At 39.0% G+C, this 144,179-nt stretch overlaps 3 protein-coding genes, 1 non-coding gene and 1 pseudogene across 9 annotated transcripts; 2 read left to right on the top strand and 3 right to left on the bottom strand.

Annotated features, from left to right (window-relative positions):
* Positions 1–63,992: 63,992 nt before the first annotated feature.
* On the bottom strand, positions 63,993–105,704 carry Uchl5 (ubiquitin C-terminal hydrolase L5). 6 transcript variants are annotated; one of them, XR_005974042.1, is made up of 13 exons: positions 105,494–105,704; positions 98,594–98,657; positions 97,092–97,197; positions 80,295–80,420; positions 80,153–80,214; positions 79,915–80,045; positions 78,137–78,200; positions 72,334–72,436; positions 71,007–71,120; positions 68,958–69,056; positions 68,210–68,359; positions 65,710–65,736; positions 63,993–64,610 (listed from the first exon to the last, which is right to left on the bottom strand). XR_005974042.1 is itself a non-coding variant. In XM_041648570.1 (11 exons), exons 1-11 carry the CDS (start codon positions 105,567–105,569, stop codon positions 64,566–64,568), a joined length of 990 nt encoding a protein of 329 aa, XP_041504504.1. In that variant the 5' UTR covers positions 105,570–105,702; the 3' UTR covers positions 63,993–64,565. The 6 variants fall into 6 exon arrangements, 4 of the variants coding, with proteins under 4 accessions (XP_041504504.1, XP_041504505.1, XP_041504507.1 ...); XR_005974041.1 differs by lacking the exon at positions 65,710–65,736; XM_041648570.1 differs by lacking the exons at positions 65,710–65,736; positions 68,210–68,359 and having other exon boundaries at positions 105,494–105,702.
* On the bottom strand, positions 103,927–104,058 carry LOC121446638. The gene has a single exon (XR_005974078.1). It is a non-coding gene; the product is annotated as a small nucleolar RNA U109 (small nucleolar RNA).
* A 231-nt stretch (positions 105,705–105,935) lies between the features above and the next one.
* Ro60 (Ro60, Y RNA binding protein) lies at positions 105,936–130,616 on the top strand. The gene is made up of 9 exons (XM_041648125.1): positions 105,936–106,051; positions 113,510–114,110; positions 116,355–116,575; positions 117,593–117,739; positions 117,962–118,099; positions 119,471–119,587; positions 120,754–120,867; positions 121,117–121,263; positions 123,560–130,616. Exons 2-9 carry the CDS (start codon positions 113,531–113,533, stop codon positions 123,710–123,712), a joined length of 1,617 nt encoding a protein of 538 aa, XP_041504059.1. The 5' UTR covers positions 105,936–106,051; positions 113,510–113,530; the 3' UTR covers positions 123,713–130,616.
* Positions 130,617–134,121: 3,505 nt separating this feature from the next.
* Glrx2 (glutaredoxin 2) lies at positions 134,122–142,816 on the bottom strand. Its single transcript, XM_041648721.1, has 4 exons — positions 142,544–142,816; positions 139,034–139,097; positions 136,335–136,511; positions 134,122–134,381 (listed from the first exon to the last, which is right to left on the bottom strand). The coding sequence occupies exons 1-4, from the start codon at positions 142,639–142,641 to the stop codon at positions 134,247–134,249; spliced, it is 474 nt and encodes a 157-aa protein (XP_041504655.1). The 5' UTR covers positions 142,642–142,816; the 3' UTR covers positions 134,122–134,246.
* Positions 135,391–135,843, top strand: LOC121446244 (annotated as a pseudogene).
* Positions 142,817–144,179: the final 1,363 nt, after the last annotated feature.

Below are 144,179 nucleotides of genomic sequence, written 5' to 3'. Positions count from 1 at the left end.
CCACAGGAAACAGAAGGGAAAACTGGGTTAAATAGAAGGCCAGAGGGTTTGGGTAAAAATAAAAATGATTACAACATAAGCATGACTGACTAACCAATTTATGGAGAGGTTAGTACAAAAAGTAATGAAAAAAGTACCCTCAAAGGTATAAATTTCTTTCCTTCCCCCATAATCTCACAATCTCATAGTTTATCATCAGTTAATGTTATGATCGTTCTAGTAGGGGAGAGTCAGGAGGTCAGCAATGACCCTCATAGGTTCTAGGGCTGGGTGGCAAGTCCAGCAGGCTGCTGCCCTTCGATCTGGCAGCTCCCAAATTCCTCCATCCCACATGTCACCCTTCCCAGAGCATTGCAATCAAAACATCAAGACACATTCCTATATCCCGGTACAGTCGGCAAGGCATTGCTGGTGCTGTTAGCATGGAGCAGGGACCACAGCAGAGCAAGCAATTCATCCACCCCTCTCTGCTCCTGCTCCTGCACTCTTACCAGATTTCTGGTCCAAGATCATTTATGTCCTTACATTGCTTATGATATAAGCTGTGGACTAAATAAGGTGATCCCTATAAACTGCATTTCCTGTTCTTCTCAAAAACCTAGACCGACTCCTCATGCCTGGACATAAGGAGCAGCAGCCTATTAACCAGACTGTGACTCAGTAATGTTCCTGAGGTGCAGATTGCATGGCCCTAATAGTTTTACCAGCAGCACTGCCTGTTAAGATCCAGTATCATCCCACTTATATGGGAATATACTGTTTATCCATTAAAGCAATTTGGGCTGGGGCCCAGACATTCTGAGACAGGCCAGTGAAGGCCCTTAAAAGGGCAAGAATAGAAAAGCCCAGAAGACAGATAAAGATCAAAATGCTAGCAAATGAAACACTTTTAAAAATGATTAAGAACACATAAAGCAAGGCGCTATTACTTTGTAGAGAACATGTATGATGCCACTTTTAATATAAAAAATTCTGAGTTCACCACAGGGTTATTATAAAAAGACTTCTGTCTTTTTGTTAATCTAAAAGATATTCTTACTAAGTTCAAGAATTTAAACCACAAACTTTCAATAAAACTCAGAAAAAAAAAACAAAACATCTGAACACGTGTGTTTGGACATGTGTTTATAAAGCAAAGCTAAACACAAAAATAGATAAATCAAGGCTCTTTAAGAGTCTGAAGGATCCTTATAAAGGATACAGTTCAAGTCCTTTACTCTCTAAATATGGCTATTTAGTGACAATAAGTAACCTGCCCCGACAGTCACCTTGAAGACAGTGCATGGCCACCAACCCAAAGGATATTAATCGACATAGACAATTATTGAACACACAACTGTTGAATGTATACATATGTATCTCTAGAGCTGTGACTCTTTATAGATTACATATCCGCAGCATCCACACGTATCTTTATATTTGGTTCATATTGGCTCTATATGGCAAAGAAAGCCCTTTCGGTTTATTTCCAAGAACACTTATACTGAACGTAATGATTGTTAACACAGATGTAGATGAACTAGCTCATTAAATACATAATTAATTACCTCCGCATTTCCTACAGCACTGAGCAGAGCATCAGTTGATCAGCTTTAAGAAATTAATAAGTTAACGCCCAGTCATCTTTGGGTCCACATTATGCCAGGTTTGCTGCTTAAGACAACACCCAGGAAGCAGCATCAGGTTTCTCAGTGCCCCGCCCCCCCCAAGGCTCTACTGCACCCTCCACGCGTTCTGATGAGGAAATGGGAATGTAGACACCATTGGTGACAACACATTGCTGGAATGTCTGAGAGCACAGTTTGTCATTTGGTACTTTTTACGTAAAACATTCACTTGCTTATCTTTTTGTACAGAACTATGATCGTTCCCAACTTGACTGTGACCTCTCTGAGAACAGATGAAGTAATTCTCTCTTTGTACAGCTGCTCCCCATCCCGACTTCCAGTAAGTATCTATTACTAACTTAACCATGGTATTAATTAGTAAAAAATGATTATGAGGATTAGAGAACACGATGGTCTTAAACCTTTCCACGGAAAGGGAGTCCAATCCAGGGCTCCCTGATGGCAGGCAGCCTCATGAATATAACACAGCAGAAGCAACGCTGTGCACCTGCTGAGCCTGGGTTAGGGAGGGGACAGAGCTCCAACTGACACTCTGCCCAGACTTCTGGCTTGGAAACTCCCTACCAATATGTGAGAAGTTTGGCTCCTTTGAAGCTGCCCTACTGGAAAGACCACATGCAGAGATCACAGAATCTAAAGAGAGACACCCCAGGAGCCCCATAGTCTAGGTCCTACTGTCTCTGAGCTTCCTGCTTTAAAACCTGTGCTCACTGTAGCTCAGGGGAGAAGAGATGAACTTTCTCCTCGGTGGCCCGCTGAAATCACAGCCCACAGAAGCCACAAACAGAATGCAGGGCTGTGCTGTGTCGCTGCCGTTGTGATATTCCATTGCTTTAAGAAACCAAAACGAGCAGTTAAATGACTTCCCAACATGACAAAATAACCATAGCACTGGAGTAGTGGAAAGACTAAATGTTACTAAAACTAATTCATTTCTTTCGTTAAAACTATCGCTCCCAGAAGGCATTTTATTAAACAGAGTCTGAAGCCTGGGCCTGTTAGTGTTACCATGATCTTTTAAATCATCAGCTATTTACTCTGATCTGGGCTGCATGCTGAGCGCTCCACGCCTACCATAGGAATGCCTTGCAAATGTGTAAGAAGGGTAAGAAGGACGTGAACATCAAAGGTCGGTGATGTCCCCTGGAGGCTGACAGGACTACCAGCTTGCTTTTTAAAAGAGTAAATTGAGTTATGGAGCTACTAAGGTCCTTGAAGTCACAAATCAGAATAAAGAACTGGATGAAGTTATGTTTGACTCTGCATCCAGTACGTGCTTCTCTCCTTGCTCTATAGCCAGCCAGGTGAGTCCTCTGAAGCCCAGTGTGGTCCCCGTACACAGTGGTTATAAATAAACACTTTGCCACCGCATCATAGTCTCAGAAGGACGAAAATCGGGTAGTTCATTAGCAACTGCTCTATAAATAGCACTTCAATTAGGCGGAATTTATAACTATAACTTTCAAAAGCGCTTCAAATTAATGAAAATTTAACCTATTCTTATTTTTGAGTCATTGGTTATAGAACACTTCAGAATAAATTAAGATGCATATGCTGTGTTTAAATGAGTTCGGAGGGAAATGTTTTTGTATCAGGATGCAAATGTTAGCTATGGTGCTTTAATTATTGCTAACGGTGCTTTAATTATTCAAACCCTCTGCAAGAAAAAAGTAACCTGATGCTACAGCCTTCAAGCATGGATCCTTGGAGACTAAGTTCTCCTCCAGGCCGGCTCTTCTCATTTGTGTGTTTTATGTCATTTACAGGTAAAAATGGTAGCGTGTATTTACTTGTTTTGGGGGGAAAAAGTGATACCTTTTATTAGATTCCCAAAAGAATCCAAGACTCAGAAAAGGTCAAGAGCCTCTGTCCTGGACTATAAATAGAAACAGAAGTGATGTGAAATGTCATCTGCCCCAATCATCCAACTCAAAGTTAATTCTGCCCAGAGTAGGCCGCAATCCCTCCAGAAATACCATGGGCCCTGTCCCTTCACCTTCTATCTCCAGGGAAAGCCAGATCTCCTGCAATTTTTTTTTTTTTTTTGCAAACTTTGGGCTGAATTCCTGCACTTTACAAAATTTTTTCCAAATTCCAGTAGTTGATATTTATCACGAGGCTGAACTTTTGTCCCCATTTTCATCTCTAAAATCCCTAAAGACAGTATCATGCTCTCCCCTAGGCCTAATTCCTACAAGCCGCCCATAAAAGAGCCTCACAAGAGTCCAGCGCTCTTGGTGTACTACAAGGTCTAGAGTAGACAGTGTTACCATCCTTATGAATGGCCCACAACACGATCCACACAATCCACAGCTTCATACCCGGCAACTAGTCCACGTGGGCATGAACCCAACGTTCTAACATCCGTGCATACTAACAAGGAAATGCCAATGAATTCATACAATCCCAAGTGAAAACACAAGATAGATAGAAAGGTCACTGACAGGTCAGATTCAGGTCAGAAAAAAGGAAGTCAGGATTCTTAGAAGAGCAAATAAGAAAGAACTTTCCATGACTCGTTTTCACAGTTAATAAACTTTTCAAAGGGGGGATGGAGAGGTGGTTCAGCAGTTATGAGCACTGGCTGCTCTTCTAGAGGACCTGAGTTCAATTCCCAGTGCATGCATGGTAGCTCACAATTGTCTGTAACTCCGGTTCCAGGGGATCTGACACCCTCACAGCAATTCACATAAAATAAAGAACAAAATATTTTAAAAGGAATCCTCCACAATATTTTGACATACACACAGAGGTTTTCGTTTTTAAATATCATTTATCACTATCATAATAGAAGAAAATACTATAATAATATATAATACAACTTAAATTTATCCATTTTTCATGAACTGACAAAATTATTTTAGGGCAACAATAACAACATTATATATGAAATAAATAAGTCTGCCTGTGTGCCACCATGCTTTCTGCCATGCTAATAATTGACTCAACCTCTGAACCTGTAATCAAGCCCCAATATTAAATGCTTTCCTGTTACGGGAGGTCCTCCCACTCCTCCAGCCTATCGCCGCTGAGATACCAGCCCATTGGGGCGTGGTCTCTCTCCCTTTAAAAAAGCAGCCACTTCCCTCTCCTCTCTCTCTTCACTTCCTGCTCCGCTGGTGACTAGACTCCGGCTCCCTTCCTGGTTGCGCAGAGGGCTGACGGTGATCTGTAAGTTTTTTCCCCTTTAAATAAATACCACCCTATTAATCATAATTCCAAACTGGTGTGGCATTGTTTATGACTTACGCCTTCACTTTCCTTTATAAAATTTGCCATGGTCATGGTATCTCTTCATAGCAATAAAAACCCTAACTAAGACAACTATCCCTCTGAAACTATAAGCAAACCCCAACTAAATGCTTTTTTTTTTGTCTTGATATTGTGTGACAATGATGATGTCACACAAATGTCTAATTACCTCAGATAAAGAAATCGTGGCTGATAAATGTCAAAATACCACCCAGGTCCAACTTGGCTAGCCAATGGATTGGACTGGTTTACTTATAGGACTATGGATGATGGAGGTTACTGCTGGGAGCAGAATTGACTCAAAGACAGCAACATCACCAAAACCCACTCCAGCACAGGTGACAGTTCCCAAAAGATGGGAAACTGGAACACACTGCCAGCCTGCAGAGAGCTCAGCAGGTTGGAGAGGGCCCTTTCCAGGTGACTCTAGTCTAAACCCCTTTAGGCAGCTTGGCTGGTTTCTGCTCTGTGGGGGTAGCTGGTCTAGTCTCAGAGTCTTCTTGGAAGCTTGGTTTGTCTGAGAGTGACTCTCAGCAGCTTGACTTGTTTGCTTTGGGAAGGGAAGAGCCGAGTGAATCTAGTCAGTTTTAGGGACTTCCTGAAGGAATTTTGAGTTGTTTATCTTTCTGTTTAAGGAGTTGCCCTGCAGGTTGGAAAGTTTCTGTCACAGGGGAATTTGCTATACAACTGTTTGTCATGCTGACTCTTCATGGCTGTAGAACAGTAACTAAGACAATGACAAAAAACTCAAAAGATGAAAATTTATATAAATGCTGCTCAGCCACCCAGATTGCCTTCACTGGATGCAATCAAGCTCATGTATTTCTTTTATATGTTTTATGCATTTACAAGTAAATATATGCAAAATAAATACATGTATGCATGTTTACACATATATGTATATATTTTTTATATATGTTTGTACATAAACACATAAATGGTATAGGCTTACAAGCATAGTTTTCCGTGCCTTCCTTTGTGTGTTTTACTATTGGATACCATGTTATATTACAAGAAGGCCATGATCTTTGAAGGTATACAGGGCTACAGGATGCTTATGCATAATGAGAACTGACCATATATGTTTTGGCAAAAAAGGAGTTCAGTTATGACTTTAAGAAGATGCTGAAAAGGAATTGTGGCTAAAATGAGTTGCTTACAATGGATGTCATAAAGAAGGAACCAAAAGGTAGGTAGACCTCTCTATGAGGCCAAGTCATCTCCAAGAGTTGAAAAAATGGAATAGAATGATGATGTTATAGGGTAGGGCTACTAGGGGAATTGGTTTAAGAAGGAAAGATTATAGCAAGTATGTTTGAAAAGTAAGTATAAAATTAGGAACAATTAATTACAGTAGGAAGCTGAAAGCTGAATGATAAAAAAAAAAATGATAACTACAGGAGGCATGGACTGCCTGCAATGAGCTTGCAGACAGTTCACCCAGAGTGCCAGCAGGAAAAGCAGAGTCTGTGGGCTCTGTATTCAGAATCTGCACGAGGCCCCCTGCCTCCAGAGGCAGAAGCAACAACAGGAGCAAGAGAGGGCACATGTGAAGTTACTGTCATTTGCTTCTAAATTATCACCCAAAAAAGCAGCACCAGAGGGTAGATGAGTATGAGAGAGAAGTGCTCATTTGGGGAGAAAAGAACAAATAGGCATGTTGCTGGAACCTCTGAAAGAAGAACTAAAGTTAGTGGTTGGGTTAGTGGTGAGGAGATTAAAGGGGGATGAGTCAATGTGTCTGTGTGCTTTTCTTAACAAGATTGACAGTTGGATGGATAGATGAAGATGATGATGATGAAGAAGAATAAGAAGAAGAAAGAAAGAAAGAAAGATAGATAGATAGATAGATAGATAGATAGATAGATAGATGGTTGATAGACAGATAGATAGTAAAGGGCCATATACAACTGGAGTTTCTAAAGTTTGGGTAGATATATACAATAAAGAGGACAAAAACAGAGGAATATATCCCTAGGATTCTCTGTTCTCTGGCACACTTACCTTCCCCTTGAAGGTGGCAGGCAATAATAAGATAACCCCTATGGTGTTGCTATGTACTGTGGTATATAGTTCCTAATTTGAAGGAGATATGCTTGACCCTATCAACCAAGCCTTCAGGAAAGCATTCAGACTTCCTTCTGCTGGAAACAAATCAGTGTAAATCTACAGTTGCAAGCAATAAAATTCTGCTACCAACTCTATGCTTCAAATCAATGAAGTTGTGAAACCTAAGGAGATTGAGCTAATGGCTTGATCCCCTGTCATCTATACAATAATAGCACATAGGTGTTGTTTTAAGCCACTAAGTCTCTGAAGATTTGCTCTTACCACCTAGAAAACAAATACAGAGGGAGAGAGGCAGAGGACTGAATGTTAAACAAAGACTGATCATAAAGAAGATTACAGAAAGATTCCAAGTAAGGAGAAAAGTGGGGCATGAGGGAAGTGAGGTACAATGGATGAATGGATCAATACATTTTTTTTATTAATACTCACTATTTAAAATGTTCTCAATTTCATACTAGAAAAGGCTTCAAGGAAGATAGCGCTTTCTGCTTGGCAGAAGAAGAACTGCCTTACCATGATATTGTGGCAGTTCTTCCTGGCATGAATGGCAGCCATTACAAGGCTGTGGGGATGTCTGCACTTCAGTGTGCTTTGAACTCTCAGAGAGAGAAGTAGGCCTCATGTCACAGCACCATACAGAATATCTTCAGGTCTACTCTCGGAGGGCCCCAGCTCAGCTCCTACAACAATGGAAAAGTCCAACTATTGATTTGATGCTGAAACTTACAACCACTTTGTGTAAGCTCAGCAGAGGAATATATTTTCCAAAGAGCCTGAAGCAGAAAAGAGGAGACTATTTTCAAGAAAAACCACTGGAATTCAAACACCGGTGGAAAGAAGAATTGGGTGATGCTGGGAGTCTCGTGCAGATTCTGAATACAGAAAAGAGATGCTCACTACAGACAGCCATGCAGATATAGCTCTGCCATAGACCAATTCAGGGTAAAACCTGTGTTCCAGATGACTTCAACAAAAGATCAGGCTTCAAAGTGACTTGAAATAACACCAACTCCTCAGAAAAGCTCTCAAGTTGAAATGAATTATCAGCACCATTGTGTACTCATTTTTTCCTTTTTGCCAGGCTATTCCCTTGTGTACTCTTGCAATACCACATCTATGACCAAGACCATTCAGAAATGTGAAACTGTTCAAAACAAAATTATATTTAATTCAAAATAGTAAAACTCTGCCATTATAGCCGTTATGAGAAAGAGTGGAGTGTCAAGAATGACCAAAATTAAAAAAGAAATCAAAGAAACAGAGGCTATTGTAACAAGGACAAGGTTAGAAGTCACTTGTTCAGATCTTTAGTGAATAAATACATAATGAAGTTTCCCATCTTACACTGTCCAGCTGTTTGTGTGCCAGTATAGGAATTTATCGTCAATTCATTACAATGGAATGGTACAGAGCTGACAGGCAACTTCAGTGAACAGTATTTTCCCTGAACACATCAAAGCATCATTGTTCATTAAACCCTGGCTGTTGTCCTTCACAAGCTGTTTTGTGTACTAGAAAATAGTCTACTTAGTGCTTTTTCTGTTCTTTAGTTGGTTTTCACTGTCTACAAAGCCATGGTTATAAGGGAACACCCATGTACAAGAAAAGAAAATTCTCGAAATAAAAAAAAAAAGATACCTAACTGGACTTTTGTAATGCTGGTTTTCATGAAAATATTGCTTCTGAGCAATAAAAATTTGAATTAATGTGTCAATAATGTGAATCATCACTGTCATCCTGGGGTTCTAAGGATCTTTTAGTTGGTCTGTTGTCTATAACCGGACACCATACTATGAAAGAGAGCTGTTTGACAAAGGCGAACCCAGCCTCAATGTCTACATGCTCCTTCCTGACGTTTTCTTCTCCGTCTGGTTCCCTGCCACACAAAGGTCTTGCACCATTCATGAGCAAGCTTTTTCCAGCCTTGGTTACAATATCAGCATCATCTGAAAACTACCTCAGATCCAACCTCAACTCTGATCCCAAATCCAAATTACCATATATATATATATATATATGTGTGTGTGTGTGTGTGTGTGTGTGTGTGTGTGTGTGTATATATACATATACACCACAGAACTCAGTATTTTGAGATATATATATGTGTATATATATTTACACTATGAAATGGTAACCACAGTCAAGCTAGCCAATATATCCAGATTATTGGTGTTCTGGTAAAAACACTTAGTCAACTTTCTTAGGATATAAGGATGTGAAGTGTTACTACTGTTAGAATTATTCCTTAAATACAAATCTAGGTGAGTCATTTCTCTGCCTGTTGCTTTCAAAGCCTCCTGCTGTATCTTGAATAAAATACAAACTCCTCACTGTGGTGTTCTGGAGATCAACTGGAGCGCTAGCTCCCTCACCGGCTCCACTCCAGGCACACTGGTACCTGTTGGCCAGATCCTGTTTTCCACACGATGTGTCCTCCCTCTGTGGAAGGAGCTTCCCACAGGTCTTGTGCCAGTTGCCTTCTCCCAGGAGTCTCTGATCAAACCCTGAAGCTCAGCATCCCCGCCCACTACACATACTCTCATCGTACTCTCTGCTGTCTTCAGCTGCTTTGCTTCGTCACAGAATCATATGCTGTTTAAAAATAAATTACTACATGTCTTATTCCCTCACTGTCAACTCTCTAATGGCAAGGACCTTTTCTAAAGTACCATCACTGCCATGCCAAAAATAGTACCTCACACCACAAATATTCATTGTGTAGTATTAGAGGATTATTTCGGACAGTAGAAACTAAAGCTTCTGATGCGACAGTACCCACAAACCTACTACTTTAGGACATTTGGTAGCAGAGTTAAGTTTTTGCTGGATTCTTCAAGGAAGAAGTCATTGCACTGCCTGTTTCAAGGGGTACCTGCACTTTTGGGCTTGTGACCCATTCCTCCGATCAAAGTGCATCATTTAACACCCTGGGTCCAGCATCCCATCTCCTGATTCTCATTCTTCCCGTGTTTTATAAGGACCTTAGTAATGACATTGAAGCCCCTTGAATGATCCAAGGACCATCCTTCTCAGGATCCTTAATTCAGTCAACTTTACAACACAAAGTGTCTTTTGTCACATTCCGGTATGAGGGGCTTGGGCCGTTACACCTTAATCTGTCATAGGAACTTTCATCAGTTAGCTCATCATCAGTTAACTAATGAATAAGTATCAAGGGTTGGTCTTAATTTTGAGCTTCTTCCCACTCTGTTGTACAGATTCTACTGCTGATACCATTCCGTTAGGCTTAGGTGTAATGTAAGGAAAGCTGGAGAGAAGGCAGGGGGCGGCCTTGGCTCTGTCTTACCAACCTCTCTTCTCTCTCAGGGGTTTTGATAGCCTGTCACAGGCAATCCTGATCAGTTAACATAGAGAGTCGCTCTCTATCTACAAACAATGCCCCCATGAAAACCATCACATTTGCTGGAGGTGAAGACTTATAGGGCTCTGAACTAAAGAAACGGTAGGAGGAGAGCCTCTGTCACTTCCTAAGTACTCGTTTCTCACATTCACTCCCATGTTTATCATCTCAGTCATTTCTGATAAAGAATTGATGTTCATGGGTGGAGATTGAATCTATACCCAAGTCCAAGGGAAGAAAAGAGAGGCCAAGACTGATCCAGGTGCCTCTAATGGCCACACCTTCTCCTGTACTCTCAAATTCCTATCCTAGCAAAGGAGAGATTCCCTGCTGAATCTTCATTCATTATTAATAAGTACGACAGGCAATAAAGGAAGCATGAAGACTAGTGAATTGCTTCTGGAATTTCCTTTGGGCATATCAAAGGTGAGAAAGACGCATAGGCAGGTTCCATGAATTAAAACCCTTGAGTGGGTTAGCTTAGTGCCTTGAATGCTCTAAGTAGTAAATACATTAGAAACAAAGCTGCAGCCTTCGCCAGGCATTACATATTGTTCATTTCTTCTATGAGGTTACATGGGATTAAGTTGGGGGCAGAGCAGTTAAGCCCAGGAGAATACTAATAGCAGGATTCTGAAGCAGACCAGGAAAGGGACACTCATCATCATGGTGGTACACGCCCTCGTGGGAAGGATGGCTTTTGATGAAGTCGTTACCGGGTGGTAACAACTGGTGTTCTCATCTCCCAGGAATGGCTCAGAAGTCCTTTCACTGTGATTTGCTCTGAACTCGGCACTCCACCCCCTAAGGCCACCAATATATGTCATTTACACAGGCAACTAGTATAAATTGAACCTGTATAATGAAATAAGTTGCTGAACTTTGGGAATGTAAGACTATTTTTTAAAAAACTAGTTCTTGCCTTAAAGAAAATAAAAATATAATTATGATAAAAATAGGTATTAAAGTATTCAGTATAGGATATTCGTATATTTTATCAGAGCAGGTTAGTAAACTCTGTCTGGTGGGCAGCAGAGATAGAGTCAGGGAAGACTTTAGGGAAAGGGGGCCTTTAATGTTTATATTCCTTAAAATTTGGAGGGAAAGGTAGGTGACGGGTAGAGAAACTAGGATGTTTCTAGATAGAAGTGATAACATGAACAAAGATGCAGAGATATAAAAAACACCCTTTGCTTTTCCTACTGCCATCTCCCAGATACCCATCTCCACTCCATCACTCCCACGAAACCTTCTCAGGAACCACTGTGCACTTACCTGTCATTTCTCATGTGAGCCAAACCTACTTGAGACAGTAGCAGAAAAACAATCAGAGATTTGATCCATCGTTAAGTTAAAACAACACTGTCTAGTTTTGTATGTTTGCTTTTCGTATGTTCATTAACCAAAGAAATAGAACATGAGGTAAATAATCAAGGGGTAAAATAATTCTCAGACTTTCCTTTCCTCTCTCATTTTGTATTAATTTATTAATCCATCAATTAACCTATAGTAAGAAAAACCCATAGTTAAGGGAATCCCCTAAATGATCACATCAGCAGACAATTAAAAATGTGACCAAATAGGTTGTTTTACTTGCATTGCAAGTTTATCTGGGGATCAGTATCATGGAAACGAAGTATTTCCAAGTCTAAATGTCAACGTGAGTGCAAAAATAGCTCACTGGAGTGTTTCCCTCAAGCAAAATAAATCTTCCTCCAAGGTCAAAATATTAGGGACATTCAGCGTTTAAAACAAGGATAGAAAACTCTGCCATAAATACCAAAATATTGGCAGAACTATGAACGATTTATGACTGGCCACCAAGTATGAGGTTTTAATTTCAGCAAATTCCTCCCAAACAGCTGGGCTCTGCATTTGCAATGAACTATCGTGAATAATGGTCCAAAAGCAAATACCATGAGCAAAGCTCCCAATACTAGAAATATAGTCTTTAAGATACTGACCTTTAATTTTTAAGCTCACAGTACTTGTATTTCACCACTACCCACATTCACCACTTTCCTTTCTTTCCAACTCAACTCTCCAACTTTTACATGTTCCTAGGAAGTATGGTTTCCCCTCCAGTTAGACCTCATTACTGTTTTCCAGAATATGGATAACTTTGACGTCATTTAATCCAAACATCTAATTTTACACATGGCCAACTGTGTGGAGCACCTGCTACAAGGCAGGGTGGCAGGGGCGGAGGGAGGGATAATCATATAAAAATCATGGCAAAGTTATTTCATTCCTGCCTTAAAGGCGTTTTAAACATTTTTAGGAGATTGTTGATAATACATACCTATAGAATAAAGCCAAGAGGGATGAAAGCAACACTCTCTATCCAGAGCAAAAGCACTGATTGCAGGAAATTATGTTGACTAGTAAACTGTTGGAAATCTGTTTCAGGTGGTGGGATTTCAAATAGATGTAGAGCATGTATGCACTTCCACTGCAAACAAGTAAAATGCAGGATTCTTTTCTATGGATGGAATAGTGTTAGTAAAGTTAATGAAGAATGGAAGTGTCCCTGGAAGCTTAATTTTGGAGAATCAACTAAAGGAAAATCACTGGGGCTTCCTGATGAAGGCTAGCAACATGGGAGTTCTGACTTCTTTTTTTTTTAATTTATTAATTTATTTATTAAAGATTTCTGTCTCTTCCCCGCCACCGCCTCCTATTTCCCTCCCCCTTCCCCAATCAAGTCCCCCTCCCTCGTCAGCCCAAAGAGCAATCAGGGTTTCCTGCCCTGTGGGAAGTCCAAGGACCACCCACCTCCATTCAGGTCTAGTAAGGTGAGCATACAAACTGCCTAGGCTCCCACAAAGCGAGTACGTGCAGTAGGATCAAAAGCCCATACCATCTTACACCTGTCAGAATAGCTAAAATAAAAAACACCAATGACAGCCTTTGCTGGAGAGGTTGTGGAGAAAGGGGTACACTCATCCATTGCTGGTGGGAATGCAAACTTGTGCAACCACTTTGGAAAGCAGTGTGGCGGTTTCTCAGGAAATTCGGGATCAACCTACCCCTGGACCCAGCAATACCACTCTTGGGAATATACCCAAGAGATGCCCTATCATACAACAAAAGTATATGCTCAACTATGTTCATAGCAGCATTGTTTGTAATAGCCAGAACCTGGAAACAATCTAGATGCCCTTCAATGGGAGAATGGATGAAGAAAGTATGGAATATATACATATTAGAGTACTACTCAGCAGTAAAAAACAAGGACTTCTTGAATTTTGCATGCAAATGGATGGAAATAGGGAGTTCTGACTTCTAAACATGTTGAAACCCAGGTTCAACAAACAGGGCAACTTACTGTCTTAGGTAAGGGAGCACAGAGGTAGAAACATTCCAGGCACACCATTATAGTGGCAAACTCTTCAGGGAAACTTTGTTTTCTATTTTCCTGTTTTCTGTCATTCTTAACACTGGGTAAAATCTCTGCATGTCACAAAGTAGCCTCAATCTTGTCATCACTCTGGGTGCCACAGCATCCTCTACACGAAGAGGCTTTACATTGCTTAATTCCTGGGTCACCTTTTGTCTTATACTCTAATCTAATTCCAACAAGAGAAAAAGAAACATCTAATTTCATCAAATTTTACTCGAGGCACAGCAGAAGAAGTGGATGTCCAAAGTCAGGGCTGTGCCAACAAGGAGAGCGACAGTGGCTTTTGACTAGGCAATCCAGTGCTAAGTAGTACCCTAGTGATTTCCTACACCTTGTTGTGGGAGAAGTCAAAATAAATACCCATTCTTTCTGCTCAGCACAATGGCTTAGCCACAAAGGCTGAAGCAAACAGTAGTTGCTAATTCCTCTAGGCCAAAACAGGTCTACTAGGATAGACATCAACCTGGAGAGGAGCCATAGCACCTTCATCTCCTGCTTCAGTCATTTAGCAAGCAAACACATAAGGAGAAAGGCTGTGGGGTGGGGAAGTTCAGGGGTGGTCGCTGGAGAAGCTTGGAGGTGGCCTTCTCGGCTTTTACCCTGGTGTTGACAGGTGTGGTTCATAACACCAGTAACCAGTCTCGGGCACTCTTCTGGCCAAGTCTTCCCCAGGGGCATGTCTCTCTTCAGCCACTGAATGTTTCATATCTGTATTTAAACAATTTCCCAAATCGATTTATTATTTTCTCAATTACTTTGTTTCATAACATGATGTCAGAATCTGAAAACCTCAGTGAAGGTAATGTTTGTGTCGAGGTAAGTGCTGTGCCCTGCGTCACTAGAGTGTAATCTGGGTACCCAAAGCAGCTTTCATAATTACATGTTGTTGTAGTGTCCTTTTAGTAAGGAAATGATGATGATGCTTTGTAAAACCACATCTTCTTTTCTGTTTTATCCAGCCACTGTTTTTCACTTTATGATAAGAAGGAATTAAAGACAAAAACAAAATGAGTCACCCCATTGCTACCTCTCCCCTCTCCTTTGCCTTCCTGTTTTGCCCTGGGAAGTCTGGAGGCCGCTGGACTCATTAGTGGCTCAACTCAGCCTCAGGCCAAAGCACTGAAGAGATGTTTCGCCCTCTCTTTCCCAAATACTTATTACAGACACTGTACAGAAAAGCAAAACACAAATCAGATACAGCCATTCAGCCTTTGAAGGCAGCTATTAAGAGTGATGAAATAAAAGCATTTTTATTGGCAGGTGAAGAGATTCTCCATAAAGGAAAATACATGGTATAATAACTGTTTACTTTTCAGTGTATGGAAGTGCGTGCATGTGTGTGTGTGCACTCAGGTATTACTTTCTTTATTATTCATACAGACTGGTAAATATACCGGGGGTAGGATACATTGTATTAAAAAACAAAACTGAGCAGCTAGGCCATATCATCTTCTAAAGGCTGGTGTTGAGATAGCAGAGAGTGGAATAGAAGGAGACTAAAGTGAAAATAAATAAATAAAATTTAAATAAATAAATAATTCATACCAGCGGGTGGGGGAAATTTTCATATTACTTTCTTTTGCTAGCCTTAACCCACGCAAGAAAAGTCTTGCCTCTGGTGTCACTCCTATTAAAAGATGGTAACTTTGAAACTTAGATGACCTTTTTCTGTTGGCATATTTTACCTCTGCAGGAATGTACATATTCAATCGAAGCATATTGTTTTCTTCTAGAAGAGACTATATAAATAAAACATTAGTGTACAACATCATGAGGGGTGCTTCAGAAGAGACTTCTATACATGCTCATGAGAGCACATACAAAGACACTGTCTTTACCTGGACATCCCTCCAAGGAGCCTTTGCCCCTGGGATTTGGCTTTTGAATCGGGTTTAAAGGCAAAACCCTCCAGAAGGGATGGTGTAATGTGAAAGCACAAAGGAGCCCAGTGGTTCAGTGGCCATCAAGTGGGAGACCCACAAGGGCAGAGGGGGAAAGGCTGTAACTGTGGGTCAGGGTGAAATAATAAAAACAGAAGCAGACTTCATCCTAAGCACAGTTTCAATTTCCTTGAACAAAATGTCAATTTTTGCAGTTATAAAACAAAGGACATAGAAAACTATATTTGTAACCTGAAGCTAGACCCTCTGAACTGGCTATTTCAGAAGCACACCAAAGTGACTCTCCAGGCTAGAATTCACCAGAAATACATTTTCCACCAGCCTAAGAGGAATTATGGGAAATAAGTACAACAGAGTAAATTTTGTATCTAATTATATTCAGAACTTTTATTCCGTGTGTCTGTCTGGAATAACAAAACAATAAGAAGATCAGTAATCTTGTGTTGGCATGCCCCGATTTATTTTACTTTCTCAGCCAGGAAATCTTAAGCCCAGGAACCCACTAAAATGTAATTGTCTACTTTTACCAGTTACTGAAAATAGCCAGAAAAAGAAAACTACACAAAGAAAAAACACAGGAAAACAGAAATCAAAGTCAGAGGAAATCCCAGTAGTCCAGAATATATGGACTTGAGAAAGGCAGTGAGTCTAAGAACAACTAAAGCATTATTTCCTGCAAGATTGCGATAAATCTTTTTTATTTTCTTTTTAGTTTAAGAAGGCCTGAATTTATCCTTCCTTTCCACGTCAAACTTCTAGTTTGTGCTTTCATAGTTTGAGGATGGAAATGCCATGTGTGTACACAAATCACCCTCATCTAGGAGATGTGTGACTTGAACATGGCTGGCTACAAGGTGAAATTTTACCAAAGATACATTTATTGTTAGAAGTATCTTTAAAATAATTGTAATGCAGTTAAGAGCACTGGCTGCTGTTCTGGAGGACCCGGGCTCAAATTCCAGCACCCACATGGCAGTTCACAACTGTATGTAACTCCAGTTCTAGGTGACCTGACACCTCACACATACTATGTGAAGGCAAAACACCAATGCACATAAAGTAAAAATAAATTATTTTTAAAAGAAGTATATTTAAAATAATTGTAATTTTTGAAAATTCTAAAAGTTCCTGCTAATATTGAGTTATTGTCCCTGAATCTTGGGGAAAAAAGGACAGAAATTTTAAACCACAAAGGAACTTGCCTTCAATAGGTGGATCTAGAAAACATACTGAGTGAGGTAACCCAGACCCAGAAAGACAATTATCATATGGACTTACTCATAAGTGGCTTTTAGGCTTAAAGCAAAGAAAACCAGTCTATAATTCACAATCCCAGAATTGAATAGAATCCCAGAATTGAATAGGCAACAAAGAGAACCCTAAGAGAAACATACATGAATCTAATCTACATGGGAAGTAGAAAAATACAAGATCTCCTGAGTAAATTGAGAGCATGGGGACCATGGCAGAGGATTGAAGGGAGGAGAGAGAAAGGGAGGGGAGAAAAATATATAACTCAATAAAAACATAAAAAAAGAAAGAAACTTGCCTTCCCTCCCACATTGTATGTTGTAATTCTAAAAAAAAATTTAAAATAAATATTCAATACTCCCACCCCTTTTTTTAAATGCCAAAAATTTTCTTGGGTAACTCATTTGACAGCACTAGCGAAAAAGGAACGGGGCTCAGGTCCTGGCTTGTGAACTATAAAGGCATTGCAGGGTGTTGCTGGAAATCTCATTTTAAAGTTCACTTCTCTTTTGTTTTCTAGTTCTGCGGGACTTGTTCCTGTTTATTTTGAGTGGTTAATTCTGTCCTTGGCTTGTGGACTCCACGAGGGTGGTTCTCTCCACAGCCCTGCAGAGGAGCCTGGTGTCCTAGCTTTGTGGACTACATGAGGGTGGTTACCTAGCCTTCCCTCAATAGCCCTGCAGAAAACCCTGGTGTACCGGGCTTGTGAACTGTGTGACAGTGGTTACCTGAAGGGCACCAGGCCCACACCCTCATTTGTTTGCCTGCTTCTCCTTCCTTCACAGAGTAATAAATGAAATGATCTTTGCCCCATAATCCTCTACCTCAACAGGAACAAGGCATCCTATTAGTGGTTTTAATATTTATCCTGTCAATCAATTGTGTTTTGGCAGGATATCTCAAATTAAACATCATATATTTAGATTTCATGTCAACTTATTACAATATACATGGAAATATCCTTTTTATATTTTACTTTCTGTTTGTGTTATTCAACAATAAAAACTAAATCCATCTGCTTCTAGCAATGATCACACATGTTAGAGACAACAATAAAAACATACTGCAAGGGTGGTGACACACATGGATAATCCCCACTCAGAAGGCAGAAGCAGAAGGATCACTTGAAACTAGCCTGTCTACTTAATGAGTTCTAAGCCAGCCAAAGCTATATAGTAAGACCATGTCTCAAATACAGATAAAACTAGATATCAGAAGCAGGCTGAAGGCAGATCCACACCTTTCTTTTTGTTCCTCTAGTTCCAATCCCCACCTCTGAGTCTCACTCCCAGCTCTGTAGGAGAATTCCTGATGCAGTCCCTTTCCTGCCTGATTCTCATCCCCAATGGCTGACAAAGACCTTTTCCTACAGCTTTCCTTCCCCAACTTCATCCTAGTATCTCAGCCTCCAACACCAGCATGCATTCCCTGTGAACACACCAGCTGAGCAGGCCAAGAAGACCAGCAACACACAAACAACACACTCTCTGAAAATCCAGAGAGGAAACAGAAACCAAGGAACAAAACACCCATCCAACAAAGACAAACCCAAAACCAGTACCTAGACCCAGATGCCTAGACACCACCATAAAAACACCCAGCAATACCACTCTTGGGAATATACCCAAGAGATGCCCTATCATACAACAAAAGTATATGCTCAACTATGTTCATAGCAGCATTGTTTGTAATAGCCAGAACCTGGAAACAACCTAGATGCCCTTCAATGGAAGAATGGATGAAGAAAGTATGGAATATATACATATTAGAGTATTACTCAGCAGTAAAAAACAAGGACTTCTTGAATTTTGCATGCAAATGGATGGAAATAGAAAACACTATCCTGAGTGAGGTAAGCCAGACCCAAAAAGAGGAGCATGGGATGTACTCACTCATATTTGGTTTCTAGCCATAAACAAAGGACATTGAGTCTATAATTAGTGATCCTAGAGAAGCTAAATAAGGAGAACCCAAAGAGAAACATATAGGCATCCTTCTGAATATTAACATTCATCAGGTGAGGAAAGGAGACAGAGACAGAGACCCTCATTGGAGCACTGGACAGAAATCTCAAGGTCCAAATCAGGAGCAGAAGGAGAGAGAGCACGAGCAAGGAACTCAGGACCGCGAGGGGTGCACCGACACACTGAGACAATGGGGATGTTCTATTGGGAACTCACCAAGGCCAGTTGGCCTGGGTCTGAAAAAGCATGGGATAAAACCATGCAATTCACTTTATAAAAATATTTATTAAAATGACTCAGAAAAAATACAAATAATTGAAATTGTCTTGAAAGTTGTTATTTTTTTGTTTATTAAAAGCAATAACTGCCTTTGTGGTACCCAGATCAATTTAATTATTCCGGAAATTTCTCTTTGAAAAGGGAACCCTGACCAGGCAGTTTTACTCCAGCCCTCTTGGGCAGAGAGAGGTGGATCTCTGTGACAGGCCAGCCTGGCCTACAGAGTGAGTTTCCAGATAGACTTCAAAGCTACACAGAGAAACCCTGTCTTGAACCAACAATCCCTTCCCCCCCCCCCCCCCAAAAAAAAGAAAGAAAAGAAAAGGGAGCACGATTATAATTGAAGGTGATTCATCGTCTTAACATTGTTATTCTACTCTGCTTGCCAAATTTAGTCCAAATAGAGGCTCCACACACATGGACCCACAGCAGCCTTGCTCTGGTACAGCTCGTAAAGTAAGGCAAGGGTCCAAACAGAAAGGGCAGAGAACTCTCTGCAGTCTCTGTGTTACGGCAGAGCTGTGACTTTCCGGCCACTGGACTGTCACAAATTAAATCCCCAGTGCAGCCATTCTGCAGAATAAAGATACAGATGACTCTTACAAAAGAGCTTTTCTGAACTGGGGTTGTAGCTTTATCTGCAGAATGCCTTCTTAGCATGCATGAACCCTGGGTCCATCTCTGCCACCACATAGACTGGTTAGAGTAAGAACCTGCAATCCCAGCACCCAGGAGGTGAATGGAGGCCAGCCTGGCACAAACCAGAGCCTGTCTAGGGATAAACAGGTGAGCACGCAAGCAAAACCATTTCTTTGATTAGACGGTTCCAGTTACTGAAGGTCATACTAGGTATTTGATATTGAAGCTGGTGATTTGTTAGCTTTCTTGTTCGTCTGTTGAATCCCTGGTGATTGTTTCAAAGCATGTTGACTAACTCAAGACCAAAATTCAGCCTGAGCTATTGAATGAAAGAAAAAAAAACCATTTTAACTTATTTTTGTCATTAAGTATATGATTTATTGAAAAACCCACACTGTTACTTTTAACAACTTGATTTAAAATCCTTCTAGGGATGGCTGCTTGAGTTTAGATGTTATTAAACCACTACATTAGAATCATCAAAGAGATTTATAGAAGCTAAAACTTTCCAGGATCCAATCTAAGTACTGATTCAGATACTGGTCTGGGATGGGATTCAGGACTCCTTTTTAATGAGCTGCTCAAATAATTCTTATAGAGAAGGACCTTGAGCCACAAGTTGAGAAACACTGCATCTACCTTTGTTCTTTTCCCTATTAAAATCCAAAAGAACACACACACATAAAACAAAAGCAAGCATCTTTTTTCCTTCTTTTTTCTTTTTGGTTTTTCAAGACAGGGTTTCTCTGTGTAACAGTCCTAGCTGTGCTGGAACTCGCTTTGTAGATCAGGCTGGCCTCAAACTCAATGAGATCCACCTGCCTGTGCCTCCCAAGTGCTGGGATTAAAGGCATGCGCCACCACCACCCGTCAGGAAACATCTTTTTTTTTTAATTAATTAATTTATTTATTAAAAATTTCCACTTCCTCCCCTCCTCCCATTTCTCTCTCACTCCTCCCCCCCTCCCTCTCCAGTCCTAAGAGCAGTCAGGGTTTCCTGCCCTGTGGGAAGTCCAAGGTCCTCCCCCCTCCATCCAGGTCTAGGAGGGTGAGCATCCAAACAGACTAGGCTCCCACAAGGCCAGTCTATGCAGTAGAATTAAAACTCAGTGCCATTGTCCTTGGCTTCTCAGTCAGTCCTCATTGTCAGCCACATTCAGAGAGTCCAGTTTGATCATATGCTCCATCAGTCCCAGTCCAGCTGGCCTTGTTGAGCTCCCATTAGATCAGTCCCACCGTCTCAGTGGGTGGATGCACCCCTCGCAGTCCTGACTTCCTTGCTCATGTTCTCCCTCCTTCTGCTCCTCATTTGGACCTTGGGAGCTCAGTCCAGTGCTCCAATGTGGGTCTTTGTCTCTATCTCCATCCATCTCTGGATGAAGGTTCTATGGTGATATGCAAGATATTCATCAGTGTGGATATGGGATAAGGCCAGTTTAGGCACCCTCTCCTCTGTTGCACACGGAATTAGTTGGGGGAAATCCCCTTGGAGGAAACATCTTTTTAACAAGAGATTCTTCTATGGTTTCCATCAAGAAAACAAATTACAGTTAATGTTGCTGAACATGTATGGCCAAGGGAACCCTTATATACTAGGCTGAGGATGTAAATTGATACAGTCTCTATGGAAAGTCATTATGAAGCTTCCTCAAAAAGCTAAAATTAGAAATACCATATGATTCAGCCATAGCACTGCTGAGTGCTTGAACATCTCTAAGTCAGTATACGTCAGAGATACCTGCCAGTAAATGGATTCTGCTGGGAATGGTGGCTCATGCCTGTAATTTCATTTGTTGGGATGTAGAGGCAGGAATATCATGTGTTCAAGGTCGCCCTTGGTTGTACGTCTGTTTAAGCTTAGGCTACATGAAACTGTCTTAAACAAAAAAGCAAAACAAAACAAGGAAGATTAAAAGAAAGGGAACTAACTTTAATGTCTATCAACATTTGAACGGATGAGGAAAATGTGTTGTATGCACACAATGGGATTCTTTCTATTCAGCTATACGAAATGAAGTTCTGACATTTGAGGAAGATAAACAGAAGTAGATATCATGTTGTTAAGTGAAATATACCAGACAGAAAATGATGAAGACTGCACGTTATCTCTCATATGAAATCTGTATTTAAATGTGTGGTGCATGTGCATATGTGTGTGCATGTGTGTGTGTAGGTCATGATAGTTAAGAGGAGAACATGAAAAGGGCAGGGCAGATCTGAAGGAAGGGAGTGGGGACAGAGCTGGTAATGGAACGCATATTTTGAGAAAGCAGATATGTAGGGGATGGAAGAGTATCAGAAAGAGGAAGACAGCTTGGGACCCTTAGTTTTAATAGCTCTCTTGACAGATCTAGTACAGCAGGGTAAAGACCTTCTAAATGTATTGGATCTGTTTTGTCCCTAGCCCCTCTTCACCTAAAAAGTTTATTGCAGCTATAGTATAGCTGTTCCTTCCAGTGACCAGTGTGGAAAGGGGTCACTTTTTCACGATGATGGGGCGAGGTATTTGTATCACCCTTGCATCTATAAGTAACCAGTGAACTCACTGACTTGCCAGGTTGGGCTGTTCAGCCTGTGATTGCTTTATGTATAATAAGTTGATGTTTCTATATATCTTCCTAGAAGAGTCATGTGACAGCAGTCATATTTGTTTTACATACATGTGTAGATTCATATATATATATGTATAGATACAGGTACTTTAATATTTCTTTCTCTAACAATTAAACACAAACAGCTGTATAAATTATTGCCAGATCTCAGAGGACATTTTGAGAAAACCATCTTTCTAGGTTAACTCCAGAATATAAAATATTTAAGTTTATAGAATTATTAAAACCATGAAGTACCCCTGGACCCAGCAATACCACTCTTGGGAATATACCCAAGAGAGGCCTTATCATACAACAAAGTATATGCTCTACTATGTTCATAGCAGCATTGTTTGTAATAGCCAGAACCTGGAAACAACCTAGATATCCTTCAATGGAAGAATGGATGAAGAAAGTATGGAATATATACATATTAGAGTACTACTCAGCAGTAAAAAACAAGGACTTCTCGAATTTTGCATGCAAATGGATGGAAATAGAAAACACTATCCTTAGTGAGGTAAGCCAGACCCAAAAAGAGGAGCATGGGATGTACTCACTCATATTTGGTTTCTAGCCATAAATAAAGGATATTGAGCCTATAATTAGTGATCCTAGAGACGTGAAATAAGAAGGAGAACCCAAAGAAAAACATATAGGCATCCTCCTGAATATTAACCTTCCTCAGGCGATGAAAGAAGACAGAGACAGAGACCCACATTGGAGCACCGGACAGGAATCTCAAGGTCCAAACCAGGAGCAGAAGGAGAGAGAGCATGAGCATAGAACTTAAGACCGCGAGAGGTGCACCCACACACTGAGATAATGGGGATGTCCTATTGGGAACTCACCAAGGCCAGCTGGCCTGGGTCTGAAAAAGCATGGGATAAAACCGAACTTGCTGAACATAGTGGACAATGAGGACTACTGAGAACTCAAGAACAATGGCAATGGGTTTTTGATCCTACTGCACGTACTTGCTTTGTGGGAGCCTAGGCAGTTTGGATGCTCACCTTACTAGACCTGGATGGAGGTGGGTGGTCCTTGGACTTCCGACAGGGCAGGGAACCCTGATTGCTCTTTGGGCTGATGAGGAAGGTGGATTTGATTGGGGGAGGGGGAGGGAAATGGGAGGCGGTGGCGGGGAAGAGACAGAAATCTTTAATAAATAAATAAAAACAAACACAATAATAGCCAGGACAATGTGTCTCCAGTAGAGACCAGTTACCCTTCCACAGTAGGCCCTGAATACTCCAATAAAGCTAAAGCACAAGGAAAGGACCTTAATCAAACTACATGAAGATGCCAGAGGTCCTTAAAGAAGAAATGAATAAATTCCTTAAGGAAATCCAAGAAAACACAGACAAGTAGTGGAAGGAAACAAATAAAACTGTTCAAGACATGAAAATTGAGCTAGAATCAATAAAGAAAATTCAAAATGAGGGAATTCTGGAGATGAAAAATATAGAAATTCTAACAGGAACCACAGAGGCAAGCTTCACCAACAGAATATTGTTGGAGGAGCAGGGCCACTTGTTTGTCCTGGCTGCCCGGCTAGCTTATACCCGAAATAACCACACAGAAACTGTATTAATTAAAACACTGCTTGGCCATTAGCTCTAATTTCTTATTGGACAACTCTTACATATTAGTTTAACCCATCTCCATTAATTTATGTATCACCATGTGGCAGTGGCTTACCGGAGATTCTAACCAGAGTTCATCTCAGGCAGAGGATCCATGGCTTCTCTCTGACTCTGCTTTCTTCCTCCCAGCATTCAGTTCTGTCTTCTCCACCTACCTAAGTTCTGCCCTATTAGGCCCAAAGCAGTTTCTTTATTCATTAACCAATGAAAGCAACACATGAACAGAAGAACCTCCTACACCAGAATATAAGAGATGGAAGGCAGAATCTTGGACATTGAAGATATGCTGGAAGAAACGATGTATCAGTCAATGAAGATTTAAAAATATTCTCATAAAAAACATTCAGGAACTCTGGGACACTCTAAAAAGACTAAATCTAAAAATAGAAGAAGGAAAAGAAACCCAGGTAAAAGGCACAGAAAATATTTTCAACAAATCATAGAAAAAAAATTCTCTAACCTAGACTATGAGATGTGTATCAAGCATACAGAACAACAAGTATACTGAACCAGATAAGAAAGTCCCTGAAGCACATAATAATCAAAGTACTAAATATACCAAAAGATTATTAAAGCTACAAGGAGAAATGAATAAGTAACATATAAAGGCAGACCTATTATACACTTGACTTTTCAGTTGAGACTGTAAAAACCAGAAGGGCCTAGACAGATGTACTACAGGCTCTAAGAGACTACAGATGCCAGCCCCAGACTATTATATGCAGCAAAACTTTCAATCACCATAGATGAAGAAAATAAGATATTCCATGATAACGTAAAATTTAAATAATATCTATCCACAAATCTATAGAAAGTACTAGAAGGAAAATTCCAACCTAAGAAAGTTAGCTGCATCCATATATATATGAGAAAGAGATTCATTCCATAACTTCTGTGACTATAGAGAACCCTGACAAATACATATGTGAATATTAGCCATTTTAAGTAAATGATAACCAAGATATAATCCATAGACCCAGAGAGATTAGGTTTAATGGGAAGGTCTAGGGTAGACACACAGAACTCTCTAGGAGGAAAAAATAGATTTTATAAGTGGACTGGGGCAGGTGTTGACAGTAACTGAAGGATAGCTGGGAAGGGGAGATAGGGTAGAAAGAGAGTATATGGGGAGAGACAGCTGGAACTGAGGGGCATATAAGGGAAGATATGGGAAACTAGTATAGTAGAAACTTCCTGGGATCCTTGAAGGTGATCCTAATGAGATCTTCTATAATGGGGATAAAGAGTTTCAACTGCTCATCCCTTGTTACCAAATGAAACTTCCAGGACTGGGACTGAGTTGCATTCCATTGAGTTATTGGCCAAGGAGGTCACATGAAAATGTCCAAAGAACCCAGGCTGTTGCTAAAACAATGGGTTGCTCTCCACAAACTAACATCGGGACCCCATTCCTGAGGACAACACCCAAACAACTCCTTGAACATGGAGAAATTGAACTGATGCTTGCATGAGCCTTCATCTCTACATTGCAGTCTCTTTGGTTCAGGAAGGTACTCTGAAGGTCATCAAAAGAGAAATGTGGACACTAACCTAGCCGCAGAAACTTTGACCTACAATCTCTCCTGCCTGCAAGAAATACTGGAGCAATGGTGGCACAGAACTGTGGGAGTAGCCAACCAATATCTAATTAAGACCCACCCCACAAGATGGAACCCATACCTGACACTGCTTGGGTGACTAAGAACCAGAGACTGGATAACCCTGAGACCTAGGGTAAAACCAAACCTACTGGTATCTTAAAAAAAAAAAAAAAAAAAAAAAAAAAAAAAAAAAAAAAAACAAGTATTAATAAAATGCCTCTTAATGCTATTCTGCTATGCTCATAGATCAGTGCCTTATTCAGTCATCATCAAAGAGGCTCCCTCTGGCAGTGTCAAGGACCAGCCTCGGCAAAAATACTTCTTACCAGGGTAGGGGCATGGAAGTTGAAGAAATATAAGTAAAGAATATGAAGATGAATAAAAATAATAAGACAGAAAACATAGAAAGTATCAGGAGGGCATTTCAGTGACTGAAATCCTGAAATTCACCCATGTTTATTTCTCCACAACTTTTATACCCAACATAAATGTCCCCATTATGGGGGAGAATGTAATAAAAGACTTCATTAACATGATAACTCACACTGTCAATGGCTTTATAACTCTGAGACATCAAATCATTAGCATTCTGTTGTCTAGGTGACAAAGGTGCTCTAGGTCACTATTCTGAAGACCCCCTTCCCTAGGTGACCTTATAGTTACTAAAGAAGGAGCAGAAATACATTTGCGTATCCTGACCACCTGTCAGGATGGCATTGAGCTCTCTTAATTCCAAAAAAAAAAAAAAAAAAAGAAAAGAAAGCAACCACCTCCTGAGTTAGGAGTGCAACTATGCCTGTCAATCTTCAAGTTCTCTGACCAGTAAACAAGGTGGAAATGGGCCTGCATTTTTTGGCCTCCATATGGTAGCAGATGGGAACAGATGCAGAGACCCAGAGTCAGATGTTATACTATGTGGAAACAGTCTAAAAGTGAGGTCTCCATCAAATCCCTCCCCTAGAGCTCAGGGAATCCCATTGAAGATGAGGCAGAAAAAAGTATAAAAGCCAGAGTATGGAAGACACCAGGAGAACAAAGCAGTCTGAATCAACTAAGCAAGGTGCATATGAGCTCACAAAAACTGAAGCAGCAAGCACAGGGCCTGCATGGATCTGTACCAGGTCCTCTGCATATGAATTATAGCTTTTAACTTAGTATGTTTATAAGACTCCTGAGTGTGAGGATGAGTAGGTCTCTGATTCTTATGCAGTTCTTGGGGCTCTTTCTTCTGTTGGGTTGTCTTGTTCAACTTCTATGTCATGGTTATTTCATTGTGTTTGGTTGTTATCTTTTAGAAGGCTGTTGTTTTCTAATGAGAGACAGAAGGGAGTGAATCCGGAAGGGATGGGGGGGGGGGGGGGGGACTGGAAGGACCAGAGGAAGGGGAAACTGTAAATAGGATATATTGTATGAGAAAAGACTTTTTCAATAAGAAAAATGGAAAAAGTTTAAACAAAAATACAAAGCATATGCAAAATATATTTATAAACTCTATACACTGTCCCAATCTTGTACCTATTTAAGCAAATATCAGAAATAAAAAAATTATAAATAAAAAATATAAAAATCAAAAAAGGTAGTTCTGAAGACAGGTTTCCTTCTTAGGCTCTTGATGTTACTCTGCACAAGTTCCTCTTTCTCTGTTTATCCTCTGACTGATGTTTTTCAAGATTCGCACAGCATTTCTTCCATTCCCATCCTAATCAATATTCATGTCATTTCTTTTCATCACATGCCTGCACTGATAGATGACTCAAAACCCATATCTCCAGCCCAAAGCCTCCTTTTTAGAATGTCAACATCCAATGACTTACGAAGATTTTAATTTATTTATTTTTATTTTATGTGCATTGGGGTTTTGCTATGAGTATTGAGTCCCTTGGAACTGAAATTACAGACAGTTGTGAACTGCCATGTAATTGATGGGAATTGAACCGAGGTTCTCTGGAAGACCAGTCAGTGCCCTTAACCACTGACCCATCTGTTTTACCCTCTTACTGAGGATTTTTAATTAACATGGCCTAAATACTCTGAAATTAAACCTTCCCTCCTTATTTCCTAAATCTTATTCTTTTTAACTGTTGGGAACTGAACCCAAGACCTTGAGTATACTGTACTTATCACAAGGTTACTACATCTCTAGCCCTGATGGCCCTATGTTACTGCCTTAGATAAATGCCACCACCACCCAAACTGTTGTCTGTTGTTTACGCATTCTCTGGTGCCATAACTCTCCATATGTATAAAACTCCCCATAACTCTCCTCTTTTATTCTTTGCAATATGTCTTCACTTAATTAATTTTCATCCAACCCCACTACTTTAGTTACACAACAAACCTAATTTGTCTCTGTGCCTGAAATCATATTTCCTAAAAAGTCCTCCCTATGTCCACCCGTAAGCCATCCCCTTCTTCCACATTCTTGCTCAGCATCACCTCCCACATAGCACTCACTGTGCCTCGTTGCAGATAAGTACTTCAGAAACAAAAAGAAGACACCTAACCATAAACAGCCCAATAAAGTTCCAAAGCTGATTTTAAATAAACACTGTGTGCTGCCTAAATTTTCTAGGCTGCTTCTTTATTTTAAAGCAGCATAAAACAATTAGATAGGATTGTGTAACAGGATTACCTAGCTGGCAAAACTGTAACAAGGTCCATTTGGTTTAGGCATCTGTTTGTATCACCATGTGTGGGACTTGGTGGGGAACAGAAGAATCCATAGAAAATAACTGAACAAACTTTAACAAAGGCTAAATATACAAAACTTTACAGCATGTATTGGAATGAAAATGGCTATATTCCTCCTTTAATTTGTCAGCAGGCACTTTAGAACAAATAATGAAGCTACTTTAAAAAGATAATTTCAAATTATATTTTGTTATGAAGTAGATGCAGTAATGCCAGCTAGAAGGAAATACCCAGGAACTTTTCAGCATCTTATTTCAGAGAGACCCAAATCTGTGCAATTCAAAATGGAGAGGAAGAACCATGCCAAATGGAAAACTCTGGTCATGCTATACAATAAACCTTGCTTTTGCATTTCAGTGAGTTGGTCTCCCTGGTGGTCTTTTTGGGGTCTGTGGGCATAACAGTCTGTGGTCTTTATTGGAACCAGGTATTGTCTCAGGGTAAGCTACTAAGATTCAGGCCTCTATTGAGCTTTTCAGGGCCGGGTCCTACAATAACTTCATAAAGAATCTGAATGTAGATTTAAGACAACAAATTTAGTTTGTTAAAAGGTGCATTTGAGGCTTTTCTTCTTTTCCATGGGGGGGGGGGGGTGGAGTGATAGTAAATTAAATATTTTTTAAGCAATTGTAAGAATAAAGAAGTCCATGGTTCACATTAAGTGGAAGCCTTAAATGGGATCAATTTTCAGTTTCTGTTCTGGTTGGCAGAATCCTGAGGTACCAAGGTCTCTGTCTTGCACAGCCACACTGCACACTGATACCTTTTAGGGACTTAGAACATCAATATCTCCTGCAGACACTTCTACCTTAATACTACAAAATGTCATTCTGAAAAGACTAATTCAGCAGCTAGGCAGATGATATCAAAAGTAAAAGCATTGCCGGGCGATGGTGGCGCACGCCTTTAATCCCAGCACTCGGGAGGCAGAGGTAGGCGGATCTCTGTGAGTTCGAGACCAGCCTGGTCTATAGAGCTAGTTCCAGGACAGGCTCCAAAGCCACAGAGAAACCCTATCTCGAAAAACAAAACAAAAACAAAAAACAAAAGTAAAAGCATTTGCTATGAAAAGAAGAGTACCCAAGCTCAAATCCCCAGTACCCAATTTAAAAGCTGAGTGTGGCCACACCTACATGTTACCCAAGCTTTTTTGGGTGGAGACAGGTAGACCCTAGGCTCTTACTAGCCAGTCAGTCTGGTAAAACAGTGAGCCTCTGATTCAACAAGATACCCTTTCTCCAATAATCTTAGCAACAACAATGTGTAGATCAGTAGAAGAACACAACAGATTCATCCTCTGGTCACTCTGTGTCCCACCATCAGCACTGTAATGATCTGACCTGTTCCTTTAAGAGACAAGCCACACCCATTCCCCGCCCCATACTTCCAGCCTGAATCCCTTTCTCTTTCTCTCTCTCTCTCTCTCTCTCTCTCTCCTCTTCCTCCTTCTCCCCTTCTATAACCCACTAAATAAATATCCAACTTCACTCTGCATGCCATGCCTATCTGTCTTAGTCTCTCATCGGCCACATGGCTCCCTGCCTGGGACCTGGCTGCTTTTGTGGCCTGCCCCTGCTGTGATCTCGGGACCTGCTGCCTGCCACCACGGGGGGACCTGCAGCCCTTTACTTAAACTATTACAGGAGCTATAATCTGCCCACATGTGCATACACACTACAGCATGCATACACATACACACACAGTGAGAGATTTGGTACAAAATACTGCCAAGAAGAAGATGAACCCCAGAGGAAATACCAGCATCCACAAGTAGATATTATTATGAAAATAAGTACATGAGGAACCATGGGAAATCACAGAAACAATGCTGTCATGAAGAAACTCAGGTCAGATGGAACAAGGGGAAAGGGTCAGTGGCAACCACAAAGGAACTGACCTCCAGCATATTCATGTCTTATACTGTTTTCATTTGAACTATACAGAAAAGTCACACTTGGGAGTAGCTTCTCTCCCCGGCTATGTTGTCATTTCCACAAGTCATTACAACCAATCAGCTAAACTCAAATATTAACTGCAATCTTCTGTGCAGTTAATATAGGAGACAAAGCTGGGCGGTGGTGCGTCCCACCTTCTCCAGTCTCTGATAGTCATAGAAACAGATCTGTTATCTTACAAGAGACCAGGGTTAGGACTTAGCAGAGGGCATATCTGGCTCACAGTGGAGTGGCTGAGGGAGAGGGAACAGGGGAATGTGAGTCAGAGGTCAGTTCTGTGCCGAAAAGCTAAGAACAGCTATTGACTCTTTGTTTTTGACCTAACACAGGCTCATGAAAAGATTTTTAGGGAGAAACAAAGCACAGCATTTGAGTTTAAAATTTATTGTAAATAAAACATAATATTACATCCATCCTAGGCACTGCTCACTAAAGGTCTGTTGATGCCAAGCAGTTTGGACAAGGGATGAACTCTGGGTACAGTGTCTTCTGTCTGATCCAAGCAGTTCTGTCAGATTCTCTCTGAACTGAGATATTTAAATCTTTCTTCAAAACCCTGCATAAACAGGTCTTTGCTTATTGACCCCTGGGAGTGACTGTAGGCTCTGTGTGCTTCCTCCCTGGAATTATCTCACTCACTGTGTTGTCTTGGATAGCTGCCTCCTGAAAGAAAGATTAATATTCTTGGTCCAGCCACTTTATTCTCTTATTTGTTCTGACAATGAAAACATCTTAAAGGTTCTCTGGCTGAAGAGATTGTTCCTGCCTGGAAACCATAATGAAAATAGATCTGACATTTGGGCAGAACCTTAAAAAGTCTTTCAAGCAGTCATAGTGAGTGAGTGCCACCATGTTCCTGGATACCACTGCGGCTCTGAGGCCCAAGCCCCGTTTTCAGCGGTGCTATCTACCAAAGAGCTGCAGATAAGCCCCTCCTGAGGAACTACCTGCAGTTGGGGGAGGATATTTATGTCCTCATCCCCACCCTGACCAGCCTGCCTCTGCTTTGGATGACTCTCAGGACCCTGCTGTCTGTGAAGCTCCCACTGGATGCGCTGAGACCCCAGCTACAGTACATGGCAGGTCACTTTTTCCTTCTGACCCATTCTGCCTCCCTCCCTTCCTAAGAAATCTGCATTTTTATCTATCTCAGAGTCTGTTTCACTGAGAGACTAATCATATCTTATGGGCTGGATCTGGTCTATTCACACGTGGAAACAGAAAATAATAATTGAGATAACTGAGATAATGCCCCTTGTGAGAAAATTGTCTAACTCATTGTAAGAATTCTGTATGAGGGAGAACTTGGCAGGTGAGAGCGTTTGACAGGGAGGAAGGAGTAGAATCACAGAACTGTTTAGGAATGACCTCTCTACACAAGGAGTTTCCGAACAGATGGAAGCCAATGCCAGAGAGAAGCGCGGCTAATAAGGGAAATCACCTAGTGTGTGCTATTGTGAGATATGTGATTACACCGTGAAAAATGTTACACTGATTGGTTTACTAAAAAGCTGAACAGCCAGTCGCTACGCAGGATTTCCAGGCACAGAGGATGCTGGAAAGAGACATGGAGGAAGCAGGAAAGCAGGATGGAGAGACAGTACATAGATGAGGTTAAAAAGTCTCAGATCAGCACATAGATTAATAGAAATGGGTTAAGTTATAAGAGCTCGAGAAAAACAAGCCTAAGTCATCAGCCCAGTTTTCACAATTAAAAACATGTCTCCACGTTGTTATTGGGGAGCCAATGGTCCCGACTAAAAAGTCCGACTGCAGTGTGAAGACAGCATAGTGCCAGTCTGCCTACCCCTTGGGTTCTCTGCATATAAACATCAGTAAATTCCGTCACATGAGTTGAGTTTCTGGCACTTACAAAGAGGCCTAGGACAGAGTTCTAGCATCACCTGAGGGCTCACACCCTTCCTCTGAGAACTTGGGTTCCAGCATCTCCCTTCTAAGGATAAAAGCAAGGACCACTCTATTCCATGCTCACGCAAACTTTCTCCATTTCCCATCCCTCTCTAAGTGTTTTCTATATGTTCCCACCGCTGCTGTTCTCTACTCAGCTAGTGCTTAAATTGGCTCACAAAGCTACTTTCAGTTTCGGCCTCACAAATGCCACCTCCCACATTCTGACCTAAACCAGTTTCTTGTCCTGAGGTTTGAGTCCTGGTGTGTTACTTTTTTTTTTTTTTTCATATGCCTATGTGAAGCTGAGTATTCAGCTTTGAAACTTCAACCTAAGAAGATGGATTTCCCCGATGGCAATTTTTCCCAACTGCTGGCGCACTGCTTAGGAAAATCTAGCCTGTATCCTGCTAAATTTGCAGGCCTCTCTGTCGAGGCGGCAAATATAGCATGCCTCATTAGAACAGTGAAGGGAAATCAGTATTAGGACAGTTCATGTGGAAGCCTGCCATACAAGGGCTTCACAAGCAGGCTTCCTAAAGCCTTCAGAATGGTATTTGTGTGCCATTTTTTATGAGTCCCAGGAGAATTGCCCTGAAAAAGTCAGCTCATCAACAAATGATTTTTTTTTTTTTTGCTCTAGAGTAAAAAGTATGCTGCAATTGACAAGCTCATCGCTTTGATTATAAAGCTAGTTTAAGTTGATTTTCAAGCCATCTGCTACCTGCTGACATGCTCCTGGGCGTTCACGTGGAGTGAGTGAGGAGTCTAAAATAGAATGCAAACCCGCACACAGTCGTGTCTCTTTGATAGTCCCTGGGGAAGCGTTGAAACTTATATCAGGCATGATTTGTGCCCAATCTGCAAAAGCAATTCTTGGTTACAGAATCAGAAGACGCTAGAATCAATCAGAGAGCACGCTCCGGATCCCCGCTGTAATTCTTTTAAAGTGAAGTGCAAGGCAATGTGGTGATTCACTTCAGGTTCCTCAGCTAGTGGATGTCACGACCACGGGCAAGTTCTGCTCTCCTGCAGTAAGAGTTCTCTTACTGAGCATGTTCTCCTCCCACCTCAGGACTTGTTTTAGTCATATCTACAGGTGTGAGTATGTGCACCTGAGTCTGCACAGGTATCACAGTCCCCAGAAGTAGACTTACAGGCCACCTGCTGTGGATGCTGGGATTCAAACTTAGGTCCTCTGCAAAGAGCAGTGTGTGTTCTTAACCACCGAACCACTTCTTCAGCCCATCATTGCTTCTCTCTTATAAATGTTGCTTCACCATAGCCTTAAGTTTAGGTTTGTCCAACTTTTAGCTATGATCTGGTGAAACGAATACTAAGTTTATGGTCAGAACACTAAGTCATTGGTCCTAGATTTGATATTCTCCATTTATATTCACATCATGTCAATATTTTATTGAGGTTGTAAGAAAGGGTCTCCTGCAGCCAAGGCTGACCTCAGTTTGTAGAGTCCTGGGATTATAGGCATCCACCATCATTCCCAGCCCAAAGCACGAAACCATTCTTGCTCTGGCTTTTCTGCATCTGTCAGATACAGACAGGAAACTGTTTATTAATATGAATTCAGATTCTAGCTAGCTGGTCCACTCTAGAGCAGTGGGAATAACTGGAAATAAAATCACTTTGAATTTTTCAGCATCCTATGTTTTCACTACTGTGTTGGGCAAGCTGATGTCAACTGGACACACACTGAATTCATCTGAGAGAAAGAAACTCAATTTAAAAAAAATCCCTCCATAAGATCAAGCTGTAGGCAAGCCTATAGGGCATTTTCTTAATTACTGGTTGAGGAGGGAGGGCCCAGCCCTTGTGGGTGGTGCCATCTCTGGGCTGATGGTCCTGGGTTTTTTAAGAAAGCAGGCTGAGCAAGCCATAAGGAGTAAGCCAGTAAACAGCACTTCTTGATGGTCTCTACATCAGCTCTTGACTCCAGTTTCCTGTCCCGTTTCCCGTTCTGACTTCCCTCAATGATGAACAGCAATGTGGAAGTATAAGCCAAAAAAAAAACAAACAAACAAACAAAAAAAAAAAACCTCTTTCCTTCCAACTTGCTTCTTTTTGGTCATGGTGTTTCATCACAGCAATAGTAACCCTAAGATAACTATATACTACCTTGTTGTGGTGGTAGCCATATTATTTAAAAAGAGAAAGTTATAGGTATGATAAATATAACAGAATGAACATAAATAAATCAGAAAAATCTGAGAACCCAGCTTGAGCCTTAGGCTGCCTACCTGTGACATTATCAGAGGGGTGAAGGGAAGGCACTTGACTATATCTTATTTCTAATATCCACATAAAACGAGCCATCTGCAGAAATCTGAAGTATAAGCACTATTCTATTCTAACAAATTTTTCCACACTTTGAAAACCCATCCTCTTTAGCTCTGTTTCATTTAGAGAATCATTTTATACAGGCCTGTCATATACTGTCAAATAGAAGCTTTTCTACATTGTTACCCACAAACTTTTATGTTTTTCAGACTAGTTCTCAGCAGGAAGAAACAGCTCCAATTCCTCCGTGGTAAGGTTCCTAAAAGCTAATTCTATCATACTCACATTTAATGTCAATGTGTTATTCCTAGTCAACGTGTCAAAGATGGTTGCTTTTCATCTTACTGGTAAGCTCTCTAAATTGTGTGTGTCCTTCATAGTCAAACAAAGAGGCCTTGGTGATTTCCTGTGCTTGGAGGATTTTGTTCTATAGCTAAAGTGTTAACAACCATCATGCAGAACAGCTTGACGATGTTATTTCTTCTCACCTCACTCACCTTCAAGGTCCCTTAGCACTAAGAAAACTAAAGTCACGTCCTCAACATTGTCAGGTTAGAAATCTGGTTGTATAACTGTTAAAATAACTAAGCATCCACAGATTCACGGAGACAGGACAAAAGTACCTGAATCTATTTTGGGCCGGTGACCACTCTCAACTATTTTTAGTGGTGTGGACGCTTCGCATGCATGAGGTTTCAGCTCAACACAAACATAAGCAGTAGCTCCGACCTGTTTCTATGGTTTCAAATCACCGCAGATGGTATCCATGGTGTGGCTTACCATAACACCTCCCACTGCAACTCTGGTCACAATATACTCCTCCAGCTTCCCTTAAGAGTTGCGGTCCCCAAACCTGAGCTTCAGAGTTTCTGAGCATTGTCTTTCTTTTGGAACCACTACATTGAGTTGAGCCCAGTTACTATTCATGCCTTTAATTAATGTACAGTGAAAGTGTTGGCGTTGGGTTGGCAACATATCTAAGTGCCATGTGAGAGAAATGTAAATTTTGGCTTTATGAAATAATACAGTAGGCTGATGATTGACTCAGTACCACAGGTGTTCAGTGGGCTGTTCTCAGTGAGCCAGTCCCAATCTTTTGTTAGTATGATAGTCTGCTTTATAACCTATAACTTTAATTAGATAAAAATTCAGAGTAATACCCTATATGTTGTCAGGTTGATATCTAAGAGGCCAGAACATAAGTCAGATGAAGTGATTCTGAAAGTATACAGAAACAAAACAAAACAACTAAACAAAAAACTTCTGTATTCTGAACCCAGTTCTTCCTTCCACAATAGAATTATAACAGGCATTACATGGACTAAGAATTACACTGGTTCCTTTGGTTTGTCGGACTTTACAATTGCCCTGCATAAGATGACCAGTTTTCCTGGACCAATAGCTTACAGATGACATAATATAGGCAATATCTTGGCCTCTTAAGAATGGAGCTTTTGGGGCCAAAGCTATGACTCTGCAGGAAAGGACACTTGTCCTTGCAGATTACCCTTCACCTCTCAGCATCCACATGGTGGCTCACAGCCATCCAGCTCCAGGGGCTCTAAAATCCTCTTCTGTCTTCCATTGGCACACATATGTTATACACATACACAAATGCAGGCAAAACACTCATACACATAATATGAAATATATCTAAAAATGGAATTTAAAAAGAGCTAGGTTTTATTCTTAAGCACTGTGGGAAAAAACAGAAATGAGCATGTAAAGCATCACCATGCCATATTGTTAAGTGTTGTGCTTCTTGTTGATAATGAGAACCCATTAGGAGAAGAAATGTACAGTAACCTGGACTGTCCTAGAAGGCTGCAATTCTCATGCTAGCATTGACTCCTCTTTTTATGGTTTTGATGGAGTACCTCACTGTTTTTGTATCTTCTCTTGAATAAAGAACTAGCCTCGCTATCTCTACAATTCCTTTTGAACTCTGCATCTACGTTTTTCTCGGATTGTATTATTATATGTCCCACACCAGGCCTTACTTCTGTTACTTGAATACTAAGTTAGTAAAATGCACAGATTACACACACTACAAATACAGTTTGCTTCTAAGTTATATCATCAAAGAACTTCCTATCACTCAGAAAACAAAACCATGTAGAGAAGATACCACCTTCACAAGACAGGAGAAACTGGAACCAGGTCTGGGATGTCACATTTATTCCTCAAGATTTAAGGATCGCAAGGTTTTTTCATGTTGACTGATATTAATCAAATACATTTGGAAAATTAAGATAGGTTACATGGTCTTAGAAAAAAAAGTGCTACCTAAAAAATTTTCGGAGAGGTCCAGGTCTTCTTTATATATACAGCATGAAGGATATAATAGAATATAAAGAATACTATTGAGAAAATATTGATACATTACTCTGAGACTCTAATTGCAAGTGTTCAGTTCTCTACCTTAAAATATCTCAGATCACCTCATGCTGGAGAAGCAACACAGAAGACAGTAAATTAAAGGAAGATTAATATCTCCCCAAATAAAGAGGGTTTCAATGCTTGCTAATCTCTCAGTTAGATTCACTCCTCTTAATTCAATTTAACAAACGTTCTTGGTAAATCCCATGCACCAAACACTGCAAAACCTGAGATGTCACAAGGACCAATAAGGCAGCAATTCCATCCTCCTATTTTAATCAGGAAAGAATGGGATTTTAAGTGGAATAAAATTTCTTGAACTCAGAAGTCCTCCTGTATACAGATGATAAAAGGGCTGGGGAAGAAATCAGAGAATCAACACCCTTCACAATAGCCACAAATAGCATAAAATATCTCAGAGTAACTCTAACCAAACAAGTGGAAGACTTGTATGACAAGAACTTTAAATCTTTGAAAAAAGAAATTGAAGAAGACACCAGAAAGTGGAAAAATATCCCAAGTTCTTGAGAGGCAGAATTAACATAGTAAAAATGGCAATCTTACCAAAGGCAATCTACAGATTCAATGCAATGCCCATCAAAATCCAAGCAAAATTCTTCAAAGACCTTGAAAGAATGGTACTCAACTTCATATGGAAAAGTTAAGAACTCAGGATAGCCAAAACAATCCTGTACAATAAAAGAACTTCTGGGGGCATCACAATCCCTGACTTCAAACTCTACTACAGAGCTACAGTTCTGAAAACAGCCTGGTATTGGCATAAGAACAGACAGGAGGACCAATGGAACTGAATAGAAGACCTAGATATCAATCCATGCATCTTCAAACACCTGATCTTTGATAAAGAAGCAAAAAATATCAAATGGAAAAAAGAAAGCATATTTAACAAATGGTGCTGGCATAACTGGATATCAACATGTAGAAAAATGAAAATAGACCCATATTTGTCATCATACACAAAACTCAAATCCAAATGGATCAAAGACCTCAACTTAAAGTCAGCCACACTGAACCTTATAGAAGAGAAAGTGAGAAGTACACTTGAATGCATTGGCACAGGGAACCACTTCCTAAATAGAACCCCAGCAGCACAGACACTGAGAAAAACAATTAATAAATGGGACTTCCTAAAACTGAAAAGCTTCTCTAAAGCAAAGGACACAGTCAACAAGACGAAACGACAGCCTACAGAATGGGAAAAGATCTTCACTAACCCCACATCAAAGAGAGGTCTGATCGCCAAAATATACAAAGAACTCAAGAAATTGGACACCAAAAGAACACATAATAGAATTTAAAAAAATGGAGCCAGGTGGTGGTGGCGCACGCCTTTAATCCCAGTACTAGGGAGGCAGAGGCAGGCGGATCTCTGTGAGTTCGAGGCCAGCCTGGTCTACAAGAGCTAGTTCCAGGACAGGAACCAAAAAGCTACAGAGAAACCCTGTCTCAGAAAAAAAAAAAAAAAAAAGGAGTACAGACCTCAACAGAGAACTCTCAACAGAGGAATAGAAAATGGCTGAAAGACACTTAAAGAAATGTTCAACATCCTTAGTTAACAGAGAAATGCAAATCAAAACAACTCTGAGATTCCATCTTACACCTGTAAGAATGGCCAAGATCAAAAACACTGAAGACAACTTATGCTGGAGAGGTTGTGGGGAAAAGGGAACACTTCTTTATTGCTGGTGAGAATGCAAGCTGGTACAACCCCTTTGGATGTCAATGTGACTATTTCTCAGAAAATTAGGAAACAACCTTCCTCAAGACCCAGTAATACCACTTTTGGGTATATATCCAAAGATGCTCAATCGTGCCACAAGGACATGTGCTCAACTATGTTCATAGCAGCTTTGTTTGTCATAGCCAGAACCTGGAAACAACCTAAAAGCCGCTCAACCAAAGAATGGATAAGGAAAATGTAGTGCATTTACACAATGGAGTACTATACAGCAGAAAAAATAACACCTTGAATTTTGCAGGAAAATGAGGGAGCTAGAAAACATTATTTTGAGTGATGTAACCCAGACACAGAAAGACAATTATCACATGTACTCACTCATAGGTGGTTTTTAAACATAAAGCAAAGAAAAGCAGCCTACAAACCACAATCCCAGAGAACTTCGACAACAATGAGGACCCTAAGAGAGATTATATAGATCTAATCCACAGGGGAAGTAGAAAGTAGAAAAAGACAAGGTCTCCTGCGTGAATTGGGAACATGAGGATCTTGGGGGAGGATTGAAGGGGGAGAGGGGAGGCAGGGAAGGGAGCAGAGAAAAATGTAGAGCTCAATAAATGTCAATAAAAAAATTACACACAGACACACAAACACACACACACACACACACATACACACACAAAGAAGTAAAGACAATCCAAATAAACATCCAAGGATTAAAAATAAAAATTTCTTGATCTCCTCTAGGTATCTTCCATACACTAAAGTAAATTTCATAATGTACTTTTAACATACTTGACAAAATGCCCATGGAGATGGCATGGCCATTCACTAGCACAAGGGGCATAGAGTTAGACTTGAGATTTGAACCAGCTATTTCCTTCCCGATTTCAATCACTCTTTACCATACCACATTTACCTATAATGATAAGCTTGTCCATTATGTTTTTAGTCAGTGTACAAAGTAGTGGGTTTCATTCTCTCTCCTTCTCTTTTACACACACACACACACACACACACACACACACACACACACTGTAGTGGTTTGGATAGGTATGGCCCCATAGATCATGTGTTTGAATGCTTGACCCATAGGGACTGGCACTATGAAGAGATGTGGCCCTCTTGGCATAGGTGTGGCTGTGTTGGGGGAATTGTGCCACTATGAATTGTGCCTTTGCAGTCTTAATAAGCTCAAATTTGGCCAATGTGACACAGCTTTTTTCTTCTGTTGCCTGTGGATCAAGATGTAGGACTTTCAACTTTTTCCAGCATCATGTCTGTTTGTATGCTTCTATGTCCCACCATGATGATAATGGACTAGGCCTCTGAATTATAAGCCAGCCCCCAATGAAATGTTCTCCTTTATAAGAGTTGCTGTGGTCATGGTGTCTCTTCATAGCAATAGAAACTCTAACACATACACATTCATGTCCCACAGAAATAATCTTGAGAATCAAAAGGAAGTATGTCAAAACAAGATAGAAGATAATTTAGATATGAATTTGTTATGTGAGTATGTAAATGTAAGGCTTGTCTTTTCACTATTCAATTTGATACTAGGTATTGTGTATTATATTCTGTGTGTATGTATGTATATGTATATATATCCTCCATCACTTTCCTCTTTGTTTTTAGAGGATCTGGAGCCCACTGACTGGCTAGACCAGCAGGACACTGGTACCCTCCCCATCTGCTGTCTCCCCCTCCCAGCACTAAGACAACAGGCATAGGCTGTGGTGCTACCACACTCAGTGCTCACAGTCAGCACTTTGCTCCTGGAGCCATCCCCCCACACGCTTGTCATTGTACTTTGTCATAGTCACCTCCATTGCACTTCCTGTCCCCACTCGCCACTCCTGCTGAGTCCTATTCTCCCGTACCCCCACTTCTGCTTTCATGTTACACACATACGTAAGAGAAAATGTGTGATGTTTATCCTGTACCCTCTCTTGTTCTGAAAAACAATAATGTCAGAACCAGAAAGCAGAAGTAAAAAATTACACATACGGTGCAGAGAACTAAATTCTCATCTAGCACAGCCTCTGTGGAAAACAAGCAGAAGGGGTGGCACTTAACCAGTAGCTGAAGCCTGAGACCTGAGTGGAAGAACAAGGAGTGGAACACACTCATAGCTCTACAGTCCCTTATGGGGCTGGGGACAGAGGGAGAGGATTCCACTGAGCATTCTGTCCTGAGACTCAGGGTCATTGGGGCAGGTGGAGAAGATGGTAGAGGAACACACTGTTAAATTTTAACCCACTGTTTCCAGGACACATGGTAATTTGATAGCTATCCACTAAGAAATTCAGCAAATAAACCACATGATAAGTTCATATATTTTGAAGTAAAAGTACATCAAAAGGTAAGAATTTTTTGTTTTGTTTATTTTCAGAGTCTGTCATATTCCACAAAACTCTTTGGTTATGAAGTAATGACCTAGCTTCTGAACTGACATCAGAGGTTCTAGCAAGATCCTGTTCATATGTAATTGAAATCAACAGCATATCAAACATCATCTTTATACTAAATATGAACCCTTTACACAGACTTACTTTCAACTGTGTATGCAGTACTGAACTAGAAAACACAAACTGACTTCAAGTGTAAATAAAGTCAGGAAAGCTTTGATATTACGCACTGCTTAAATACAGGATATGAGGATATCCACTATCATAATTGCGTCTATGAATTTTAAACTCTTACTACTTTTGAAAGGTAGTGGCTAATGTGTAGGGCAGAAACGGACTGCTTTGCAAGACAGGTTCTCAGCCTACATGCCTGGCCTACTAAATCAGAATGTAATATAAAGCAATCATAATGATAACTACCTTTCATCAAGCACTCACTATTTCCAGTACTATGCTAATTGCTTCACATGACACACTTCATTTCATCCCTCCAACTGCAACCCAGTGAGTCAGCTGCTCTTATTACAATGCTTAGATAAGGACACTGACTCTTCTTGACTCAAAGTTAAGACATTCAAAGGTTACATACACCCTGAATAATAAGTCCTCATTTTTATTCATTTATCTCCCCTTCTTCAAATTATTAGCAGTAAAATCTTTACAATGTTAAAAAGATCATAGGAAGAGCCGGAAACTGCTTCTCAATCCTTAAGAAAAGAAACCCAACAATTGTAAGTGAAAAAGAATCCGCTGTGAAATGGATTGGAAAACAAATTGCAGCCTTGTTTGCCAATCTCTGTTGCCAAAATGAACTCAAAAGCACATAGACCACTGGCAAATAGAGGTTCCCCGCTGTGTGCAGTGGGAGAGGCCATTCATGAGCAGCGAGCACGCTCCAGATGCTCTGCCTTCTCAGCGCTGTCCTGGATATTTCTATCCTCTCTCCAGCAGTACCAGAACCTATGTGCTGGCTGATAGCATTTCTAAAAGAATTCAGATAAAGAAAGAAGTTGACAAGAGAAAAGAAAACAAGAAACGTGGAAGGTCTCAGGTACCATCTGCTCAAATTCTATTCCATCCTCCTGGCCAAAAACTTCTTGGACATGGACAGGAAGACCTATGACACCAAGAACAAGAAAACAGTGTTTCCTTTGGCACCAAAACATCCACTTTCCATTTCCTGAGAAGCCAGTAATAATCGTCATCATCATCATCATCTTGTTTTATCAAACTCTCTTATTCTGGTCACTCAAGAAAAGGAACTCTTTCATCTTTCATTACATAAGAGAAAAGAAACAGGTTAGACTTCCTTCAATGTTCCCATTTTTTTTTTTACAATTGTGGCACCAAATAAGACTTCCTTAAGAAAATTTTAGATGTTAATTGAAGGAATGCAAAGCAAGATAATTAATTTGTAGCAAGTGTAATTAATTGGCATGGGAAGACTGCAATTACAACAAATGACTTGATCTTCACAAGTGGTAGTAACTAAATCAAAAGTGCCTCTTCTGGAGCATAATAAATCCTGTTTTTATCATTCATAGGCCTTAGTAAGGAACTCAGTTTTCTCTCTTCAAAATTAGCATTGTTAATCTTTTAAAAATTCCTTAATTTTTTTGAATTTTTGAAATAACTAAAATGATATAATGGTCTTTAGAAGTTGGGAAAATGGTTTTCCTAGTTCCCCAATTTTAAACTCTTTTTTAAATGGACAAATGTGTGTGTGTGTGTGTGTGTGTGTGTGTGTGTGTGTGTGTGTGTGTTAGACTGATAATAGTGTTTCTATGGCTAGAAAAATTTACCCCATTCCATGGGTAACAAGGCTCCAGACCTTAGATGGCCCCGTGACCTCAGCACAATTGACTCCATGGTAGAAGTACAACAAAGGCTGTAAAACTCAGCATGTAGAAGGTACCACTTGCCAAAACTGAAACAAAAGCCCAATCCATTGAAGCCCATGGTATAGGGAAAGTCTCTAGATGTACTAAGCTTGCTTTATGGCTTCTGTAGCTCTGTGTCTGGCTAACTGTTCTTGTTAACTGAAGTATGTCAATCCAGGACATGGTTTTTGTGCTTAAAAGCTCCCCTGAGAAAGGCTCGGGGCTAACCCAGTAGTTGTCAACCAGATAATAAAGACTTTCTATTAGCTTAAACCCATGTCTGAGGAGTCTTCTCTGGTGAATACTCCACAACAATCTCAACATCATGAATTCTTTTACTAAAATGAAGGTTTCAAACATATTTAGACAAGTTTTTAAAATGGTGGAAGTGGTAGAGCTAGACTGGACTGGGTAGAATTCTGATTTTCTCACTTTGTAGTTGTGTGACTCAGCTAATCCACTTAACCAACTTTAATTTTATTTCTTTCTGTGTAAAGTAAGAATTGTAACTCTAGCCTCATAAACTTTTATAAGTAAAAATAAAAGAAGTAAAAAAATCTACAGTGTGTATCTAAAATATATATTTTTGGGTGATTCTTCTAAAGAAATCTTTTCATTTCCCTCCATAAAACATAAAGAGCTAGTTCAGGCCATACCTATAATGATGCTAAACACATGTGAAAACTAGCAAGCTCCCACAATCATTGAAGGTTCCCCCCCCCCTTTTTTTGTATCCCCAGAATATGAAGTAGTCTCTTTTGGTGACTCAAAAGTAAAACATTCAATATTTTATTTACTGAAATAACAGTTGAAAATTATTCCCTCTCTTGGGAAAAAAAAAAAGTCCCAAGAAACTCTTTAAGAAAGAGTAATAGTGTCTGTTGAACACTCTTCTGCAGAATTTTGGGAAACTGATATAAAATTGCCTTTCTTTGATTTCTTCATCTAGAAAGCATGTCCAATAAATGAACTATTCTTCCTCAGACTTAAAAACATTTAAAATGGTAAAAACCATGTAATTTTGAAAAGTATCAAATTCTTCATAGACAGGAACTAGACTATTGAGAAAGAGCCTATGGCAATGTTGCCAGTGAGATGGAAATAGATTTCAAGAACAGACTATATAGGAAAAGGCTGGGGATGGACTTTGTATAAATAGCACAGCATCTGAGAGTGCACTGTGTAGATCTGAGCACAATGAATTGTAGAACAAAATGAATTACGAATCTGGCCTGTGTCTTTGAAAGAAGTCATATGCAAATCTTGATATAATAAAGAATATACTAACGGCCATAAGGGAACTAAAGAACTGTATGAGACCTAAGGAAAACTGTAGCTCCTCCAGTTTGCTTTGTTTGCTGGTTTATAAAGCAACGGGAAGCAGACATAGAAGCAAATATTTAAAATGGCTGCTGAGGTATAATGAGTTGAAAAAGACATTTTCGAGGGAATGTGGAGATCAAAATTGGGGGAATGAGGTTGTGCTCAGAAGATTGCAGCGTAAGACAAGCTTAGAGGAAAAAATAATGAAGAGTTCCTCTGGGAGCTAGTTCAACTCAAATGGAATGTGAGACTCAAGAAAAAGAGGGGGTTAGGGCTCAAAAGGTGAGCTCTATCCAAATGGTAGAGATGCTGTTGCTGTGTGCATAACACGTGACTAATTCGGTGTGTTAAAAAAGGCATCTCAAATATCAAATGTTTAAGACTGGGGAAGACAGTCAAACAGAATAAAACAAGCTACAGGGAGCAAGCATAGTAGCAGAATTGGAAACCAAAACTTTTATTAGTTGGAGTAATGATAAACTATTTCCACTAATGATGAACTTAAGAAACACTAAAAGAAGCACAAAGAACATTTTTTTTTAAAAAAAAATCACTTTCAGTGAATGTATACAGTACAGACTTGATTTGATTAATGTATAGGGGAGATGGGAACCTTACAATGCTGATATGGCTCTACCAGTTTAGGGTGGTGACCATGGATATGCAAAGGTGAGATGATGAGTCATTACCAAGATGAAGTCACACCATAAAACAGCGACAGAGTGTAGGAGGAGAAGGTAAAGGAAGACCCAAAGATGACTATGTTTAATTTAGGGTGACTAGTTGCCAGTAAGGGAGAGGTACGTCAGGAGGAAAGATGGGAGCATGTTTGGGGCCATGACACACTTGAGATTACAGAAGATCTAGATGGAGAAGTTCGGTAGGTTGCTAAACAGGAACAGAGGAGAGAAACTAGAACTTGGGAATCATCGAAATGGATGTGTGGATTAAACCTATGAGAACAGAGGAACCTAACAAAGACAGCAGTACACCATTTGAGAAGAAACAATACAATTTTTAAACATGCAGAATTTCCTTCTATCTTGCCCTAATAGAAATGAACATTTTGCTCTGCTTATTCTGAGTGTGGGAGAGAGCCGAATGTAGGTGATCGTTCAGGGTGGATGTGTAAACGGAGCTTGGGAAAACAGAGGCCACAGAAAACAAAGCATTCCATTTATCATTTGCCCACTGGTTTGCACAGGAACCCATATTCTTCCTGGCTACAGTTAGGAGCAGCCTATTACTGATAGGAAGTGTGCTTCCGAGCTCAATGGGAAATAGGTTATTATCATCCTCAAAATGTCTCACCCTGTGTGTGGGCAGAATGTAAGAGGTTAACAGAGTGGTCCTAAGGACACCGTGGGAAGAACAGGTAAGCTGAGAGCCATGAGTCAGAAACTAACTCAGTCATCTTTCAACTATGTTAAAGAACGTCACCGAGCTGACATAGATGGAGACATCAATGGACCAGTCACCTGTGTCGGGAGGGATAAAATGGGAAAAGAATATGTGAGTTTATAAATAGTTATGATACCCATTTTGCAATGTTATTGTATGATTAAATGAAAAAAATTTTAAAGAAGTTTTGAAGAGGAGCCACACTAGAGGCTGTTAGCCACTTGGTCAAGTGCAGGTGCTTTCAGTTTCTCTGTAAATATATCAGAAATTTGGAGGACTTAATGCTAATCATAAGTCTAATGAAGTAAGACTAAGCCAAAACCAGCCTTAATTCTTGATAAGCCTGATCACCTCCTGAAACAGAGATAACCTACAAAAGGAGAAATACTCATTTCCTCCAACTGGTATGATTCAGATACCTGGGCTCAGTCTCCCCAGAAATAACTGAAGTCCTAATATACCACATTGGGATGGATCTGGATCCCATAAGGTCAATGACAAATTTCAGTATTTGCTTCCCTCTGCTTCCTTCCCAACTCACTATCCAACTATTTCTTCATTACTCCATCGTTTTATAACCAAGCATCTATAAACCTATGTGACAGAGGGTAGGAAACCATTATTTACAGGCAGAGTGCTTTTGGAAAGGTAAAGCCCTGCACACTGACGTCACTGGGAATGTGAATACAGTATCTTAGGGTAGCACACCTTGAGAATTACAGGCTTTCCATTTCAGAAAACCAAGGAAGCAGACAGAATATTGAAAGAAGGGTTGGACGCAAATGAGCATGGGGTAGAATCCTCAAAGAACTGGTCCCTGGATGCTGAGGCTCTCTGTCTCTCTGGATTGAAGCTGACTCAATCACACCTGTGGTTCAAACGTAGGAATGAGAAACATTGGTTGCTTTTGGAGAGTAAGAAAAGGAAATAAGCATGGAATGGCTATTTCAGTCAAAGATTTTTGTTTGTTTCTTAAGTTTAGTAGAATTATTTTAATCATCGGGCCGGAGATATAACTCAGCAGTTAAGAGCAAATACTGGTATTATAGAGAGGAATATTAGTTTGACTCCTGACATCTACATGGACCAGCTGTAACACCAGCTCCAGGGAGATTCATCATCTCTGGCCTATAAAGGCACTAGCACTCACATGCATGCACTTCCACACATGTGCGCTCACATGCATGCACGCACGCACACACACACACACACACACACACGCACGCACGCACACACAACTTTAAAATAAAAATAAATCTAAACAAAAATTTTAATTGCAAAAGGATTGCTATAATTGGATGTTAGGTAGCCTCAAAAGGTCGGTGTGTTCTAGACTTGTTCCCTACCTACTATTGGTAGGTAGGGTCTATATGGAGATGCTGAGATAACTAAAATCATATTCTCCAAGGGGTTAAGGACTTCCAACACCTTTCTAGTCCTCTTTGTTCCTTGATCATGCACTGAGAGTCTTTACCAGATAGTCCATCATGATGTACTGCCTCATCGTGGTCTCTGTCAGGCCAAAGAATCAAGCAAGGGTTGAAATGTCTAAATCTTTGATGCCAAATAAATGTTTTCCTCTTTCCAAGTTGACTGTCTCAAGAATTTGTTATAGCTGGGCACGGTGGCAAATGCCTTTAATCTCAGCACTTGGAAGGTAGGGTAAGCAGAGCTCTGTGAGTTCAAGGCCAGCCTGGCCTACGTAGTGAGTTCCAGGCTAACCAGATCTACATAAAGAGGTCTTAACTCAAAAAAAAAAAAAGCTTAAAAAAAAGATTTTGTTATAGTGCTAGACCTCTGACTGTCATAGTATTAACTGGCAGCATGTTGGAACAGGTTATGGAATACACTGTTACAGGATACATCTAGCTGTCACTAAAAACAAGGAGGATTAGCAAGTCTATTTTTTGACCAGCCCAGGCTTGATATAGTAACCAGTTCCTTCCAACTTCCTGGCTTGGCATTCTTAGCATTCTGATCACAATCAACCCACAACACTTCATCAACAATCCAGGTGGATAACAAAGGAATTCTGGACAAATCCCAAACCTAAACTGAAAAGGATCAAGTTCAAATTTTTCATTCTAATGATTTAAGTAAAATAAATGAATATAAAATATGGATGCCTAATGCAAAAGCAATCAGAACTAACAAGGTAGAACTTTTGGTCAGAAAAATAATCAAAACCCCTTAAAGTTAAAACAATGAGCATATTATACACAAAAATGTATGGGACGGGGCTAAAACCATTCTTAACATAAAATCCTAAATCTTAACTATATACATTAGCAATTACATTGTTAACAAATATTAAGTGTAATAAATATTAAAATATTTAATTAATTAGAAAATGAAAAAATAAAACTGATGATTATCGCATTATTAAGGGGAAGATAAACAAATAGTTAAATAATGAAGAGGTGAGCAGAAGATCATAAGAAAAATGTTATAAAGAAGTTATACCAATATATGTATGTCTCTACTTAAAAAGAAAGATATTCCAATGTGGGTCTCTGTCTCTGTTTCCTTTCATCGCTTGCTGAAGGTTAATATTCAGGAGGATGCCTATATGTTTTTCTTTGGGTTCTCCTTCTTTAGCTTATCTAGGATCACTAATTATAGGCTCAATGTCCTTGGTTTATGGCTAGAAACCAAATATGAGTACATCCCATGTTCCTCTTTTTGTGTCTGGCTTACCTCACTCAGGATAGTGTTTTCTATTTCCATCCATTTGTATGCAAAATTCAAGAAGTCCTTGTTTCTTACTGCTGAAGGAGCACAGGACTGAATTCTCAAGGTCCAAATCAGGAGCAGAAGGAGAGAGAGCACGAGCAAGGAACTCAGGGCCATGAGGGGTGCACCCACACACTGAGACAATGGGGAGGTTCTACTGGGAACTCACCAAGACCAGCTGGCCTGGGTCTGGAAAAGCCTGGGATAAAACCGGACTCTCTGAACATAACGGACAATGAGGACTACTGAGAACTCAAGAACAATGGCACTGGGTTTCTGATCCTACTGCACGTACTGGCTTTGTGGGAGCCTAGGCAGTTTGGATGCTCAACTTACTAGACCTGGATGGAGGTGGGGGGTTCCTTGGACTTCCCACAGGACAGGGAACCCTGATTGCTTTTCGGGCTGGGGGGGGGGACTTAATTAGGGGAAGGGGAGGGAAATGGGAGGCGGTGGCTGGGAAGAGACAGAAATCTTTAATAAATAAATAAATTAAAAAAAATACAAAGTTTAAAAAAAAAGAAAGATATTAATAAAATGGCTGAATTTCTTTTAAAATGTTTTTACTAAATATGACTTAAAATGAAAAACTAAACAAATCTATATGTAAAAAATGAAGAATTTCTCAAGGACTTATTCTTTAAAAAAAGAATGTTATATTCTTATATGTAAGCCTTATTGTGCCACTGTTTGATCAAAGCTAACTAGCTGTTGTTCTATTTATACTGTTTTAAGTCATAAAACACAATTTCTCAAGTAATTTTACAAAGAAATTATTATTTACAAGGCTGGCCTACATATACAGAGACTTTTTTGTGTAAGTGGAAAATTAACTTGTCCCCAAAAATAGAAAACCAGCAATCATTTGTTGAATATCAACAGATTCCCTCCTTCCAGTTCTCTCTTATAGTAAACACGATGTTATAAAAAAAAATTCTTATACCTTTCTAAAGCTTTTATAGATCTTCGTACAGTGGTTAGAAGCACCCACTGCTCTTCTAGAGGACTGGAGTTGGTTTCCCACACCCATGACAGATGGAGTCCAACAACTTCAACTCCAGGGGATCTAGCGCCCTCTTCTGGTCACCAAAAGAACCTTCCTACAAGGTCCAAATCAGGAGCAGAAGGAGACGGAGCACGAGCAAGGAACTCAGGACCACGAGGGGTGCACCCACACACTAAGACAATGGGGATGTTCTATTGGGATCTCACCAAGGCCAGCTGGCCTAGGTCTGAAAAACCATGGGATAAATCCGGACTAGCTGAACATAGCGGACAATGAGGAATACTGAGAATTCAAGAACAATTGCAGTGGGGTTTTGATCCTACTGCACGTACTGGCTTTGTGGGAGCCTAGGCAGTTTGAATGCTCACCTTACGAGACCTGGATAGAGGTGGGCAGTCCTTGGGCTTCCCACAGGTCAGGGAACCCTGATTGCTCTTCGAGCAGATGAGGGAGGGGGACTTGATCGGGGGAGGGGGAGGGAAATGGGAAGCGGTTGTGGGGACGAGGCAGAAATCCTTAATAAATAAATAAATTTAAAAAATAAAAAAAAAACATAAAAATTTAAAACATATTTAAAATAAAATAAAATTAAAAAATTTGAAAAATATTTATTGTAACTCTCATACAAATATTCACGCGTGCGGGTGTGCACGCGCACACACACACACACACACACACACCCTGCACAACCTGGATAGTTCTGTCTCCTCCTCTCTATATGTATCTGCTCTCTACACCTGTCCCACTGACCTTGTTAGTGTTTCTAAAATATTTGCTCACTCATAGCTCTGTCTAGAATACCTCTCTTCCCATAAACCTGTGTGGTTTTGCCTACTTAACACCTACTTATCTTCCAGACCTCAGTTCAGATTATTCCTTAGGTAAGTCATGTCCCCTTTTCTATGGCTCCACTGAACTTTTCACTTTAATAGACAATGATTTCTTAAGTTATTGTGTGTGTGTGTGTGTGTGTGTGTTCCCATGAACATCTGAGCACGTTTTGACAAGCATCAGGTGTCTTTGTCCAGCACACTTTACTCCAGTCTTAGAGACAGGCTCTGTCCTTGAACTTGGAGCCCATTGATTGGTTAGGCTGACTGGGCAGTGAACTCTGAGGACCTGCTTGTCTCTGACACACAACCAGGCTTTTACGTGTATTCTGGAGATCCAAATGGATGTCCTAAAGCTTACACAGCAAGCGCTTAGCTCACCAAGCCATCTCCCCAGAGCTGGTTTGTCATTTATGCCTTTGTGACTATTTCATGTCCCCCAAGCCTGCATGAACGAAGAGTGTATTGTCTGCACCAATACACAGTCAGAAACTAAGTCCCTGGAACTACAATATATTCAGTATGACCTGATCCAGAGAACACTACCCAGAGCTCCAACCAGACATCTATCATTAACCTTATACCGAGCAGATAAGAGATCGTACAGTGGCAAGCATCAGAAATAAGACTTTAGCTTTCTTTAGAAAACAGGACTTCTTAATATCTAAAGAGATATTATGAAAGAATGGCAAATATGGTAATGGAGCAAAAGAAATAAATATATGATAGATACTTCACTAATGAAGAACAAGAATAGCCTTTAAGTGCACAAGAAGCCAGATGTGATGACACTAACCTGTAATCCCAGCATTCGTGAGGTTGAGTCAGAAATGTCACAAGTTTGAGGCCTATCAGGACTGCACGGTAAGTCTCTACCTCAAAATAACTTATAAATGCTTAAAGTATGCCTGTGAGGTATGCATATGTTTTATTATGTCAAGTCAGGGTTACTAAGTAGAGACTGTAGATTATATTCATTCTATATGTGATTCAGTTTGGACTCCAGTGTTTAAAAAACTTTTTTTTGTTTGTTTTTCGAGACAGGGTTTCTCTGTGGTTTTGGAGCCTGTCCTGGAACTAGCTCTTGTAGACCAGGCTGGTCTCGAACTCACAGAGATCCGCCTACCTCTGCCTTCCGAGTGCTGGGATTAAAGGCATGCGCCACCACCACCCGGCTTAAACAACTTTTAAGGCAACATTTATGAACTGGGAAACCAGAATAGACTGGGATTTTGGAATCTGGCAGCCTTCAACTATAACTGAGAACTGGCTGATCTCCTTAAATGGGTGATTATTCAGGCTCACATTGCTGTCAGTCTGGGCAAGTGTCCCTTACTTGATGGTGTGGGGTGAACTACAGAGAGGCCCTCACCTGTAAAGAAAATGGGGGGAAAGCACCTATACTTGCTAAAGAGAAGAGGCACAGTCAGCCGCCTTTACGCACACTCATTTACACAAATGTACACATTCTGGGTTCCAGTCCTGTCCAAGCTGCCTGCGAGCCATCTGATTCTCTAGAGCACTTTCTCTACTTATGCTTTATCTTTATATGCTGGCTTCCCAATTTGCCTTTCACCATGCAGTCTTATTTCTTTAATTTTCGAGTTGATGAGAAGCCCATCATTAACCTCAAATGTTGATAAAGCCTAAAAAGCACAATTTTACTTAATGTCTACCTTGATTTTATTAATGTCAATCCTTATGTCACTTAATAACTGAAATGCAGAGAATGTCCCTGCATTTTCTCCCTTCCTTTCCTCCTCTATCAGATGTGCTATTAACATACACTCAAAAAAGAAACTTGATAGTAATGTTTACAGTGTTGCCACAAAATATAGCTATAAATGGTGCTTTGAGTAGAACTGACTCTTATAAACATCTATTCAAACTTTAGAAACATCACTTGTGCTTGGTCCTATTGTACACTGATCTGTCAAATGCCCAGGTAAGTCACTTAACCCAGTGCTGTCCCTCTGGAGAAGTCACACACTTCTGAGGACTACAATCCCACAGATTCCACACCCAGGCTGCAGGCAGTTTAGTAAGTGCTATGACGTTCTGAGGGAAATGAATTAAGGAGTAGAAGTTGTTCAAGCATAGCTGTGTGCCTTTTCTACCATAAGGATGATGTTCTTGTGACATTTATCTTCTATCTTAACATCAATTGATGCTAAAATATTAGTTCAAAGAATTAATGTTAATTCTAACAATAGGTCTCAGAATTGTCTACATTTATTTTAAAATGTATCCAGAAAAGATCTGGGGTTTTTTGTTGTTGTTTTGTTTTTCTCTCTGTGTGTGTGTGTGTGTGTGTGTGTGCATGTGTGTGTACAAGTGCATGTGTGTATGTGTTGTGGGAGGTCCTCCCTCCTCCAGCCTATAGTAGCTGAGATACCAGCCCACTGGGGCGTGGTCTCTCTCCCTTTAAAAAAGCAGCCACTTCCCTCTCCTCTTTCTCTTCACTTCCTGCTCTGCTGGCGACTAGACTCCCTTCCTGGTTGCGCAGAGGGCTGACGGTGATCTGTAAGTTTTTTCCCCTTTAAATAAATACCACCCTATTAATCATAATTCCAAACTGGTGTGGCATTGTTTGTGACTTACGCCTTCATGTATGAGAGAAAGAGAGAGAACATTTGAAAGAAGCTGTTAATGTTGTGTAAAAATTTGACATGTGGCACGACTGTTATCTCAGCAGCTGGGAATCTGAGGCAAGAGGATTGCTAAGAGTTCCAGGCCAACCTGGGCTACATAGTGACCTACAGGCCTTATGAGCTAGAGAGAAATACCCTGTCTCTGGAAAAAAAAAAAAAAAAGGAATGAAAGGTTATAGGTTGTATATAGAGATTACTACACACCATTTGGAACGTAATGCTTATACCAATGATTCTTGTGTGCATGTGTGTGTGGTGCTAGGGGCACATGCATGCCAGACAAGTTCTCTAACTCCATTATAACCTCAACCTCTTTACATTGCTCTGAAAGTTAAAAAGAAAAATCAACAAAAACAATTTCTTTAAGACAATAATTACATGTATAAGCTTATGCTATTGTTATTAGAAAGTAGATTCTGAAATATAGAAATATCTTACACAAGGTGATTGTCCTAGTGATGGAGGAAGGTCATTGGCTAATAAAGAAACTGCTTGGCCCTGATAGGTTAGAACATAGGTGGGTGGAGTAAACAGAACAGAATGCTGGGAGGAAGAGGAAATGAGCTTAGATGCCATGCAGCTCTCTCCAGGGCAGACGAGATGAAGCTCTGACCCAGGATGGACGTAGGCAAGAATCTTCCCAGTAAGCACACCTTGGGGTGCTACACACATTATTAGAAATGGGCTAGTTCAGTTGCGAGAGTTAGCTGAGAAGAGGCTAGATATAATGGGACAAGCAGTGTTTAAAAGAATACAATTTGTGTGTTGTTATTTTGGGTAAAGCTAGCCGGTGGCGAGAGCTGGGTGGCGGAATGCAACCCACAGCTCTTTCAACAGAATGGCGCCCAACGTGGGGCTAACTGAATCCACAAAAAGCCTGAAAAAGCTTGGGAAAGAATAAAGCATGTTTTCTTGGTAGCAGCAATTTCTTGGGTCTGCTCTGCTTCCTAGAGGCAAGCAAGCGCTCTCATCTAAGAGAGGCTTCCTGACTCAGCTTTAGCTGCAAAACCCTGCAGCTCTTAAGAGGTCCGGTCACGAAACATTTAAATGGTGTTGATAAAAGCCGACTGAATGCTTGTTTGTTTTCAGCAGTAGCAGGAAAAAAAGGTTGTGCTGTGATGAAACACTATGGTAAAAAGCAGTTGAGGGGAGGAAGAGCTTATTTGTCTTTATAATTCTAGGTCACCATTTTGGAAAAGCCAAAAAACTGAGACAGATGATTACATCACATCCACAGTCAAGAGCTAAGAGATATAAACACACCCAAACTCCCTGATTCTTCGCCAGCTTCTTTACTCTTACACACTTCAGAGCCTAGCCTAGAGAATGGTGCCACCCACAGTGGCCTGGATCGTCTTATATCAATTAACAGTCAAGACGATTTCCCAAAGATATATCCACAGATCAACCTGATCAAAATAATTCCTTATTTGAAGCTCTCTTCCAAATTGAGTCTAGGTTGTGTCGAGTTGACAATTAAAACTAACCAGCACAATAATACTTTTTTTCTACCCCCCTCCCCAGTTTTATAATCCTCCATTCTTACATTTAGACTCAACTATGAGGAAACAAGGCACAGAAGAATGGTCTGGCACAGTTGAAATAGATTGACTTGATAATCCTGCTTGGTAGCAGTTCAACTGCTAATTGGTGGTGGAGGATCCAGCCAACTGTGAAAGTGCACAGCAGGAACTGGTTACAGAAGGTTACAGCACAGCAGGAACTGGAAGGGAAAAGAGTGTGGGAGAAATACTGTAAATACAATACTCATGGAAGAAAGCTCAAAAACATTACAATAAATGTGAAAAAGATTCCTAAGGCCCCCACAATCAGTACAAATTGTTGCGAGAATATATCGACTGGCAGAGCTACCAGCAAATAGTCCTGGGAGCCCCAGGAATATAGTTCTCGTGAGTATTTGCTGACACAAACTTTTCAGTGATATGGCTACCTTTGAATCACCAAGTCTTCTGTAAGTAACTCCCCATCCGTCCACCCAAAAATAAACCTTGCTGGTTTGCTGAGCTGGATTTGGGTAATCAGTTCATCTATCTGTTACTGACACTTTATCTGAAATAAAGTGACATTTGTTCACATCTTTCTAGGAAACATGATGAACTAAACTCAATTTACACCTGAAGAGGAATCAATAGAACCAGATAGGAATCAGAAAAAAAATGACTGTAGAGTCCCTGAAACAGGTGATATCACATGCAACAGACAATGATCCATCTAAGGTTAAATATGGATAGGTACAAACTAGATGTTACCTTTTCCTCTATGGAATGCGGTGTCCTAGCCTGACAGCTGCATGTTCCTTGTAATGGGTAAAAAGACATGCAAACCAAGACTTAGGCATTTGGGAATGAAGTGACAGTAGGGGCCATCCCAGGATGGCCATCTTCCTCTACACAATATGGGGTAGGCTGCCTTGTTGATGAATTGGGTCTGCTTCTTGAGGACAGGGACACCTCCCTTCGAAATAGCTCACAGATGGGAGAATGCACTGCACTCCCTAAAAGTAGCATGTGTGTGACCTGATTGTGAAAATGCTGTGCCAGCTGATGCATGATCTTTGCTCTAGACAATAAAGCATGCAACTGAGGCTAAGCTCTCTGCCCATGTAAAGAACTGCAACAGGAGAGAGGCTTGTGGATGGTGCCCTCTGCATTAGCCTCTGATTTAGCAGGGAAAGTGGAGAGGGGGAAGATGAGATGGAGGCGTTGGATTTCTGTTTCTTACAGTTGGTAGAAAGGGGAGAGACCGTACAAGTTAGATATAGCTAAAGAGGCTTTCTGTGGTCCCAAAACTTAGAACCCACAGAAAGAATCAAAGAGCAAAGAGGGAAAGGATAAAGCAGAAGTCTTAGATGAGAGCCCTCGAGTACAATCTTTACTACAGAGGAAGGGAAAAATCCCTCATTCAGTGTACAGATGGAGACTGCACAATGGCCAAGTACTAGAAACTGATAATCAAGGAATGCCAAAACATCTCAGCTGATAGGACCAGGGATGAGAGAATTCCTCAGGGTTTGGGTGGTGAGGCTGTGAGACTGGGGGTTAATGGGATCAGTCTGAGTGTCCCAGGAGTAGAGAAAAAGTATGATGTAAACTATTCATCTTGAGACAAAAGCTGTTCCTGAAGCAACATGAAGAAAATCAGTCTCTAAAGGATTGGCTCACTTGAGCCATTAAGAAATGTTAATTATGACTACCAGAGATCACCTTAAATATCAGGAACTGGGAGTCAATAGAGAAAGGACAGGTAGTACTGTGGAAATTGGGCTCGAGATATTTTATGTCCATTTCACCATGCTGTAAGGGCTGTGTTAATAGGAGCATCAGTAGGAAGGTTGATTCACCAGGGACCTCAGGATGAGTATGCATGTTTGTTTATGTTATGAGGTAGAAGAGGCTCTGGCTGATCTAAATGATATAGACTAGCAGGTAAATTGAGTTGTTATAGCAAATAAGAGGGACTGAGGAAAAAAAAACAAAGCAGACAATGGAGTCTTGAAGGTAACTTAAGGACAAACGTAGCAATACTGGTGTTGAGCCAGACTTCCTAGAGAAAAAATTGTGGACATCAAAAACTATGCTTGTGAGCTTTGAGAAGGCATTCAAACCTGGGCAACAGTTCACGGAAGATGCTTTCCATGATAAAAGACCGTAAGTGAAAAGGTTTGAGTTTATCCAAGAGGTGGGCAATTATTCCCTCCCCTGTAGAAAGAGTACAATGTGGAGACTGTTCACCCACTCCCGGGTTCATTCAGCATCCATGTATGACTGTTGGAAAGGCGGGGACTATGGTGCTAGCTTGGATCTTGCCAGAACCAGGAAGCCAGGTCCAGTGGTAGGTACAGCTGGCTAGAGCATGGTCCCGCTCCTCCTTAGGCCTAAACCAGGCCTAGAAGAACAAGCCAGTCACTCCAGGACAGTTGTGGGTGTGGAGATACTCAGAGGCCCTTAGCAACAGCAGCAGTCCAGGATGAGACAGCATGGCCACTCAAGGATTATAGGAGATATGCAAACATGCCACTGTATCCAACAATGCTCTATTGATTAAACAATCAATAAGATCTTTTCATCCATTTGGACCTTACCAGGGTTCCTGTTCCAACATCCCTTTAGCTGTCCAAGACTCTCACTTGGAGCAAAGATTGGTCTTCAGAAATCCTGTATACTTACTATAAAAGGGTTCTTAATGCTAACTAACCCTTTGGTGTTTTACAGACTTATGAAAACATATAGAACAGTAAAGTTATACAGGCAACTTTAGACTCGAAAGGCTAATGGAAGTTCCTTTGGTTACAGGAAACAGTACTCTCATCTAGAGATAGTTTTTTTTTTTTAAAAAAAAAAAGGTGGGGGAGGAGCTCTCTCCTGATGACCTAAAATACCAGGTTATAAGTTTTTGAAATGTGTATTAATTTAAATTACATCACTTGGGAAATCTACTGATATAGGAAAGGAAGCAGAAAAATATCAGTCACGAATGTAGCAATTATGGAAGCTTAAAAAGTGTCACCTGCTTCTAGAATGTGTAAGCAACGCTTTGAACAAAGAGGTGTTTTAGTTAGTGTCCAGCATGGCAAAGCACGGAATGGGCTATCATAGCCAGCAGCGCCTCTAAAAGAGAAATCATTTCCTCTGGGTCAGTCTCTACTCACCCAAGCTTCTGCTCTTAATTTGGTTTCCTTGGTAAGTTTATCTCCCAAGGAGAGAATCCATTGACAGGCTGGCAGGAATATTTGGTCTGCTGGCAGTTACAATTGTAAACTAATGAACTGTATTTTTCAGGTAACATTAGGGTCTTGTGCGTTTCATTGAATTTGATTAACTAGCCAAAGTCCACTTCAAATTAAGAGCCTTGGTAACCTCACTAGGAGACACTATCCAGGAAGCCCATCCTGGCTAGCTTATTAGCTTCTAATCATGATCATAATTACCAGCCTTCAGAGAGCCACTGGATCCCAGAGTTCACATGGTTACCTCTTACACTGCATATTCCTTAGTTACCTACAAAGGTCCTCAATGGCCCCTAGAAAGCACTGACAAACCCAGAGTTTCCTCCCAGAGTGGTTCGACTGTACAATTCTGTCTCTAATGCAATTTTCGCATAGGGCTACAGAGCAAACAAGCATTCTAACGGGAAGAGTGGTTGGAGGTACCCACAAGAGTGTCACAAGAGATCAAGCACAAAAAAGGGAAGGGGAGGTAAAGAAAGTAGGAGGACAGAGGAAAGGAGGTGGGGAAAAAAAGAAAACAGGAAATGCATTCCTTTAAAAGTTTCTATTTTCCTGACAACTGACGCAATTTATTATGCATGTTACAGCCATTTGAATTGCCCTGCTAACTTCTTGCTCATATCCACTTGCCATTTCTTCTGAGTTTCCTTTCCCTCTTCATCCGGTGCTAGTTTTCCATATTCCCCATCACTAGTTTTCAGGTTCTATGTTGTATGTGTGGCAAAATTCTATTGACACGACTTTAAGGGTATATGGCATCTGTTGCTGTACAGAGTTTTATATTTTTAAGTGCTTCTCTTGGGAAGCTTTTCTCTCTATTCTCAAGTAATTCTGTCATAGTTTCCAGTAACTTCACTCTTTAAGTGCTACATTACTGCCTCTAATAATGATGAGGGGAGTTCTAATTATTTTTAAAAAACACACCTGTATCAGATTTTCCTCTACTACTTTTGTAGGCCCCGCTACTTCAATACCATTGTTACAAAAAGGGCCAGTGGCAAGTATGGGGGTGCATGCCTGTAATCCCAACACTTGGGAGGCAGAAGCAATAAGACCAAGAGTTCAAAGCCAGCCTTGGCTACAAAGTCAATTCGAGGCAGCCTGGGATAGACAAATGGGGAGGGGCAGCCTGGGAAGTATATTATAAATTATAAAAGGCATCTTGACTAGAGATCCCAACCTTTTCTGCTTATTTAACTAATTTTGATACTGACAGCCCAAGTCAACCTTCAAACACCTTTTAACTATCCAACTTTATTACATATTAGTATTCTCAATTAGAACTGGTTCTGCCTATGTGCAATGTTGCTAAGGTACTGGAGAGAAGAGAGCTGTGCATCACATCTCTGCTTACCAGACCATCTTCTCATCTCACAGCATTCTGCACTGCTGCCTTCTCAAAAGCACTTCTTTCAATTATTTGAAACATGTATGCAATCTCACTTATTATCTATATTAACACAATGATAAGGATTTTTATCTTGTTTACCACAGTATCTCTAGCATTTATTCAGCCTATTAAGTCATATCATAATGACAATATATGTATATTATACATACTTACATATATATACATATATACATAATGACATAATATGTAGTGACTTATGTTATGTCATATGACTTATGTGATATATGTGACATGACTTATATCAGGCTGAACAAATTGCTTAACAGTTGTTGAGTATAACCAAAAAAAAAAGCAAAAGTATTAAGTATGCCAGAAGCTGTGATTCATTGGATTTGTCAGTAGTAGGATTTAGGTTTATTAAACATGTATTAAGGGAAAGAATAAACTAAGTAGCATGCATGTTTAACAGATTTAGGAATTCACATTACTTTAAAAAAATCCTAAAAAAGGAAACTAGGTAGTATGTTTATGTTATTTCTGTTTTGTCCTATGCTGTAGGGCATGGTTACACTTGTGCACACTTATATAGTATAATACTAGGTTATCACTAAAGCATGGTGATACAAGTATATTTACTGATATCAAGTCTGAAAAAAAATGCAATATTTAGTAGCACATTTTCATAAAAAGAAAACACATGCACCTATACATGTATATTGCTTGCTGTGGTATTTTTTAAAACACTAACAGTAACTCTTCTCTGAACAATGAAATTATAATAATTTTTTTCTATTTCATTTTTCTAACATGTTAGGCAAAAGTTTTTATGGAATTATTTTGATGTAGAACAGGGTAACACCACATGATTGAGTGAACTTGCACTCAGCATCCCTTCCAACATTTTTTCCAGTCTATGCTCCTGTGCAGCAGACTGTAAAGCTTAAAATAAAATAAATTCCCAGAATCCCTTGCCAGAAAATCCATGAAAGACTTACAAAGCCAAAGTAAAACAGAAGTCGTCTCCTGTGACTCAGATACTATTTTTCAGGTGGCATGTTTGGATACAGAGGTTGCTTTTTTTATATTCCAGTTGTATATCGCCTGTTTGCTGCAGATTTCTTGTTCCTGGAACAGAGGAGAGCACATTCTGACTTCACTGTCTTCAATGGTAGATACTCTCACTGTGATTGAAGGAAAATATCCTATGAAGTCAATTCTGGAGACTTAAACACTTGAGTCCACTCCTCTAAACCTTGTGATAGTTTTACACAGAAAGAATAGTAGCTTCAAAACACTCAACATTATTCTTCTTTCCCCATTTAATTTCTAGCTCAGCTTGAGTATTACAAGTTATTAAAGATATAAAAATGAGAATTGCAAATAATGTGTCATATAATTCTGTATACAGTATAGAGAAGGCATGCATAAAAACAGAGATCTCTACATAGGACAAAACTGCTACATATATTAAAAACATTCTTGGGATCATCTCTGTTGGTGAGTTGTATGTGAACAAATTTTATTTTTGCTCATCTGTTTTCTCTACTATTTAAAGGGAAAAAAAGAAAGAAAAAACTTTTACGTTCTCTTTACCATTTCAAAGAAACAAAATCCTTCTAAAAGAAAAAAAAAACTACATGGCTTTCGAAATGTAGGCAATTAAAACTAACTGGAGGTATTAAACTGAATGCAGCACCATATATTTATATATTAACACCTAAAAGAAGAGCAATGTGTGCCCTAATTCCAGACACAAACATCTATCTACCCCAGTGGCACAGTCAAGCTGCTGCTCTCTGCTGGACAAAGGGCAGCTATCTAGGGAACGAGGCGAGGCAGTGCTGCAGCTGCTGGGGAAGCAGCAGAGGCACATCCCTTAGAATTGAGTACAGGAAAACAGAACCAGCCTTTCTCTAGCCCGTGGTTAAGCAAGATTTTAGAAGAGGCCCCTTCCACAACTGTGTTCACCTAACTAACATATGTCTATTTCTGGTTTATGGTTCAGCTCTCCATTTTCTCTACCCTGAGCTCCATTACTTAATTACAAATCAAAAACATATATGCCCCAATCACTTCTTTATTCACAAGCAGAAATAGCCAAGAAGTACCCCGTATTCACAATTGTGAGTCAGACATGCTATTCTTAAACTGTGACTATTCTTACATTTTAGCAGAATTAGATCAATAAGATTGTATGCCTATTAACAGATTTATTTAAAACTACTTTTAAAATGTCATTTGATAATAGTTCCTCTTAACTCCATCTCTCACTGACAAGTTTTTCGTTTTAGTATAGTCTAATTTGAGGTCTTTTATGGTTATTGCTGTTTGTGACTTAAGAAACCTGTGGCTATTCTCGTCACAAAGATATTCATTTATGATTTTGCAAAAACGTTTGTGCTTTTCAGATATTACATGTAGGTCTATGCTTAAGCTCAAATTCATTTCCAGGAGAAGTGCTGAGGCCACGTTCTTTTTCTTCTATGGAAATGCAGATATTCTGTCCATCTGCTGAAGGGTTCTTCCTTGCTTTGCCACCTCTTTCAAAAGTCAAGCGATCAGATAAGTATGAATCTAGTTTAGATTTAGATAGTACATTTATATTCTAGTACTTTATTTGGTTAGTGCCTACTACTTTCTACAGTAAATCTTGTATAACTTTATACAAAACTTAAGCCTGCACAAAGTGTGAAAACAAAGCTCAATGTTCGGCCATAAATAAGACAACTACATTACACCCCCTTCCCCAGTGCTCAGAAGACACAGTCAGAGCCAGAGGTCAGAGATGGAATTGAAGCATCCCCTTCTGGATAGGGCAGCTGTGGTCACCTGGTAAGATCGCTCAATCAACATTCCAGCATAGACAAGGGAGGAGCACAAGAGGCCACACTCCTCTGCTGAGGAACTCTTGGCAGCATGGTTGCTGGGTGAAGGGAGTTAATTTTCTCCAGGAGTGTGACCGTGGTGTGTTCATGTGCCCCTACCAGATGACCCCATACCCTCAGTGGATTAGTAAAAGAAAAAAAAAAAAAGTTAGGAGTTATAGTGTCAAGATGGAGGTAAATATGATCTAAAATGCTATGTATATGTAAAATTTTCAAAGAATAAAAATATCCTTTAAAAAATGAAGTTAAGCTCAACTGAATTAGATCAATGTGAGTTCAAGACAATGCCCAGGAAACTATTTTAAATGCCCTGCTTGGAAACAGTCACTGTTACCACTCTACTGAGAGCAAAGTCCGCTTCCTCACAAAACTGAAAGACCACATCATCTGTTTGAAAGTATCTTTTCTCAGATTTACTCCAAAAGTGTTGTTAGTTCTAAGTCATCTAGTAATACCACTATCAGAGACTTTAAAATAATTCTTAGAAATTACTTTGTAACCAGGCGGTCGGTGGTGACGCACACCTTTAATCCTAGGACTCAGGAAGCAGATGTAGGTGGATCTCTGTGAATCTGAGGCCAATCAGGTCTAGGTCAGAGCTGTGACAGAGAAACCTGTCTCGAACAACTAAGATACGTAGATAGACAGACAGATAGATAGATAGACAAACAGACGGATGGACGACAAATAATTTATAAATAAGGTAATGAACTACATAGTGTTTTTAAAAGAAATGAAAATCACCAATAAATATTTTTTAAAGTGTTCAACATCTTTAATCATCAGGGAAATGCAAATTAAAGTGACTCTGAGATTCTGTCTCCCCTGAATGAGAATGTACGGAGAAAACAAAGAACAAACTGAGGACATGGGTAGCGTGGCTGGCCTGAATGTGGACCACTGCTCTTGGGGGACAGACAAGTGCAACCCCTAAGAAAATCAGTGTGGAGGCTTCTCCAAGACAAAACAAAATGAAACCAGAACTACCATGTAGCCCAGCTATATATACTCATGAGCATCTATTCAAAAGACTCTAGATTCCCAGAGATGTTTATTACTGCTCTATTCATAATAGTAAGGAAATGAGATCAGGTGAATGGATAATGAAAACGTGGTACTATACACAACAATTTTATGCATAACAAATTTATTCATCTGTAAAGAAAAATAAAGAATCTACAGAAGAAACTACTAAGTGGGGTAACTCAGAAGATGCATGACACACAATTTCTCTCTCACCAGATCATAGTCTTTAAACTATGAAATTATAAAGGGCCCATAAGACAGATAAAACAGGTTTTGAGGAAGGTTGGGAGGTCAAATACATGCTTTGTGAAAAAAAAAAAAAAATACCAGAATGAGTAAAGAGGAAAATAAAAAAAAAAAAATTATGTATGAAAATGCCAAAACATAAACTATCAGTTTGTATACTAACTTAAATAAATTGAATCTGAATCAAAGCTGGAATACAAATCTGGAAAATGTGTACACAACTAACCTAATAATTTTACATAAAAATGTTAAAAAGCCATGTACTGATTTTAAAACTCTGCTTGGATGTTCATAATGAAAATTTCCTTTAGAGTTTAAGTGGGGTGGGGGTAGGGGGACAAGACTGGAGAGATGGTTCAGAGAGTAAGAGCACTGGCTGCTCTTCCAGAGCTCCTGAGTTCACCCAGCAACTACTCTCATAATCATCTATAATGGGATCTGCTGCCCTCTTCTGGCATGCAGGTATACATGCAGGCAGAACACTATACATAATAAATAAATCTTAAAAAAAAAAGTTTAATTTGGAAGAAAAATAGAAACAACTTTTAAGAGACAAAGATCCAGTGTAGGGCTGGGCAGTGGTGGCACATGCCTTTAATCCTACTTTAATCCTACACTTGGGAGACAGAGACAGGAGGATCTCTGTGAGTTTGCAGCCAACCTGGTCTACAAGAGCTAGTTCCAGCAACCAGGACTGTAAAGCCCTCCAGTGTCAGGTCTTTAAATCCAGTGTGAGATAACATACATGGCTTCTAGAAACTAAATGGAAACAGAAGAATCCTCTACTACCACTGCAATCTTTTAAAAGAATCAGATAACAAACTATCAAACCCTCAATTTTCAAAGATCTTGAAAACTTGAGAGTAACTCTGAACCCTAAGATTTACAAAATGTTCTGACCTCCAGTTTTGTTTTGAAGCAAAATATTCAGACCTTCCTCAAATAATCCTACAATATATAAACAAATAACCCCAAACAATTGAAGAAAGTTTGCTAAAATAAAATTGGGAAGTTTATTGTCTTCTTTACAGATAGCAATGTAAATCATTAAAAATTGTATTCTTTCCAAATGACTGGCCTTAAAAAATCAAATTGGTGTGAGATAAAATTCAATTTTAAGATCTGCAAAACACATATCAGAAACAAAAATACTGATTATTTTTGCCACAATTAAAAGCAGAGGACCCAGTTTAAGCAAGATCTGACATTTGTAAATTAGATATATTTAAGCTGACAAATAAAAATATTAATAAGAACTACAAATAAAAAGTATCATTTGTGTATTTTCCAGGTCCATTACTATAGATATATTTGCAGAGTACCAAAAGCTCTCAGATCCAATATCAAATAATAGAATTTGGCCAGCACTCTTTATGCCACTTTTATTTAATATGCACTACATGCACATGATGCAAGTAGGGAAGACGTTTTTGAATCCATGCATAAAGGACAAGACAGACTGGTACTATGCCAAACGTGCACTGAGTCAATTAGGATGTTGTCCAAATTTCCTTAATATGTAATGGTTTCCATGAAAATAAGTGCAGGTCCAAATATCCTCTTCACTTAGTTTCCTGAGCTTTCTTTGCATTCTGTTTTTCTTTTGCCTAAAAGTTAAAGATATAAAAAAATTAAAGTTTAAAAATTAAACTCATTAAAACAAAATGCATCCAATGGTAGTCTCAAGAAATAAGACAAATGTATAGGTCACACTACTAGAGCTGTATGGTGAACGGTAGTCCTAGCTACTAGCAACATAGAAAAGATAGGTATAAATGAATAAACAAACAAATACTGAGATTTCTGAGTGTGTTCTAAGATACTGAGAACATTACTTATCCCTTGCAACAACTTTTGTTGAATTCTAGTTATTTACCCTCAGTAGATATGAACATCTTTGGTTTACGGAATATGAAATGTAATAATTGTAATAATTCTAGAACATCAAACTCAACCATAGCAATTCCAAAGATACACATACTTATCCATTTCTTACTCAAACTAAGTCTAAAAAATTCTTTATACTTTTGTTATACTGAAATAAATGAATTTAATATGGTTTTAGTGAGCTTAATATAGTCACTAAAAGAATATATCAGTGGTATCAATAAGTTTATTCGACCTAAATGTTTTTCCACATGATGTCATTTGACCTCATAATTGTACAGCTTTAACACAGTAATTCTATTTGTTCTTTAGTAAGTAAAGAAGCCAAAGTTTATAGACATTACCAAAGTTGACCAAACCCACACAATTAACAAATAGTGAAGTTTCAAGAGAGGCCCAAGACACTTGTGTTCTCTAGTAGTGCTTTTCAAGATACATACACCAACTGGGGCCCCTATGTAAATATATAGTTATGATTCAGGGATCAAAATGCCTACTGTTCTACAACCCTAACAAGGTCTCATCTCAGGTGACACCAATTCTGCTGGTCTTTGAACAACAACCAGTAAATTAGAATTCTGCATTATACAATTAAAAGATAGGATAACTAGGACAATTATAACTTTTATTATATATCAGTTAACTATTATGCAGCAGTATGAAAAAATTGAGAGCTACATATTAGACTTAATGGATGTGGTGGCACAGGCCTGTAATCTCATAATCTCAGTTACTTGGGAAGCTGAAATAAAAAGGCTAGTTCAAGGCCAGTTGAATAAAAATAGCTGGGTGTAGCTCAGTGGTAGAGTGCTTACCTACCCTGTGAGAAGCTCTCAGGTTTAACTTCTGCACCAAAAAACAAACAAACAAACAAAAAAAAAAAACAACATAGAAAAAAAAAAAGACAAACCACACAAAACCAAGAGCAAATTATTATAAAAAATGTGTATGTATAAAATATAGGTACTATCTAAAGTCTACTGCACAAAAATAGCAAAATTAGTTGCTTTATGAACATTTTTAATCAGTAAACATAATTAAGAATTAGTATGTATACCCTATTCTATATAAAATTTCTTCCTTTTTTTTTTTATTTTGGCTTCTTTATGTTTGAGACAGTTTCCCCTCTACGGCTCACAGTCCTCCTGCCTAGGCTTCCTAAACGCTGATGCAACACTATCCTCAGAAAAGCTTCCTGTTCTCAAATAATGAAAACACAACTCAATTTTAGGCATAATGTGAAATAAAGTTAAGTATTTACTACTTTGCCTTTAGACTCTGAATACAGTACAGAATTTTTGCTAAAATTAACAAAAATATTGTGATCATTGCTCTACTTCTTTAAGGGAAAGAAAAGGTTTTAAAGGTTAGCTACTTATTATCAATTGATTCAAACTTCAATACTGTGAAATAATTTTGGATTCCCCTATCAACTACATTCATGATTTTATCTAATAGGCACTAGAAGTTTAAAAAGCTAGAATTGACAATGATTTAGAATTATACATACATATGTTGCAATCACACACACACACACACACACACACACACACACACAAACGCAGTAACATTTTTTAGTGCTGTAAGTATACCTGAATAAATAGAAGGTTCACAAATGGAAACTTAATCTAGCTAATTTTATGTTTCAAGAACAGAACTGGTATATGGTACAACAAGTTTTACAACTACTTTTAGGTTACCTCCTGAGCAGTTTTTATGCAAAGTATGCAATTCTCATATAACAAAACCATAAAATTTTAGTCTATGTCTTTATAGTTATATGACCAAGGGAAAATTAAAGTCTTCTGTTTTGCTTATTTTTCTTAAAATGAAAAGATTTTGGTCCTAACTACTTGGACCACAGGCTGTAAGCATTGTCTCTGGTTGGCATTTAGCTTCACTACTGAGAGTGACACATCTTTTCTGTCTTGTTCATCCTACTCTCTCTCACTTAAAGGGTGATTGGGGGCAGGCACGTGAGAATTCCACACATTCCAAATCCACTTCTAGAATCTACAGGCAATTCTTCTTGAAAGTACTATGATTAACAAACATAATGAAAGCTTCTTACTGCATATAATTTTAAAATCGAATCTTAATCTATTTTTACCTGTTCCTCAATTTGCTTTCTTTTTAACATGTGAATCCATTTGCAGGATTTCAACATAGTATAATAATTTGTTTTTTCCCTCAAAAAAGGATGATAAAATACATTTGCTCTAAGAATATTATTTAGGAGCTACTCTGTCCAAACTTTTAGCATAATGCTAATACTAATTACACGATACTGTTCAGCACCCTATAATTATTTCACCCTTTCCCAAACCATTCCATACGTTGGTTGAATAAATTTATTTATCATAACAAAATACCTAGAATCTAAGTGCAGCTAGACAAATGAGATGAACAATTTAAAACAATTCCACCAAATGCTGAATCCAAATACCCTCACAACCTAGCAGTTAGCAATGTATATATAGAAGGAATATATACATTGCTTATTAAAATTTTAATTTCTAAAAATTTTTGAATAGGTAAACTAGACAGTCAATAACTACTTTCCTTAAAAAGTACACAAACAGAAAGATCAACAGCGCTGGTGATACACTAATATACGTTCACACACTGCCACCTTGTGTCACAGCAATGTGAACTAAGTAACTATGGTTCTAATGCAAAGATGTTCTCTCTAAATTCTCAAAAAAATAAATAATAATCTGGGGAGTATACTGTCGTGGAAAAAAATTTAAATCACACAAATTTTACCTAATCTATACAAAAATACTGTATTTAAAAGCAAATTTTAAATTTACATTGTATAAGTGATAATTTTTCCATAGGTTCCCTATGAGAAATTTTGTTCAAGATGACCCTGAACACTGAATCCACTTGCTTCCACTTCCAAATACTAGAATTAAAGGCATGTACCACCACACCTAACTCTATCTAGTATTTTCAAAACAGAAACAGTTCACGGTGTTTCAAAGATTACTGTATTTAGATATCCTCTTAACAAACAAATCTGAGGACCATCAGGTCTTAATTGTTAATAAAAGTTGAAAATTAATTTCCCATCTTAATGAGGAATATTAACAGAAAAGTCCCATGTGGAAAAGAGAAGAGTTTCAGTCTTCTACAACTACAATAAGTCTGCATTTAATGCTAAAGAGTGGGTCGTATGTTTCAAGTAAAAAGGCAAACACAAATATATTAGGATTCAAATCTCAGTATTATGTGAAATTTATAATAAGAAATAATCTGGGACAAAAAAATGTATTTGTTTTGTACACTTTAAAATCAATAAGAAAAATATACCTACCATGTATTCTTGTCTTTAAATTAATGGTCCAAATTTTTATTTGCCTAGTAGTGTCTTCTCAAAGTGTTTCTCAAAATGTGGTACACAGATCAGTTGCATTAGAATCACTTGGGGAAGTTATTAAACATTCCTTCCCCTACGTGAGAATATCTGGGGAGGGGGCCAGGTAACATGTAATTTAAAGAGCATCCAGAGATGGTCATTTTCAGAAAAGCTGATTTACAATATAAACTTACAAACAATTTAACTGTATTTCATTCATCCACAAATATTTTATTAAGTGCCTAACAATGAAAAATAAATCAGAATTTTCTACTTATTTATGTTAAATATCCCTCAGTGGGACAGATTCTAGATTCTATTTGCTAGCCAATTAAATCTTTTAATCCCCCCACAATGCCCCTCTAGTTCTAAACTCTATGGTATCAATGCAAAATTTTATAAAATTAGCTAAGAAAAAAATCCATTATTTCAGTTATTAACACTGAAAAAAATTTTAAAAGAAAGGAATGCTTTAATACAGAAAAAGCTGAGCTCTAGACATTAAGAATTATGGAATGCTAAAGTCATGGGGAAATGCTTTGTTTTCGTGTTAAAGTATTAGGCTACACTCCTTTTCCTAGAATGCAAAACACCAGGCAAAAGAGTAAAACTAAAAAGCTTCAAACTTTATATCCACTCATGCCTAAAACAATGTACTGGGGAAGCATCTAGTCTGAGTGTGAATAGTCATCACTGCAGTACGTACCTTTTCTACAAGTGGAATTAACTGCTGGTGCTCTGCTAAGGTCTTTAACAATTCCATAATGAAAGGCAGGTAGTTATGCTTCCTTCTAATATTTTCAATCTGAAAATAAAACACATTTTCTGATCATATTATCTTTTTGTATCCAACATAAAATCTTCCATCCTCATAAACAGTACAAGAAATGAGATTTGATTTCTACTGATAATAAAGACTATACAACAAAACATGTAGCAAACAGGCTTTTTAAAAGTCCATTCTAGAAAATGTGCTACGGTATTGGGGGGGAGCCCATTCCAAGGATATTTAAAAAACAACCTTAAGGTTTACAAGATAAATTCACACCCCTGCTACTGTAACTACATAACTGCTAACTAAAGCCCAGCCTAATGACACCAGCTTTAGTTTCTGAATATCAACAAATTTTCTTGGGGATTGTTTTATAACAGTGAAAGTAGTGGAAAAAGAAAATCTGTGCTTCATTGAAAAGCAAGTAAGCAGTCTCCAAATTACTTGCTTCTAGCCTTTCCTGATCACTAAGTTATTATACATTCATTCCATCTAGATGTTCGATTGAGTGCTCCTTTCCCATAGTTACAGCTTCTATCATTCGTAAGAAATCTCAACATTCCCTCACATAAATCTGAATTTTTAATTTCTTTTAAACTAGCTGTGATTTTTTACAAGCTCTTATAATTAATTAATAGGTAGGCTGTGGACCTTTATAGTATTATGTGACATGGACGATAATGGCTGAAGCTACCATCTCTTACTTTCCTATCCCCATAAACCTTGGCCCTTTCTTCTCTGCCTAAAGTATTCTGAGAACCTGTCCACCTCAAACCTGAAAAAATCCTACTTGGATTCAGTTCTGCTCCATTTATTTACTTTAATCTCTAAGAGTCATCTGTCGGCTGTCAAGGACAACATGACACTGCTGACACAAGTGAGCAAAAACAACAAAAATAACCCTTGACTTCAAGCTCCACGCGGAAGGCATACCCAAGTGAAGGCATGCAGTCCCTAAGCCCCTCCTCCGTCCACTCCTAGCTCACTGAACAGACTCTAAGTGAAGGAGGACGGCAGAATAACATAAACGTCAGTGATAACTGAACAAATTAAATAAGGATTCTTAAAAACCTAAGAATTTTAAAGCAAAAATCAAGAGACAAACATTAAGTAATTTTAAGGTATAGTGATTTGGTTGTACATTTATAATGGGACATATAATCAGAAACAAAAGAGGCTATAGGAAAAAAATTAATTTTATTAACGGTACTAGCACATATGTATGAAAATGGTATGAGATCCATTATTTTGTATGCTAACAAATTAAGCTAAAATTTTTTATTATTATTACTATTCATGAGGCAAATGAGTAAAGTTCAGAGAAATCAAAATTTCCATACTAAGAAATACAATTTATGCATTAAGTGGAAAGCCTTTTTAATACTAAACAAGTATTAGTATGAATTTATCTTGTACTAAAAAAATGTACTTCTTAACCTGAAAAAGCAGTCAGGCAAGCACTTAGTGTAGTGGGCATGTATCTGTAATCCCAGCACTTGCAAAGGCAGAGGCAGGAAATCACCCACTAGGTCAAGGCTAACATACTATATACATAGAGTTAGAGGCCAGGAATGGCTACACAGCCAGGACTAAGTTTGAGAAGGTCTCAAAAAACATAAATTCATTATCCACTTGAAAAACTGACTGCAAGTATTGATCAAGAAAAACCTGAAGAACCTGAAGCATGTCACATTACACAGCACAGAAATTCTCAAAGCCTATAGATAAGAGGTCCTAGTTATCCCCCATGATCATAGGTAAGATGTCCTGGACTTCAGGAAGAACAGTAGGCACTGAACTGAGACATCTTATAGAGTAAAAATCTTTTCATGATAAAATTTAAAAAGTGAAACTGTCAAATGCCAGGTAATCAATACCTTATTCTGAAAACTCACAATGATGGGAAGGAAAGCAATCACTTCAACGTACCGTCATCTCAAAATTTTCTAAAATGTTAAAGTAGCCCATTCTGAAAAAACATACCTTATATCTCTTTAACTTTTGTACTTCTTCTTCAATGAGCATCTGGTTTCTGGCAACTTCTGACTGAATAGCACTTAACACAGTACTACCCTGATCTGTATCCATGGGTTCCTCCTTAGTGAGAAGAAAAAGAAACAGCACCCTAATGACTGTGGCTTAAGTCCTGACTACATTTAAATGATTAAGATACTATAATTACTTCAAATTTCAATTTAATTTTGGCAAGAATATCAGCTGAATAATAAAAAATTGAAAGGATGAAAGTTCTAAATACACCTTCCATATTTCTATGTTCTATAATAATACATGACATTTTTATCTGCCACCAATATTGTAACATACTATAGTGCTACAATCCATTAACCTACAAAATATATCTGCTTAAACTCTCCTAAGATGTGATCAAAGGACTTTTAAAAGACTTTCTCTATCATTAGTTCTCTTTTCCAATCATATTTACAGCCGTAAAAATCATTAAGATTAGCAAATATTACATGTACATTCATATATACCTAGTTAACTCCTATAGCTGTATACTTTAATTATATAATGAAATAAGAGAAAATAGCTAAAATAACTCAATACTAACATTTACCACCTGTTAGTCTTTAAGTATTAGGTAAATTTAATTCTAGTGATAATATTTTATGGTAAAGATTATAATCTTCATGCTACATTAAGAAACTGAGAAAAATATCAATTGGAAAAGCTAATAACTAAAACTAAGTAGTACAAATTCCAAATATTTCCCTTTAATCTCCTATCTAAATGATTGAATCTATTTTGAAAAAGAAAATCAAAGTAATTTTCCCCTGAGAGAATACAATACCTACTCTGAAATTTTATGCTTAAAGGCCACAGGGAAAGAAGGCTCAGTGGGCAAGAGTGCTTTCTGTTCAAGCATGTTCACCTGAGTTCACACCATCAGCAGCCCAAAAAAAAAAAACAGGAACTTGCCACACACATGCCTATAACACTGATGCTGGAGGACCAAAGAAGAAATTCTTTGGAACTTGTTGACCACTAGCCTAGCTCCAAGTTTAGTGACAGACTTTGTCTCAAAAATATAATGCACAGTAACATAACAGGATACTAGATATCGTCCTCCAGCTTCTACATGTATCTCCCCAGCAATCCTCCCAGATATACACAACCAAGGATATAAATTAAATTGAAATTTCATCTTCACTATATGCACAAAAAATTAAAACAAAATAAAAATTATAAAATCATTAGTATTAAAATACTTCATTATGTATATGTGTGCGTACACATGTGCATATATTTATATATATATATATATATATATATATAGCTGACCACAAACCTCTGCAAGTTGTCTTTGTAACTCGGCTATCTTCTGTTCATATATCATTTTTCTGTCAGATACAATGGCCATTAAATTAAATCGAATTTCACCTTCACTATACCTACAAAAAAAGTATAATATATAAAAATTATAAAATCATTAGTATTACTATTCCGATTAACTATCACTAAACTAACAATAAAAATTGGCATTTTAAGAAGGTTTTGTATAAAAGAGTATAATGCAGCAAAAGACCATCTAAATTTCACTAATTGCAAGTATTTTTAAATTCATACACTACTATGAATTTCACTTAAAACATTTAAAATATCATGTTTTCATCATTCCTCTTTGTTATAAGAGATACGACAATTATTACTTAAGATCTCTGAGAGAAGAATTACACCAAGACTATACATTTGCTAGACTCTACTGATGATACTACACTGTTTCTTGCAAGTCATGATGTAGTTTATAGTGTTAGTTAATATTTTAAGCTTTTATTTATAAATATGAAATATGTGTCATTATTTGAATAAAATATCCTGTTGTAAAATTATTACACTGATAAAAAGCTCACGACAGTAAAAATTGCCATAAAAGTATTATATTAGAAATTAACTATAACATATAGGGCACTTACTCAAGCTAACAGAACACTGTAAAAATATAAGTCCACACTTGCATTAGTCTATACTTAATTTCACTCATCAGAAAGAACAAAAACCAATGTAACTAATGATTTGAAGTACATGAAAATGTTTTAAAATTTCTAGATTTTGTTAAAATTGAAAGAGTTCCATTATTCCTAATTTTCCTATCAAATACAACTGAAATTTGTGGAAATAACATATTAAAAGGAGAAAGAAAAAGGAAAAATCACAGGTGGAGAGAAGGCAGACAAGTTAAGGAACACAGGCTCCAGAATGACAAGGCAGGGTAATTCTCCGAGTTTTCTTTTTGCCTTACATATCCCAGATTTGAAGCAAAAACAAAAACAAACTAACAGCCCCCTTCCCCACCTACATGACAAGCACTGACAAAAAAGACCTAGTAAAAACCTGCTCTCCAATAAAACAAGAAAAGCTGAAGGCTGGAAAGACACAAGCTTTTAGACAACAGTCCCCATACTATACCCAAAAACTACAGTAAAAAACCAAGATTTCCAACCTCACTAAGTGATAATGAGATGCCTGATGCCTGGGTTAGTGAGGAGAAACAGGTGAGAATAAAGCTGTGATTTCCAATGTTTGCCAAGTGGTAATAAAAACACCCACCTGCAGTATCAGAAGCCTGACGGGAAATCAGAACTGCCACTGCCATCTACTAGCAAAGAGGTCCCTGCCACTTTAGCATTAGAACAGGCATGCAGAGAGCACTAACAAAGAAGCCATATCTCCCCTAGCCAAAGAGGGTCACTAGAAGTCTTGTTGGTAGTTAGAACTCCCACTGCTGCCCAGCAGTTAAGAGGAAACCTCTTTCTTCCTCAGGTGTCAAGAGGCCAGGTGGGAAATGTGAATTTCTGCTCCTATCTGACATTAATGAGGCAGCAATCCCAATTTACCCTGCCAGCACAGTGTTGAGTAAAAAGAAATTGAAATATGATCCAGAATCTCATTATAATAATCAAAATGTTCAGGTTCTAGTAGATCTATTATTCACGGTAGTTGAAAACCATGAAACAAACCGTCAAGGTGAGTAAAAAGGCACTTCATAGTGAGGTGCCAGACATCAGTACCTTCTGTCAGAACTATCGGAGTCCTTGTGATAGCGTTCAGTTAGCAATCACAGAAAAACAATAAACACATTTTTAGCGTCAAATAGGAATTTTACTACTGACTTATATAATAACCAAGACAGAAACCTCAATCGTCAATAGATGGGCTCAACAGCAAAATGGAAGGCAAGACGAAAAGAATCAGTAAATGGAGACAGAAAACATTCCAATATAAATACAGCCCTGGGCTGGCTGTGGTGATGCAAACTTGTAATCCCAGCAGATGCAGACAGACCTATGAGTTTGAGATGGTCCACATAATGAGTTTCAGGGCAGCCAAGGTTACATACAAAGACCTTATCTAAAGAAAGGAAAGAATGGGGCAGGGTTTGCAAACATGCAAGCAGTTAAGGACAACAAAAGCCTGGGGGAATCCATGGGACCAAATGAGAGATCCAATATTTGAGCACTTGACAGCCAGGAAAAAGAAAACAGTGAATTTTTAAACTTTCCAAGAGATGACAGCTGAAAGCTCCTCAAGTTTAGCAAACTACAAACACACAGATTGAAGAGGAAAAACCTAGCCTCTGAAGAAAACTGAAGATAAAGAGAAAAATTCTGAGAGCAGCATAAGGAAAAAATATCAGGAACCACAGTGGTAAGAGTCCAGGAGTTTAACATTCTCCAAACACTCAAAAGATCATCGGATAAGCATTCTATTTTGCTGTTTTTGTTGCTGTTTTGGCTTTCTGAGACAGTTTCTTTGCATACCCCTGGCTGTCCTGGAACTCACTCTGTAGACCAGGCTGGCCTCGAACTCAGAGATCTGTCTGCCTCTCTCTTCTGAATGCTGAGATTAGAGGAGTGTGCCACCACCACCTGGCTCAATTAAGCATTCTGTAAGACTTTCCTTCCAAAATGAAACAGAAAAAACTAAGCTATCTCTAAGAAAACTATGGAAGAAGAAAATGGAATATGCTGACAGGGAAGCGACCCGAAAAGGAAAGCCAAAGGGAGCTTTTTAACACAACAAAGATGGCAATAGAAGGAATCCTGGAAGATCAACAAAACAGAACAGGAAAAGTAAAAACACAACTCCACATGGTACATGCATCTTCTCTAAGTTTTCTATGTTCTTTCATGATGAATGCAAAAAATTCTACAGCTGATGTTCTCCTAAAGTATGCATAGAGGAACTATGCATAGCAATGATACTGACATACTTTGAACAAAGTATGAGAAAGAAAGACTTTCACATTACAGTCTTAACTGGTAAAATGCTGACACAAATAGACTGATGAGAAACCACTAAAAATTCAGAGAATATACAAAAAAAATTCTATAGATAAAAAGAAACAGAATTCTAAAAAATATCCAAGAAACTGGCAGGAAACAGAAAACAGAAAAGCAAAAAGAACAGAAAATCTAACGGACAGAAGTAAACCACACTACTTACATTAAATGTAATTATTCTATATGCATATTTTATATTTTATATGTAATTTTATGTAAATTACATTTGATAAAAATTAACTCAATAAATTAAAAAAACTGATAGGTTAGATTGGAAAACATCACATGAATATATACTGCCTATAAAAAATTCATTTCAAATATGTCATTAGGCAAACTGAAAATTAAAGGATTAAGGAAAATGTGCATTTTTTATAATCAAAATAAAGCAAAAATGGCTATGCTATTAGACAAATCATTCATGGAAAAGAAAATTACAAAAACAAATGTTATATGTTGATATATAAAAAAAAAATCAATCCTGAAAAATAAAACACTGATCAAAATATGCAGACATAAACAACTAAACTAGAAAACATATAAAGCAAAATTGGTAAAAATGAAAGGAGAAATTCAAAACTGTTCCCTTTTGCAGATCAGGTTTGTTTAGGTAGAAAAATGTCATAGAATAGGTGTGTTTATTTAAGTTAAAGAATGAAAAATAAAGAAGAAAAAAGTTACTTCTCTTTCTGTTAATTAGCAAAACTACACAGAAAACAAAAATTAAAGTGTAGCAGCATTTATAATACCACTCAAAAATATAAAGTGCTTAGCTAATTAAAAAAATAAATATAGGAGTTATAGGCTGAATATACAAAATGCTGGTGAAAGAAATCAAGATCTAAATAAATATATCATAATCAGGAATTGAAAAGCTCAACAAAGTAGATATATTAATTCTCAAATTGTTAAAAACAAAACAAAAAAAATTTTTTTAAAATTCATATCTCCCCAAAACTTTTGTAACTATTGTAACGGCATAAATGAATGCAGACAGATTGTAAAAATATATACAGCCTTAATGGGGAAATAGACTTACAGACCCACAGGTTCCTGCGGAGAACAGGAAAACAGAAGGGGCAGCAGGCTCACTCTCACCAGATTTATATATAAACATTAGCCCAAGGCGAACACGCCCCCTAATGGGCTGGGCTTATCCCTACATACTATGACAGGAAATATGCTAAAAAGTGTTGAGAAACAAAGCAACTGTAATGTCTAAAGTAAACGGTGAAGAATGAAATGAAAGTATGAGGCACTGGTCACCAGGTATCAAGGCTCACAGCTATCCTGATCAGGAACATCATATAGCACTAAAGGAGGCTAAACAGATCAAGAAGAAAAAAAAAAAACTGTGACAAAGAAATAGAATCACACATATATGCCCAGATCACATAAAAATTTTTAACAGTTATTGAAGGAATTCAGTGAAAAATAGGTAGCCTTTTCAACAACTTGTGATGGAGAAATTGAATATGCACAGGCTAAAGAAACAGACCTTAAAAGCTAAAGACCTCACCATACATAAAATCATCTCAAAATAGTTCAGAGTTAAATTAAAAATAAACTATAAACCTCTTAAGGAAAACAAATGAAATGGAAATTGTGCCTTACAAAGAACTCTTAAATTTGACAACCAAAACACAATTCATAGGGAAATATTGATAAACTGAACTGGATCAGAAAAAAAAAAAGACTTTTTTCAAAGAGTGAGTAGGCTAGAAAAAAAAAATTCAACTTCTATACTACAGATTACTACCCATCAACAAAAACTAAACAGCTGCTGCAGATGTACCTCAGTGGTTGAGTACCAGCTTAGTGTGCACAAGTCCTGAATTAGATCCCTAGCACCGCCCAACAATGAAAACCTCTCATGTATTATGCTGAATAAAGAGATGTAATGTTAAAAGATGACAAAATGTATGATTCTAGTTTTATAATGTGAAAACATCAAACTAGGAATTAAGGTGTAAACAGAGGGAAAGTGGGTATCAGAAGAGGGAGTGAACCATGGGGATAAAAGAACATAAAGGACCCTAGAGTGAGACTGAATTTTGCTGCTATGCCTTGTCTATACCAGTATCAGTATCTCGGCAGTGATACTATAGCATAGGTTTCTAAGATGATAAGGTAAATAGTACCCATAATCTCTTTCTTAGAACTGAACATGGATAATTATTTCAAAGGTACTTTATTTTCTTTTTTTTTAAAATATTTATTTATTTATACAATTTTCTCTCTGTGTGTATGTCTGCAGGCCAGAAGAGGGCATCAGATCTCATTACAGATGGTTGTGAGCCAATATGTGTTTGCTGGGAATTGAACTCATGACCTTCAGAAGAGCAGGCAATGCTCTTAACCACTGAGCCATCTCTCCAGCCCCAAAGGTACTTTATTTTGAAAGTTCAAAACCACCAAAACAATACTCCAAAACTATTTGTACAAATATTAGCCGCAGAAAACAGTGTATTTAAGGCTGCTGCTGTAGTTCAGTGGTAGATAGCTTGCCTAGCATACCTGAGTCCCTAGATTTGATGCCCTGAACTGCCAAAACAAAACAAATAAAAAACAAAAACTAAATCCTCAGTTAATAGAGAACAATGTTTACTTGCCATATCACTAAAAAAAAAAAAAAAAAAAAAAAAAATTCTAAAATACATCTCCAAAAGCATTAATTTAAACAAGAGGAGGTTAGATGTTTAACATTTAACATAAAAGAATTAAAACTTTAAGTTAAAAATTTAATTTAAATTAAAATTAAAAAACCTTAAAAACCAGATTTATACATCAATGACATTAGTGGAGCATTACTTTTGTATCCTTTTCTCTATGACTGGCCTCACTGCACTAATCCAGTCATCTTGATTGCATGCACCTAGAAAGAAATGTCAAACAGTTAAAATAAAAATAGAAAAGACAACATTAACATTTCTCTAAGTTTTAATCAACAATACTCAAGTAAACACAGGACTTAAATCATGTGTTCTAAAGTCTCAGTACGTAGTCTTGCTACATCTAAAAACAAGCAGTTCTTCTGATGGAGCCTTCCCAGAGCCTGAACTGCAGGTGTGAGCCACCACATAACTTGTCAACTTTTTTTAGTTATGGTAAGCTTCAATTCTTAATTTCTGATAACAGAAAGAATACTGTCATTTAACATCATGCCATGCTATCATGCAATAGATATGAAATAAAATACTTGAGGAAGTAAATAATAAATTAGGAAGATAGCTCACCTAAATGTACAACCCCGAAAAAACTTATCTAAATGTACACTCAGTGGTAGAGTGCTTGCCTAACACATGGGTATGTTTATTCTTAATCTCTCTCTTTTTCTCTCCCTCTCTTCCTCCCCTACACATAAATTCTTTAATCAAAATTTTTTTAGGTTATCATGTTTTATAGATGACAAAATTGAAGGCTTAGAAAAAAAAACAATCCACAAGTTAGTGGCAAAATTAGGACTCAATCCTTAATAGAACTGGGGGTAGGGAGACGGGGAACTAAACCAAATGCTGGGAAAAAGAAGGTGGAGTCAGTAAGACGCCATGTAGCCAACAGAGGGAAAGACATTAGGGTTGGGGTTAGTAAGCTGCCAGGTGGAACCTTGCTGGTAGGCCATGACCCTTGTGGTAAAATATAAAATAATAAAAATGGGTTAATTTAATATGTAAAAGCTTGCCAGAAATATGCTATAGTGATTGGTCAGGCAGTGATTTAATTAATACAGTTTCTGTGTGGCTATTTTGGGAGTCTGGATGATGGGAAAACAAACAAGCAGCCTCTTACAACACAGATTCAAATAAAGCAAAGGTTTGCTCGATTGTAATCTAATACAACAAATGAAGAAAGTTAATGAAGTCACAAAAAAGAAGAGCTGGAGTGTAGTTGAGTTTTAGAGTCCTTGCTTAATATCTATTGTAGGGCTTTGTGAGCATGTGTGCACACTCTCTGTATCTGTCTTGTCTGTCTCTCTCTCAGTCGCACACACACTAGAAGCATTTTTCTTAGGCTATCATAAAACGTATGGCTTTTCCATTACAGCACTTTCACACATACACCTCCCTACACTCTGCTTCCATTTGTCGCTTTCCCAAGATGCCCTAAGTGATGCCTCCTAGCCACTTCGGGTTAATTCTCTTCTTTCCCTTATTTTTGCTTGCTTGTCACATGTACTGTACACATGTACTCCACGACCAGTGCCCTTAAGATATTTTCCTCCCCTCTCATGTTCTCCCTTGCAAAACTGAGCATAATGTAATCTCCTGCTGTAATCCAGCAGGAGAGAGACAAGAGGATCACAAATTCAACACCAGTTTACTTAGAAAGCAATGTCTCAAAATAAATAAATTTACTTATGTGAGCTACGTGTTGAAAAAGCACATTCCTTTAGGAAAAACTCACAGTCCCCAAATGAATAGTGTCAGTAAGTCCTTGCTATAGGATCCTATCATTCAAGTGTTCAAGACTACTAAGTCAAAGTAGTTTTCACCCTCAAAATTTAAGTAGAACTGTAGCCAACATAAAGGAAAATATAAAATCTTTTTTCCCTTCTCCAATGTGAAATACCAGAACAGAAAGCAAATTACCTAAATCTATTGGTCCTTCTCTTAATCCATCTAATTCATACAGTCTTCCATTAACTGGAACATAACTGACAAAGTGGAAAGCATCTTCTTCTTTGGCTGATGTCTTTGTATCAAATTCAAACATCTGCTGTCTACATGGAAGAAAAAGGAGTGAGAGCAATACAAAAGAAAAGAGAGAGAGAGAGAAAGGGACAAAAAAACAATAGAGATAACAGAAAGACAGACACAGATCCTTTACCTGGCAAAACTGTTGTGCACTTGTCGAATTACATCTGAGTTGCTCAATGCCAACCCTTTCATCTAAAATAATATTGAAAAATAGCCTATTATAACAAGAACAATCACAAATAGGTCATTTTAAGATTAAGAAAACTACTCACAGCTGCATCAAAACTTTGGGAGAATTCTTTAAATTCTGATAATGTCTCTCCTAAGTGGACATCTTGATGGGTACAGTTCAGTAACACACTTACAATAGCCTGAGTGGCACAAGCATTATTAATTACCTACACAAATAGAAAAAGGAAGAATACCATGAGTTTTAAATTTTTTAACCAACAAAACACCCCCAAACAGAAGTAGTATTCAAACAGCATTAACAGCCATGGTGCACACCCTGAGGCAGGCAGATCTCTATGATCAAGGCCAACCTGTTCTACAAGAGATAGTTCCAGGACAGGCACCAAAGCTAAACAGAGAAACCCTGACTCAAAAAACAAACAAACAAAATGAATGCCCAACAAAAGTGTATACTCTTCACATACTTTCATTCAATCCTGTCACAGTGTTATCATATTTTACATTCAACAGACTACATGGACCTTATATAAACATGCGTCAACAAAAACAGTAGTACCTCCTATGCACCAGATAGTTTTCTGTGTATTTTATATATACCAATTATTTTAATATTCCCAACAAACTATTAAAATACTATTTTTGTTTTTATGGAAACTGAGGCATAAAAAAATTAAGTGGTTTCCCAAAGACATATAGCTAATTGAGAGATTCTGACTCTAGAATTTGTGTAGTAGACATCATGCCAAGTTGATATATAGATATATGCCAAGTATATATATATACTTCTCCAACAAAATCATTACGTATTTATAAAATATTATCTTCTACACTGCTCACATGAACTATACATTCAATGTAAACATCAACAAAATGAGATGCAAAGAAAGTGGCTAGAGAGATGGATCAGCAGCTTGCTGCTTTTACAGAGGACCTGGATTTGGTTCACATCAGACTGCTCACAACTGTAGGTAACTCCAGCTCCAAAAAAATCCAATGCCTCTAGTCTCTAGGAGCACTCGTGCACATAAACCCACATGCAGACACAAGAACATATAAATAATTAAAAGCAGAAACAGTGAATCAGACCGGCATTCAGAAAGCAGAGTTCAAGGCAGACTTATTCTACATAGCAAATTTAATGCCAGCCAGGGCTCCCCAGTGAGACCCTGCCTCAAAAAACACACAAAACTACACACACACACACACACACACACACACACACAAAACAATAAATGAGTTAAATTCTGGCTTCTTATGAAGAAAATAATACTTTGTTTCAAAGAGGTATGGGAAGATAATCAGTCGGCAGAAAACAATAGAGGAGGATACCGTACATCCTGCTTTAGTCTCTGTATGTATGTATGTATGTAAGAATACATCCCAAAGATACATATGCATGCAATATACACATAACATAACACAACACATAAATGAAGAATATAATATTATATTTTAAGTATAAAAGTAAATTCAGAAGGTTGAGGAAGATCCCTTAAGCTTCAGTGTTTAACATAGTAAGACCCTATCTCGAAAATACAAAATCAAACTAAATACTGAGATAAGCATGTTGTTCATGAAGAAAATTGGGAAATGAGAAGCCACAAAGAAATATGAAGAACAGAAAACCAAACTAACATTGAAGAAATAATCTTAACTGATGCATCAGAAGTCCTTTCTAAATAAACTTTTATATTTTTATAAAGCTTTATAAATTTGACTAAGTAAAGCAAATAGAATGAAATTCACGCTAAGATATGGAAAGTTTATGTAAAGGAACAAATTAGGGATAAAAGATTTAAGAACTAGAAAGCATTTCTGGTTGTACTAGTATGGTTATCGTCATGGGGTCATTTGCTAAGTTACAAATCAATGTTCTTAAAGATTTTCTAAAAGATTTTTAATACAGAAACTACATAATAGAAAGTGTTCAAGAAAAACTAAACTGAAATTAAAGAGAGAATTGAAACTACAAACAAAATCAACTAGGTTGCTATCCTAACCCTAACAAAAATGTGAAATATTAAAGGTAGAATATTAACATTAAAATTACTTTCATGTAAATAAGGAAATCTAGAACTCAAGAATGTGTCTAAAATTAAAATATAAAATAAGGAAATGCTAATAACCATATGAAATAACATTAAGAATCCATACCCAAATTGGGAAATTCTAGGGGGAACTCAAGAAGAAATAAATAGCCTGAAGTTTTTTATTAAATTTAGAGTAGTTTACAAGATTTTCACAAACCAAACTAAGATGACCTTACAGGCCAAATCTACCGAAATTTGGGGGGGAAAATCATCTTGTTTGTTGTTGTTCTGCTTTACTTTTTCAAGACAGGGTCTAACCAGGCTGGCTTCGAACTCTCAGAGAGTTGCCTGCCTCTACCTCCTGAGTGCAGGGTTTAAAGGGGTGGGTCACTATGCCTAGCACTGAAAAACAATCATCCTAACTTTATAAAAATTCTTCAAGATAATAAAAATAAAATAAATTCCAACTTATTTCACTGAATTACCATGGCCCTAATACTAAAACTAATCCAGCCAAAACTATTTTGAAAAATTAAGGCACATATCATTTATAAATAATAATTTAAAAACTTTAAGCAAACTACAACAATATTTAATTCAGTCATAAAGATGAACCACATTATGACCAGCTGGTCAGTGAAGGTATAGAAAGGTTATAAGAGAAAAATTCACCAGTATTAGCCATAGTAACCTATTAAATGGGGAGTACTAACCATGATAATCTAAACAGAAATATAAAAAGTACAGCATCAACCGAGCAGTAGTGGCACATGTCTTTAATCCCAACGCTTGGGAGGCAGAGGCAGGCGGATCTCTGTGAGTTCGAGGCCAGTCTGATCTACAGAGCAAATTCCAGGACAGGCTCCAAAACATACAGAGAAACCCTGTCTCGAAAAAAGTACAGTATCTTTTCATAATAAAAACAATAAATTAATGGCAATACTTTGTTATTTAAAAAAACAAAGTTACAAAACAAGGCAAAGTCAGTATACTAAATAGAGTAACAGTAGAAGTAGTCCTTTCAAAGTCTCAATGATTTTATTGTAGGTAAATGAGCCCAAAGGTTTAGAAAACATACAACTCCTATTACTTGTAGGTGACATAATAATTTAGATGGCCATAGAGACAATTACAGCAGGCATATTCTTGGAAAAAAGTAAGGAAGAAGACCTACTAGTTACTGGCATTTATGAAGAAGCAAAGGTATTAAGACAGTGTATAATGAGATGTATCAGTGAATGGATCAGAGTCCAATATACTCTTCAACACAGACATGGAACTTTGAGGTACAACATAGGTATAACATAAAACAAGGAAATAGGGGCTGGAGAGATGGTTCAGCGGTTAAGAGCACTGATTGTTCTACCAGAGGTCCTGAGTTCAATTCCCAGCAACCACATGGTGGCTTACAACCATCTCTAATAAGATCTGGTGCCAACTTCTGGCCTGCAGGGACACATGCAGGCAAAACATTGTATACATAATAAATAAATAAATCTTTAAAAAAAAGAAAAGCAGTTTTTGCAGAGCTTGTCTTTAAAAAAAAACAAAGAGATAAATGTTTAACAAATAAAGTAAGGAAAAAGAATAGTAATCTACATGAAAACCAAAAAGCTGGACATCTTCTTCACCCTACTATATCAAAACCTATATCCTGAAAACTATACTATATTGATAAATACCCTTTATAACCGGAAAGACGACAATTTCTGAAATCAAGTATAAAAAGCACTGACTCTACAAGAAATGCTATTCCTCAAAGAAACATAACAGTAAAATGAGAAAAAAGAGCAGGTTTCTTTCCTCCACACAGAGGTTCAGGAACTGAATCAGGCTGGTAGGTCTGGTGGCAGGCTCTTTCACCTGCTGAGCCATCTTGTTCACTCCCAGCTTTCAATTCTTATACTTTGCTAGGAGGACTGTAAACCAGAGCTGCTGTTTCAGGGAATGTGTTTAACATTTTCTCCTAAATTGCACATCTATATATTACACAAAGCCATCATTCTATTTATGGAGATACATGAAAATTTTACACAAACAAAATAGGAGACAAAAATTAAACCTAGCACTGGTAGACAGAGCAAGCGCATCTCTAAGTTCAATGCCAGCCTGGTCTACAGAATGAGTTCCAGAATGGCCAGGGCTACACAGAGAAACCTTGTCTTAAAAAAACAAAAAACAGGCCAGGTAATGATGGCGCACACCTTTAATCCCACACTCGGGAGGCAGAGGCAGGCGGGTTTCTGTGAGTTCGAGACCAGCCTAGTCTACAAGAGTTAGTTCCAGGACTGACTCCAAAACTGCAAAGAAACCCTATCTCAAAAAAACTCAAAAAAAAAAAAAATAAAATAAAACAAACAAATAAAAAGAAATATACAGAGAAGAAAACACAAATATCACAAAGTACATGCAGATTCTATAACACACAAAATAAATGAATTATACTGACAACTTATGCATGGAATTTAATGAGTGAAAAAGTATCTCAAAATTACATATAGCATACTTTTTACTAAATAAAAATATACATATATATTCCTTTTAAAGTTTGTAAAATTACAAAAACTATTTAAAAATGCAAACAAGAATCCTGGGGAGAAGGTTCAGTTAATAAAGTGTTTGAAAAATAAGGTAGTAGTATAATATTTGTGTTTGAATAAATAAAGTTTGCCTGAAGATCAGAAGACAAAGCAGTCATAATAGTCAGCCATACAGGCCAGGGAGTGGTGGCACACACCTTTAATCCCAGGACTTGGGAGACAGAGGAAGAGGGATCTCTCTGAGTTCAAGGCCACCTTTAGATTGAATCTAAAAGAGAAACAGCTCACACAAAGGTGATCCCAGAACTTGGGATCCCACACTTTTAATCACAACACTAGGAAGGTGGAGATGGAGTGTTATGGCTGGGGAAGAGACAGGAACTCAGTGGAGTGTAGATTTGATGTGGGAGGCAAGCACTGCAGGATCGCCCTTTTGTCTGAGCCTTGGTATATTAAGATCTCTCTTGGCTTGGCTGCTTTCCTTTTCTGATCTTCAGGTTGAACCCCAATATCTGTCTCTGAGATTTTATTATTCATGCTACACCCCAGAACTCACATTAAAAAAAAATAATAATGGCATAACAATAATGCCCAGAATCTCAGTGCTGGAGAAGTAGAGGTAAGTAGATACCTGAGTTCCATGGACAGGTAGCCTAGCCTATTTGCTGAGTTCTGGGCTAGTGGGTGATCTTTACTCAAAAAAGTAGATGGTGCCTGAGGAATGCCCGTGACAGGGCTCTGGCCTCCATACACAAATGAACACATGTACAGATACGGAGAAATATACACACATACACACACAGAGTGGCAAAGGTGAACAAGACACAGAATTCCACACGATGGCTACGTTGACTGAAGAGAGGGAAAATACAGATTACATTAGAAACAGTAAGACAGAGGAAAAAACAAGAAGTTTATTCATATTCTTAGGTATTTATTGTACTTTAAATAAACAATAGCCAAATAAATAAATAAACTATGAGCCAATCATAAATTTGTTATCAATCAAGATATAAACCATAAATTTGTTATAAATCAAGTATAAATACATTATTAATTCTTTGTATTCTCAGCAAATTAAGAAAAATAAAGGCATCACTACTGTCTTCCTCCTCCATTTTCTCAATCTACTCACATACTAAAAATGCTAGTTACTTTACTTCTTAAGTATTAAGTATATTCAAATCTACATCCATCTCTACTTTCAGTCTTGCTTATTCTGAACTGGCATTTTATTAATATCTATGCTTATAATCTACAACATGTCAAAATGCATCCTTGCAATGTAACCAAGCTGATTTTCTAAATGAAAATTTTATCATGTCATCTTTCTGAAAACCATTTTAATAGCTTACTATTATTCACAGAATAGAGAGAAGAATCTTAATGAAGGCTGCTGCACACATGAACTCACAGTGGCTATGACTACATGCTTAAGGTCTCTGCAGATCAAGTTAGCACACTAGCACAGATGGGGGAGGGGTTCATGAAGTCCTATACATATGGGGACATTTGGGGAGCTAAAGGCTACTTACTGATGGCTGTTGGAGGAGAGAAGAGGTGGTTTTATTCAGGAACGTGTTCCTTCAGAGACTACTCTGGCACAGCCCTATACCCTTGCACATATAGGCAACACTCGGTAGACTTGGTGGGCTTAAAAGCAGAGTACACGAGATTGGGACAGAAACAAGGTTATTAGAGGAGCTAAAGGGAGGAAGTGAGTAGAAAGGCATGAGGGGTAGATTTGACCAACACATATTATATGTATATATGAAATTCTCAAGCAATAAAAGTCTCTCAAATAATAGTATTAAGATTTTTAGATGTTTAAAAAAACCAAAAGTCCTAGGAATACTGATTTATTGTCCCTGAATCTCATATAACATGTAGGAATTTGAAAACCCTGAGAAACTTATTTTTTTCACTGTATAATTCTAAAATGTTTCACTGATGCTTAATAAGAAAAAAAAAAAAGGAAAGTGTCAATCAACCTAAAATACACTATGTGATCTGTCCCTTTCCTTCAGGTATAATTTGACAGTTGTTTCCTAGTATCTACCTTTGTTTTTTGAATAAGAGTTGAATGCCTAATGGTGACCTGGAATAGAGACAATCTTCTTAGTTTCCTTTGCTAATTCAAGTTACCAAGCTTTATTTTAAAAGAAGTAAGCATGAAACAGTGACAAATTCTACAAATGTCCATAAAGACAACAGAGTATGCTGCCTGCTTTCTACCATCTGAAATCTAGAACTGTGGTAGAAGGACCAAACTCGGGCAATGATCTTGGACCATAAAGAAACCTCTGAAATAGCAGACATGCACAAAGGAACAAAACTGTTGCGTAACAAAACAAACTTCAACAAATACAAAAAAAAATGGAATAACCCAATGTACCTTATCAGATCACCATGGTATAAAACTAGAAGCCAACAGCAAGACTAATTCCAGAAAACCCGCAAACAGATGGAAATTAAACAATGCTCACCTGAATCATCAATGGGTCAAGTAAGAAATAAAGGGAGAAATTAAAGACTTTCTAAAGTTCAATGAAAATGACCACACAACAAACCCAAATTTATGGGACACAATGAAAGTAGTGTTTAAGAGGAAAGTTCATAGCATTAAACACCCACATAAAGAAACTGGAAAAATCCCACACTAGTGAATTAACAAAACATTTGAAAACTTTAAAACAAAAGAAGCAAACTCACCTAAAAAAAAAAAAACTAGATGGCAGAAAATAATCAAAGTGAGAACTGAAATCAACAAAATGGAAATAAAGAAAACAATACAAAGAATCAAGGAGACAAAGAGCTGGTTCTTCGAGAAAAATCAACAAAATAGACAAACCTTTATCAAAGCTAACCAAAAGGCAGAGAGAGAATATCCAAATTAACAAAATCAGAAATGAAAAGGGGGACATAACAACAGTCAAGAGTAAATACAGAGAATCATCAGGTCATATTTCGAAAACCTGTACTCCACAAAATTGGAAAACTTAAAGGAAGTGGACAACTTTCTGGATAAATATCACTTACCAAAATTAAATCAAGACCAGATAAGCAAACTAAACAGACCTATAACTGCTGAAGAAATAAAAACAGTCATCAAAAGTCTCCCAACCAAAAAAAGCCCAGGACCAGATGGTTTTAGCTCAGAATTCCACAAGACTTTCAAAGAACTAATACCAATACTCCTCAAATTATTCCACAAAATAGAAACAGAAGGAACATTGCCAAACTCTTTTTATGAAGCTACAATTACCCTGATACCCAAACCACAGAAAGACATTACTAAGAAAGAGAATTACAGACCAATCTCACTCATGAACATTGATGCAAAAATACTAAATAAAGTACTAGCAAATCGAATCCAAGAACACATCAGAACCATCATCTTCCATGATCAAGTCGGCTTCATCCCACAGATGCAGGGATGTGGGAAGTACTTGAATGCATTGGCACAGGGAACCACTTCCTAAATAGAACCCCAGCAGCACAGACACTGAGAGAAACAACAAATAAATGGGAACTCCTGAAACGGAAAAGCTTCTTTAAAGCAAAGGACACGGTCAACAAGACGAAACAACAGCCTACAGAATGGGAAAAGATCTTCACTAACCCCATATCAGAGAGAGGTCTGATCTCCAAAATATACAAAGAACTCAAGAAATTGGACACCAAAAGAACACATAATCCAATAAAAAAAAAATGGAATACAGACCTCAACAGAGAACTCTCAACAGAGGAATCCAAAATGGCTGAAAGACACTTAAGGAGATGTTCAACATCCTTAGTCATCAGAGAAATGCAAATCAGAACAACTCTGAGATTCCATCTTATACCTGAAAGAGTGACCAAGATCAAAAACACTGATGACAACTTATGCTGGAGAGGTTGTGAGAAAAAGGGAACACTTCTGCATTGCTGGTGGGAATGCAAGCTGGTACAGCCCCTTTGGATGTCAGTGTGGCGATTTTAGGAAACAACCTTCCTCAAGACCCAACAATACCACTTTTGGGTATATATCCAAAGGATGCTCAATTGTCCTACAAGGACATATGCTCAACTATGCTCATAGCAGCTTTGTTTGTCATAGTCAGAACCTGGAAACAACCTAAATGCCCCTCAATCGAAGAATGGATAAGGAAAATGTGGAACATTTACACAGTAGAGTACTACACAGTAGAAAAAAAAATGACAGCTTGAATTTTACAGGAAAATGGATGGAGCTAGAAAACACTGTTTTGAGTGAGGTAACCCAGACAAAAAAAAAAAAAAAAAGCCAGTCTACAAACCACAATCCCAGAGAACTTAGACAACAATGAGGACACTAAGAGAGACTTACATAGATCTAATCTACATGAGAAGTAGAAAGTAGAAAAAGACAAGATCTCCTGAGTAAATTGGGAGCATGAGGACCTTGGGGGAGTGTTGAAGGGGGGAAGGAAGAGGCAGGGAGGGGAGCAGAGAAAAATGTAGAGCTCAATAAATATCAAAAGAAAAACTGTTGCATATAACATGACATCTCCCCATTGTTCTCCATAATTAGCTACTGGCCTTTTAGAATCTTTTACTAGTCATATTTCCTTTTACCATGAAGCTGTCATTAGTCTAAAATGACCCTCTGCCTCTTCCTCCAGTTAATACCTACTTAACCTACAGTTTCAGCTGAAATACTACTTACTCAGTTTGCTCAGACCTCCTCTGTAGTGGTATTTTGTTTGTGTTTTAACAAATAAAGCTCATCTGAAGATCAGAGGGTAAAGCAGCCCTACTAGTCAGCCATATAGGCCAGGGACTCTGGAGACAAGAGGCAGAGGGATCTCTGTTAGTTCAAGGTCACCCTGGGCTAAACAAAATTGAATCATCTAAAAAAGAAACAGAACTCAAACAAAGGTGATTCTAGCACTTGGGATCCTAGGCATTTAATCCCAGAACTAGAGAAGTAGAGACAGGAATGTTATGGCTTGGTGGAAAGAGAAATATAAGGTGGAAGGAGAGAAGAGCTCAGTGCACTCTGAGGACTATCCCTGCAGTTTGAGGATCACCCCTGAAGTCTGAGGTTTGGTGGAGATAGATGCAGTTTGAAGATGTAGTGTAAGGGCAGGACTGCCCTTTTAGTCTGAGGATGTAAAAGGTCTCTCAAATAGTTGGCTGTACTCTGATCTCTGATCTCTCAGCTTTCTCCCCTAATATCTGACTCTGGATTTTTATTATTAAATTTTATTATTAGAATTTGTGTCACACTCCTCAACAAGGACAAATTCCTTTTTATTTATTCAGTTAATAACTTTGCCTTCAAAAGTTTGACTCCTTGGTTCATCTCTGCCTAGGGGTTCTTGAAAAGTGATGCCTGAGAAAGATGTCTTTATATAGGAGCTTTGTGCCATACTCATATGCTAACAATGTACCTTAGAGTGGGAACTTTGGGTCAGCATTATCATTTCTGTCTCCTATGGGCAGGAGACTAAGATAACCTACATGAATAACCAATCAGATCTATAAAACCCATCACCACTACAAATCATTAGGAATTTCCCTGAAGAGTGTCAAAAAGCATTGAGTGAAAAGTCAGTATGATTTGTAACACCATTGGCAGAATATAACTGGAAGTTCCACCCTTGGAACTTTTCTGGATTTTGCTTCAAATAACTTTTATTGATTTTTATCTGTATATCAGCTCTAGTACACCATAGCTGGTGAGTCTAACAGCTTTTGGTGAAGCCTACAAGTCTTTCTAACTACTCAATCAACTCTCTCCTGACAGGCAGAAAAGATGTAGTCAGACAAATAAAAAGACAGTTAGTAAATCATGACTTAGCTGTCAGTAACATGACAAGAGAATTTTGTAAAAACATATTACTGCAATGTAATGCTTCAGCTTTCAACGTACAATCACATCCAGTTCAAATGCAATATTTAAATTTCAGAAAATTCCCCTAAAAGTCTAAATACTCTTCACTGCAAACTTTAAAGCTCTTGAAACATAATCATGGATGATGTATTTATGTAATAATTCTCTTCACAGGCTCTCATAAAACATAATATTAAGAAACCAGTAATTTGACATCTTAAAGATAGTATAATAGTACAATACAAATAAAATATTAAATAATGTTAAGAAAGAAATTTAACCCAGGGGGCTGGACAGATGGCTCAGTGATTAAGAGCACTAACTCCTCTTCTAAAGGACTGGAATTTGATCCTAGCACCCACATGGTGGTTAGCAAGTATCTCTAACTCTAGTTCCAGAGGATCCGATGCCCTCTTCTGGCCTCTGCAGGCAATGCATGTGGCAGGTAGGTAGATATGCATGAGGGCAGATCTGCTTGCTACCTGGATGGTGGCACCTATGATGGTGGTGAGTAGACTGAGGAGCTGGTCTGTTTGCCCCCTCAATCCATGGTGACGGCAGTGAGGAGTAGACTGAGGGAAAGATCTACTTGCCACCTAGTGCCATTATGATGATGATGTCTGGGCCGAGCTGCTGCCAAGGACTATATGAGGTCCCTGTCTAACAATAGCCATGGTCTGTGTTTGATGTCCATGTCTCCTGGTGCTATCAAGTGTTTGCTGATTCCAGCAGCCTGGGCTGCCTCCTTCATCCATGTTTTGAGTCAACAATCCAGGCTGCTGCTGGGGCCATATTGACCAGGATGGCCTTTGCTGTCACTTGGGACTATGAAGACAACCAGGTCTAGGCTACTGCCAAGGATCATGTCTGGGTTCGGGGTCCTACCACAGCTGAGGTCTATGTTGACCCCCATGTCAAAGGGAGCCATGAAAGGCCACATGAAGCCTGAGACTGGGCTGCAACCTATGGCCTCATTTGTGTATGAGGGCCATACTTCTACCAAAGTCATCCTAATACAAGTTGCCAGAGCTACCATTTGGAGTTAGGATGTCAACCAGGCTGAGGGGCTGCCTGAGGCCATGTCTGGGTCTATGTCCCAGCCGTAGTCAGGGTCTCTGTTGAAGTCTGTGGCCCAGGTTGCCACTAGGGCCAATATAGAAGTCCGAGATCTGGACCAGTGACTGCAACTTGGTTGGACTCTGAGGGCCACATCACAGCAGGGGCCATACAGATATGGGTGGACTGTGCTGCCACCCGGGGTCAAAGTGTCATCTGGGTCCAGGTTGATGCTGAGGGTCATGTTAGGGTCTGTGGCCCTACTATATCTTGGATCTGTGTTGATGTCCAATACACCTGTTACCATAGAAAGCCATGTAGTCAACAGAGATCAAGGGCCATGTAGGTGTCTCAGGGCCATCCTGCCACTGGGGCAGTGGTAACATCCAGACCCAATCACTGATGAGGACCAAGTGAGGGTCCATGGTTCTACCATGGCTGGAGTCTGTGCTGAAGTCCGGGTCCTGCACTGCTACCAAAGGTCACATAGAGGCCCAAGGTTAGGGCCACAACCATTCCCACCTGAGTGACAAGTCCCTTCACCCAGAGAAAGGATGTCTACTGACCCAAGCTGATGTTGTAGGCTATGTCTGGGTCCGTGGCCTACCTACAGCTGGGGCTGTGTGGATGTCTGTGGTCTGTGTCATCTCAGGAGGCCCTGGGAACCATGCGAGATGAAATCAAGAGGGCCATGCTCTTCCTCTCAGTGTGGGATTATAAAGATATTTATGTTCATAATTATAATTCTACACTTTTGGAAGTAACATTTTAACTCAGTAATAAAAGCATATTTTCCAGAAAGAACAAAGAAATTCTAACTTCTCTTAAATATATGAAATTCAGAAGTTAAAGAAAAATAGAAAGAGACCAAGAATAAATAAACAAATGGAAAGGAGAAAAAACCAGAGAGGTTACCAAAGGTTCTTAAGAGCTACAGTGTGAGCTAACAGGTAGGAACTGAAATAAACTCCTATGTTTATACATGATTTGAGGATATCAGAAACAATCACAATTTTTAAACTTAAATAATTTTTTGGCTTGGATTTCAAACACTGATCAAACCAGCAAACTAAACTATTTCTTTTTCAACTTTTCAAAACAATGGGCCAGTTATATGAAGGAAATCTAACGTGGATTTAACGTTTTTCCTGATCACTGTATAAACAAGAGCAGTTCTGAAAGTGTGAAGATGAATCTCTAGGAAGAACAAAAATCCTTTCTAAGTTCAATTACTTCTATTGTAATTTTAAGGTAGTTTTCACCTTTTCTCCTGCTTTCCCATTTGCTGATGGCATAAAAGTAATGGAGTATTTTTAAAAACAACCTAGATGTCCTTCAACGGAAGAATGGATAAAGAAAAGTGTGGCACATCTACACATTAGAGTACTAATCAGCGGTAAAAAACGACATCTTGAATTTTGCATGCAAATGGATGGAATTGGAAAATACTATTCTGAGTGAGATAACCCAGACCCAAAAATATGAATATGGTATGTACTCACTCATTAGTGGATACTAGCCATAAACAAAGGACTATAGTTCATGATCCTAGAAGCTAAGTAATAAGGCGAACCCAAAGAAAAACATATATAGATCCACCTGAAAATTGGAAGCAGAAAAAAATCGCCTGACAAATTTTGGGAGCATTGGGCTGGGGGGGAGAGGGAAGGGGAGAAGGGAAAAAATGGGGAGAAGGGGAGGGTTGGGGAGAGCTTGAAGGAATGGGATAGTGGAGATGGAGGAAGGACAGATATGAGAGCAAGGAAAGAGATATCTTGATTGAGGGAGCCATTTTGGGGTTGGCAAAGAAACCTGGCTCTAGAAAAATTGCCAGGAATCCACAAGGATGACCCCAGCTAAGACCCTAAGCAATAGAGGAGAGGGTGCCTGAACTGGCCTTGTCCTGTAGTCAGACTGATGATTATCTTAAATATCACCATAGAACCTTCATCCAACAATAGATGGAAACAGAGACAGAGACCCACATTGGAGCACTGGACTGAGCTCCCAAGGTCCAGTTGAAGAGTAGAAGGAGGGAGACTATGACCAAGGAAGTCAAGACCATGAGGGGTTCACCCACTGAGACAGTGTGCCTGAGCTAATGGGAGCTCACCAACTCCAACTGGACTGGGAATGAATGAGCATGGGATCAAACTAGTCCCTCTGAATGTGGTTGACAGTTGGAAGAGACTGAGGGGCCAATGACAATGGCACTGGGATTTGTCTCTACTGCATCCTATTCTCTTTGGAAGTATACCTTGCTCAATCTGGATGTAGCGAGGAGGGCCTTCAACTTTCCACAGGGCAGGGTGCTTTGCCCTCTCTTAAGATTGGAGGAGGGTGGGGAGGGAGATTGTGGACGGAGTGGGAGGGGAGTGAGGGGGGAGGAAGTGGGAATTTGGATTGATATATTTTAAAGTAATAAAATAAAATGGTAACAATAATAACAAATAACTCCTGATACTAAAAAAAAATAAATAAAAATAAAAAACCCAAACAGTAGCATTAAGCAGTTTTTTTTGTTTTGTTTTGTTTTTTTTTTTTTGTGGTTTTTCGAGACAGGGTTTCTCTGTGGCTTTGGAGCCTGTCCTGGAACTAGCTCTGTAGACCAGGCTGGTCTGGAACTCAGAGATCCGCCTGCCTCTGCCTCCCGAGTGCTGGGATTAAAGGCGTGCGCCACCATCGCCCAGCAAGCAGTTTAATTTTAAACTAATTTTTACACAACTTTAATCCCTGTGATAGTTTGAATTGTAAACTAAATTGATACCTTTTTTTCTGGAACATCATTTTTACTTGAAAGAATAAATGACTAACCAACATGATTTCAACCAAGAGTATCTGACAAATTTCTTTTTTTTTTTATTTTTTAAAAATATTTATTTATTTATTTATTATGTATACAGTATTCTTTCTGCGCGTGTGCCTGAAGGCCAGAAGAGGGCACCAGACCTCACTTCAGACGGTTGTGAGCCACCATGTGGCTGCCAGGAACTGAACTCAGGACCTTTGGAAGAGCAGGCAATGCTCCCAACCGCTGAGCCATCTCTCCAGCCCTGACAAATTTCTTAAAATAAATAATAGCACCCTATAAGAAAATCTCACGAGTGCTTATCATTGATTTGAACTTGCAAATAAAAATTAGAATTTTTTATTTATAAATTTATTTATAAAACTCTGAACAAACCCTATGTTTACAAACTTCATGACATGATTTTTCTAATATAGATAATAATTTTTAACAAATGTGACTTGCTACAATCCTCAGTTCGATCAAATAAATATTTAAATGAAGTATATAAACAGTGAGTTTTCCAAATAACATTGTTTTACAATTATTTAGAATAAAAAATGACAAAGGATAAAATAATCCACAGGAATTTAACAGAGCAAAAGGCTCATTTCACAAAACAACTAACGTTTTTGGGTTTTGTTCTTGAGACAAGGTCTTACTGTATAGCCCTGGATGAACATGAACTCATTATATTGACCAGTCTTGCCTCCAACCAGAGTTCCACCTGCCTCTACCTCCAAACTCTGGGATTAAAGACCTGCAGCACCACCACCCAGTTTGACATAACTTTAAGAATAACACTTTGAGAATTTCCATACAGTATTAAAGAACATCACGGGGCTGGAGAGATGGCTCAGTGGTTAAGAGCATTGCCTGCTCTTCCAAAGGTCCTGAGTTCAATTCCCAGCAACCATATGGTGGCTCACAACCATCCGTAATGGGGTCTGGTGCCCTCTTCTGGCCTGCAGGCATACACACAGACAGAACACTGTATACATAATAAATAAATAAATAAAATATTAAAAAAAAAAAGAACATCAGATACCTAAAAATATATTACTCCTCTCCTAACTACACACATATTAAAGTGCAGATTTTCTTTACTGACTTCAACCAAAGCAAACCAAACAAAAAGAAACTGTTGGGGAATATTACTTTCAGATGCACTTTTGTTTACACTGCATTCATTTAAGTGAAGCTATGTTACTGTGCTTGTCTAAAATGCTTGATGGTCCTAATAAAGAGCTGAACAGTCAACATTAAGGCAGGAACAATGATAGGCGGGGGCTGGCAGCCAGAGAATATAAATAGGAGAATTCTGGGAGGAGGGACAATGAGGAACAAGGGAACAAGGAATGGTGGACATCAGGGGCCAGCCACCCAGCTACACAGCCAGCCATGGAAAAAGTAAAGAAAGGTATACAGAAATAGAGAAAGAGAAAAGCCCAGAAACAAACGGTAGTCGGGATAATTTAACTTAAGAAAAGCTAGCAAAAAGCAAGCCAAGCTAAGGCCAAGTATTCATAAGTATAAGCATGTGTGTGATTTATTAGGGAACTGGTGTCAGACCAGCTTCGACAAGTATACCACTTACCAGGGTAGGAACATGGGGATTAGAAAAATAAGTAAAGAGAACAAAGAGTGAAAGTAATAAAACAGAAGCATAGGATAGTACTGGGAGGGAGTTCTAGTACTGAAACTGCCACGTTTTATTTTCCATACACTTTTCTACCCCAATACAACACGGGGAGAAGGCAAGAGACTGCTTTAACATGACACAAAGGACAACTGGGACAGCTACTTGCTTCAATCCTTTGAAACATCAAGTCACTAATTCATAAGAAAAGCATTCTGTTGTTTAGACAATGAACCCACCCTGGACCAAGTATATTGCAGGCAGCCACTCCCTAGGTCAAACCTCTTAATTCAAAAGAAAAAGCAGAAGTATGCTTGAATTCTCTGACCTTTGGTCAGGGTGGAGTGGATCCACCTTTATGGCCATCTCAATGTCCAAAACACCAAGCAACTCTACTCTAGGTAAGAGTGTGCAGCCACACTCATTAACAACTTTAAACAAGCTAAAATTCTCTGACCTTCAGAGAAGGTGGAAATAGACTCACATTTTTGGGCCTTCACAAGCTAGGTGGTGGGTCCCTCAAAAAGCCAAAAGAGCTTAAGATCTCACAACAAAAGACTAATGAAGAAACAATCTACATGGATGCCATTAATCCAGGTATTATACATATTTGAGATGATTTAAAAAAATGGATTTTTTTCTTTTTACCACTTTCACATTTTGGTTTGGTAGAGTTATATTTTCATTTAAAATATGTTATTTGAGCCTCATAAAACTATATTATAGAATGGGTGCTTATACTTCCTGAGTTTGTTCATAAGTTACTTATATTAACATGTAACAATCTTGTTAAATTTTAATCAATTAATCACCTTTTAAATGTCTCAGAGATAATCCAAAAGTAATTTCTGGCAATAAATTTTTAATGTGCAAGGGTACCCCACAACAAAAGAAAAGTACTAAATTAGATGCCAATACACAGAGTCCCTTGACTTGTGCAATTTTTCAGACAATCTACAGACCATACCTGCTTGGCAAAAAATATTGTTTCAAGTCTGGAGTCCTGAACCACAGAGCCTGCAGGTTCTTCTCCTGGCTGCCACTTGAAAAGAAAAATTAGCCCATGAACTGGCCTACAAAATGAAAAACTAAATTAGCAACATCAAAACCACATCATCAACATATTAAGTCATAGTCAGCTATTTCACAAAGAATACAAATTAACTAAATTAAGCGAATACGGAAAATTTTTAACTAAAACAGCCATTTATTCATTAGAATGTGGGCTTAAAATCTAGATCATTTAGAACAGAATTATATAGGCTTTTTTTTCTCAAATTTGGAATCGATTCAGTCTTATGTGAAATCACTTTAAAAAAAAAAATAGGAAAATAACTGAGTGAGTATGCTAACACAAACCCAGCACTTGGGAGGTAGAGACAAAAAGGAACAGGAGTTTGAGGCCAGCCTGAGCAACTACATGTCATAAACAAGGGAAATTGAAAATAAAGAACACAGTAAAACTGGAAGCTATTGTTCCTAGACAGTATTTATATAAAAACAGCTGACTGTACACACTTTTGCATGATTACTGAATTTACATATATATAATCCTCAAACTACCGTCTGAATGACTACTGCCATCTCAGACATAATGAAGTTACTCACTCTAAATAGACTTATAAGAAACATGAAGCCATTAAGATTTATCTTTGACAGCTTCCTTCTCAAAAAAAACATTCTTTACTGTACTTTAAAATACAGTTCATATGATACATCTTCACCTTTCCTGATTGCAACCAGAATGAATTTCTGCTCTTTCAAAGGGCAAGATGAAAGCAGGAGAAAGAAATTCATCTTTTTCTTACTACTAAAAACAATATTGTAGCTATAAGTACGCATCCCCCCCCCACTTCTATTTTATTTATTTTGTAAGCTTTGGGTAACAAAGTCTCACTCTGTAGTCCAAACTGGCCTCAAACTCATCCCAGCCCTTTGCCTCCGCCTCCTAAACTGAGATTACAAACAATGAGGCAGCAGACCCAGCTGCTATTTTCCCCTTGAAAAGTCTATTTCTTATGGCCATTCTAAGACTCTAAGAACTCTTCCTAGCCGGGCGGTGGTGGTACACACCTTTAATCCCAGCACTTGGGAGGCAGAGGCAGGCGGATCTCTGTGAGTTCGAGGCCAGCCTGGTCTACAAGAGCTAGTTCCAGGACAGGAACCAAAAGCTACGGAGAAACCCTGTCTCGAAAAATCAGAAAAAAAAACTCTCCCAAAATGAAGACTTATCTGGTCCTCCATTTGTAGCTACAGTTAATGTTTTCTGTTTGTTTGTAAAGACAGAATCTTATTACATAGTCTCTACAAACAAACAGGTTGGCCTGGCCTAGAAGTATCTATATACCCATCACTTGATCACTTGCTAGGATCCAAAAAAAAAAAAAAAGCAAACAAAGAAAAACACTAAATGTACTCAGCCTAGGATAATTCAGTAAAATGAAGAGACAAAACTAAAACTTCACTTACTTTAACTTTTCAAAACTCTCAGGCTCTAAGCTCCATATTTCTTCTACTTGAGCTCCTCGGCAACCTGAAATAAATTATTTTCTTTAGAAAACAAATAACTTATTTTCTCCTTTACCAATAAATAACACACTAACTAAAAGAAAGACAATTCCAGGACAAAGGCAAACTAAAATGGTAAAGCTACTACTACCACTCCTAGCCAGTGCCCACTGCTGCCTACATTGCTTCCCAGTGAGTTACTGTGAAAGCAGCAACTAAATGATCTCTACCTTCAATGTATCTCAATTTTCAGCTCTGTTTCTTACCTCTCTCTCTCTCTCTCTTTTTTCTTTTTTGGTTTTTCAAGACAAGGTTCCTCTGTGTAATAGCTCAGGCTGTTCTGGAACTCATTCTGTAGACCAGGCTGGCCTGGCCTTGAACTCACAGAGATGTGCCCCATTCCATCTCTGACTCCTGAGTGCGCCATCAACTTAACTCCCTTCTTAAATCATCATATACTTTCTTGTGTGAAAGAACAACTGTGACTTTTGATCTTTACTTTCGATACATTCCATGTATGTATTTTCTACAAAAGACTCTCCTACATCACTCTTTTCCTAACCCAAGCACAATCTTCTAGACCACCAGTTTCCAACTGCAGTGATTTTGCTCCCCTGGGAATATACAGTAATGTCTATAGAGACCTTTTTATTGTCACTAGTCTGGAGAATACAGATGACTTACCACCGATCTCTACTAGGAAGACAGAATGATAAACATTATACAGAACACAAATCATCTGGCTGGGTGAGATAATACATCTAAAGTTCCCAGTACTCAGAGCTAACAAAAAAAAGTCAAAGACAGCTAACACAGTATAATTTAAACACAAGAGTTCAAGGCCAGCCTGTAATGAGGCCTCCAGAATTACCTAATAGTGTCATCCCCAATTAAGAAACTTTATTCTAGAAGAACTACAGTAGTCATGTGGTAAACTCTCATCCCCAACTGCTAAATTTGAATCATGACTCAACCATTTACTATGCATGACCATTTTGCCTCTATATCCTCATTCTCATACAGCTGTTGTGAGGCACAAATGAAATAAAACATATTTAAAACAGTGCCTAACACTGTAGGCCACTCGATGTTAGCTAGTATCACAATACATAAAAATGACTATGCCTACCAATGTCTCTTGTGTGCAAACAATTTCAGACGGATTCTCTAATACTTACAGAGTATATATGACTCACAGAAGAGTATTCAAGATACTAAGCTGTCAGCCTAAATTCACCAGAGCTTCTACTAATTAAAACATTTGCTTGCAGTTGTCTGGAAATCTAATACTCCTGATTATTTTCAAGTGAGTACTGAAGAAGCCTTCAGGCCTCCTAGAAAACTTAAATGTTCTCTAGTTTAATGTTAGCGTTCCTCCATTCAGTCCCTAGCACAGAACCAAAGCATAAGCTCAAATGCCTATCACCTCATGTCTCTTGTTTCATTCTCTCAAGTGCTGAATTACGGGTCTGAGCTACCACACCTGGCTGTCTTGAAGCTCAAACTTGAAAGATAAAAAAAAAAAAATCAGAGCTTTGCTTTTCTCATGCACATATACAAATCCAAGCCAGTACCTGTTTTGTCTAAGGCAAAATTTAAAAAAATATATATATATTCCTGTTACATACAGAGGGAGGAAAACAATACCAAACACAAAGAACTTAACTCTCCTACTCTATATTAAATAAAAAGTTGAGAATAATCAAGGAGTGTAGTCCCTGCAAACAGGCAGAAGAGCCTTAATTTGGATTCCCAGTTCCCACAAAAAAAAAAAAAAGTAAAAGACAGCAGGCTACCATAACCCTAACCCTTGGGGGCAGGAGAGTGGCAAGAGACAAGCAGATTTTTGGAGCTTATTGGCCAGCTGGCCTAGTTAAACAGTTAAGATCTAGGTTCAATGAGAGAACCTATCTCAAAACACTGAAGTGGAGAGAAATTGAAGAAACTTTTAGCCTCCAAAAACACATGTGTACTAAACACACACACACACACAAAGATGAAGGAAGAATTTTTGTAGTTAATGAAGTACTAGGATTTATCAAATCCTTTTGGTGTGCCAGGTACAAGTAGTAGGCCCTGTCAAGAACAGACATTAATAAACCACCACAACACTTATTAAGCCTTACAATCCAAGAGATAAAGACATACAAACCAAAGACAGCGCAGAATGCATATGTTAGATATGAAGGATACACAGGACACAGTCTACAAGCTCAGGGTTGGACAGATCATTCATTACTACAGATGTCTATGAGAACATTTCCATGAGTAATTGAACTAAATTCTAGACCATATGATCATATAATCTGTCATCCAAACCAGAACACTCTTCTAGAGGTTCTAATATTAAAATGACAGAAATTTTGAAATATTTATGCACTAACATATTGACACAGGTCGTTTTATAGAAGCATAAAACTCCATTTATTTATTTGTTTGTTTATTTATTAAAGTCTGCAGCACCCGGTATTCTGACGCAGTCTCCCATCCAAGTACTAACTAGGCCCGACCCTGCTTAGTTTACAAGATCAGGCACATTCAGGGTGGTATGGCCATATACTATTTGTTTGATGTTTATTTGAAACAGGGTTTCTCTGTGTAACAGCCCTAGCTGTCCTAGAATTAACTCTGTACACAAGGTTGGCCTTGAACTCACAGAGATCTGCCTGCTTGTCTCCCAAGTGCTGGAATTAAAGGCGTGGGCCACAACAACCTGACAAAACATCAAATCTAATTTCAAAAATATTCTCATTTTTCTCCCCACTCCCCTAGATTTTCACTATCAACTTATGTTGACCTTGAATTTGTGATTCTCCAGCATAAGCCTCCCATACCTGGCCAAGAAAAAATGATTTACGGTAGTCATACTTTTGGTTTTAAATGAGAGATTTTATTAAATATATAGCAAGTCAAAAGTAAACGAACAATCGTAAATTACAGGTACTTAGCAAAAGTCATTAAATTGGCCTCAACTTCCCCCATTAGTCTCTGCTGGATGTTGTGAAAGCTGTGATTTGTTCTTTCCCTGAAGCCTCACTGGAGGGGACAATCTGCTCTGCCCAATCAGCTACCTCAAAGGGACTTCCCCAGTGGATTTCTGCTCAGTGTTTTCAGACCTGAGGATGTTTTGGTTTCGGTTTTTTTAGGATTTATTATTTTATGTGTTTTGCCTGCATGTATTTATGTGCATATGTATTTATGTACTTACAGAGGTCAAATCTCCTGGAACTGGAGCTACAGTTTCATGAGCTGCCATGTGGGTGCTAGGAATCAAATCCAGGTCCTCTGAAAAGCAATTGGTGCTCATAACTTTTCAGTCAACCTAACTCTACAGCCCAGAATGATGCTTTTTCTTAAATGTTTATTTTTTAATTGTTTAATTGTATGTCTGCATATGCATGAGTTCAGGTGTCCTTGGGAAGGATCCCCTGGAGCTGGAGTTACAAGCAGTTATAAGCATACGTGTTCTTAATCACCGCACCATCTCTACGGTCCCAACTTGATGCTCTATCTTTCCATCTTTTGCTACATATTTTCTTACTTTAAATCGCTACATACTTAATAAACTCATGTATTACAAACCAAGAGTATGGCTATCAGGATTCTCCAAACCAAAGAGAACAATAATTTTCCCTTCTCTATAAAAACTAATTTGATGGTATTCTCCCAAAATGCTGCTATTCCCTTAAACAACTGCCATCTTCCAACAGATGGCTTCAAAACAATTTTTCATTTTCTTAACATCATCAAGTCTACCAAAAGCAGTAGAGATGACTCCAGCTTCCATACACCCCACAAAAAGCACTCTGGTAAGTTTTCCTCAACCCCATTCTCAGTTAACCTATGGTATATATGATCATTGTATACATATATGTATACATGTATGCCACATGACTGGTGATATGAATAAGCAACCTTTAAAAAAAAAAAGGACTATACCATCTGAACTTAAGTAAGAGCCCTAAATCAGAGACTAATAGATACCCTTTAAATAATCAGTCCTGTTTGGGGGATCCCAATAAATATAAGCAATGCTTATGCACCTCCCCAAACTACATTTCTTATATGAAAGCCAAGTATTAACTTGTCTCTTTCCTCAGAATAAAGTAAAATATACCTTCAATGTGATCACAGAAGACCTAATCTCAAGGAAACATCACATTGGACCCAAGTAATTCACATCTGTATTAAGGCATGGGTCAGTAGATACAGATGAGGAAATCACTCCAGATAAAGACCTCAGTACCTTGCTACACCTGGATCAAAACAGTGAGCTAAAAGTATGTACAGAGTAGATACTAGTCTAGTCAGTGTTAGTGAGTTCATTTCAAGGAAACCTGTAGTAGTAGTATTCATAATACAAACAGGCATTTCACTTTCAAAAGAATTAACTTCCAAACCCTACTGTAAATACAAGAGCTGGGCAGGAAAAAAGATGGAAATAATTGGAATAAAGTTGGTTTTTCTTCCTTTGAAGCATTTGATGATATAAACTACCTTCATTTAACTTTTTGCAAAGTTCTTCTACATTAGCAGTCAATCCATTAATAAACTATTGCTTTATTTTTAATATGTACAAACACATTCCACATGTGTTTGTACATACTCAAATGTCTAACTTTACCTAAATTATTTTCAAATGACAAGGTTTCCATATACGTGAAACTGGCTGTGGACTATATTAATTTCTTGTTATCGTGTGTGTGTGAGAGAGTACTAATGTGCCTATGCCACAATGAGTGTGTGGAATTCTGAGGACAACTTTGGGAGGGGTGAGCACCTTCTACCATCGTTTCTGGGGATGGAATTCAAGTGATCTGGCTTGGGCAGCAAGCCATTTTTTGGTTACTAGTTTTATCACCACCCCTAGACTGCATGCTTTAATTTAAAAATAAACTTACTTGGGCCACTATCTAAAGTGAACTTTTTTAAAGGAAGTTAAGATTCAGATGGTAGCCAGGAAGTGGTGGCGCTTGCCTTTAAACCTAGCACTCGGGAGACAGAAGCAAGTGGATCTCTGTGAGTTTGAGGCCAGCATGATCTACAGAACTAGTTCCAGGAAAGCTAGGGCTCTTACACAGAGGAACCCTATCTCGAAAAGATTTTGAGGGTAAAATTTAACAATAAACCTACAAATAGTTCAAATTCAATAAAGGATCAAAACTGACCGAGTTTTCGTTCCTATCAAGCCTATTCTAACTGCACTTTATTAGCAACTCAAGCTAAAACTGGAGTCACTTTCTCTCTTCTTTCCTGCATTCAGTAAACCAGCAGTCCTGTTAATTATTTTTTGTTTGTGTAGGACAAATATACTACTGCTCAACCTCTACTTAAGGCTGGCAGCCCTAAGAACTCCTTTTTTAATGTAGCATGTTCTGGGTGTATTCCTGCTCCAGAGAATGAGGAGAAGGTATTTCCACATGCAACTTGAAACTGAAATAATTACGCAAATACCAATTCTACTTCCTCTGTAGCCCATGACTTCATCTCAAGCCAATCACCCACAAACTTACCATTTTCAAGAAGGTTCTCTCATCTCATTCTTTCATAACTCTGAATACTGTAGGCATAATCCATCTTAATCACAAACTAATTTTATTTCAATATTTTTGACCTTCACTCAATTTTTTTTTGAAGTTAAGTCCCTAGTGACTACAGGGCAACCCAATGTATACAATATGATATATAATATGGCATGATTTTACCTTTTCACCCAAGATCTATACTCTTCCCGCCCATTCATTACACCATAGTTTTAGTGACTTGGCTAGCTGTTCCTTAAACTACATTCAGATTAACCTTACTTTTGCTTTGCTCTTCCATGATCTATATGCTTAAAACACTTTCTGTATACTCTCAATGTAAGAACACCTAATATAGTTTTAGTTATCAGTTCTTCCCAGCAGCAATTATTCTCATTAAAATTTCCCAATCCTTAACTGTATGCCGGAGGTACAGTTGAACATATGCTAGGTAATCCACATATCCAGTTATTCAGTCATGTACAACAGACAAGATCTACATTAATGTTTGCTCTATCTCCGATACAAATTTTAACAACAAAGTTAAAAACAATACTTGAGAAAAAAATTAAAATGGGGAGGGGAGCCCAAAGAGGCTGGGAACATAAGGGAAGTAAGGATAAAATGTCCTATTGGTTGACTAGTACGGAAGGAAATAGAGTCGGAAAGAAATTCAGAGGTAAGCATGTGGCCTCTAGGCGAGAAAGCACTACCTCGAGAAAACTCACTTCACCGGAAGCCAAAAAGGAGGGAGCAAAAGAACCGGGGACGCAGCGTGCAGGGCCGCGGAGTCGGCATCCGTGGAGGTCCGGAAGAAGTGCCCACACGCGAAAGGTGACAGTTCTGTTTCGAGAAACTAGCATCTCGAGTTCCTGGGCGGCTGGGGCCTCAGACACCACCCTGGAAAACGCACGCGCTAGAGCGGCGGCTCCGCACCCCGACGGCCCGAGCGATGCACCTGACCCCCACCGGGGACAGGGAGGCTCTGCGCGCGGGCAAGGGACAGTGGAAAGGACAAGAGTAAGCGCGCAGGAGATGATGAGGGAGGGAGACAGGGAAGGAAGGCGCTCGAGTCAATTCAAGTCGAGTCCCAAGTCCGGAGAAGACAGCCGTGGCCAAGGCAGAGGGGATCCTCGCCCTCCCTCGTGGTGCGGCTCCCAAGATCACAGCGGAGACGCGGCTGCCCAGGGCAGCCCTACTTTCCACGCTCGCCGACTCCAGTCCCTCAAGTCACTTCTCCGACGCCGGGCGTCGGGGGAGGGGGCGGCAGGTGACCACCTGGCCCACCGTGGGCCTCCTCCCGGAACCCCCGGCCCAGGACGGTCCCCTTGGTGCTCACCGAATCCTTTAATGAGCTCGGTGAAGACCCCGGGGTCGCTTTCCATGAGACACCACTCCCCGGCATTGCTCGTCATGGCCCCGGCCACACGCCGCCCCACTTCCACCGCGCGCTCTCCGAAGCCCCCAAGCACCAGTCGGCCACCGGCCGCGGACCTCAGCAAAACCCGCCGCCGAGCGTCAACCCCACGTCACCCCGCCTACTTCCCGACAGCCTCCGGGCGCCGTCACCTGCCGCGCGACGGACGCGCCAAGAGACGCTCTAGCCGCCCGGGAGACGTCGAAACTCCTCCTCCGCCGCCTCGGCCTCTCAGCATCCGTAGAGCGCCCTCCGCCCGGCGGGAGAAGGGGCGGGACCTCGGAGCGTCCACTGGAGGCACATCCGGGACCCTTGGCACTCCGGAGCGGGGGCGGAGCGATGGGAGGGGCGGGCCTAGAGAAGAGGCGGGGCTCGCGCCGACCTGGACCTGGAGCTGCCCTCGCCCTTTCTGGCCGCCGGCGCTGCGCAGGGCTTCTCCTTTAGGCGCCGCGGGTCCCGAGCACCGACTTCCAGGCACAGGTGGGTCGCTGGAGGCCTCTGTGGGATGGGGAACCGGGTTTGGTGCGGTCCTGCCGGGCGCTCGAAGTCTGGCCGGTGTGCACTGTCCCACCGGCATCCCAGCAGAAGAGGCCAGGCAAAGCCTTCGTCGCCTCCGTGCTCCCGACCGCCTGGGCAGCAGGAGCGGTTTCCCATCGGGACATTTCGGGCCTGGCCCGGTTGCTCCCGAGGGTGGGGTCTTGGGGAACCCAGGACAACTCTGCTGCTTGCAGAGCTCCTGGCGGGCGGGCGTGCCAAGGCCCCTTTTCACTTTCTCCCCCTCCTCCTGCGCCTTTGGTACAGAGGCGTTGTCTCGGTTACGAGTTTGGGAAGGAGCTTTGTGGGAATACGGAAAGCGAATTTCTCTAAGAGAAATAATAAACATTTGTTTATTTTTTATCCTAAAAGATGTGCCCTAGAAGTCCAAAGGAATGAGAGGCTCATATGTCGGGCTGCAGTGCCTTACGGAGAAATGAGCGTTTTTCACTTGAGATGGTTCTGATGAATTAAAGCAAAAATGGCTACTTTCAATTAATAATTCTCTTTCATCAGACTCATATAGAGTGCCGTAGTGTTAAGATGGTTTTAAAGAGTATATTTTCTCAGGATTTCTGCTGTTCCAAGCATGTTCCAAGGAAGACTTTTGACTTCCAGAGGAAAAAATACTGCTCAGAATACTACCATCGGGTGACATCTTGACACAGCCCGCAGTACTTTTTATTGAATCCCGCTTGAGACACTTATTTTTATTACTTTGGTGTGCGGTATACTTATTTGAACTTCTGGCCCTGGTTTTTGTAATGTAGTTTAACTTAATAAATGTAAACTAGCCTTAGCTTCCATTTTAAAAGAAACTACTTATTTGCTTGATTTCTCAAAGTAAAAATAAATAAAAATAAATTTTAAAAAGTTAGCTTTTTCATTCTGGTTTTTCGAGTCAGGGTTTTGCTGTAGCTTTGGAGCCTGTCCTGGAACTAGCTCTTGTAGACCAGGCTGGCCTCGAACTCACAGAGATTCGAGATTCCCCAGCCTCTGCCTCCCGAGTGCTGGAATTAAAGGCGTGCACCACCACCCCCAGCTAAAAGTTAGCATTTTCAAATAACAGATGATTAAGAGATATTGACTTAATAGATGTGTAGATTGAAAGAAAATTCAGGAGTCTTTATATTAGTAATGGTAAAAAATATATATTGTAGTATGGATGATCCGAATTTGAAGCAGAATTGTTATCACACCAAGATTTTACTAGTGTCTATCTAGTTTACATTCCAAGTTAAGAGAATGAACAACATATAGAACAATACAGCACTGGTTAACTTTATAGCCAAGATCAAGTGTAAAAACACTCAGTGTGGTCATTTTTTTAACAGCTAATGTTTCTAAATTTATAGAGATTTAATAAAACTTCAACTGGTATAAATTCTTGAGACTGTTGTGTTTAAAAAGGTCCGAACTACTCAAAGGAGAATTACCTTTATTCTTGTTGTTGACTTAGATTTACAATACTTGATTATATAGGAGTAGATTGCGGGGTAGCCAGATGTTGACTGGCCTCACTGCCCAGCTGCCTTCTAAACCACTGATCTGAGCCTTAAGGTTTGAGAATGGGGACACTGGCAGTTGAAGAAAGCAGAAACTAAGCTACTGTTTGTTGATGGGTATCTGGAAACTGTCTTGGGGCTCAGGATGAGTCACTTCATCAGTATTACTAAGATACTCCTAGCAGTTGGCACATTCCAGAGGAGTTTTGAAATGATCAGGAAGCATTGTATCACCATGTCATATAACGTTGCCAATTTTAAAGTAATCTGTGTTTCAGTGCTTAGTGACTATACACACACACACACACACACACACACACACATATATAAATAGCTTGAAATATACTGCCATTCAATTCTCTGTATTTAAATTTTTTATCCTGCTCTATATGTGTACGTATATATACATAAGTAAAGAAGTACTGTAGGTGACCTAGTCACCAGGATGCCAAGATGCAATTCCAAGATGCCTGCTCTGCAGCCTGAAGGAGTTCTCTTCAGAGACCTCTGCTCAGATGTGGCCGGGAGGGACCCTCTGACTTACATTGCAGAAGACAGTGTAAGTCTTGTCTGAAGACATGCTGGTCATTGTAGTTCATAGATAGGCATTGTAGCTAGGTAGTACTGTGAGTCGCTTCCCTTTCTTGCAAGTTTGCATGGTGACTTCTGGTATCATGAAAGCTAGTCCTTAGGGTGGGAGCTTTCAGGACAGATCCAGTTTGGGTCCTCTTGGTCAAGGACTTACCTTCCAGCTCTGGGAAGCAACTATAGGTAACAGCAATAGCATGTCATTTGGGGGGAATCTCTTAGACAACCCTGACCATCAACTCAAGAGGGACTCTCATACCTATTGTTGGGGGTTTTGTTAGATGGTCTCTGGGTCTTAGCGGAAGCATTGTCAGCCCAGGTAGATAGATTTCATTTAAACTATATATGTATACACAGACTTACATGTATTATATATAATTTTAGGTAAATAGATAATAATATGATTCCTTATGACTTTTTCAGGTATCCATATGTTATTTTACTCTCCTTCCTTCCTCTCCTTCTGCGATGACCTCCCTCCCCACTTCTAATTACGGCCCCAACCATCATCACCCTTTTTCACATTTAGGTTTCACACTTAGGTCTTTGATCTGTTTTAGTGATTTCATTCTTCTGTGTGTGAATATTTAGTTTTCCCCGTATTATTTGCTGAAGATGCTGTCTTTTCTCCAGTATATGTTATTAACATCTTTTTCTAGTATTAGAAGGCCATAGTTATGTGTCATATTTAGGACTTTTTTTCTTTTTTTAAGTTATTATTTTAAGTTGGTACCTTTTTAAAAAAAAGTTATCGTGTTTATCTTATTACTATGGTTCTGTAAGATATATTGAAGTCTTGAATGGTAAGCCTTTCAAAATTGTTCTTTTTTTCTCAGGATTGTTTGGGCTATCCAGGGTCTTGATCAGTTCATCAGCATTTACACACACAAACACACACACACCACAGAGCTTTTTTCTAGGAATTTTCTTTCCTTTCACAACATCCAATGTCACTAAGCTTGCACACACACTCGCTCACACACAAAGAAAAAAAGACACTCAAAAAGACAGGTTAGAATATGGGCATTAACAAAGACTCTTTTGGGTTTTGTAATAGTAACTGTATGGGTAATTGTTGTAGCTTTTAAATTTGTATTACTCTGAGACATAATTTAGATCTAAAGACTAAGTAAGTGAAGCTTAAAATGAAAAATAAGCCAGTTTGCTAATTGCTTCCAAAGAAATTCCTCTTGTAAATAAAACTGTGGAATGTTTGATGAGGTACATATTTCAGTTTAATTAATGAGAATCGAGTTACTGGTAAGTTTAAAATCAAAAGTTATACATGAGTAAGATTATCTTGACCGTAAGGATGACTATCAGCTGTTTGAATGCTCGTGTTGAAGGTAGGTCTCAACAAGAAAAGTTTGGCTCTTTGAATAGCATCTTGAAATGTATCAGTCAGCTGTAGAGGCTCTTGACTCTGGCAGTGAAGTTGCAAGCCAGCTTTAGAGGAGTCGGGGACTCCTTTCCTTTATCATATCTGTATAGATTTCCTTCCAGTGCCTTTCTGTCTTTCCTCTGTCAACTATTTCCTCTATACAACTATTACACTTTGTACCCTGGAAAGTATAGTCAGAGAACCATGTGAAATGCTAAGCAGTTTGTGCTGAGGCAATATTGGAGGAGCACAAGCTGTCTTTGATATAATTAGCAAAGGGAAGAGCCCATTGGTAAATTACTTCTTGTGTCAAAAGATAAAATTTTGTACAACAAATATATAAATTTTACTTGTCTTTTAAGTACAATTCTAGAATTGGTCAATACCTTATTCTATAAAATAGAGTAGTCTAATTGTACGTTGACAAAGCAGGGATCTTTGAAGGTGAAGAGAAAATAATAATAGAAGACTGCCTGGTTAGGATCAGTTACTATTTTATAAGAATTAAATTAGGAGGGACTTGTTGATTAGCAGTTCCTGTATTCTAGGAGGTCTTTTGGAGAATCTATCTAGTCCCTTAAATTTTCGGTTTGATTCTATAGCATTTAACACATAATCATGATGTAATCACTATGTTTTGGTTTGGTTTAGTCTGTTGAAGAATAGTGCAGACTTCAGAATGAGATAATGCGTTCTCATAAGTTGTATTTCATTTAAAGTCATTGAAGTAAGTTTGGTGACAAACACCAGTAATCTCAGTACACTAGAGGCCAAAGCAAGAGGATTGCATGCACGAGGCCAGCCTGGTTGGCGAGACCATGGGAAGACTTAACAGAGAAATACTGTTTTAACTTGACATTTTTGCCCAGTTCCTACTATTGTACCTTTCTTCTTGATTGTATTTCCTACATATAATACATTTATAACTAGGCAGTGGTGGTGTACGCCTTTAATCCCAGCAATCAGGAGGCAGAGGCAGGCAGACCTTGAGTTCAAGACAGGTCTGGTGTGTGAGTTCCAGGCCAGCCAGGGCTACACAGAGAAACCCTGTCTGGAAAACCAAAACCAAACAAATATATATGTATATGTACACACACATACATATAGAGTCAGGATTTATCATAAAGAATTATAGTAAATTTTTCATCAAAATGTTAAAGCCTTCTCAAAAGAAGTGAATTACAGAAAAGAAAATCCATTTTGCATTATTTCCATTAAGCAAATAATTCACAAAATCAATTTTGATGCTATTTAGATTTCTATTAATATGTATTGCGCCTTAATTAGCTACAATGTCCTAGATGTAGAAGAAATATTTTAATGTAAAATCCAGTCTTTGCTCTCCTAGGAGCCAGTAAAGTATAGATAGATATACTTGGGATGAATAATAGAATGAAAAGAATGAGAAAGATATGTTTTGAAATTTGGGCTCAGAGCTTTAAATCTCCATTTGAACCTTGGGAGAGGAAAACAGAAATAGTAAAATAACAAAATGTTAAACGTCATGTCGTTGTTACTCCTCTAACACATGTGAATAGGCTGGGATAGATGGGCTGGAGCAGCATCACCATATTTCTGTGAAAGCCAAGAAGAGTCTAGTAATGATAAATGCATTGTAAAGATCAACTGATAAGGGTTTCTCTTTTGTTATGTCATGGGCCCTGACATAGAAAACTATTTTCCCTAACTGGACTGGTATGAGGGGCAAGGAATAACCAGACTCGGCTTACCGGGTCATCACAGAAGGGCATCTCAGGCTTCTCTCCATCCTAAAGATCTACCAGCATTTATTATCTCAAAACATCTCTTAATCTCCCCACCACCACCAACCGCTCTACCGAGATGGATACCTCATTAATAATCTCTTTCTGGGAACAAAAAGAGATTATTAGCACCTGCAATTAAGTCATCAGCTTCAGCAAACACCTCTCCCCAGGCGATCTACATTTATAACAAAAGAGTTGGAGTAGCACATCCTGGCTATTGTTGAGGGCAGTGACAGGCTGTCTGCAGGTTTAAGTGACCACCTCAGGTGGGCCTTTGGCTTCAGAGCCTGGCTGCCACACCATAAAGAAATATGGGCCTACACTCTTTGCAAGTAGCTGGAAATGTTCCCCTGCCTTTTAAGATTTTGGCAAACTAAGGGATAAGATAGTAGTAGAGGCATTAAACAGGCTGGAGAGATGGCTCAGCACTTAAGAGCCCTGCCTGCTCTTCCAAAGGTCTTGAGTTCAATTCCTAGCAACCACATGGTAGCTCACAACCTTCTGTAATGAGATCTGAGATCTAGCCAGTCATCCTCATCAACTTAAACCATGAAAGCCAATATGGACAAATTCAACAAAACTGCCATATACAGCTGCCCATGCAAGGTTCAGCGCCAGGGCATAAATTTTATTTCATTCAGAGACTTTAAGTGCCAGGAATTTCAGCCTGTCCTCTATAACTCTGAAGCCCTCTCTAATTCCTGATGTGGTCACTTTCTCTGCAACTATATGAGCCCTACCCTACACTTGGCCAAACATAAGCAGCTTTGAGGTTTAATTTGATATCTTGACTCTGATATTTCCTGTGTAAATTATAATCACTGTCCCCTCTGTCCCATTCAGAATGTAAGACTCTCCCGTCTCCTTGTACATGTATCCCCACACCATTGTTGTGTGATACCCCAGGTCCCCAGGCTACCTGGCTTCCCCACCTACCATGGGAAACGCTGCATGTTCCGCCAGATGGGACTTTCTTCATTTCTCATCTCATTCAGCTCTCTTTCTTAGCACATCTTTTGCTCTCAGAGAAGGCAGTGTCTCTCTTTTGTCACCCCGGACCAATTTCAAACTCAATAACCTTTTCTGTCCTGTTATTTTAGGAGTCTCGCTTGCTCAGTTATCCTCTCTCTGTTGTCACCCATTCTCCAGGTTGACTCAACACCACCCTCAGTAGCACACTCCTGAAAACAGCAAGAAAGTTTTCTTCTAGGTTGCAGTTTTTGTCCTACCTTCCTTTATAGCTCAGAATTGTGCTTCTGTAAAGAAAGCAGATCTGAGCCAGGCAGTGGTGGCGCATGTCTTTAATCCCAGCACTAAGGAGGCAGAGGCAGGCGGATCTCTGAGTTCGAGGCCAGCCTGGTCTACAATGTGAGTTCCAGGGCAGGCTCCAAACAAAGCTTCCTACTGCATCTCCTGTTCTCACTGGCTCAGCCTCTTCTGTCACTCCGCTGCACTTGGATTGGCTAGCCATTTCTCTTTTCCAAGCCACTGAGATAGCCGTTCCCATCATTGTTATTTAGATGATGATCTCCAAGCATTGGACATAGCCAGACATTATTTCCCTGGACTCCTCTTCCCTGTGGTCTCCTGTGAAGGCAGATGTTAGAATGGAGACCGGAAATGCACAGTTCTTTAGGGAGATGATTTTTTTTTCTTTAGGGAGCTGATGTCTATAGTTGCTCCCTTTTTGTCCTTATCTGGACCTTAGCTCTCACACCGACCTACTTGATTAATAAGTGGTATAATTCATGTATAACAATGTATTATATATTGTATAATTAATTAGACATAATATATTGTATCTTAAAATTAGTTATTTGTGATCGTTATACTAGCTGCTGCTGTTGTTGAAAAATTGGGATTTCTCTAGGTTATAAAAATATGAGTAGATAATAAAAGTTTTAAATCATAAGCAAGGTCTTACTCTAAGTCACTGTTGGATGGTCACATGATTTTGAGTGTTTTTTTTTTTATATTTCTGCCTTTTCTAATTTTTCATGACATTTTTAGTAATGTTTTACTGAGAAAAACTTTCTGAGTTCAAAAGATGTTTTGAAATTTTAAAAAGCTCAAAACATTTCAATAAGCAGAGATTTACTAATGTTTGCCTTTATAAGATGTATTGAATCCATCTAACTGTAATTGCACTTTGTCTTTTTGATAGGTTTTCCAAAGGACAAGGAAGATGGAAGCATCTGCAAACCAGTTGCAGCCACTGAGTGAGAGTCAAGTGGCCAACTCGGAGGGCGAATGCATATGGCAGGTCACAGACATGAACCGGCTGCACCGCTTCTTGTGTTTTGGTTCTGAAGGTGGTACCTACTATATCAAAGAACAGAAGCTGGGTCTCGAAAATGCCGAAGCCTTAGTAAGATTGATTGAAGATGGCAGAGGAGGTGAAGTGATACAGGAAATCAGGTCGTTTAGTCAGGAAGGCAGGACTGCAAAACAAGAGCCCTTGCTGTTTGCGCTTGCCATTTGTTCCCAGTGTTCGGACACAAAGACCAAACAGGCAGCCTTTAAAGCTGTCCCCGAAGTTTGCCGCATTCCAACCCATCTCTTCACTTTTATCCAGTTTAAGAAAGATCTGAAGGAAAGCATGAAGTGTGGAATGTGGGGTCGTGCACTCCGGAAGGCCGTTGCAGACTGGTACAATGAAAAAGGTGGCATGGCCATTGCTCTGGCAGTTACAAAGTATAAGCAAAGGAATGGCTGGTCTCACAAAGATCTCCTAAGACTATCACATCTTAAACCTTCCAGCGAAGGTAAGCATAAGATTCCCTAATGGGTAGGAGACATAGGTGGTTGTTAAGTAGCAAAATTTCATTCACTTTCTAGAATTAGCTTTTATTCACAAAACATGTTTAATTAATCCAGACATATTTAAAATCAGTTTGAAACAAAGGACCTGCCAAATCAAAGTTTGAACATGCTGATTTTATACTTTTAAGTTTTTAATATTTAGGTTTAAGGAATTTTTATTTTTATTGGAAAAACAACTTAGAAGATGCTTCTAGGTGAAGCATTTAAGACAGCTTTGTCTTAAATCTGTAAGATAGCAAGTTACAATACTATAGAAATTCCTGCATGTTAATACTAAATTTTGATCAAATTATCTAAATTAGAGTTCAAAAATAGCACATAGGCTGTTTCAGTTTTACTTAGAGATATGTTTTATTTAGCCTATAAAAATATTTTAAGAAAAATAAGTTTTGTCAATATATTAAGAAGTCAGAAGACTTGATATAAAAATCTGTATTCTGACCAGCCTCCAGATGCGCTGACCATGGTGCTAGGGTTGAACCTGAAGCCTCACACATGGTTGGCAAGTACTCCATGAAGCACTGAACTATATTCTCAACCCTTTTATTATTCTTATTGCTCATTTATTCATCTTGACCTTCCAAGATTAGATGTAAGCGATACACAATTGAGGTATGTAACTCTATCACTGAACTGTATTTCCCACACTCCAAAGTTTTTATTTTGAAGCAAGGTCTCACTAAATTGCCCAGGCTAGCCTTGAACTTACTATGCTCCTGCCTCGACCTCTGAGAAGCTAGAATTAGAGGCCTATGCAAGAGGCCTGGCTCAAGGCTTTTGGAAAGGTTTTGTTGTTGTTTGGTTGGTTGGTTTTTGGTTTTTGGTTTGTTTGGGGATTTCTTGTGGGGTTTTTTGTTTTTGTTTTTGGAAGCACTAAACCAGTGTGTGTCAGCTGATGCTGTCTGGCCACGTTTTTTACCATGGCTCTCTGGCCATAGTTTTTAGGTCACCATGACCTGTTTCTGTGTTTTACCTGAGTTTATTAATCTCTACCCATTATAGATTTGGAGATTAAGAGGTAGAAAGATCACAGTTTATCAGATATGTGCATTAAGGAATAAAAAAAAAAGATATTCCCTATTGGAGTACTTTAGACCAATAATGAGCCCAAATTTGAATTCTCCACTTCTCTGTGGTCTGTGGCTTATGTGTTGTCTGACTGTAGCTTGTCTCTAATCTGTTACTGTTGCCTGTCCTGACAAAGGGATTTGCTCTGTATTTGTAGAAGAGCACAGAAAACTGGTCTGGAAAAGGCATGAGGAATACTTAGCTGGAAAACACAGTTTACAAGGGAAGAAGTTCCTTTACTGAACCACACTCATCAAAATAGCTCTTAAAACCAGCACCGATGTTACTTATCAACCTATATCCATATGTTGCTTCCAACATTTCTGAGATACTTGTTATTTTAAGTTGCTTCTAACCTATATAATTACCACCACCACCACACACACATACACATAAATACATTACTCTGGTTCAGAGGCATGGAAGAGTACATACTTGAAGATTTGCTTAGGATATAAAAGCTGACTCATTACATGGGAAATCCAAGGCGTAGTAAGGCTGGTTACATTGATTTCTGAAGGCAGGTTGAACTTAAACCAGATACAGTATACTAGAAGGCTAAATACATAGCTTTAGATGATCTCAAGGTGTATTAAAACAGTTTCATGGTCTGACCAAAGTTCAGTCTTTTCAAACACAAAAGGTGTTTTCAGCAAAAGATATTACAAGAAGCAAACTGTAGGCATAGATTTTTCTCACTCCAAACCTCTTTTTACTGTTAAAAAAAAAAATGTAAAAGGAATGAATGTACAATAGTCTTTAAAATATTGGTCATGAAGCATAGACAAATCAGTATGATAATCATTGGAATATATCTATGCTCTGAATGAGGTCATGGACATGAAATACAGACTATTACAAAGTTTATAATTTCAGTGTCTCAGAACTGCCTCTGTAGTACAGTTTGTTTAAGCTATAGACAGATTCCGCCACCACCACATGTGTAGACAGTAAAGGTGTATTTTTAAAAAGCTCGCTTCATTTGCTTAAATGTGTTATGTGGCAGAACATAACATCCCACTTTAAGGGAGTCAGCTCCTGTCTTCTAGTTAAGCTGATCATGTTCTTTCTGTTTTCACTAATCCTCCTTCCCTTTCCAATTCCTTATCTTGTTAAAGGACTTGCTGTTGTGACCAAATATATCACAAAGGGCTGGAAAGAAGTTCACGAACTGTATAAAGAAAAGGCACTTTCTGTGGAGACTGAAAAACTGTTCAAGTATCTGGAGGCTGTGGAGAAAGTGAAGCGTACGAAAGACGAGCTGGAGGTCATTCATCTAATTGAAGAGCACCAGTTAGTTAGGGAACATCTGCTCACAAACCACTTGAAGTCTAAAGAGGTGAGTTAGTTCCTTTGAAAAGAGAAACCTCAGGTTCCAGACCCGGGGTTCAATCCCCAACACTCCAGAACAAGAGAAGGGGATAGGTGACTCAGTGTTTAGAGCACTTGATGAACACGCAGGAGGACCAGCCAGTGTCCATATGCCAGTAGGAACACAGATGGAATCTCAGAGCAAGGTAACTAGCAAGACCAACCAGACTGCACATCAAGGAGATCTGGGTTTGACTGAGAGACCCTGCCTCAAAAGGAAAAGTTAGAAGCTAGTAAGGAAGATTCCCAGCATCAACATCAGGCCTTTTCACTCTCACACACACACACACATTCATTCATTCATTCATTCATATTCTCTCTCTCTCTCTCTCTCTCTCTCTCTCTCTTCCCACCATCAACATCAGGGTTTTTCACTCACACACACACATTCATTCATTCATATTTTCTCTCTCTCTGTCTTTGTCTGTCTCTGTCTCTCTCTCTCTCTCTCTCTCTCTCTCTCTCTCACACACACACACACACACACACACACACTCATACAGAGAGAGAACCCAAACATATCTTTAAAGTAATACCTATTAAAAATATTCAATGTAGCTGGGCCACATTTAATCCCAGCACTTGGAGGCAGAGGTAGGTAGATCTCTGAGGTTGAGGCCCGCTGGTCTGTGAAACAAATTTCAGGACAGCCAAAGCTGATACACAGAAAAACCCTGTCTCAAAAAACCAAAAAAAGGAAAAAAAAAATTGAATGTTGATGATTCCGACATTATTATACTACCAAAAAAAAAGACTACCTTGAAAATTTAAAAAGCCCTGTATTTTCTCCACAAAACCTTCAAGTTCTTACTTGATAAGCCTTTGATCACTTTATTTGCATTCTTTAAACCCCAAGTAAAAACTTGACAGAATATATTGTTAATATGGTTGATTTAGCTATGTTATATTGACTCATTTCCTGTTAACTTTTTACATTTCTAGCTATACTATTCACCCTCTGTTGTTCCCTTTTTTCCTCCTGTAGGTATGGAAGGCTTTGTTACAAGAAATGCCCCTTACTGCACTCCTTAGGAATCTGGGAAAGATGACTGCTAATTCAGTGCTTGAACCAGGAAATTCTGAAGTATCTTTAGTATGTGAGAAACTGTGCAATGAAAAACTGCTCAAAAAGGTATGTGTGGCCGGCCCATGACTTGGTTAGCTAAAGAAGTTGGCTCGCAAGTGAACTAAGACTTCTCTCATGACAAGTTGCATTTAATTCTCAAATCTAAGTTTAATATTTGTTCTTTTTTTTTAGTGTCTTTATTACCTATAGTAATATAAAACTCTGAAGACTTATTTTTGTTATTTTAACTTGAAGTTGGCAACTACCTTCTGTCTGTCCTGTTTCTAGGCTTGTATACATCCATTTCATGTTTTAATTGCATTAGAAACCTACAGAACAGGCCATGGGCTCAGAGGAAAACTGAAGTGGACCCCAGATAAAGAAATTTTGCAAGCATTGGATGCTGCTTTTTATAAAACATTTAAGGTAATAGCTTATTTTGTTTATTTAAAAAAATACTCGTGGATTAATATATTTTTTAAAAACACATTTTAATAATAATAATATTAATAGTTTATCTAGTTTAAAGTGTATATGCATGGGTTTTTCTTAATTGGTATGAAGCTGACTGCAAAACTGATGTTGTAAGTTTATGAGTAAATTCTTGTTACTCTGAATAACAGCTATTTATCCCAAGATCATTTTAATACATTTTAAGGTCATATTGATAATTTACTGAATTTGAGAATTTGTATTTCTGTGGGTTCCTTCAACTTAATTTCTTTTTAAATTCAATTGCTAATCAGGAACTGAGTCTCATCACTCTTGATAATTAGGTTTTCAAAATGCAAATGAGAACTATAAGTTAAAAATTTTTTATTTCAAAATTTTCTGGATTGTGGAGGCCCAAAAATGTGAGCCTATCTCTACCTTGTCAGAGAGTTTGGACATTGCTCAGAATGGTTGATAAGTGTCGCTACTCATTCTGACTCAGGACGTGATTACTCTGTTCTTTTGAGATTAAGATGGCTTATACAAGTAGACCCATTCCATCCTGACAGATGGTCAGGATGTGCAAGCGTACTTTTGCTCTTTCTTTTCTAATATGAGGTTACCTGGGGAATGGCCTGGTCTATGGAGCAAGTCCCAGGACAGCCAAAACTGCATAGAGAGACCCAGTCGAGAGAAAGAGAGAGAGAGACAGACAGACAGACAGACAGAGACAGAGAGACAGAGACCCGGAAGACCAAAAAGAGGTATTTGACCTTGTATTTGTATTGAGTGTCCATTCCAGCATTATTCAAGGAACCAAAAGGTGCCCAGGTGTTTCACTTTCTGAAGCACACTACACACTGTAGAGCCAGAAAAGGCCTGGAAGGTGCAAGGCTGCTCAAGGTGAATGCATAAGCTTAAAGTTGCTGCTTAATCGGATGACGTTTCTATTGTGATAGTAAGAGTATCTAGAAATAGAGGCAGTGCTTGTAAGCTGTAAATATAGACTTAATGCCACGCAATTATGCCCTTAAAAATGGCTAAACATTATTGTTTATAATGTTATTTATCTTTTTCCACAGTAAAAAAAAAAATAAATAAATCTTAGATGTTTCCATTTACTTCATTGAGAAAAGTCTTTCAAACTAGGACCATAGCTTCTTTAAGTAAAATTAAATGGATTACATTGTTTTCTTCGTTTTACCAGTTAATAAGAGGTGGAGTTTTAAAAATAATAGGCACTTAACTTACATATCAAAAACCCAGGCCTTTCCTCTGGGAGCCTTTTGAATGGAAGATGAAGAAATACAATTTATTTTTCCAGCTTAATCTGCCTTTGTTGTGACTACTTTGTTTGCCTTTTAGATGGTTGAGCCAACTGGGAAGCGTTTCCTACTGGCTGTTGATGTCAGTGCCTCTATGAACCAGAGAGTTTGGGGAAGTATACTCACTGCTAGTACTGTTGCTGCAGCAATGTGCATGGTAAGACTCCCAAAACAATTTAGCTTTCCCACCCCCAAAATGTGTTTAAAGTAAAACCGTAAAGGTAAACATCATCAAGAATTAGTTTTTCAGAGCTGGAGAGATGGCTTAGCACTTAAGAGCACTGGCTACACTTCCAAAAGATCCAAGTTCAATTCCCAGCATCCATGTAGCAGCTCACCATTGTCTGTAACTACAGTACCAAGGAATCAGACACCCTCACAACAGATAGACATTCAGACAAAACACCAGTGCACATAAAATAAAACAAAAACAGAACAAAAAAAAAGAGTTGTTTTTCACTTATTTTGTCAGTCCATTTATGTAATTTTTACCATTTTATATCTAAAGACAACGTTTCAGTTATACTGAGGATGCATGTATAAGGAACAGTCAGAATTGAGCTGCCAAATTTTATAGCAAGATTAAAGGTTACTAGTATTTGCAAAAGTAGATGATAATTAGAAAAAATTTGTTTAGCAGGGCAGAGGTGCTACACGCCTTTAATCCCAGAGATTTTGGCAGAGGCAGGCAGATCTCTGTGAGTTTGAGGCCAGCCTGGTCCAGGGAGCGAGTTCCCAGACTGCCAAGGCTACACACAGAAAGGGTGGGGGCAATGAGGAAGGAAGAGAGGGAGGAAGGGAGGAAAACATGTTTAAAAGCGCAAGCTAGTGTCGGGTACTAGGCAGTTCAGTTCTCAATCATTCTTCCATCACCACGTGGCAAGGAAGCCCCCTTCACTTCTGTGCCTTTATTCGTAACTTAGTAAAATGAGAAGCTTATGTTTGTTTATTCGCCTCAGAGGGTGCTGTAAATACCAGTTTCTCAGAGAGTTTTTGAGTCATACTTTTTATTTGTTTTCATGTATGGATTGCACTGGCCCCTGGGGAGAGGGACCCTCAGAGTATAACTCACAGGAGTCAGTCTGTCCTTCCACCACGTGGATTCCAGTGACTGAATTCTGATTGTCGACAGCTAGCACCTCTGCCCACTGAGCCATCTTACCAGACATCAACAGTGCTGTGACTCTGTATTCTGAAACACAAATATTCAAGTTCAGGAATAATAAGCCCCATAGTGTTTCTTTCAGAGATAAAGTTTTATAAGCCTTTAAGAGACTGTAATTATGTCAGTATGCTGAAAAGTGTTACCATTGCATTTTACAGCTGGTCACACGAACGGAAAAAGAGTCTTCAGTAGTTGCTTTTGCCTGTGATGTGGTACCATTTCCTGTGACTACAGACATGACCTTGCAGCAGGTTTTAACAGCTATGACTAAAGTAAGATACTGTTTTATTTATATGACCTGTATTTTTTTTACTTGGGGTATGCATAATATCTGTAGGAAGGAATTGTTCTAACTTCCCATAGCAAGCACAGCCAAAAATATCTATATGCAGGCGTGGCGAAGCCTTGATACTGGTTTTACATAAAATGGTGCTCTAAAAATTAGAGCTTCTATGTATTCATTTGAGACGTGATAGACATTGAGGTAATTTTATTTTACTGTCTTTCTTTCCCTGAGATAGGTCCCAGCAGGTAGCACCAATTGCTCTCTTCCAATGATCTGGGCCCAGAAGACAAACACAGCTGCCGACGTCTTCATTGTCTTCACTGATAACGAGACCTATGCAGGACAGGTGCCTCCTGCTGTTGCCCTGAGGGAGTACCGAAAGGTAAAGCACAAACCTGTGCACACCAGACAGTACTTCCTTCCCTTTGACTATGTTCTCTTCATTTGTGTAGGAAAGCCAGTGGCAGATGGGCTCAGCAGTACTTAAAGTAAAAAGGTAGGGACTACACATACATCACCCAGTTCCAGTGCTAAATAGTAGTAAGAATGCCCTTTGCCAGCAGCTTTGAGATGACCAAGTAAGTATCTGACCTCAGGTAATATTGTTAATGATACATTGCATTCCTTGAAAAATTAAATTATCATTTGTAAGTTTAAAGAACTACATAAAGTTACAGTACGTTTTTCAGTCTGTCTTCTAAATTTCATTGATATATCTGTATTGACATTCTCCTTGACAAAAATGTTGTTACTATTGTGTCCTTTTTGGAGGTTGGTCACTAGGCTATTGAGCATGAACATGTGGCTCACATGGCTAGAAGGATAAGCAGAACTTGCTATGAAAAACACTGGTTCTCACAACATAATTTTCTTGGGTGTTCATGTTAGAAATGTAAATCGCCGACCCCATCAGACATCTGCTGAGTCAAACCCCACCAGTAGGCTTCTGGTTTCCCATGAGTGCTTTGCTTTTGAGTGCCATAACTTAAGAAATAGTATTTGCACTTAAAAGCACTTTGGATATGTTGTTGGTTGTTTTACTCTTTGGGGGGGTCTGCCACCCAGCTGCTCCATAATCACACAGAGGCATAGTGTTTCCTATGAATGCCTGGCCTTAGCTTGGCTTATTTCTAGCCAGCTTTTCTTAAATTAACCTGTCTATCTTTTGCCTCTGGGCTTTTACCTTACTATATATTATTTACCTTTCTTTACTTCTTACTCTGGGGCTTGCTGTGTAGCTGGGTGACTGGCCCCTGGAATCTTCCTCTCCTCTTTTTGCTCCCTGATCTTCTCGTTCCTGATTTCTCCTCCAATTTATTCTCTCTGCCTGCCAGCCCTCCTGTTTCTCTCTTCTGCCTAGCTACAGGCCATTCAGCTCTTCATTAGATGAATCAGGTGTTTTAGGCAGACAAAGTAACACAGCTTCACAGAGTTAAACAAATGCAACATAAAATAATGCAACGCATCTTTGCATCATTAAACAAATATTCCACAGCATAAACAATTGTAACACATCTTCAATAAATATTTAACAACATAAGTATAAGTCCTAAGTCTCTTCTAACTGGATTCTGCACAAATTAGTTAGCTGATAAAATGTCATAGTAGATAATAGTCCATACATCTTAGAGTTGGTACAACAGTTTTACCTTGTGTCCAAAACAAATTTATCATCAGAACTGGGCGTGATGACTAAGCATGTAATCCTAGTACTCAAGAGATGAAGGCAAGGGACTAGAGAGGTGACTCAGTAGCTAAGAGCACACACTGCACTTGCAAAGAATCTGAATTCATTTCTCTACACCTAATTGGGGGATTCATAACTGCCAATAACTCCAGGTCTAAGAGATCTAATGCATTTGCAACCACCTGCATCACACATATACACATTAAAAATAAAGTCTTTAAACAAAAGAGTCTGAGGCAAGAAGATCTTTGATTTGAGGCCAGTCTAAGCTATATAAGGAGTTCAAGACTAGCCTGTGCTACATATATAGTGAGATCTCATCACATTATATAAGTAAGGGCTGGATATGTATCTCCATTGGTAAAGTAGTTGTCTACCATACATGAAAGCTCAATCCCTAGTACTGCATAAAACTTGGGATGGTGATACATGCCTATAGTCATAGCATTTGGAAGATAGAGAGAGAAGGGTCATCCTCAGCTATATACCAAGTTTGCGATCAGCATGGGCTTGTGAAATCCTCTCTCAAGGAAAGTTAATCAAGTCGTTAAATATATTTTTTTCATAGGTTTGTTATAAAAATGAACCTTCATTGATTGTTTCTTTCTTAATAATTAGTTATTGTGATCTTAACTACATATCAAGAGACTGGGATTATAGCTCAGTAGTAGAAAGCTTATCTATTATAATCAAGGTCCTGGTTTGATCCATAGCACAAAGGATTGGTAGGAAGAAGAGAGAGAAACAGATGGGAGACGGAGCAGAGAGTCAGAGAGAGAATGGGGCAGAACTATAGTTCTGGAGGGTAAGATTTATTGTATATATCAAAATTGTAAGCTGGACTTGGTAGTGCACACTGCAATCTCAGAATTTGGTAGGGTGTACCATGGTTGTGAGTTCTAGACCAGCCTGACAAAAGAAGATCTTAATTTTTTGTTTTTCTTGCATATAATTATATATGTATTTGCTTTTCCCTCTACTTTCCATACAGAAAATGGATATTCCTGCTAAATTGATTGTTTGTGGGATGACATCAAATGGTTTTACCATCGCAGACCCAGACGATAGAGGCATGTTGGATATGTGCGGCTTTGATACTTCGTCTCTGGATGTAATTCGAAATTTTACATTGGATGTAATTTAACTATAAGTACCAGAATGACCTGAGGGGTTCGCTGCTGTAGTGGGCTTCACGGAAAAGTTACAGCTACCTCCGAGCTAAATGCAGTAGTGAGAAGTGTCATCGGTGTGTGCGTGACGGAAATGGACTTTGCCAAAGAGCAGGAAAAGAGGGAAGGAAGGAAGGAAGGAAGGAAGATCATGTTGAGCCCAAAGGTGCATGTACTCAGTAGCTCTTGAGAAGTCTTCAGGATACTGTAGCTTTCTCTATAGAGAACTTCTTTTTAATAGACACTGTAAAATCGTCGTGTTTTGCTCCGGTGAATCACTCATTTGTACTTTCAGCAGCTAAGATGCAAAAGTGTAAGTAGCCTCACATGTCACTGTTTGAGAAGTGCTTGCTTTCTTAAATGTTTTCATTGGAAATGGACAGTTTTTATAATGTCCAAATACTCTGAAGTGCACTAGACCATGTGACTGTGATGGAAATGAACCTCACAGGGTAAACTTTATACAAAGGGGTTTAAAAAAATACTAAGACACTTGGTACAACTAAATTATGAATGAGTTTTAAAATCCAGAGTTTTCTAAGATCTTATGAACAACAGCTTTCTTATCAATGAAAAGGGTGTTTTATTTCAGGTGTTTTGTTTGTACTTGCTAGACTTTGTTGCCATTTGGTCAGAACATGATGGCCATCCCTAAGGGACTTGTTGAGTTTGTGTAAGTGGAGGAATTTGATTGTGTCCTTGTATTTACTGCCGTAAGTGAAGACACACTTAAGGATTCCCTCTGAGTGTCTCATACTTAACACTTTCCTATTTTTGTCTTTTTTATAGAAACAAAATGTTTCCATGTTTAAGTCCCCCCATCCATAATCCTGGTAGTATAACAATTAAAATTTCAACTGTTAAACTCTTCCCATACCTCTAAAATACCTTGAACTACTTTTTATATTTTTCTAATATTAATTTTATCTGTAGTCTTTTCTATTTGTGTCCACTACTCATCTTGTGTCTTATTTCTTATTGGATAGAAATATAGAAATTATAGAAAGTATAGAAATAATAAAGCAAGTTAGATCCTTCAAGTTCAAAGGCAATTTTAGAGTAGGCAGCTATCAACCAGTCAGTCTGTGCAGGAAATCTAAAAACATGTTTTGTGTAACTTAAACTTCTTTTTTACCATACTAACATACATTCTTTTCTTGAGCAGTCACATTTTCATTGGGAGGTTTAGCATGAAAGTGGCCTATTGAAAGGCTCTAAGGTAGTTTATACTAAAACTTTAATTTTTTATGTATTCTTTAAATATTGAAGGTTTACTGAGGGCTTATAAAGCCCTCTCACTTTATATGAAAACTCAAAACTAGAAAGTGTAGGTTACATAACCTTATTATTTAGAGGGTAAAGTTTTTTATTTTGGGAGGGAAGTGTCTTTGCTATTGTGAAAATTTGTGTATACATGTTCTTCTTTTTCCTAAGAAAATTAGGCTCTAAAAATCAGAACATGTTCCCTTCCGATAGATTTCCTATATTAGTGAGGTTGAATATGTAGCTGTTCTTTCTTTCTCCGCCAGCCTCCCACCCCCTGTAGGTATTCTTTCAAGCCAGTAACAGTTCTACAGTGTGGTTAGCAAAGATAGTAAGTATTACCTTCTACTCTAAACACCATGGCTTCTGATGTTGTTCTGGCTTTAACCCTGGTCACATGGGGAATTTCACATCTTTACTTTTGATACATTAAAGTTTCATATTCAAACTGAATTTAAGAAAAACTCTAAGAATTACATGAGAGCTATTGACTTCTTTAAACCCAGGATCTAGTTTTAATATGATCTAACTTATTATTAAATGTTACATGATTATATAAATGCTTCTTTTGTTTCTGTGCTATTTGGATAGTGCTTTTAGGCAAGCAGAGTATGTCTAGGAGCAAATATTTAATCCATCAGGGAATTCAGATTAGAGGTGACCCTTCTACAGTATTTAGGTAGGCCTAATTAAATAGGTTAAGATTGAAGACAGGAGCCAGGTGTGGTGGCACAAGCCTTATTCCTAGTACCGGGAGGCTTGGACAGGTATAAGTAGTGAGACCCTCTCCAAAAAAAAAAAAAATTAAGAAAGAAAAACAGAAAACAAAAGAAGACCCCACTGAAAGCTGTTTTATCTTCAAATCACAAAAATTCAGACTGGAAAGATATCTTAAATAACTTTTTTTTCTGCTGTCCTAGAGCTATGTAGATCAGGCTAGTCTCAAACTCACAGAGGTTCTCCTGCTTCCACCTCCCAAGTGTTGGGGTTATAGACATATGCCACCATCCCGAGCATAAGGCTGGATGATTTTGGAGACAGGTGGCCTAAGAAGGCTTTGCCACTCTGGTTACCATTCTAGTCTTTTCTTTTTCCTACATGGGAGCACATTGCTTTAATAAGAGATACGGTAGAATTATGCAAAAGTTTATTCAGACATTAGGAATTGATGATATGCATAATTGCTTTAGGAAATTGTGAACATACTTTTTTTTAATTTGGAATAACTCAAACACAATTATGTCTTAACAGCCTATGTTGCTATGTAATATAGCCCCATAGAAAGGATTTACCTCATGAAGCATAGGATATACTCAAGTGGTAAACAAGTTTTATTTTCCAAATTACCACTAGGGTTACTCTTAAGTAAATAGTATGAAAAATACTGCTTTAAAAAACAATCTTAAGAAAAATAAACTTTATTTCCTAAATACTGTGTAAATATTTACAGGATTTAGTTGTTATTAGTAAAACAAAACACTAATCTTTTCGTCTCACCATTTTCTATTAGTAGAATTGCACTTAATAAAAACTAGTAGTGAATTGTTTAAGAGTGTGAGGAGTATGCTAGCGAGTAGAATTTACTTCGCCCTTTGCAGCCTCTTGTTTCTTTTCAAGTGCTGTGTCCTTAGAGACAACAGTTTAACATAGGTGTTAAAATTTGGCTCTTCTACAAATTAACGTATCTTATTCTTAGATCGTAGAAGAACCAGCAGCTTAATATTTACCTAAAATTGAAACCAGAAAGGAGGCCTTTCAATACAAGTTCAATATAATTTTTAATTACAAACACTAAGATCTCACTATTCTCTGATTAAAGTGAAAGAAGAAATATACTTCTAGAAAGAATGGAAGCAAAGCTCAAAATTAACGTACCACTGTGCTGTTACTGACAGGCATTTGCTTATAGTAACCTAGTTGAGTAACAAGTCTGCAACTGACAAAACACCGTTTGATGGGTTGTTCTCACTTTTCTAGATTTTGAAAAAAATCAAAGCAGTATAAACTTGAGAATATAACTATTAAGAACCATCTAAGCAGGAAATGAAGGCTAAATCGTAGTAAGTTCTTGGAGTTTTGTTTTTTTTGGTTGTTGTTGGGTGTGTGTGTGTGACTTAAATATATTGTCACAGGACTGGCAAGATGTCTTCATGGGTAAAAACACTTGCCACCAAGCCTAACAAATTGTGCTCAGTTCCTAGACCCTACATGGTAAGAGGAGAGAAATAGTTCCTGTAAGCTATTCTCTGATCACGTGCATGCAATGGCATTTATAATGTTGCATGTGTGTGGAAAAGTGGGAAACTAAGATACTGCTGCAGATCCGGTGACTGTGTGATGAGCTTCTGTTAACAGTAACTCAGAGTGGAAAATCTAGTCTTGGATTAGGTTGGTTTTGTTAAGGTACAAATTGTCTTCTTGGAGAAATGTCATTCAGCCATAAGGAAAGATCAGAAAAGACGATGGGTGCTGCGGTGAAATGAGCCAGTTTTAACTCTGAATTGACGTTGTTTTCCTGATTCTTGTTAATCTCTTATTTCATGAAGGATTATTTCAGGTCTGTTTTTCTCCTTGGCAAGTCTTTTCACATTTTTGTCTTTTTTCCAGTTTGATTCAATTGGGTAATAAACTGCATGACCAGAAAGTCATCCACATTCAGGCTTAGGGTAAATCTCTTGCAGGTTGTTTTTCATTTTATATAAATTTAAGAACATAAATTTCAGGATTAGACAGATGTTCTCAGTGGTTAAGACCACTGACTGCTCTTCCAGAGGACCTGGGTTTAATTTTCAGCACCCACGTGGCAGTTCACAACTGTCTGTGACTCCATTTTGGGTGATCTTAAACCATCACACAGACATACATGCAGGCAAAACACCAATACACATAAAAAATAAAAATAAATACAAAATAATAATAAAGTACCTTTCCAAATTACTAAAGTAATACCTGCACTGATACATTCTCTCCCTAAATCAAGAGAGAGATTACCTTTATAGGTATTCCAGAAATTTTATGGCCATTCAGTAAGATCAGTTACTCAGAATCTGTTTGTGATTCTTGATAAACATTAAAAAGAAAAGTGTTGTACTATATAAGGAATCTAATAATTGACAGTTTCAGAAGGTGAGGCTTACATCCTGTTTTTCCATCATTATAGACTCCAAGTCTACAAAGTGTCCATCTGAGTGTCCATGCACACACATACACTGAGCTTACAGTATAAAAAGCCTTATGATGATGTATATTGGCATTCATATCTTTCTATTTGGTAACTATTTGCATTTTTAAATAAAATCACTGTGAACTTTAAAGTCAATTCTAAAGTATTTTTTCATATAAAAGACTAATAATGTTGTTAAATGTACTGTCTGAGTAAAATAACAAATGGCACACTTTTCCTAAATCCTTAAAATAAGGTATATTAGAAAATGGAAAGGAAAATCTGCAAGATCCTATTCCTGAATTGTGATTGTTTCCAGTAAGCATTTGTAAATAAAATGAAGGTATACAAAAGCTATTTCTGATCCTAGAGATAATTTTGTCTTTCTACTTTATCCCTGCCTTTAAGCATCTTAACTTTATGAACACAAGTGAAATTTAATTTTAAAATGTTTGAACTTCTGTACTTTTTATAAGTTAGCAGAATCTGGATTTGAAAAAAAAGAAACTAAATTTATTTCTGCTAATTTCACTTTACTGTATGTTTGGATTATTAAAAGTGCTGAATGGGTTAACATCCTGTTTACCACATGTAAGTGGTAAATTATATCGGTGAAAACCTTGCATTGAAATTTGTGTCTAAGTGACTGTTTAGGCTTTGTTTGAAACATAAACTTGAACCCCAGTATGACTGAATTAGATTTCATTCTAATAAAATGAATGAATACTAATATGAATGAATGAATACTAATAAAATAGTTCTTGTTTCACTGTTCTAAATATAGACTCTATATTTGGCACAGTTGGCCAAATAGCTTTGTAATTTATTTGAGTTATCATTTTTTTATTGCAAACTTAATAATGGAGAATTCTCCAAAGGAATAAGATGTATGAAGTTGTATTTAAAAGAACTAGAGCAGGAGTGTTACACTCTGTTTCTAAACTATCCATTTGTTTTATTAGAATATCATTCATTTCAATAATCGGCCAATTGATGAATCTTTCAGGTATCCAGAATAGTGTCTGCAAGAAAGAAATTATAGTTATATAAGAGCCTTAACGTGGAAAAAATGACTCTTTCGACTGCCTTAAAATGTGACTAGCTCTCCTTTCCAGACATACTAGTTTCTTTAGAGTCTGTTAATCAAGTAATGCCTTAATAGTGTCCTATTGTTTCCGAAGAGTAGAACTTACAGGGTCTTCTAGAGCTTTTAATATAATGTAATGAATGGAAATTTAACTGTTAGGTATTAAACCTGATTGAACATTAACAATTTAGACATGCAAAGAATAATCTGGCTGTGCTGATGTGTGGTAAAACATGACTGCACCATCAGTATATTTGTGGTTACTTAAGGTTTTTTGTTTTGTATAACCAGTTATCCAGAAGCTGGACTTCCTGACATAACATGACCTCCAAGGACCCATGTTGTATATTTAACACTGAATGAGAAGTACAGATGTTGAGTTCCAAAAAGAACTGCTTTTTAAGGGAAATTTTTGAGGCAAAAGGCAAATATTTTGGTTCAAGCCTTTGAGCAAACTCATCTAGAGGAATGAATATAGAATTAAAACATTGAGACTCTTGCAATAAAACTGTCAGGCCAGTGACTTGTTTCATTGAGTTCACATTTTGTGTTCACTTTGCCTTTCAAAGCAGGAATATCTTCTGAAACTGAACAAGTGCTTTTAACTGTCATGCTGGTGCTTAAAGACGTATTAAGCTGGTATATAACTAACTTATTTTTAAGGAAAGGAGCATAGAGTGCAAACAGGTCTTTCCTAGGACGTGTGATTAACTGATGCTGTCAAGTCTTCCAGGTTTGCAGTGTAAATAATGTATAACAATGTGGCGTTGCTGTTTTCTAATGAGGAATGGATGAATGCTTCATTTCTTACACTTATTTCATAAGTTTTCACCCACAGTGAGTATCCTTCAAACCTTGACTTTCCTTCAAACCTTGCAAAATAATCTTTTGCATACAAGTTGATTATTTCTTGCCTGAAACGGTTGGGACCACAAGTATGTTAGGATTCTTTTTTCAAATATTGGAATTATTTTCATATGGGATATTCTACGTGAAACTCATATATATCATATGAAAGCAAATTTGTCTTCATGTACTTGCATTTGACTGTGACTTGTCAGTTGGTCTGATATGGAACTTTCCACGTGGTGTTATGTTAGCTATCTCAAGTTTCCAATTCTGCAGCTTTTTAAAACTTTGGATTTTCAGACGAGTGATGCTTAAATAAGTTATTTTGGGTGTGGAGTGAGTGGGCACTACAAGAACTGTTGTCACCGGTTTATTGTAGAAATTGATAGGTGTACCAAATAAATTTTATGCATATCAAATAACTGTCTTTTTATCCGTTTAAGAAGCATTAATCTTAAAGTTATAATATGCCTTATTTGTAAAACCCGAAGTAATCTGTTACAATTCAAAAGATAAAAAAAAAATTGACTTTCCATAATTAATATTGTCCTTTTTTCTCTAGCTGCATGTGCGTAAGGTATATGTAGTTGCAGATTCTTTTCCAACTACGTCCCATCAAAGGATCAAGACAATTGATTTTCATCAAAGAGCAAACATTTTTAATCATTAGTGTATGAGTGTATGTGGGGACGGGATAGTGCAAGTTACAGCACAGGATGTGGGTTCCAGCCGTCAGACTTGGGTCTTTCAGCTCGGTACAAACACCTTACTTTCTGAAACTGGGTTTTGCTTTAGGTTCATATTACCCTTTTTAGGACCACATGATATGGAGAAGTGTGAGAGTCAGTGTTACAGACATCAAAAGCCTGCATGGTGTATTCACCTGTAATCTCACACATTTAAGGTCAGACTGGGCAACAGAACAAGACCCTCAAAAAGCAACGTTTGAAGCCTGAGTCTTCCCCAACCCCCTACTGTCTTGGCTAGGCAAGTAAGGAACTTAGAAAACCCTGAGGGGTCCAGAAGAAACCCACACATTATTAAGAGTAGCCTTTGCATATCTCAATACTGAACTCCATTCCAGGTGACTTCGCCTCCATTTACCAGTGCATCCTAAAGACCCAAGGTTCCAGTCAGTTGTCCCCTAACTGCTAAGTCACAGGGACTTGAACATTTCTTTACCTTGCTCTAATAAAGTACCTGTTAAGAAATTCACTTCAGTTTTACCATGGCAAACATGTGGTCCTGTCCTGGTCTTCCCCCAAGCAGGCAGCATCAGGAGTTCAAATTAAAGTTCTGTGTTGGCCTAGGTTGTCATCTTTAGGGCAGCTGCTGACTTCAGCGCTTGCTTACTCTCTGGAAATCTACCCTGCTCCAGAATTTTTATATAAAAACCGTACATCAAAAAGAATTTATACACGTGTTAGTATTGGAGGTCAAACCAGGGACCTTGCACATGCTGGGTGCTATTTTCCACTAAGCACCATACCCCCAAAAGAAAAATTAAATATTGTATCCTTTAGGCCAAGCAGTATGTCAGTGGGTAGAGAGCACCTGTTGCACAGGCCGGATAACTGGAGGTCTGGACCCAGCACCCTACTGAGGTGGAAGGAGAGAACTAGCTGCAGAGCTGTTCTGACCTCCTCCTGACATGCATGCATACCACGTGGCACCCTCCTCCCAACACACACGTTATATCTTGTGTGTGTGTGTCTACATTGTACCCAGCATTTCCTTACATCTCTATTTGTACCCTCAAGCACATGCCTGCACATCATCTATGTGAGAGCAAGCCCACATAGATGCAAGTCAAGAACAAGTTTCAGGAGCCATCTCTCTCCTTCCACTGTGGGTCCCAGAGGCTGAACTCAGATCATCAGGCTTGCAGGGCAAGTACTTTTACCCACGGAGAGATCTCACATTCATCATTTCAAATACTCAGAGGCGGAGCCTTTATCCTTACAGTCTCCGCAAAGAAACTTACTCTGCCACGAGTCGGGGGTGTGTCACTTCTTTCACCTCTAGCATCTGTTGATGAGTGGAGTTCTTGTTTGCAAATCAGTTCCTTTTGAAGCAATGCTACACCCCAAGAAGTAATCTTGAAGTCATTGGAAATAAAATTCTAAACACTTATTAGATAAGTACCGGAAGCACTTATTTCTTTTTAAAATAAAACCATAAATGATAATAAAACATCCTGTTACCTTCTACTGATAAGGCTTATCTTAGAACAAGTCCCATTCATATTCTGTTTTCCACAAGCCGAGGAAGAACTTGAGGATTAGTTGTATAATTCAGTGCCTTCTATTCAGGCCCTGGGCCAGAGTCAGATTACCACAAAAAGTTCTTCAAAGCCAAGTACCATATTATCACCTGGTCAATATAGCTATGCATTGAAGTAACCTGCCTCTAACCTATCTAAATTTGATTAACAGAAGCAACAATGACAATTTTTACCTTCCTCATGCATAACAGAATTACTCTACTCTCTTGAGTTTTACAAGGGCAAAAATATAAAACTTCTCATAATATAATGCAAAACAAAGGAATAAAAATATGCTATTTTCTTTTCCTACCAACATCACATGAACTATCAGGGAAGAACAGTCTAACTTCTCCCTGTGTCAAGGTATCCAAAATGCTTGCATTCCATGTAGGAAACATCACTGACAGCAAGCCACTGTCTTCATCAAAACTCTCCTTGATTTCTTAGTCCATCTCCACCAGAAAGCTAAAGCACTCACTCTGGAAGTCCTCTGAGAAAAAGGTCAGCATTTGATAATTGTCCGCTGTGACTCTGGGAATCTACTAGAAAATGCATTGTTTCATATTCCTGACCAGAGGCTGGAAATATGACTAGCTTAGGACAATATTGAAAATATTTTCAACTCTTAAAATAATACTCCTTAAAGGAGTATTGCTAAGTTTATCTGAAATGAATTCAGTTCGAACACTGTATTCCTAGTTCGAAAACATTAAGTTAGCATTAAAGTGATTTTATCCTCCAACTGTACTGCTGAGAGGGACTACCAGAGACTAAGTAATTCAGAAGAGGAGATTTGCTTGTTATAGTGTATAGGTTGGGAAGCATCTAGTGAGGATTTTCTTGCTGCATCATGACACTGAAGAGGGGGGAAGGGCAAGAGCACAGGTGTGGAGAGGTAGGGGACAGACTTAAGAACCACCTTCTGTGCTAACTAAACCTATAGTATAGCACCAACCCATCTGCCCTCCTGACTCATCACTTTTTAAAGGTCTCACCTCCTAGTATATCAAGACATATGTGTCTGTAACATATGAAGTCTGTGATGGATGAGGGACATTCGAACCATAGCCAGGACTTTTAGTTTAGTCTAAACTCCATCTAATACCTGGTTCCCTTAAACATTTCCAGACTGGGCATGGTGGATCAGTATTTAATCCAAGCCTAGAAAACAGGCATGAGGACTGATGTGAGTATGAGGTCAGCCTGGGCTACAGACTGGCCCCGTCTCCCCACCACACATACACACACACACACACACACACACACAAATTCCAATAGCTGTTACACATTCTGAAACGTAGAACATCCCAACTGACAGCATGATCAAGTAACATGTCTGGACTATTCGAGAAGTTCATTCTCACTATATTGAAACCTTTTGCCTTCCACCAATAGACATGTTTTCTTATCCCTGTAACTATGAAGTCATCAGCAGTTTGGTTTCCCAAGTATAAACTTCATTCCGTCCTACATATTTAATGTCTCCGATGATCGTGAAGGGTTGTCAAGACATGGTATCACAACCTACTGCACATCTACATCACATTAAATTTTAGAGAACTCACACATCAGTCCTGAAAGCTAGTGAATGTAAATTAATCCCTGAATACCAAAGGGAGTAAGAATTTCAAGTGCTTACTTTTTCTTCATTATAAATTGATGAATAAATCCCTTATAAACATCTTAACTTTCAATGGAACTCCATCCTTTCAGTTTTACAAACCTTCTCATGCTCAAAAACTGGCCAGGAGGAAGATGGGGGTCCAAGGGAATTTATTCATTATTTTACATCATCCTTATGAAGGCAACACACACTTAAAACATCCTCAAACAAAGTGTGGGATTGAATTAACTAACATTTTACTGGTTACAGCGACCACATCATTCAACTTCTTTCCTCTTGCTTTTTTTAAAATTACATTGATTAACCAGTGGCAGCAATTTCCCTTCTTTGTGAAGCCTGTGAGTGTCCATTGCCCCTCCGATAAATGTTCCGTTGACAAATATTCTTGGAACCTGTTGAATAAGCAAAAATTAAATGAGGCCTAATCGTAAGGGTCAGAACCAGTCCAATTTTGGAGAGAAATAAGGAAAAGTAACTTGCCCAAAATTGCAATAGTAAAAGAGGTCAGGTTTAAATCCAAGACAATCTAATTCTAAAGCCCTTCCTTCTACACACCACATTAATTTTAAAACACAAAATAAGACAGGTGCTATGAACCAACATGAGATTCAGCGGGGTCTGCCTGACTTCCAGGGCCTGAGTCAGAAAGGTTCAACTTTTATTTTTATCTGTCTCTTTTTTTTTAAATATTTTATTTATTATATATACAATATTCTGTGTGTTTGCCTGCAGACCAGAAGAGGGCACCAGATCTCATTTTTAGATGGTTGTGAGCCACCCATGTGGTTGCTGGGAATTGAACCCAGGACCTTTGGAAGAGCAGGCAATGCTCTTAACCACTGAGCCGTCGCTCCAGCCCCTATCTGTCTCTTTCTTTAGGCCAGATCCTACACTTTCTTCTGACACTTTGGGCTTCCCTCTTGTCCCACCTATGGCTGTTTGTCTCCCATGTGACTGACATCTGTGCTGGCTTCAACAGCCTGGCTTTGTTTCCTTTCCTCCTCTATTCTCCTCCCTCAGGCAGCTACTGAGGTTTTCAGCACGCCTGACCCAGAAGTTTGTCTTTTAAACTCTAATAAAACTCTCCTTGAGCAGAAAGGGAGAAGGGAGGGATGGAGGGAAATCTAGGTAAGTATTAATAATGTTGAAATGGTTCCTTTCTACATGTTTACCAATGTCTTCTACAAAACTTTAAACAAGGACAGTAGTAACAATGAATATTTTTCTGACTATTCATATCATAAAAAGATAAAAACTTCCAGAGGCTAGAACAATGAGTACTAAGCACAGATAAGCACAGGAGGTTGGAGACTGATATATTCTGTACTGTCCAAGAGTGGAAGGGTAGCTCTTTCTCTTCAGGTCACAGGCGCATCGGGAGCCGCTGATTACTGTCCAGCCATGGCCAAGTCCAAGAACCACACCACACACAACCAGTCCCGGAAATGGCACAGAAATGGCATCAAGAAACCCCAGTCCCAAAGATACTAATCTCTCAAGAGGGTCGACCCCAAATTCCTGAGGAACATGTGCTTTGCCAAGAAGCACAACAAGAGAGTCCTGAAGAAGATGCAGGCAAATAATGCAAAGGTCATGAGCACATGTGCAGAGGCCATCAAGGCCCTGGTGAAGCCCAAGATGCCAAAGGGCCCCAGCCGCAAACTCAGCCACCTCGCTTTCATTGCTCACTCCAAGCTTGGGAAGCGGATTAGAACTACATGGCCAGGGGGGGGTAGGCTCCAAAAAACAAAGCCCAAGGTTCAAGCCAAGGCAGAGGCCTCAGCTGCAGCTCAGGCTCCCAAAGGTGCCCAGGCCCTTGTGAAGGCCCCATAAAAAAGGTCTCAGTCTGCCAGTATGAAGACAGATGGATTCCTGTGAATATCTATACAGTATTTGCAGATGATCAGGACCTTATGCTGTTTTTACAAATAAACTTGAGGCAAGTTGTGTGTAAAAAAAATAATAAATAAATAAAAAAGAGGGGAAGGGTAATTTCACCTTGCAAAGCTTTCCAAAAGGACTTTAATATTCCACAGACATGCACTCATGACAACATTACCTGCCTCATCCATCATCCCCCCTCCTCCCTCCCTCTTTCTCTCTCCTCCCTCTCTCTCCCTCCTCCTTCACCCCCCCCCCACACACACAGTAAACATAAAAGTTAAAATGAACTACGCCATTTCCTATTCTATGAGCCTGGTTTCTTTGCACAGCTACCATTTCTTTATCAAAATGAGATCCACAGAAATGCCAGGTTTGCTGTTTCTAGCAGGAAAGTCTAGTGTCCAGGGACTGGCATGTCACCAGCTCATCACCAGGGGCAGCAGGGCTGAGGGTACACTCACAGTTCTTTCTCCAGTCATCTTATGAAGGGCATCTTGAAACTGGCTACCATATTCCAGCATATCCAATTCTACAGCTTTATAGTTGACATTCATGTCACGGAAAATCTTTTTGGCCATTGAACAGTAAGAACAGGATGTTTTTGAGAAAATCACCACACAATTGTTAGAAATTGTTTCCTGAAATTAAAAAGAAGCGAAACGTTCTCATCTTAGATATTACCTTCTGGAATGAAATCATAACTAGTGGAAGGAATGTGATTTTGGAGTGTAGAGCACAACTCTGCTCCAACTAAGTTCCTATCATTTATCTATGGTATCTGTTATAATATTATTAGATATTATAATAATACCTGAGGATGTTATTTATTCCAAAAGCTGGCCATTAGAAACAAAAATGTATCCTAACAGTGCCTAAGAGCAGTATCAAGAATACCAGTGAGAGCTAATTCTTAGACAGCAAACACTCCTGCATATTCCCGATGTCATAAAGTCATTGCTTCACTGTAATCTTAATGTAGATCCATCCTGTATTATAAAGACTGCATAGGGGAAGACACTGAGGCACAGGGGAAGATAAGTAACTATCAGCTGTCCTTTATCAATAAACAGATATGAGTCCAGCCCTAGAGTCCAAGTACTTAATCTGTATCATACTTCTTAATGTTTAAGAGGTGTTTACTGCTTACTCCTGATGACTTTCAGACGCAAGGAAATAATGTGTCAGTTCTCCTTAAAATGCACAGCATCCCCAGGCGTGAACAACAGCTCATTTCCCCATTTCTATACAGTAAAAGATGTAAACTTTGTAAACTATGCCTTCCAGCTGATCCTGGAAAAGCTACTTCCAGAAAAGCTTATTCGCTGCTTTGAAGCTGAAATCATAAGCAATTTTCAAAATGACTGCGATAGCAGCCTGGGTTGCAGTGTTCTCCAGGCCTTCACCATAATGCCCGGGCTTTGGGATGTGTCTGCACAGCCTCTGAAGTTTTCTTGTGTTCTTTATCTGGATGTCCAAGTCCCTTAGACAAGGTCAGCAGACAGCACTGGTATCCACGCAGGTTGTCAATGGACAAGTCTGGCACCTGAGCACTTGCCTAAGTGGTTCTTACATGGCACGGCATAATCAGGGACTTCAAGACAAAGACAAAGATACAAAGGGCAACACCTAGACAAAGTGCTTCAGAACTTAAAGGCACCCTGAGGGGTCAAGGGATCCTGGGTCATCCCCTAGATGTGGGCAGGTTGGTCCACTTTATGTTCTTCCTCCTGCTCACTAAGTATTTAAAATTCTATCACAGTAAGATCAGCCGCACCAGACAGTATATGCACTGATGAATCAGTTTTACAGATAAAAAAACTGAGGCTGAGAGGGTCCTTGTACTTAACTCAAACTCCACATCACACTCAAAGCCAGTAATCTTCTACCATGCTATTTAGGCTAGAGGCACGCTAAGCCTCTCATTTAGACTTGAAGCAAAGAGCACGCTGAGTGCTCCCATGGCACAGAAGCCCTAATAAAGAGATTCCAAAGTGAGTGGACCTCAAGATGACAGTGCCAGGGGTCTCACAAGCACTCCTCGTTGTCGTTCAAGCCCATACTTACTGAATGTTTCACGGTGCTGTCTTTGGATTTTAAAATAGAGAATACCCTGCACAAGAAGTTTCTCACATTGTTGCTGTATTCAAAAGACAGTGAGGTTAACTAAGACAAACTCAGATTCATTCTGTGCACTGCTGGGGCGCAAAGCCCAGGACCTCATACATGCTAGGCTCTTGCCCAACCACTGAGCTACACACTCAGTCCAAAGCAGTAACAACATACATGTAGACGATAGTGGGGGGGGGGGGGGGAGATAAGCCTCATGAGCTTGAAGAAAAGAAAAAAAAACATATATAGGAGGAATTCTGGGGGTTTTGTTTTTGTTTTCATTTTTGCTTAGAAAGAGGGATCTCAGATGTATTGTCCAAAGGAGCCTGGCATTTTCTCTCCTCTTGCTTCAGCTTCCCAAGTGCTAGGATGACAGGCACCACAGCAAGCTTAGCGCAAACGTCCTGAGGCAGAATTAATTAAGATTGGCAGCGAAAGAAAGAAACAAGAGACTATAATCATGTATAGTATCCCTAAGTGAATAATTTTATGGGTAATTATTGCTCAGTAGGTTCTGTGTTAGGGCAGAAAGCCGTTAAACAGCTGCCCATGCCAAAACCACACAATAACCTTGGCTCTGAACCGTTGACTCTTAGGTATCAACAGTCTTAAAGCAGGCATGATGAAAAATAAATAAAAATTTCAACCTCAGAGATGGATTTCATTAAGAATAAAGGAATTTCAGAAAGAGGAAGAGGGCGCAAGCACATTTTTAAAAAGTTCTTACTGCGGTGTGAAGTCCTTTCTAGATGATTTGACCATTACCATGGGTGTAATTCAAAATACAAAACAGAACTTGGAAACTCTATTGAGATGAACTTATATATGATGTATGTGGTCATCTACTCCCCCTCCTCCCTAATAGAAGGAACACCTTTGAAAATGGTGATAGAGCCTTACAGAGATACACAGGAGACAAGGATAATTTTGATAGCAGTTTTTAAAATAAATATGAATTCAGTAATTATTTCCCAAACTAGATCAAGTCTGGACACAGAGTATGTTAAATGTGTGTGACAGTTCTTCTCCCTCCATCGGCCCCATCACTCACTTGGATCTGGTTCACAGGTGTAGATGCTGACTTCCCTAAGGACGAGGATGTGCCGTTTCCCATCCTAAAACAAAGGAAAAGACCAGCTCAGTGAGTGAGGTATCCTCTACCCCCTTGGTTCCAGTAGAAGACAACCTTCAATACAAGGATTCCAAATACACAAAGCGGGAAAAAGCTTCATCACCACCAAATACCTGACTACAAAGTACCTGTCTACTAATACCATAAGGAACTGTTGCTTATCTAAGTAGCCATTCAATAATTTTTAACTGATAAAAGCAGTCTCTATGTCTAAAGTTGAATACAGTCTTATTCATAAGTAAATTCATAATCACCAAATACCACATACTCTGCCCTAATGAAGACCTGATGGCTGGCAATAAAATGTGTTTTGAATTTCTTCTGAAAACATACAAAATGCTGTGTGTGTGTGTGGGGGGGGGGGGGGACCTGGAGAGATGACTCAGCAATTAAGAGCATTTGTTGCTGTTGCAGAAGACCCAGCTTCAGTTCCCAGAACCCACATCCATCTTGCTCACAACCAACAAGCTGGAAATCTAGCTTTAAGAGATCTGATGCCCACTTCTGGTCTCTTCAAGCATGCACAGCTGCAATACACTCACATAAACATATATACATATAAATAAAACAATAACTTTTAAATATACAAAATCTTTGTGGACACTGTGAAGCAAAGAACCTACAAAGACTAAGGGAATGAAGGTTTTCAATGCATGAATCCTATAGTTCCCGGTTTCTCCATCCACCAAGTAGGAAAAATGATGACTCCCACTTAAAGGGGGTTGTGAAGATTAGATGAGCTGAGATATATATATATATATATATATATATATATATATATATATATATATCATGAGCTGCTTTATATATATATAAAGCAGAACCGTATTTTAACACAGTAAATGTCAATAATACTTGACATGATTATTTACTCCTGATATGGGACCCTCATTACCTCAGCATTTGCTATCCAAAACCTAGAGCTGAAAAAAAAGAAGTACTTGAGTCAGGGGTGGTGGCGTACACCTTTGATCCCAGCACTGGGAACGCAGAAGCACTGGAGCTCTGTGAGTGGAGGCCTGCCTGGATTACACGGTGAGTTCCAAAACAGCCAAGACCATGTAAAGAGACCCTGTAAACAGATAGACAGGTGGATGGGTAGATATGTAGGCAGATAGATAGATAGATAGATAGATAGACAGGCAGGCAGATAGATGATGGATGAACAGACAGACAATCATCATCAGGTCTTTCCATGGAGCCTAGAATCTCTTTCCCTCATTCACTCATTTTTTCTTGTCAGTTAGCAAGGTCTGACCACACTCTTGGAGCAAATTAGACATAATGTAAACTACTAACCTCTCAAAAACATTCGTTAGGCACATGCTGCCAAGGAGAACTGCTCAAATATCTAAGGAGTTAGGGTGAGATACAGAACTTAAAGTGCAAATGATTTCTAATATCTTTTTGTTTGTTTTCTAGATAGGGTTTCTCTGGGTAGTCCTAGATGTCCTGAAACTTGCTTTGTAGACCAGGCTGGCTTCTAACACAGAAATCCACTGACCTCTGCCTTCCAAGTGCTAGGGTTAAAGATGTGTGCCACCACACATGGCTAGAAATGGTTTTTAAAATTATTTTTTTTGTTGTTGTAAGATTTTTGTTTGTTTTTTGTTTTGGGAGTTTTTGTTTTTTGTTTTGAGATAGGGTCTCTCTATGTAGACCATGCAGACTTAGAACTCAGAGATCCTCCTGCCTCTGCCTTTCAATGCTGGCATTAAAGGCCTGCATCACCATACCCAGATTTTTGTTGTTGTTGCTGTTGTTTCATTTTTCCGAGACAAGGTTTCTCTGTAGCTTTGGAGCCTGTCCTGGAACTAGCTCTTGTAGACCAGGCTGGCCTCGAACTCAACAGAGATCTGCCTGCCTCTGCTTCCTAAATGCTGGGATTAAAGGCATGTGCCACCACTGCCGGGCGTCCAGCTTTAAAATATACTTAGGATTAAAGAAAAAAAAAGTCTCCTTTCACAAAAGCAATTCATTCCTTGTAGATTTATTTGTAGAAATTTTAATCATGTTACGTATAAAAGTAAGGTATTTTAAATTTAAAAATTAAAGGCCCCAGCCAAACAAAGCATTTCTCAAATCATAGTTCTGTGTTTGAGTGAATCCCCACTAAATGGTCTTTTCCTGTGCACCGTGCCCCTGGATGATGAATTTCTGTTTTGCACAGTCATTCTGGAAAACTTCAAAGAAGTTGCAACAAGCAACATTTCAACAAAGATGAGTTAGAAACAAGAATCATTGCAACTAAACGTGCGTTTCTCATTGATCCGCAACAGGTTGACAAGGAAACCTAGAAAACAAAAGCATGTGTGTGCCAATACCAGATATAGAGAAGGTAGGAGCAAGCGGGAGGCTCAGAAAGACTGTCCTATTTGGAGGAGGCAGCTTTGAGGGGGGGGGGGGGGGGAAAGCTGGCGGAGTTTCTTAAGTAAGTCTAAAATAGTATGGAAAATAGATGGCCTTGGCCTGGAAGAGCGCTGCATGTCAACAATCCAATCTATCTGAAAAAAAAAGTGTTTGTTTTGTTTTGTTTTTCATCTCTATTCTAGCATTTACCTCCTCCTCAAACCTATCCAGCCAGCATTTACAGCAAATGAACTTTTCTAAGAAAATGATAAGGCCAAGAAAGCACATTCTAAAGTATTACTCCCTTTCCTGCCAGAGAAAAAGCTCCAAAAAGGTACCCCTATCTTTTTGAGGCAGTCCTATCAATTTCTAGTTGTCCTATTAAAGAATGAGGCAGGCACCCAGTAAATGCACAATAAACACCTTGCCTCAATACTAGTCAAGCACCAACTAGTCATGCTCGATTTACGGAACACCTACTAAGAGGTGGTTGATGGGTAAAGCAGGATATACACCGACACATCCAATAGGAAATAGTTCTAAGGACCTGTCAACAACTTAACGTCACTCGATTGGCGCTTTCAGAGGAAGCCTCTGGAAGACAGTGGAGGAATGGAAGCGCTGTAGCGGGCACTGAGATGTCTTGACAGCCGCCTAGGCCGAACCTGGTCGGCCACAGCTGGGGTGTCAGGCCAAGGTATGCCAAGGAGGAGAGCCCAGGAAAGCAACACTGCCATCAAGTCAGAAACCACATCTACAGGATGCCAGAGTTACTAGCTGCAAAACCTTGGCCATTTAGAAGCAACAGTCATGTTCACTTCCTGCTACAGGACAGCCAAGAGGTAGCATCAAAATAAGGCTTAGCATCAAAACAAGAGCGGGTGGTTAAATAAGTTCCCACAGCAGGGAAGACTTTTTTCATGGTCGCCCGAGTGTACACTGAGCTAAAGCTGGGTATGTGAAGCTCCAACCAGGGCGTTTGGTATTTGTCCCCCAAACCCGGCTAGGGCTCCCGGGGAAGGTCCACACTAACACTACCGCAGGATCCCACGGGCCACGCAGGCCCGTCCCGCCGCGTACCCCGAGCCCGCAGCTCCAGCCGCGCTGCGCCGCCAAGTCAAGCTGCTCCCGCTCGCCACCAGTCGCCTCCCCACCGAACTCGCGCAGCGCCAGGACATGGCCAAGCGTCCTCCCGGCAGCCGCGGGAAGAGCAGCCGGTGAGCGCGACCACGATGCCGGGAGTCCGCCCCTCCCGCGGCCTCGCCCCGCCCCGCCGGGCTGCCCGCGCCACAGCCGGGCTCGGAGAGCCGCCGTCCTTCCCGGCTTCCCGCCTCCCCGCGCGTCCCCGAGCCTGCCGGTGCGCAGCCTCGGCCGAAGAGCGTAGCGCTCACCTGCTCGCCGAGTTCTTCCGATCTCTGCCGAGTTCTCCCGAGCCCCACACGCCAGCATCAAGGGTTGAGAAAGGCTGCGTGGAAATTAGTCCAGGCAAAGTGGCGTTGTTCGCCTGTGAGTGGTAGTTCAGTCACCGCCTCCTGTCGGACAGGTTTGTAATGTGAAAGAAGGGCCGGAATGTCATCTTAAAGTTATTGTTTAAGAGCCCAAAGGGAGGTTGGATTTTCCACTTAGAAAGTAAAAGACAAAGGCAATCTAATGTTGAACTTTCTTTCCGAAGATGGTGTTTTTAAGATTAACTGAAATGGGGAAACGAACTAGCCCAGAGATACTTCATCATGGCTTTGACAGCCATGACTGCCACAGCTTCTGATGACAAACTGCCCAAGCCACTCAGAGATGGTAATAATAGCCCTTTGTGCGTCTCTTCACAAATCCAGGGGCACTCAGCCTTTTACTGACAGAGGACGCTGAAACTGTTAAAGCCACAGGTCAAATGGTAACAATTGTAAATTGTTCTCAGCTGTTGGAACTATCCATACCTTTACTGAGCCCTCATGCTGATCGTTCTTTTTTTTTAACCTCCCTTGGTCTATATTTCATTAATTCATAAGAGAATGAAAGTTAGCTGCAAAAACAAATATCTCTCTCATGGGCAAAACACATTTTTTTCATAAGTCCAAATTTACCTTTAAAGTTTGAGATCTATAATTTTAGAGCTTTTACTTTACCAAGAGATAACTACTTAGTAAAGCGGCCGTGTTTTCCGTTTTGAAGTAGAACTTTTGAAGTACAATTTTACCTTTTGTCTCAAGTAAGTGAAACAATGTGTTACAACATAATTGCCTTCCCCTTTCTCTCCACAGATACACTGTTTAGTCCCAGGCTGCCCTCAAATTTGTCATCTTCCAGCTGTCGGGATCTCTAAGACACTGGGATAACAGGTGCAGCCGTGCCTCTTGCACAAGTTAACATTCTGTAGATGGGATTTTTAGTGGGCATTTGCTCTTTTAATTATTCTCAGAAGCAGCCAGGCAGTGGTGGCTCGTGACTTTAATTCCAGCACTCAGGAGGCAGAGACAAGCAGATCTCTGTGAGTTCAAAGTCAGCCTGGTCTACAGAGAGCGTTCCAGGACAGTGAGGGCTTCACAGAGAAACCATCTCCAGGACCAAATCTCAGAAGTCAAGTACTAACTGCGTTGTGCCCAATTTTAGCACATGTTGAAACCAGACCAATATTTTTCAACTTCCTGTGTTTCATGAGATAGCTATAAAAATGATACTTTTTGTCTACACTTGCAATTGTCAGGGTGGGGGTAGTGAG

Source organism: Microtus oregoni, unplaced genomic scaffold, assembly GCF_018167655.1.
Source record: "Microtus oregoni isolate MIOR12 unplaced genomic scaffold, Mior012 000003F_ref0000135, whole genome shotgun sequence".
NCBI classification, from domain to species: Eukaryota; Metazoa; Chordata; class Mammalia; order Rodentia; family Cricetidae; genus Microtus; species Microtus oregoni.
This window is presented reverse-complemented; position numbering and strand designations above follow the sequence as displayed.

What these genes read in the sequence shown, in the direction of transcription:
- Uchl5 (XM_041648570.1), bottom strand. Translation starts at nt 105,569, where the DNA reads ATGACGAGCAATGCCGGGGAGTGGTGTCTCATGGAAAGCGACCCCGGG. An exon ending in GAGAGTTTTGAAAAGTTAAA is followed by an intron (nt 97,198 to 98,593) that starts GTAAGTGAAGTT and finishes TTCATTTTGTAG; the next exon opens with GCCAGTTCATGGGCTAATTT. An exon ending in TAATTCCACTTGTAGAAAAG is followed by an intron (nt 64,611 to 68,957) that starts GTACGTACTGCA and finishes TTTAACTTTTAG; the next exon opens with GCAAAAGAAAAACAGAATGC.
- Glrx2 (XM_041648721.1), bottom strand. Translation starts at nt 142,641, where the DNA reads ATGTCCTGGCGCTGCGCGAGTTCGGTGGGGAGGCGACTGGTGGCGAGC. An exon ending in GCTGGAGCTGCGGGCTCGGG is followed by an intron (nt 139,098 to 142,543) that starts GTACGCGGCGGG and finishes CCTTTGTTTTAG; the next exon opens with GATGGGAAACGGCACATCCT. An exon ending in CACCTGTGAACCAGATCCAA is followed by an intron (nt 136,512 to 139,033) that starts GTGAGTGATGGG and finishes TTTTAATTTCAG; the next exon opens with GAAACAATTTCTAACAATTG.
- Ro60 (XM_041648125.1), top strand. Translation starts at nt 113,531, where the DNA reads ATGGAAGCATCTGCAAACCAGTTGCAGCCACTGAGTGAGAGTCAAGTG. An exon ending in ATGAAAAACTGCTCAAAAAG is followed by an intron (nt 117,740 to 117,961) that starts GTATGTGTGGCC and finishes TCCTGTTTCTAG; the next exon opens with GCTTGTATACATCCATTTCA. An exon ending in TTGCTGCAGCAATGTGCATG is followed by an intron (nt 119,588 to 120,753) that starts GTAAGACTCCCA and finishes TGCATTTTACAG; the next exon opens with CTGGTCACACGAACGGAAAA.